General features: G+C 41.5%; 2 protein-coding genes across 3 annotated transcripts; both read right to left on the reverse strand.

The window, feature by feature from the left end:
• Window positions 1–6576: 6576 nt before the first annotated feature.
• Window positions 6577–57361, reverse strand: DPY19L1 (dpy-19 like C-mannosyltransferase 1). Its single transcript, XM_037385224.1, has 23 exons — window positions 57067–57361; window positions 56070–56138; window positions 51060–51084; window positions 49680–49767; window positions 48920–49057; window positions 43816–43936; window positions 42132–42225; window positions 37998–38055; window positions 34353–34444; window positions 32163–32262; window positions 30759–30836; window positions 28709–28795; window positions 27159–27218; window positions 24638–24718; window positions 23768–23869; window positions 22899–22970; window positions 21652–21701; window positions 20559–20583; window positions 18808–18927; window positions 11859–12033; window positions 10950–11049; window positions 9441–9566; window positions 6577–8629 (listed from the first exon to the last, which is right to left on the reverse strand). The coding sequence occupies exons 1-23, from the start codon at window positions 57359–57361 to the stop codon at window positions 8473–8475; spliced, it is 2313 nt and encodes a 770-aa protein (XP_037241121.1). The 3' UTR covers window positions 6577–8472.
• Window positions 57362–61410: 4049 nt separating this feature from the next.
• On the reverse strand, window positions 61411–118923 carry TBX20 (T-box transcription factor 20). Of its 2 annotated transcripts, XR_005104015.1 has the most exons (10): window positions 118714–118923; window positions 116585–116819; window positions 115157–115321; window positions 109769–109877; window positions 103999–104157; window positions 100288–100364; window positions 88742–88851; window positions 81829–84374; window positions 72940–72943; window positions 61411–61423 (listed from the first exon to the last, which is right to left on the reverse strand). XR_005104015.1 is itself a non-coding variant. In XM_037386325.1 (8 exons), the coding sequence occupies exons 1-8, from the start codon at window positions 118838–118840 to the stop codon at window positions 84034–84036; spliced, it is 1323 nt and encodes a 440-aa protein (XP_037242222.1). In that variant the 5' UTR covers window positions 118841–118923; the 3' UTR covers window positions 78599–84033. The 2 variants fall into 2 exon arrangements, 1 of the variants encoding a protein (XP_037242222.1); XM_037386325.1 differs by lacking the exons at window positions 61411–61423; window positions 72940–72943 and having other exon boundaries at window positions 78599–84374.
• Between the last annotated feature and the right edge of the window lie 25256 nt (window positions 118924–144179).

Raw genomic sequence — 144179 nt, forward strand, 5'->3', positions numbered from 1 at the left:
TGGTCAGTTCTCTATCCAGGACGCATTCAGAACCTCTCACTGCTTAGCCTTAAAGATACTCAACTTCAACATCAAAACCAGACCTCACTTGTCACCACAGACAAGTTTACCACTTCAGGCTTTAGGGGTGACTTTATAACGTACAGCAAGTTTATTAGAGGGCTGGCTAAGGGTTTCCAGCATGCACGTTTCCCTTCCCTTCAGCTCTCAGCTATTGGCTGCATGTGTCCACTCCTATGCTTATGTTGCACAAAAACTTTTTAATTTCAGCAACACTGTGTTACCGCAACCAGTCCCTATACACAGCTCCCCATGTGGCTGCACAAGCACTCAGCTAACCAAAGGAGAGGGCAGTGGGGGTGAGAGGATCAGACCCTGCTTTCTGCCAGCAACAGCAGTTTGTAGAGCTCCTTGTGGACCCCTGATGTTGGCTTCATACCCAGAAAAGAGGCAGCCTTTCAAACTGTCAAAGCTTTCCAAAATAATTGTCTGGTAAAATGTACTCTGAGGACAAAGCGTGTGAGGGGACCTTGGATGAAAAGCCCGAGCCAGCATTACGTCGCTGTTAGGGTACACACGTGCCCTCTGACTGCACAGCACACAAATGCAGTCATAAGCAGATCCAGACACTGGAAAACCCACAAATGCATCAAAGTTAATCTCTCCAAAACTAGCACAAGCCAAAATTCAGGTTGTGTGTGACAGTTAATTTACTTTTTCTTTCTGCATGTGGACATAGGACATAATATGAAATATATATAATTTCATATATAAGATGATACAGAACAGAATTAGTATCACAAAATAGTATTTTTATATATTACACAGAACAGATCAGCCTAATTAATACTTTTTCATTAGTTTACCTTATCCCAAGTGTTCAGTGTATGACCACATACCTTTAATCCACACTTTTCAGATGTGCTGCCTTAGATTTTTATTTCGTACTCATCATTGCACCGTGAGTTTGTATTAGGTGCATCTATGAAATGATCACCCCAACACCCTCGCAAGGAAGCCCATCCTTCCAGCCCTACAGACCAGGAAGAGGAGTTTCACATCACCTGGTCTAAATGGGTATTTTTAGATCAAACCTCCTAACAGCTTCACAGCCAGCCGCAAGCGCTCAGCATTCTTTGCAGCAGATACCGCTTGCATCAGTGAAGGAGCCTGGGGCTGGAGAAGCCTTGTTTGCCACTTACTTTGTTTGACTTAGTTAAACTATCAGCAGATAATAAAAAGGATAAGGTAGGGCTCAACCACGTCTTAGGAAATAACCTGTGAAGTTGCAGAAACACACATCACTGTCTCCCCCAGCACCGTGGAACTCTTCTGGTCAGAGACACAAATGCAGACACAGCCCCACGCTTTACATCCTTGCTATCCCCAGCCCAGTTCCCGTCACCCTGTGCACCACACAAGACCCACAGAAATCCCTCAGATCCACAGCTTGCCTTTCAATCCTGCACTGATGTCTACAGCTTGACACATGGCTGCAAACCCCACAGCCTCCTGGCAGCCGCCCCCCCCCCAGTGCCTCCCGTCCCCTTGCCCCGCACCATCGTCACCCTCAGTCAGCCCAGGGGAGAGCCACCGACTGCAGGACCTGGGGCTGGACCTACCTCTGGTCCCCCTGGCTTATTGCTGTGCCCTAGGAGGGAGGACTGCAGTTGCCACAGGCCAGGTGATGACTTGCCTTGAGTTTCTACAGCTCTTCAAGTAACATTCAAATAACACTGCCGTCTTGGATCTCCAAGCAAGCAGGTGCTCATCCAACCTGTTCTGGCTCAGCGCTGCTCAGCAAGAGATGGGTGTGCTCTGCAGGGTCTGAAGCCACCACCTCCGAGCCCTGGAGGCATGGTGGGTGCCATGGAAGGCGCCATGGAAGAGGCAGGGAGATGCATCCACTCCTCAAGCACAGCTTGTGGATATAAGGTAGGAGAACGGCTTATTTCTGGAGAGGGTGGATGGAGATAGTATCTCAGATTTAGGCGAGTGCAACCATTATGCCTTATGAATACCTTGTAGGCATCCTGATACCTCCCGATGAAAGGTCTCTTGCTTCCTCCTGTATGCAGAGCTGTTCATTATGTTCCCAGTGATTCCTAGTCCCAATAATCCCTCATTTTTCTGTTGCAGCCTTGAAAAGCATCCTAATTGTAAGTAGTCTACTATAAAATTGGTAATAAACAAGAGTATTTTGAATGCAGCAGCTATAGCACAAAGTTCTTTGATGTCCGCCGTGCTGCCTCTGTGCTCTTCTGCTTGGTTACACACATTAGACAGCTTACACTCCTTTTGAAGGATTACACCGTGATACAGTATACGACATTTGTCCAAAGCGCTCTTAAATTGCAAAGTACGGGAAACTTGGTCAAACCACCACTATGACCTAACACAGACATCATTCTGATTCATAGTAGCTTAAACTAATTCTTCAGTAAAACACAGTTCTGGATTGGCTGATTGTTAGTAGCAACGTGCTTAGCCTTCACTAAAAATAAATCCAGCTCCTACGAGATCACTAGTTCAAAGCCACACGTAGTCTGATCATAGCTGCGATACCTCCACTTCTGTTCCTACCATTACTACGCAGCATAGCACGTACTTAGTAGTTTACTGTGGTGAGCACCTGCATCACAGAAATGAGTTAAGACCTGCTACATATGGAATTGGTAGCCAAGGAAGTTATTTCCAGATCATAGAAACAAATACAAATAACCTGTGGGGTTTTTGGTGCATTTTTTTTCTCCTCCAGTTGCACTTGTTACCCTTTTTGTGAGGTCCTCGTGATGTGTAACTCCAGGTTTAACCTTGTAATAAGCCCAGGCTCTTTAACTCATTAATAAATGAATTGCAGAGATCAATGGAGAATGACAACAGACTACCCTGGGCCAGGAACACCAGCTAACATGCACAGCTTCCATCACCTACTCCATTGGCACAAGCCAAACATTTTGACAAGGTTCAGAAAAAAAACCAAGTCACGTTTGGAAGACACAAACCCCTTCTCAGTTTCAGCTATGCAATTTTGCTCAATTCTATTCTGTTCAGTTTTATCCCATTTTCCAACATCGAAGTGAAACAAAATAAGATGAACTAGAACACAGGAGAAAGAAAATAAAAAAATAAAAAAGTAAACCAGAAAAGCACATTCCAAATACAGTCTGACTTTATTGAAACCATGTTTCCTTTCAGCAGTCCTGCTGCACCTTGACATTGCAAATATTTATGCTTTTCCATTTATTTCAATTGGAACTTTATTGCTTCACAACTTCGTTATGCGTCGGGACGATCTTACAAAACAAACCATCAGCGCTGACAGGTTTCTTTCTAAATTCAATTATCAATTCAGTTGCACGTCGAGGGTTCAAAGGAAGGCAATACATGTCACAGGCTCCTAATTCAAAGGTTTTTACAACCTCTTTCTTTTTCAGGCAAAAACCTAATGGATAAAACAAACCTGCAACTATTCAAGTAAATGGCCAAGGCCTCATTAGTTTAAAAATTAGTTACAGATTCTGACAGCACCACTTGCTGAGTAATATGCATCAAGAGTAGTAAACTCTGAGATTAAAGTGCTGAATAAATAAGTCATGGAATACAACTTACTTTTGATCATCTTGTTACCATTGTTCCTTTCTCAAAATATTTATTCCTTTTAAATTATGTAACAACACAAAAATGGCCGAAAAGCATCAAATCAAAGATCCTGTATACAGCAGCCTGTAGCATAGCCCTGTATACAGCCGCCTGTAGCATAACTGCAGCTAAATCCAGCAAGGATCTAGAACAAAGAAAACTAAGATTAAGGAAAACACCAACTACTAGCGCTTTAATACAGCTTGTGTTTTCAAATACTACAGGAATATGAAAATTTCTACTCTACCCAGCTACTAAGCTTGATTCTAAGTGTAGCTTATTTTTATAAGCAGTGGAAGATAAAATTCTCCAAATATAGACACATTACATTTTCATAATCAAAATCAAAGAGGAACAAGACAGTAATTCAAGCACCATCATAAAGCTAATTCAGGAAAAAAATAGGCATCCTGCTCTGGGGTATTTTCAGCCTTTGCTACTTTTGTTTAGCTAAGGAAAAAAAAAGTTGAATTTTTATAAATAATTAAACTATAAAAGCCAATACTTCAGAAGAGGCTAGGATTTGCTGCAGAACTCAGGCAGATATCTACAGCAAAACAGTAACTGCTTGCAAATAATGCTTGCTAACTGCATCCTAAGACGCTCTAGGGACTTGCTCAGTAACGTGAGGGTGATACTGCTCAGGTGTCTAAACACAGCAGTATTTAGTAACGAAAGTAAGAATTTGGTGCACTGGCTTTGAAATAAGCTTGATCGAGCCTGAAGAATGAACTCGAGTAACTAGTTTCCTTTCAGAGGAACATCAGGACAGAGGTTTTCCCTTTAGAAGGTAATACTGAACCTGCAACAGGACAACTGCTAACGAGATACAGGAAGCGTTTTCATATTCTTCAGGCTAAAAGCCAGATCTCAGCCTTCCTGCCAAACAGGCAAAACAAGTGCTGCTTGCACTTGAGAATCAATTTATATATTGAGCATCCTGACAGGGTGGACTGGCCGCAGGGATCCTGCCTGGGTCCTCGGCCAGATATGAAGCTTGTCTCATTCATTCACTCCATGTGTTCTATCCATATCTCATGATCTATTGACAATAAGTGTTTTATATGTGCTGTAATAGGAAGTAATAAAGTTGTTGGACTACTACATGATGAACCTGCTCAAACAACTGACTATTTCAGACATTATGTGAATTTCATCTGTAACTGAGAACTACTACAGCACGAGATCAGAAACAAGGCAATTTGCTGGGAAGGAAGGAGATTCTGCCCTGTAAATCCTTCTACTCCTCTGTTCCAACCCAACAGGTCAGCTTAAAGCTCTACTAGGAACAGTTTGACATTAACATTTGACTTTGAAATGAAATAAAAGTGCTTATGTTGTATAGCTACAGCTCAGAACTTGTCACCGCACTGAGAGGTTTCACTGCCCAAAATTCCTGCACAGCTGACCAGTTCTCAAATCTAAAGTTCTGCATGCCATTTTATGTCCCCAGCCTTAATTTCAAAGTGTAATTATTCCTTAACATCCAAACTCTATAAATATTTAAACAGGAAGGTCTTCCTTTCACACCACATCAGCCATACTATTCTTTCCTCCTAGCACAACAGCAAAGCTGGCACGGAAAAGCTCTGCTATCAGTTGGGATCTGGATTCCTTTGTCCAGCTGCTGAAACAACTCAGGAGGCTCCTTATTCTTTTGGGTTTAAAAACATCGTGTTTTACTGCAGTCCTTCACATTATGCAATTTAGGTGAAACAACAGCGTTTACAGAAACCACACAACAACGCAATCTCAAAACAGATGTCCCAAGCCATAATTAGCATTTTGTAATTGCTTTCAACAATGCTGATTTCTGACAACCCCGCGATTACACTCTTCCATACATACTTGCTTTTGCTGAAGGAGTTTATTTCACTTGGGAGCGAGTCCTGCGATTTAGTTTCACTGTTTCAGCTGACTTGCAAAAAAAGGCGAGAACAAAGGCATTTTTCTAAATGGTAGATGAGAACGATGAAGCGCAGGGCGGCACTTAATAGGACTTGGCACCTTTGTTTCACAAAGGCACCTTATTTAGTCTCCTCACTAAATATTACGGCTTGCACAATTATTAGAAGTTTGATACCAAATTGTAATTGTGCCCACTGTACCAAAGAAACCTACTGCACTCAAAGCTAGCTGTGTTTCAGATTCCAAAAGACAGATCTGGATGATCCAGTATTACTTCAGGGACTGAAGTATTCCAGTTCTGTGCCTAGAATACTTCAAGGCCAGCACATACTTAAAAATTAACTTTCTTGAGTTAAAGATTTATTGATTAGGATCTTGCAAAGGGAAAAACAACTTCAGTGAGAGCTAAGAAATCTCCAACTTCTGTTTTCTGGTTCAAGTTGCAGTGATAAGCATGTTAACATGGTGCTCCTACGTATAAAGCAGCTGTAATGTTTAAACCCAAATTTTCTCCTTTGGAATTGAGAGCAAATTACTGCGATGACAAGAAATTCGTAACACGATACACCCAATTCAAGAATTCCCATGTTGCTTCCCCAAAATCATATATTGCATTTTTTTACTTAATATTTTCATTACTAGATTTTATCATCTTAATATTAGATGAAAACAATTATTTAGGGTTTAAGACCAGTTCAAAGAGAGGGACAGGATAACATCCCTCAGCACAAGCTGAAAACTTAGTGTCTGACTATATACTCAGTAACAACAGCCACCTCCTCAAATAAGGAACATTATTTTGCTGAAGTACATCTTTGAACCTTAACTTCCAAATGTTTCTTTGTTCTACCAGTATTTGGGCTTCACTCTTGATTACTGGAGTTTAGAAATTTAGAACAAAAAGAGAGTAATTCTGAACCACCTTCCAAGTTCACTTTGCTTGTAAAGAGGTATTTGATATTTTCTCACTGTCTTTTCACGTATCCCTGCACCAATATTCCAAATAGAAAGGAGGACAGCAAGAGGTGTGTGAGTTTGGTTTAATTATCTGAAGCACTTCCGTGTATTGTTTAGTTGAGGCTTCAGCTGCAACCATATCTGCTGTGGCAAATTAAACTTCAGTTTAGTAGATATAAGAGCAGAAATGTAACATCCATTAGAAACATGAGAACGATTTCCATCTTTTTCTTTTTTATTTACACATAAGTACATGTCAACAGTTGGCATAAACTTCATAAAAATACAGTACCTGTTTGTGCTGTAACACTAGTCACAATGTTTATATAAAGATTTTTTTTCCTGCTTCCTTGAATTCAATTAACATTTTAAAAAGTGACTTCCCAAAAGCCCTTTTTGTGATAGTTTCCTTATAGAAATTTTTCCAAAATCTATTCTGTAAAAGTTAAAAAGCTAATGCATTTTCAGCCATTCTCCCTCACCCTCTCAATAAAACAGATTTTTAAAAAAATAAGAAGTTTGTAGAATACTCATCAGTTGTTACACTACTACTTTATCATAGGTTGCCATTTAATTGATACTGTGGCAGGTGTGATAAATGCCATTCCCATAGCATCTAATATTGCTAGATGCCATCAGGGCTAAAAAGACCAGTCATATCAACAGACTGATGTCGGACCAAAAAAAAAAAAAACCAAGCCAAAACAAAACTGAAACATGGATGATATACAGAGAAACATTAGACTTCGTAAGTCTTAAACTGTAGAATCACAATTACTGTGATACTTTCCAACAGCAATAAATATACAAAAATTTTATCAGTTAAACGACTAAAGGATATCCTTGCACTGGGTATCTTGGAAAGTGAATTCTCTATTACCTACAACATTGGTGTGACACCAAGATGACAGACAAACTGCAGAACCAGTCTAATACTGTTGGAGCAATTATACCCACACAATTGACTATACCCATATCACAACCAGGTTAGATTTCATTTTTCATTAATTCTGATGACAAAATCCAGGCAGGATCTAATATAGGGGGAAAGAAAATAGGGCATAAATTTTGAAAGTAATTTCATGTTAAGTTAGGCGCTGGAGGTCTAGTTAAGGCAGTGAAGGATTTATTTTAGTATCTTTCTAAGGCTATGACAGATTTTCCTGAATAAAGCATTTTCCCTTAAAAATTTCATGTATATTATGCCAGCTTACTCTGAATGCATAAGAATGCTAAAAATCCTTGGACACTGAGAAGCTAAACTATTGCTCACTGCAAATATTACCCTTATTAGTCTTCTTTTTTAATATCAGTAAGATTCCAAGAACATGCACCTAAATAATGAAGTTTCAAGTTTGCCTACAAACTTTTCCATTTCAAAAGCAAGCTTAAAAGCATGTGTTACGTGATCCAAAATGATGAAAGTTCTTAATCCTCTCAAAGAAAGAATTTATTTCTCTCAGACGTGACTAGTGAAACTACGTGACTTTTAAGAGAACTTCTAGAATCACCTTGTCCAGAAGGGAGATGGGTAATGAAAGTGACATGAGAAACGTGATGCCAGATGCTATAGCACCATTCCTTTGTTCCTAGCTGTTAGCACCAAAGCTTTAAACAAACTTGCTTTGCTAAGACATTCTGACAGTCCCATTTCACAACATCATTGGTTTTGAGAATGGAGTTACTTTCCATAGCTACTTTTTAACTTTTTTTTTGGATCAGTGTTAAATAAAATGTGCAAACATATAATCATTTGCATAGCAAATCTCAAGGGACTGACCCTGAAATAGAAATCCAAACTGTTAGGTTTAAGATATTTCTATAATCAGAATTCACTTAAAATGGTAAAAAATAAAATACATATTTTTCCATTTTAAGTCTAGTAGAAAAGGTATTTCTGATTTAGAATTCTCATAGTTGCTAGTTTAAAAAGTTGAAAGACTGATGGTTCTTCGCATTAAAATGTTATTCCTTTGGAATCTTCAAAACTCTGTAATTGCTATTTTCAAATACCGTGATGAAATATGGCCTGGAATCCTTGCTCATAAGGGTACATAAAGGAATTTTGCAGCTATTAGCAGGATCTTCAACATCCCAAATTTCAGGCATACTGCAACCAGGCCTAGAAAATACATGAATACAAAAAGAGAAATGAAGAAATGGCATTGGAAAGCCATACAGCTTGCTGAACTCAGTTTTGTAACAAGCCCCACCCCCTACCCCCCCCCACCCGACTGTGCCATCTATTTTTTTAAGTTTGTCTTTGTATTAGAATTTTTTATCAGATTGCAAAATCTATGAATATAGTAGTAATTTAAAAAATAGTATTGGAATGTGTAAAATTTGTCTGCTTTTGTGGTTATATGGTAAGAATTAATTTAGAGGAGGAAGCATATAAAACAATTCAAATTATGCAATATGCATTACCAGGGACCCTTAAAACTTCCTATAAAATGGAGGGTGAGGTTCACACTCCTAACATTTCTAAAGAAAACTCAGGAAATAAAACACCTTTAAAGAAAGTAGTAACTCCCTGCATTTTTATTAAGGCACGTAATCAACATCAAGCACAGCTTTTTCTTAAGGACATCTTAAATGTGACAAAATTTTCAGTGACCAGCAACGGTTGTAATATTTTGGTGCTCAAACTATATTTTACTCTGCACCTTTTATTCATACTAAGCTTTCATTATACACACATGTCTGTTCTTAGCATCACAGAATAATGACTTGTTTCCTTTGTTAATCCTTTGTGCACATAAAGACCAGAAGGTTGCTAATGCGGGTAAAGTTAATTATACTTACTAATACATGGATAAAAAGGTATTTTGGACACTTTTAATAAAGCACAGGTCAATATTTGAAAGCTAGTACTTGACATGAATCTTAGACCACATGTTTGAGCGGCATATTATTCTTGTGAGATTACTCACTTTTTTCTGCTTACACACAATGACTCTTCCAGAATGTAGTAATTTACTCCTAGTTTTATCAATTCTCTTTTTACGTCTTTTGCAGGTTTTCGACTGTACATGGAATACACTACTTTAGTTCTGGCCCTTCAAAAAAAGAAATATAAAAATTATTTAGCAACATAGCATGCGAGCGTAAGCTTTAACTTTATACAGGAAGGCTGCTTCTTTCACAAGACAATTCAGCTAAAACAAAGTCTAAATCAATAGTGCCATTTGCTTTAATGTGATTATTTCTTCACAAATACAATGAATCCAAGAACAATGTATACAGCCCTTTGATTTTTCTGTAGCAGAGACAACTTTATAACAAGATCCTTGGTTACTGTGAACAGAAAATGTAAAGATGGCAAAGCAATGCATTCACCATATGATATCCAAGGGTAGAAATGACCTTGCTTGGACTGGAGGTGATCAGAAGAAATCACCAGCTCAGCCTCTCTGCAAAAGGTCATACTCATTCCCCTTGTTCAGACTTTTTAAAATGCAGAGTGCAAGACCTGATGTCTGGCTACGCTGACTCAAGCAAAATCATCACTTGTAAACCACGATCCTGTTTATATCACCCAGTAATATCCTCCTTTGATTGTGCAAAGCATGAGGTTGTTAATTCCTGTTCATTTTCTGACACTATATCATCTCCAGCTTATTTCCCAAAAAATGCCCCATCCTGTATTTTTGTAGTTAGAACAGAACAGAGTATTTCAGCTGGAAGGGACCTACAGTGATCACCTAGTCCAACTGCCCGACCAGCTCAGGGCTGACCAAAAGTTAAAGCTAGTTAATGCCAGACAGAACTAAGGACATAAGGCATGTAAAATAAATCCCCTTCTTTTCTGCTTCATCTCCATCTTCTTGCTTTCTTGTTATGTTGGGGGTTTTTAACCAGTTTTACCAAATTACCAAAAAAATGATGCTACGATACTACAGTCAAAAACAGACATTCATAACATTTTTCAGATGAATAAATTTCAATTTAGAAAAATATCCTGATTTTGAAAATAAGTACAAAACTCAGTAATTTCATTACAAAACTTCAGTTTCAATGAGTCTTAATATTTCAGTAATTAGATCTGTTATAATGAAAAAAAATGACAACCAATCACAGAAAGCTAATAGGAATAACTAGATTGACTATCTTGAGAAAAAAAAAAAAAATCAAGGCTGTTTACAATGTCAGGAGTAACTAGAATGAAGAAAGGATATAATTATACACAATTCCAATTCCACAATTAGGCTGATTTTTTTTTGTGTCTGTTTGAAGCCATATCGATCTTACAGTACATCTTTTTTCTGATGACCACAAATCCTGAAGAAATACTGCATGTGTTTTCAACCTGACTGAAATAACAAATCAAGCTCTATAGGGTTTGAACAAATTTTACAATATAACATGATGCCATTCCTGCTGTATATTACCAACACTGAGAGAATAGCAAATAAAAATCAACTCCCAAGTTCAAAATTTACCTTAATCCTGCATCTTCATAGTGAGGATGATTTACAATAGGACGAAGTGTAGACAATTTAACACTTGCCATCGTAGGCATTGCTCCTGCAAAAACTGCATCTGAAATACAGAATGAAAGGCATGTTTGAAATAAAGAATCAAGCAGTATAAAAGCAGAAAAACAATCTTCAAATATCTTAAGAGTAATCCTATAGAAAAACATACAGAGGGTAGGGTAGTCTTCTGGAAAAAGCCTTACATGGTACCAGCAGAAACGCACAAAACCACTTTAAAACAAACAAACAGTTTTTAATATACTTAATTAGATAACTAAACATCTGAGAATGGAGATTTAATAAATCTTACATTTCTTGAATGGGCAGAATAACATATTCATTATGACAACCTGTTTTTATTTGTTACTTCTTACACTAGAGTAAAAAGAGCAACAAAACCTCAGTCCACTTCAGCTTGATAGCATTTCCCTGCTAAGAAGGTAACTGCTTTGTTTCCAGATAGTTTTCTGATACTTTTACTCATTTTAGAAAAAGGATGGGTACAACCACAAAACACACACTCTGAACTCTTTTCTAGCAAATTTACTATCATGGACCCACATGTATAGGACCAGCGTCACTTCAGTAAAAGTCTATTTTAGTTGACTTCGCAAAAACACCTTTGTTGAAATAATACACCAGTGGCTAGAACCTCCAGAGTGGTAGCCTGGAGTCTAATAAAGCAAGATTTTGGTGTCCCTTTCATTTGAGATAGCTTCTATACGGACAAGTATATGTGACTAAACCATGGCTTTAGGATAGTCCCAAGGCAAAGCCAGAGATAGCAGCAATACCTCTGCAGTCATTCATACCAAGTTTTACAGTTACATCTCACAGTAAATGGGGAAAATCATACATTATTAAATACTTTACCTTGTCTGGTATTGACTTTTATCCACTCTAACAGTTCCTCCTGTGGCAAATTGCTGAATTCCCCCATGATGTTCCACTGAGTTTGAAGGTTTGCTGATCCCTCTATTGCCATCAATGCTAAAATAGCAAAGACCAACGTTTTGGGCTGGATTTTACAGAAGAGCCATCCAAACAACTGAAATGCAAGAATCAATTAATTTCTAGACAACAATTCTTTAACGTATGCAGTGCAATTCATTTTTATTTCTCTACAAGGAACCAAACACATATAACAATATGAAACATCTCTGCCATCGCTTCTCCACTGAACTTCTATGAGACCTCATACGAGGTATTCATGTTTACCAAATGTAGGGCATATTTGTAACTCTACAAAAAAAAAAAATTACATTAATGCAGCTTTCAGAGTTGTAGTTCAAATGTCAAACTCTGCAAGAAAAGATGATTCAGTAATGCTAACTGCACTTTGACAGCATTCTATCTCCTATTTAAATCAAGAATTTCTAGCTGTAATATATGGATTAGAGATTGAACTACAAACTTCCAAATTCATGTCAGAAAAGCAGACTTTGGGGATATAATGTTAATGCTGCTTTATATCCTACTCTTCCCTTTCTTAAACTGGAAACATGGCCCTTGCATTTTTTCCTAAAGAGAGTTTGCTGGAGGCTCTAAGCAAATACTCATAAATACGTGAAATGTGTATTTCAGAAGAAAGAAGTACCAAATTTGCTATGTTGAAGTTTAGTTTGAGCAAGAACACTTCATCTCATCCATATGTGACCTAAACCTTAAATAAGGCAAAGTGTGAATTTATTTTTTTTCAAGCTATTGTTAATTAGGAGTAAGGCTTCACATTTAAAAAAATATCAAACCTGCACTAAATAAATACATTTCATTCAGAGTACCTTTATCCATTTTTTAATTAAAGCATGAAATGATAAAATAAAGTTTCACAATAAAATCTCCCACTAAGCTGACTACACTAATTAGGTAGTGTATGTTATCGTTGTTATAAACTAATTGTAAACTACTTTAGATTATTAAAAATCTCTCAAGTCACCTCTCCAAAAATACAGCGTACTCCACTCTCATCCTCAAAGACTTTCTAAACAATCTAGCAAGTACAGCAATACTATCCAGGGAAACTTACTATACCAAATATGCCTCACCACAGTGTCGGTCTGGAAGGATGAAGGGAAATTAATTCATTTATACACTGTTCTACATGAGCAAACCTCCTTTTTACCAACAGTCACAAAAATCTCAATTCAAGAACATCTTAGAACTTTGGAATACTTTATTGAGTTCCATGGCTTTTCAAGTCAAAGAAAAATCACATTCCTATCATGCTTTTATAAAACCTCGTTAAAGTTTAAAATATCTAAATTTACCATTATTTTGTTTACATAAAGAGCCTAGAATGGTTGAGCATACAGACAAGGCAAAAGAAGCACTTCTACAGGATGCTGTTTGTAATGTCGTCATTATATTGATTCAAGGTTTTTCCCTTGGTTTTGTCAGCTGAATATGTTAAGTCTTTCTCCAGCTATTTTTCTTTGCTTTCAAAATTTCCACTCAGGGTAGTATAATTCCTCCTCACAGGAAGAGGAAATGTGTGGATGTAAACAGCTATCATTTGTATTGTCTACCAGGTGCCACAAGCCGCAACACTGAGGGAATGGAAAGCACAGAGATTCCTGCAATGGGCTGAAAGAACACAACATATAAAATTTCTTTCCCGTGTGCAGAATAATTCTAGTATGCCTTCTGCCTCTTTATTCGGTTTTGGGTTGTGCTACAAATGTCCACCTCGGGCTGACTGTTCACTAATAAAAGGATATATTTTGAAATTAACACATTATCTATCTATAGCCTCAAAATAAATTAGTTGTACTAGCATATCACTGCAGCTAAACTTTCATGGTCTGCTAAAGGATAGTGTTTACTTCAGTTACAATGACATAATTGCATATGTTAAATTTGCTTAAATTTTTATTGTATCTGTAAAAAAACAAATTGTTGCTTATTAACTTACTCTTTATGCAAACATCTAAAACTTTACATCACAGTAAAAGTACTGAGTGTTAATCAATTGTTTGGTCACAAGCCCCATCCTCCCCTTCTCATCTCCCTCCATCACAGCAATTCTTCTGAATCAGTATTGCACATATGGTCAAGTTTTTTTCAACCTCAAAATGCTATTTCTGCTCAGCAGCCAAGCAGGACAGAAAAAAAAGTCACTAAAAAGGTCACTTGATATTTTTCTGACTCTCAAAAAGAAAAGTTTTCTTATCCCTTTGCTTGCTTAAGTCAGAGCAGTCCTAGAAGTGGTCTGATTGAGAGCAGCCCAACAGCCTCACGGGCCGGCGTTTCTCTCACATGTTGAAGCCAGCCATGTGTTACCTGGAAGATTACCAGCCGCTCTCTACTAAAGAAAGCGAACGTCAGCCAGACCAGAAAAAAGTCTAGCTTGTTTTTCACAGGTAGAAGTCAGCACCAATCTAAGGAACACACTGAACAGGCAAAAGAACCTTCACTGATAAACAAGACAAGGGAATTAATTTTATTTTTACTTACATTGTTCATGTAATTAAACAGCCTTACTATATGGGGCAGCTGGTCATTTATCATCTGCGGCACAGAACATCTGTCCAAACTGGAGTAATCTAAAGCTTTACCTTCCCTAGCATTCAGAACTTATTTGTTTCAAGCCAGCTATGGCACCATGATGCTGCAAAGGAGGAAGAAAGTCCCTGGACCCCAGCATCTGGTTCTACAGCAGCAGCTCCCAGAACAGGTTATCACCTGCAACTGTAGCTTCCCGAGAAGCTTACTCTCGCTCTACAACCACAGAAAACAGCAGAACCACCAAGGACCAAAATGCAATTAGAAGCAGAAGAAAATGTTGACAGAGTACTTTGAACCTGTCCTTCTTCCAATATTTACACAGTGATAACGTGTGGCATCCTCTAACATCCAATACACAATGATTTCCAAAAGCACCAGTTTTCATTAACTTGCCCGATGGCCTTAGCTGCAGCACTAAAATAAAAAACAACAATCCAGGATAAATTACTATAGTGCCATTACTCAGGTGCTTTAAAAAAAGAAAAATAAATAAAATGATCACCAGCTGAAAACTTCTACTAATTCGCCATGTAGCAGCTAGCTTACTATATAGAAAAAAGCAAACAAGGCTACAAATTAATAGAAACCAGTCCTAGCAGCTCATCTTTCAGTCATTACCAATTGCAAGATACTTTTTCCTATCTTTCAGAGACCATTTCTCTCCATATAGCAAAAAAACACAGTTCAAATTGTATTGTTTTTCAACTCGCAGAAGGCCAAGAGGCCTCTTCCTTTGGCATAAAACACAGAAATACTTCTAACTCTAAACTTCACTAGAAAATTCTACAAAAATTTTTCAGTTACAACAGGGCAGAAAAGGTGATCAATTTTATTTCAGAACACACAGTTAAAACAAGAAGAATTAAGAACAAAGATATTTACTTTGGACAGAATTAATCTACATGGGAATTGTTATCTAGAAATTGTACGTCAAAAGAAAACAGGCTTCTTTTTGCTTTTCTGACTTTTGAAAAGCAACTTCATTTCAAATTACTCATAAACACCTCATGGAATTTCATTTAGAAAAATTTAACCACAGTGGAACTGCTATTACTTAAACAACCAGACCACTTAAGAGGACACCACTACTTCAAGAACAGCTGACTAAGAGCTGGGAAACACCACCCATGAACCTTACAGAATAACAAAAGCATAAAATAAATTTCTCTTGTGTCTCAACACTAATTTACAAAGCGGCTAAAATAAAGATAATTTTAATGAGGTTTTGGCATGTTTTTAGCATTTTTATGTTCACTGTACAGATTCATTTGATGTTGGCAAACACTCAGCACTTCTACCTATGCCAAGTAACAAAACGCGCATCAAGAAAGTGATGAGCACAACATTTAAGCAGACTGATACTGTGTAGTCTGTCCAGTTATCAAAAACTGTCCTTCCCTGAAAGAACATCCAGGGAAGCAATTCAGTTTGCTGGGAAACAATTTGTTCAGCTGCCTTAACATGGGAAAGCTTTCTCCTCTTTGCATAATTCTCTCATTCACGCATCTTCCAGTTGTTTGACACAGCCATTAGATGTTCCACAGGCAGTAACTGCCTTCACCACACAACCCTAATTCACCTTTAGGACACTTTCTACAAAATCACGGCATGGTTGAGGTCAGAAGGGACCTCTGAAGGTCATCTGGTCCAGCCCCCCCGCACAAGCAGGACCACTGAGAGCCAGCTACCTAGGACCGTGCTCAGATGGCTTTTGAGTATCTCCAAGGATGGAGACTCCACAAACTCCCTGGGCAACCTGTGCCAGTGCTTGGTCACCTCACAGTGACAGTGTTTCCTGATGTTCAGAGGGAGCCTCCTGTGTTACAGTGTGTGCTCACAGCCTCTGGTCCTGTGTAGGGGTGCACTTCACCCCCTTCTCTGGGCCGCCGTATGACCTCGGGAGCTGCTGGCTATAGCCCTCAGTGCCCTGAGTAATGAGTTGGGCAGTTAAGTACCCCTTGACCATCAACAACTCTTGCTCGGCAGAGAACAGCACTGTCCGTACCAGTAACCATAAGCTAAGCCTCAACGCTTTGGGTGACGAGTGGGGCATTAAGTGCCCCTTGACCATACTGGTAACTCCTACTTGACCGAGGCAGAGGATGGCACTGCCGTAGTTCCAACCAGAACTCCTGTTGGCTGGTCAAAGCAGGGAAGAAGAATGGAAATCATCAGTTATTCCCTGACAATCCTGGAATGTTCTCACCACATCATAGCCCGAGTGGCAACAGAGTAGAACAATATACTGTTCCTGGAGGTTTTGAGAAAATGACAAGCTCAGGCTGCAGTTGGGATGGAACTTTGCTGATGACTAAAGTCAGCCATCTCATGAGACCCTTCTGAGCTCTCCTGCACCACAGTGGCTGTGACCAGCATCTCCCTCTGAGCAGGACACGTCTTCAGAGCTCGCAAACCACCAAGTTTATGATACGAGGGGGACTGTCACGGCAAGTCAGTGGCAGGGCCTGGGCTGGTGCCCCAGCTGCTCGAGGCTCAACCCTTTGCCCGCTGAGGAATGCAAAGGCAAAAGACATGAGTATTTCACTGAACTCAAGGGCAAACTTTTAACAGGTATACCTTTGCTGTAATATATATTGCAAGCTTGAAGTAGTCAGGTTAATTATGTAATTCTGTGATTTAAACCAAATTGATTTGCTGCTAAAATCTTGTGAAATGTGAATAAACCTACTTGCTCTCTCTCTCAACCCCCCAACCCCCTTCAAATCTAATCCATTGTCCAAGTCTGAGACTAGGAATAGATCTGGCCACACCTAAACTCTGTGAGAGTTTCGCAAACAAGGGAGTCTATTCTGAACCTCACAACCCAGCAGAAGGGTCTCCCTTATTCTTTACCCCACTTTCTTTATCTTTCCCTTTTAGACATAAACCATTGACCAAGTCTGAGACTAATAATGGATCCAGCCGCACCTAAACTCTGCAAGAGTTAGGAAAGCAAGGGGGCCTACTCTAGACCTCGTGACTCAGTGGGAGGATCTCCTTTACCCTTTTACACCTTTGATCTTTATAAACTGTTTATACCTCAATTCTATTTGATTTCAACTTGATTTAAGTCTGTGCGTTTACTCCATGTATTAAGTAATAGAGTGAACACTGCCATCAAACCTTGTGCAGTTACATTTCCACATATTCATAATAAACATTTCACCTAAACTTCTTGGTGGTCATTCTTTAAGCGACCTGACCTAACCATTCCTTTCACGGCATCCAGTCACTGGGCACCACTGAAAAGAGTCTGACTTTTCCTCTGGTCAGCCCCCAGCATGTACTAATGCCTGCAGTTGTGATGCCCCCAGGTGAAGGACTTTGGTGCTCCTGTTTCTTAAACTGCAGGAGGATCCCATCAGCGCATTTCTCCAGCCTGCTGAGGTCCCTCTGGATGGCAGCATGCCCTCTGGTGTACCAGCCACTCCTCCAGTTTTACACCATGAGCAAACTGGGCTGAGGGCGCACTCTGCCTCACCATCCAAACCATTAATATGGACGTTGAACAGGATTGGACCCAGTACTGACCCTGACCCCCGAGGCACACTGCTAGTTACTGGCCTTCAACCAAACTTTGTACCACCGATCACCCCCCTCTGGGCCCAGCCATTCCACCAGTTTTCAATCTACCTCCCTGTCTGCTTCCCAGACAAAGGACTCTTTACCGTACTTTTGCTGCAAAGCTTCTAAAACAGCTATTTAGATACAGATTCAACAAGTTCACTTCTCAAAAACACAGATATTGAAAGATGCAAAGCCAATTCAAAGATCTTTACATCTGGTAATATGTTATTTCAAGCTAGGAAAATTAAATCTGAGTTAGGCATAGGACTTAAAAGGTTGAAATGTTTCAAACATGCAAACCTTCAAAACTATACTTCTGGAAATAATACGCAAAAAATATGCAAGGCAGTAAGTTCTGAAAAGCTGTGAAAACACAGTGGAAACAAAGTCAACTACTGGATAAAATTATTACAAATCAATAAAAAACTTGCAGTGGCATAGAAGTGTGTAAATATAATAAAATCCAGTGTATGTCTCCCTATGTTCAAGCTCAACACACAGCATATTAGCTCATATAATAATGAATTTGGACAAGTTGCATAAAACAAGACATTTGCTTTACTTGGGGAGAGGGGAGAATGGGACTTGTGTAACCATATTTTTCGCAGGCAATATAATCTGGTTTATTTTCAACTGGTACACTCAGACTCAGCAATTACACACTCAGAAATTTGCTTTAGGACAAATATCTGGATAATTCTGTAAGTACTGATGTAAGTACAGGATAACAAAAAAAAAAAAAAGACCTTACCTGTTTTGAACACACCAAGGAAGCCATAACACATAGATGTGGTGTCAAAAACAGTTTTAGTCTCATGATTAAAATTGCTAGGACACTGTACGCCAACAGCTGCAATGCATGGTATACCAGCTGCAAAAAAACCCAAAACAAACACACAGAAGCATATTATTTGCATACTTTTTTTAATTTGTGTCTTAAACATACAGCTTCATTTTCACTTTGAGCTTGTCTGAAAGAGTCCAAGTCAAAGTAAAGATCTTCACATTTCAGATAACAATAAGGACTTTCTGTTACCTTTTTTTCTAAAGCGTATGTGGTATGCCAAGGCATGGACTAACAGGAAGGATAAACATTAACAATAAAACCAAAAGGAGCTGAAGAAATGGCTGGCTATGCAAAAGATCCTGAAACATAAACAAGCCATGATATATGTAAAATTTCTTGTATAACCTCTTTACAGGAAGAGACCTTGCTATTTAATACCTAAAATCCCCAAGTACGGAATGAAAGAAGCAAATAAAATCATCCTTGGTATTCATAGAATCACAGGCATCTTGCTTTAGTATTCTCAAAAAAGGTTAAAAAGCATCAGAGATGTCATTCACCATTCCTCACTGAATCTAGATTTCTTGTGGAAGTACTGTGGTAAATCATAAAAGCACTACTGCAATCAGTGCTTTTATTCAACTGATTATCGTATTTTGAATGGTATGATATTCCTTATAGCACAAACCACAAATAAACTGCTGTTAAGAAAGTTTTTCACTGTCCTTGCTGGCTTAAGTTCAAATAAAGAAACCATGCAAGAAATCTGCCATTCAATTGTATGTCACAGAATGACAGAATCATAGAAATGGGTTGGAAAGGACCTTAGAAAGGCCCCTCCCCTGCAGTAAGCAGGGACATCTTCAACTAGATCAGGCTGCTCAGAGCCCCGTCCAACCTGGCCCTGAATGTTTCCAGGGATGGGGCAACCTACCACCTCTCTGGGCAACCTGTTCCATTGTTTCACCACCCTCATTATAAAAAATTTGTTCCTTTTATCTGGCCTAAATCTACCCTCTTTTAGTTTAAAACCATTACCTCTTGTCCTGTCACAACAGGTGCTGCCAAAGAGTTTGTCCCCATCTTTCCTATATGTGCCCTTTAAGCACAGAAAGGCTGCTATAAGGTCTTCCCAGAGCCTCCTCCAGGCTGAGCAGCCCCAACTCTCTCAGCCTTTCCGCACAGAAGAGGTGCTCCAGCCCTCTGATCACGTGGCCCCTCTCTGGACCTGCTCCAACAGGTCCACATCTTTCCTTCGCTTAGGACACCGGAGTGGGACAGAGGACATTTTTTTTTGCCTAATTTTATTAGGAGAACCCCATGTAGAATTATTTTCATTATGGCCCATTTCAAAACAGAATTTTTAACATTATCTGTCACGTGAAATCCCAGTAAAGACCCCGATCTCCTTCTCAGACTATACAGAGAAAATGGAAGGTCCCAGCCTAATTTCAGTGTCTTTCTGTACTGCTACAGCAAAAGCCCAAGACTCATCTCTCACACTGCCACCCCACCATTAGCTAGTATATTTTTTTGTTCAACATTCCAGAGTTATTCTGGTGACATACCAGACCCAATTTAAGATGAGGGAATAAAAGATGCAAATGTTTAGCTTCAAATAAACCACATACCAGCATCAGACCATTGCAACCTGTATTTCAATATTGAGTATTGGCTTAATATAAGAATAAACTTGTGCAGAAAAAGAACCTTACCTCACCGTGATTAAAACGCTCCTCTCTGAATAAGAAACAGAAAATCACATTATTTGTTTACGTACTACAGAAGCACTAGGTTTACTTTAAAGTCATCTATATTGGCTCTAGACAACTGAGCTAATTCAGTAAGCATGAGTCAGTGCCTGCACAGATTTTTTTCCCCCCTCCATAACAAGCTTTGAAACATATTGCAAATCAGTAACTATCTTCCCTCAATCCCTATATCTATTTGGAAATGTGAAAATAAATTTTAGCAGGTTTTTTTAAATTACTTCCATGAATTAACTCATAAATAAAACAGCTTATTTAGAAAATTAAACTTCTGTAATATAAGAGGCAAAGCACTGGCACCAAAGAGTTGGTCATTTACTTGGGCATTACATGGGCTGGGTTGGGATTCTCAGAAGGAAATACAAATGTGAAGAGTCAAAATAATGTATACTTCATGTTCTCAAAAAACATCTGTGAAGACAGGATGCTGATTCCTGTTCACATCTGTTGAAATTTTGATAATGGCCATCAGACCACGAAAAGTAAAGATCACCAAAATGATTAGTGAAAAATTAAAAACAAAAAAACTAAAAAACCCAGGAAGCCAAAAGATATGTCAAATTGTGCAATTTGACTGCTCTTGAGCACAGCATTAACAAGTAATGTGAAATGGCAGTGACAGGTACAGCATGTACTACAGATAATTAGAAAATAAAATTAATACAGTTGGGATCCCTTCCTAAAGATGAAACTCTGGTATCTTTATAACCCAGAAAAAAAAAATAATGGGGAGGAAATAATTTGCATTCACTATTTATAGGAGAAAAGAAAATAGGCACATAAATATTGGTTTAGGAACAGAGCAGAAAAATAAATGATTAAGTAGAAAACGTAGGTGTAAAAAGGGTTAAGGTGTCTAAAACTAAGTTCAGCAGATAAACTTAGTTTTCAACATCCTATAAAAACACCACAAATAGTACATCCAAGCCCTTCAAAAACAACCGACAATGTAGAATTCTGAATTATTTAGCAATTAGAAAATCAAATAAACTTCCAGCAGAAAATTCCATATTACATTAAAAAAGACAATAACATTTACCTTTCATATTGGCCTGCCTGAGACAAGGCCCACGTAAGATATTTAACTGCCTGAAGAAAACAAGAGCCAAGAAAAAGTATGGATAAACTTTCAAAAGCATTCTAAAGCATTTTCAACATTCGCTAAATTAAATTGCACCTAGGTATATTATATCATTTGAGATAATACTAAAATAAAAGACATGCAATGTTTTAGCTAAAAACTCTTTTTGAGTATGTTTAATAAGCCAGACAGTTAGCAGTTATCCCATCTGTTCCTGTGTAAACTGTAAGTTGCTTTTACACAGATTACACACAACCAAATTTACAAAAACAGTTATCAACTTCAGCTATAGTACCCATCAGCTAAGTGACAGAAGCTTTTTTGGTGCTTAACATCAAAGCAAGTTTTACCATTGGCTCAGGATGGACCTTTGCAAAAATCTATGTAAAGAGAACACAGAATTTTAAGTAAATATTTTTTGAAACCTGTATTTTTTCTAGCTGTATTGGGTTTACGTGGCAGGATTTTGGTAGCAGGGGGGCTGCAGGGGCTGCTTCTGTGAGAAGAGGCCAGGGGCTGCCTCAATGTCAGACAGAGACAGTTCCAGCCAGCTTCAAAACAGATCCACCGCTGGCCAAAGCTGAGCCCATCGGGGACACTGGTGGGGCCTCTGTTGATAACGTGTTTAAGAAAAGGTAAAAAACACTGTGCGGCAGCTTTAACAGCCAGCAGTGAGAAAAATGGGGGAAACAACCCTGAAGACACCAAGGTCAGCGAAGGAGTGGGAGGAGGTGCTCCAGGCACAGGAGCAGAGATTCCTCTGAAGCTTTCAGAGAAGGCCGTGGTGATGTAGGTTTTCCTCCTACAGCCTATGGAAGATCATGGTGGAGCAGATATCCACCCTGCAGCTTGTGGAGGACCCCATGCCACAGCAGGTGGACATGCCCTGAAGAAAGCTGCAACCCCTGGAGAGCCCACACAGGAGCAAGCTCCTGGCAGGAACTGCAGCTCACGGAGAGGAGTCCACACAGGAGCAGGTTTTCTGGCAGCAGTGCAACCTGTGGGGGACCCATGCTGGAGCAGTCCGTTCCCGACAGACTGTATCCCATGGAAAAGACCCATGCTGGAGCTGTTCTTAAAGAACTGCAGCCTGTGGGAGGGACCCACCACACTAACTTCTTCCCATCTCAAAATAAAAAGTGACCCCTTCAAAAACCTGAAAAGTAAATTCAAGGTAAGGGTGATTCACTAAATCAGTCACTTACCCTTTTGATGATTACCCCAAAAACCACCAGAACGACTGGTAATAGCAGAGTCTTTGTGTATCTTACTGGAGTCTACAATAGAAATAATTCAATATATATAAAATGTGTATATATATAATCATATATATTAAAAAATGCATTAATTGCTTTCCAATCACCTATAATTACTTCAATGGTCATTTAAAAAAAAACAATATAAAAGAGTTCCTCCTCAAGTAAAATGTAAATTTAAATACTCAACAAGAACAAAGCAAGCTTAAAGAAACTCAAATTTAAACTCCACCCAGAATCACACTAGAGGTCGTAATATGAGGGTCATTAGTAAATTACTCCCATTTATTTGGCAAGCTACCCAAAGACTAAAAGTAGACTGTATCTCAATTTGAGTACTGTTGGTTGAGTAACCTATAAATATTCCAAATGCATACTGAGATACTCATCAACTAAAAAAAGTCTACTGATGCCGCATCAAGAAGCTTCCATACTTTTCTGTAGTCTAAATCTAACACACAAGACTTTTGCAGCTCTCAGTACTTTTTCCATGTACTCAAAATCAGTTACTGACAGACATATGAAGTCTTTGGTTTGCAGAACTGTATCCTTTGACTTATCCCTCAGCAAGCACTTATTTCATTCAATCAAGCACATTTCTACATCCCAAATCAAAACATTATTTTGTTTCTAGTTCACTTAAAAGCACTAAAACCAGTTAAATTTAGCTTAAGTTCATTAATGTCTCTAAATTCACAAGTAAGCACTTGAACTTACGATGGCAGTAGGAGGTTATGGCTCTCTGATGTTTTAAGTTACAAAAATAAGATAAAACAAGAAGTTCCCTCTTCCATAGTCGTCTATTTTGATCAAATTACCTCTTTTTCCATGAAGTCAAACTCTGCAGCACAGGTATACATTAATGTATCAAAATCCTTGTAGCCAATAAATTTAGATTTTAATATGTTTCCTATATGAGCCTGGTAGGATATACACAGAGAAAAAAAGCTGTCATAAGCAAAAACTGTCCTGTTTTCCACAACAAAGTTGTTTAAATGTAAACGGGGAAAATTTTTAACTAAAACAGAAGTTTATACCATTTACAATATTGTTATAAGAGTACCAAAAATTCTTTTTTCATTGTATTAAATGACATTTCAGAGTGTAAAACAGATCGGACTGTGTTAAATAAAAAGCAGAAAGCAGCAGAAAACAGGCGTTACCATTGCAACTGTGTTCAACAAGAGTAGAGTTTTGAACACCCATATTTTAAAATAGAAGCTTCCCATCTTTTGCCCCTTGATGCACATCTGTAGATAGGTTTTTAACAGCAGAATCTGACAATAAAGGAGCTGAAGTGAAGCAAGGAGTCCTAGTTACAACAATCATTTCAAAAATGTCTTTAAAATTAGCTTCAGAGGAAAGTGCACTAAGAAATTGAGTAAATAAAGATGTAGGTAGAAGATATTCAAAATAAACAAAGCTTTGTAAAACCACATCTAAAAACAAACACAGAGCATTTACTAACTCAATAGTAAATAATTTGTCTTTTCGCGAACTTCAGTAATAGCACTTCAAAGTGATACTACATAATGAATGAGAAAGCAAATATGCAATCCCTCTGCCATTTCTGCAAAACACATCTTGGAATTTCAAGAAAGTGTATCAGTAAGATGCCAAAATCAAAATATTAAGAATTAAATAATTTTTGAAAGACACCAACCAGATACTCATATAAGAGAACTTACATCATCAGCTATTCCAAATGCTAAAGAAGTTAGATATTTCAAGGTGACTGTCCCAAATAACCAGGCACATCCTTCAATGACCTTAAAAAAAAATTCAGAATGCAATAAACATGTCTCAAGATACATTTTCTTTTTTTAAAGGGTTATTATATTTAGCTACTAGCTACAACTCTCCTATATTATCCCAATTAAGTACAGTAATCTCTAAACAAGGATGCTTCCCAAATTTCAGTACATTGGGGTGTTTAAAGTTTTTTTGTATTGTCTACTATAGATGAATAATTTTGTGCAATTAATTTGTATTATTCTTGTACTGCTGCACATGACATTGTAGCAGAGGAAGTAGCAAATTAAACAGGGGCAGCCTGACTGCCAGTTCCATCTGTTGTGCAGTGATTATTTTCCACCAATAGCCTCTCCATATTATCAGGATGTACTATTCTAGTAATTCAAATCTTTGGAGGAATTTGCTGATTTAAAGTACTTTCTGAAGATAATCTCAAGTTAGAACTTGAAGGAAATGTAAAGTAAATATGTACAACTACTACTTTTAGTTACATACCATGTTTATCGCTGTACCAGAAAGATTAAATCCTTGGCAATCTAGCTTAATCTATCTAATTCTTTATAAAACTAGATCAACTGAATAGCACAACCCGGCTCAGTATCTGGGACCAGCAGCAAATGCTTTCAGAGAGAATTCAACAAAATACAAAATTATCTTTACCCTAGCGTAACCAGGGTTTTACATGACAACGGGTTGCATTCAAACAAACATAAATATCTAGGAGGCACCTAATCCGTTACTGAATGACACTTGCTTTTTTCTTCCCTTTTTTTTTTTTTGCTTCCACAGCATCTTTCTTCTCTCTTATAATCATATTGCTGCTAACATAAGGAGCACTAAATAAACTCTAATTATATCCTACTTCTATTTGCTGGTTTTGCTATATTTACTTTTATTTTACAAGATGTCAAATTCTAACCTATTTTAAAATCTCAGCTATTTAGCAATTCTAAATAATTACCTTCACACTCTACTTAAATTTGATGGTATTACATTTTGGGGAACGGCATTCTATATATTTTTTTTTTTTTTTTAAGTAAGACACATTGACTGAGACTGCATGCAATATTTAGGATGCTAAATGATGAGTTTACAAAATAAAAAAATATTTTCTGCTTTCTCTGCAGTTATTTCTCCATGACTTCCATCATGTACTTTCCTTTTTGATGCCTGCTCAGTAATGAATTGAAGTGTTCAGAAAAGTTTTCATAAGAGTACCAAGTTTTTTCTGCTGAGTGGCAAGGACTTATTTAGAATCACTTATTTTATATACATACTTAGGGGAGTAGGGGTGGTCTTTTGAACACTTACCATTTAATCCCACCCTTTAATTCTTACATTCTAACATTCACACCTTATCCCATGGAGCTTATTTTCTTTTATAGCTCCAGTTAGATATCTTCCCCTAAAGGTTTCTGAAATTCAAGTGTATTACATTCACCCACACACTCTTATCTATATCCTTCAAAGAAGTCAAACACATTTGTGAGGCATGACTTCCTCTCGCAGAGGCTGTATCGGACCCATCTCACTACACTGCGGGTACATATTGCCTTAACAACTTCATCACTGTCCAAGTCTTTGTTCTTTTACAAAATTTAGACTTAATGGTCTGCAGTTCTGCAAATGCTTTGGATCTCAGTTTTGAAAACCGACATGAGATTTGCCTACACTCCCATTTTCCCAGCTACTACATGCACTGCAGTTTGTTATAGATACTTTTTTTAAATTTCTTTACATTCTTTTTCCTTTACAATAACTGTATTAATTCCATACAGTTTTGCTAACAGGTTACCCTTCCCGTGAGAATGTCTGTCTTAAACCAGGCATAGTCTCGGTAGGCTCCCGTTTCAGGTGTTTTTGCAAGTTAACATTATGTCTTAAGCAACTAGTTGCTTCTCATGTTTTCTACAGCATTATATTTCATTTATCATAGTTTTGGGAGTGTCCTCCATGCTTGCCCCCAATGCCTCACCCCAGTGTTTTACTCCAATTTGCTTCCTTGTGTAATCATTATGTTGCCTGCTGCTGTTATAAAAAACATCCTAAAAAAAATAAATATAGTCACTAAAGTGTGTCCTATCTAATGCAGCATCTTAATCTCCATTTCTGCAAGCACTGTTAGCCTTTCACTTGCTTTTTCTAAATTGTCCTTTATTTTAATGGGATCTTCATACAGATCTTAGGTTTTGTAAACATGTTTAAGTCTGTAATTAAATGTGTTGCTATTTCAGTTTTCTCATATAAATGCATGTTTATGCCCTTTTTCTTCCTTCAGTAATTGAAAATTAATTTCTAGGAACATGGTCAATTTATTAAAGAGAGTGGTTCAGCTATATTTCTTGATTTTCAACTATTAGAAACTAAACCAGTTCTGTATTTCACAAAAAATAAAAGAAAAAGAAAAAAAATCATAGTTCCTTTCTGAAATTCAAAATATATGAAAATCCTTACCCATATATAGACTTCTCTTCTGCTGCTTTTCAAGACTTTTGGACTCAATTCAAGAATTCCCTAATAATAAAACGAATGCACATTTTCAGGAACATCTATTAACAATAACACATTCTAGTACCCTGGATAAAGGTAATTTTTTTTTTTTTGTTTCTTTTGGGAAGCACCTATTGTACCTCACAGCTATTTATTAAAAAAATCTCCATAATTAATACAGCCTGAAAGATAAATGAATATACAATATTGTGATTTCACCCTGTACTGGCAAAACATGCCAGCATAAGAACTCTTACTGCTGTTTATATACAATTAATGGAAGACCACGCTTCTCCTTAACAAGTAAAATTCTGTATTATACAGTTCTAAGCTTCTTTAAATCAACACCAATGGGAAACTGAATTATATCTGCTTCTACAAATGACAAGAGACATCTGAAGCAATAAATAAATTACTGGCAGCATAATACAAACAATTGTCACACAAGGCAACAGAATATGGGGGTGGGAGGAGTTACTGGTATTTTTCTGTGTCACATTATGCTCCTCATTTTATGACACAAGGAAGACTCATTTTAAGCTAATTTGATGAGCAAAGTAATGAAGAAAAATTGAGAACTAACTCAAAAGCTTGCAGAAATGTCCATATGTGAGACAGGCCACTATAAGCACCCAAATAACAGACAAACAATATTTTTTTTTTTCCAAAGCAGAAAATAGGCAAGGAACTCAGTGTACCTATACTTTCTGTAAACTACAAAAGCTGCTACAAGAAACCAGAGTGGGTTTATAACAAGCAAACTCTACTACAGCAAATACCACTAGTCAAGGCAGCTTACTGTTAGCACAAGTGAGAAATTACCACCGTTTTACTGATGGACAAAATATAAACAAAAGGGGAAAAAAAGTCACTGAGCTCAGCCCACTGATTTGTAGGGTGCTAAGCTAGATCTGTTGATACAATCTTACCTCCTACTTCCTATGTACGTAAACCACTTAAGACAAATTGTATGAAACAGAGGTTGGGGTTTTTTTTCGTATTTAAGGAAAAATCAAAATAATGAATAATGATGAACAATCGCTCTTCAGTGAATAATTTCACTGACACTGCAGTATGACTCAGCAGTTTCAAACAGCCTTAAACCATTGTTATATATGTTCTAGTCATTTGTTCTGTATTTGCAGTTTCACTACCAATCAAGAAGCATATGAAAAAAGCTGCTCCCTGCTCATCTTCCTGTTTCAGTTACTCTGGTCAAAAACTACGTATGTGGTAAATTTTATATTTTTATAAAAAGACGACAGATATTAAAACAAGAGAACTGAGGCTTAACTGAAATTCTTTTATGAAGAGGTCTTGGTGTGAAAAATATTTTTTTTAAATTAGTCATGACTCATTCTCCAAATATCTTTCAGGTCTAATTCTGCTTCTCATGTGAAAGATTTCCCAACTATCTGGTAACACAGCAGTTTCACATTTTACATCAATACATACATAACAGTACATCATTTCAGTCTTAGCATGTCATAGGATGTTTTTCTTAAATAACTTACCCAGATAACTAGTAAAGATGCTGCATAATACGATGTCAATAACATTGAATTACCAAACATCAGAATAAAACACACTACAAGAGATACCTGAAAGAGGAAAATAAAAATAATTAAATTTAAAATAGAAAAGGTAAGAATCGCCAAAGTGTAGAAATTACCTTGTGTTAACAGCTTCAAAGACACCTACTTCACAGCAAGTACAAGCTTGATACACAAATTTACAAAACTGTTCTGAAAACACTGATAATGAGGACTTAATGGCAGCAGGTAGCCAAGTGTAGATTATGACTTTAATTTATATTTTAAAAGTACTTACAGACAAAAAGATCTGATCATAGACCTAACTCATCTTACGTGACATAACAGCAACATTTTTGAAGTTACTCGTAACACGTTCATTTTTTTCAATTTATTGTATTATTATTTCTCTACCCCATTTTTACATTTCAGAATCCTGGACAACCATAAAAATGTCAAATAAAATGTTTGTTGCCTTCTTTCTTCCAAGCTGAGAAGCATATTTTTAAAATATGATCACCACCAAAGTCAAGGAAGCAGAACTCTGTTTGATCATATGCACTTAACTGTATGAGGTTGAAAGTCAAGGCTGAAATACAGCTTTTATCCACCATCCTGATCTCCTACTGTGCTTTGTTTTTAACAGAAAGCAAGCTGAATTACATTTTCTAACTTGGAGATCAAAATCAATGATCCATCTCTTTCTTCTATACAAAGGAATAAAGAAAAAATAATGTAGCTATTTGTAAAATATGCAGACTTCTGTACTCCCCTCCTCAAATAGTTAGACTTGCATTTTCCACAGAAAACTGTGGGGAAGCAAAAATTGAAGATATCACCAAACAAAGACTGGCAGTTTACCCAGCCTCATTAAGCTTTCTCTGTAATATAACAGGATTGTTTATCTATCTGAAAATAGGCTTTTATGACACTTTGGCACCAAAATTGAGATATAGCTATGGACATAAGCCAAAAGGCTTAAGTATTTCATCCTGCTTCTGTCAAAAAATTACTAAACGAAGATGCTTATTTGCAAATTTTCTTGGTAAATCTGGCTGGGAACAAGCATTTGGTATCCCAGGTTTACTTGAGAAATGAGTTGCAGAGAATGTACTACTGCCTTTTATTTATAGTATTTCAAAATACATATGAAAACATAAGAAATACAATTTAGCTCAAAGCTTCTTTCCTGCAGTAAACATTCTCTTTTTGCCCAATGAGTCTGCATAGCACAATTTTAGCAAAAATGTATTTTTAAAGACAACCATATTTCTTTTAAAAAGTTAACGTCTTCCTGTACATTTAAAACTTCAAAGAGCAATACTCCTGATAGCAAAACCTGATCATCATTTTCACTTTAAAAATTAACATCATATACATTATGCAAAAACTTACATGACTTTTACTTATCATTGCCTTTCTTTGTTGACTTTCTCATCCATTTATGAAAAAAGTTTTTCATCAGACTAAAAATTTATTTTCTTTGTCCTGCATTCCAAATATCTCCTTAAACAGTTCATCTTTGCACAGCGAAGACCGCAGTAGTCTTCAAAACCCAGTTTTAGTTGGGGTTCTTCTCCTTCAATGATAAAGAGTCTATTCTCTAATCTTGACTTACTATCATCTCATGGTTTTTGTTTCTGCTAACCTATGGCATGAGATGAATGCTGCGTTATCAACTTCTCATTGCTTATGCTCTCTTACTTGGTATGTTTTCTAATCTGTTGTGTGAGACATCATCTTCGAGTCCATGGAATGAATAGACAGAAAGGAAACACAAGTATTTCTACAAATCTTTTTGGCTGGTATTTTTTCTGGAGTTCAAAAATTCCTGCGTGCCACAGGGATCATAGTTTCTGACACTGTGATATAAATATACATAAGAGCAAATATTCAAATTCAGGCCCCTCCATCCCTTTTTATTGCATCTTTTAAATCATTTGGAAACTAAGGAAAACACTTCAGACAAATGGCCTCTTTTGGTGCTCTGACCTGTTTGAGAGGATTTAAGTTTTTTTAAAAGAAGTATTACCATATGAGCAGTGAGTATCTTCTGTAATTTGCTGGAGTCAATATAACCCATAATACACACAGCAAATAATGAAGCTATCTAGAATCAAAAGTGAAAGGTAAGTTAAAACCATTTGCAGTGGTTTACTCTTTCTAGCAGAACACACATTCATATGAAAGAGATTATTCAAACAATCATTAACTTCTATTGCTACTTTTTTGCTAAGTACTTAGTGTTTTTTGAAAGAAACAATTATGAAATGCCTATTGTGGTTCTATGAATAACAATTACCAAACATATCTGAATATTTAAGAAGTAAGCATTCAGCTTTATAAAAATGCAAGTCACCAAAACACATTACTAACATCAGCTTTCACCATCAGTTTTACAAAAAAACCAACAAACAAAAAAGCCCAACCAACAAAAAAAACACAAACCACCCAAAAACCCCAAAACCAAAAAAATCATTCCTTAATATTATTTAACCTTAACTTTTCAGCAAAGTATGGGAACATCCCTAATTTGCTGCTGAGGAAAATGAGATTCAATTGATCAGGCAGCTTGCTAAAAGTCACATGGGAAATTAATAAAATTATGAATTGAACCTGTAATGTCAAATTTCAGGCCCAGCTTCTTAAACAGGTTATAGTGATGAGTTTCTCACAAAATTCTACAGAATTTAATGGCTTACTCTTCTGCAGTTAAAAAACTTGCATACCACAGCATATATTGATTGTCCAAAACTATCAACTCAAACCAAGCAACATCTGCTTCAAGTAAGACAGACAAATGAAAAGGCATGGAGACACAGATGGATTTCAATCAACAGGCTTCATTTCATTCAATTTAACCACTAAGGAAGTGTGTTGTGTAACAGTATCCTACTGCTCATGTTAGCACTTACTATATTTCAGCACTAGCTAAAGTTACCTCAACTGTCTGAACTCTCAGACAGTCAGATTTATGCTACTACTCACAGGCTCATCAAAATTAAATAGGAAATCATGCGAAATCATGCCAGATACTACATGCCATGCAAACATTGCTCCACTTGAAAATTTGGAATAGCCTAAAGAGTGCAATATCAATGCCTTTTTTTATTTTTGTACTTCAATATACAAAGTTTTTTCTTGTTCTGCACTTGTTCCAATGTACTGATCTTAGACTGGAGGCTGCTTTTAAGGGAAAGGTAAATTTTTTAGTCCTGGAAACAGAATATCGAGTGGTGTAAATGGTCAGCTTTTAAGTTTAAGACTAGAAAAATATTAGTATGATAAATGGTGTGAACCTTTCCTGAGAGCAAGAGTGAAATCTGGCTAAAAGGAAAGCATCAGTATAGTTGTGAATTCAATGGCTGGCTGTACAAAGCAGTCAGTTTGCCTAGATAAAACAAAGATACTACTTAAGAGTTGAATATGGTCTTACCTGTGTTAGAAGAACAAACTGAGCAAACTGCCAGGGAAGCATGAAAAAGATATTAGAAACACACAGTGCAATCAAGCTTCCTGTATTAATATTCGGAATCCTTGGGAAAAAGAGACAGAACAGGCATCAGTAAGTAAAATCACACAGGTGTTTGTTTATTATTGAAAAGCACAATAGAGAACACAATAAAAACAAACTTACCTTGGAAGTTAGCTAGCAGTATTGAGCAACTACAAATAACACTGCTCAAGTAAATTTAATCTCAATTTTCCATCAGTTTCCAAAAACAATAGTTCTGATGCTTAGTTTTTCTTAACTATTTGATGAGCCATTCGTAACCAAACAAGTCTTCTCCTGGCAGCATGTAATATAGCAGGCTAACCTGTATCACTTGCAGTGGTCCACCTTTTAACAACTCTACTATGGTCAGGTCACAACCATTTCCATTTCAGCTGGGACCACAACTAGTCTCAGAACAGTCTGCATTTGAAAGTGATTTCACTCCTGTCACTTTTCTTCCATATCTACTTTCTGCAACTTTCTGCTAGCAATCCTGAGTGAGGTTTCAGGGCAAGAAACAATGACAAATACATGAAACTCATCTTTTAACTGAAAACAGCCCATTCTCTATGCCCTGCTGTGTTATTTATTCAATCCTGTTACTATTAATACAGCCCTGCTGTATTATATACTCAATCATTAGTTCTGAGTTCACTTCAGAAACGTGCCATGTTTCAAATTTCACTAAGTGGCCTCCAACAAATGAGGACACCACAGATATTCTGCTGTAAAACCCAAACCCAACAGATTACAGCAGTGTCACCAAATTCTGTAAAATTTTCTTCAGCTTCTTTTCCAAAGCCTCAAGATTAACTTCTATTGGAAGTCATGCGGAGCTTGAGTCTAATGTATTGAGTAATACATTACACAAATGTGATCCAAGTGATACAAATTATGGAGCATTTAAGTTCTAGTCTCTGTTTCAAAGATAGTTCCTATATTTCATTGGAATACTGCTATACATAAAACAGAGCTGCTGTTGAAGCAGAAATTATAACTGAGAAACAAAGTTAAAATGTTTTATCCCCTTTTTGGAACCTCACTCTGAAATGCTCAGATTAAATACCTACTTCTCATCGGTAAGCAAGCCCAAGTACTATTTTATGTATGAAGATTTGAAGAATAGGAGTGAATCTATCTAATCAAGAAGTGTCATAATTATAGGTACAGAATATATGTGCTCTAATGACCCTAACTCAAAGTGTAATTTTCTCGGGTTTTTGTTTGACCTCACATTTTAGCATTAAATGAGCATGTGTCTTTCTATCATGAAATCTAGCAATCACTCTACAAACCATTCCTCAAAATATTTTTCCAGACAGCGTGTATCTTTCCCTCATCTAAAACCCACAAGTTAGTGACGAGCAAGAAATATTTTTGGTTTAATCATCAGTAATTACAAATCAGTACGACCTCATAAAGGAAAGTCTGGGGCTACAAGTACAAAGTTCAGTTAAATCATAAATACACTGCAAATTGGATGAAATGGAGTTGGTGGAAAAGTCCTCAGGTATTAACAATCATGCTTATTTTTCACAGCAGAGGCAAGGCAATAACATAATCATGTTGCAAGCCAGAAACAACCATGGAAAAGCAGGGCTAATGAACTCAAGAGCAACCTTGCATTAATGTAATTAGATTGCTCTAAATCATTGAACTAGTTAATTAGGCATAGAAAACCACAAGAACATACTAGCTTACGGGTGCCTATAGCATTCTCTGTGGCATAGCATAGGCTTAGTCTAAGTGCAACCAACATACCACTCTCCAAGAGGGACAAGACCAATTGATGGAGTATGAGCTTGCTTCTCATGGGAAGGAAGTGACATCAACCAAAAATTCTGATTTTAAGTTTAGATACTTATTTGCCAACACAGTAATTCTGATTTTTAGTTTAATCATGTCTTCAAGTTGCAAAGTTTTTCCTTTTAATAAGTAATATGACTGCAGTTCTACTGGTGCAGCGTCTGCAATGTAACAGCCACAGGAAAGTTTCTGTGTTAATGACATCATTGCTACAGCACACAGCACTACTTCAATAACTATTAAATAAATGCATTGAAATAAATGTCCTGTGACATTCAATTTTTTTAAATCATTGTAAAGAGCTAAGTATAAATTAAGAGGTACCTGAGAATATAGGTCAAAAGCAACATCTGAAGCACAAGAAACGGGTATGAGAAACTTTCACGAAGAGGTGGAGTCCACATGACACGAGTGCACTAAAAATAAGAACTGGGTTAGATGGTAACATTTGCCGCTACATTTCCATAAAACAATGCTTCTGTATTTCAAAATTAATGACCACTGATACCTCAATAGAGTAAAGCCCAAACTACATGAGATTTTACTCGTGAACAAAAAAACACACACACAAGCCAGGAAGCAGAAAAGAGGAGGAACAAGGAAGCAACTTCCAGGCTTGAGGTCTATGATGCACTGTTTAATTAAAACAGATCACTGTTTCTCCAAAATTAAATGTGGCAGCTAGAGAACATCCAAGAAAAAAAGCCAGGACAGCAGCTGCTTGTCCCTGCTTCTGCTGAAATGGAGAACTCATTCAGGCAACTAAAAACATGCTCAAATTCAGGCACTGACCTGCCACACTTAAATGGAGAAACTGTGCGAGGAGAGGATGTGAAGGATAAACCAACATGCTCTTCATTATGCTAGAGTTCTCTGGGTTATAAACATTTCACGTTTCTACTAGTAACAGCACAGAGAGTACAAAATCCAAAGCTTCCCTCTGAAACAGGCCAGTAAAATTGAATATATGAAATTAAGCTCTTACAGAGCTTACACTAACTTACATACATCACTCTTAAACCCTAATAAAGCAAAGCATAATACAATGAAGTCAGCTGAAGAGGTTTTCATTTCTTGGGGTTCATGGCAAACAGCTCTGCTATAACTGTCATCTCCAACATTTATATTCAGCTCTTTATAAAAAAGTGCTTGCAGATGGCAGTGGCCACCACAACAAAATAATTACAACCATGTCATACAAACAAAATGGGTATCAGTAGATTTTTGCACTAGAAATTGGAAGTAGGTTCTTTACAGCTACAAGACGACACATAGTTCATCTTAACACAAACCATAACAAATCTATGAAAGCTTATAGGATGCTGATGACAGGATGTTCCTTCTCCTTCGCTTCCTATAATCTTAAAACCATTTTTAAAAATACTGTTTTACCAAAGAAGACACTAGGATCAACGTTATACAATGCCTTGCTTACTGTCCTGTTACTTCACAAGCATGTTAAACTAATAGTGTAAACCATGTAGAAATAGTGTAAAATAAATGGAACATATAGGAACCCATCACACTAATCAAACACAGTCCTTACTATCTGAAAGCGCTCTCTGTAAAAGCTGCACCCTGATTACTGCTAAAATAAACCTTTCGTAAATATATATACTGATGTGTTGTCTTCAGCTGACTGCACATATGTAATTAGTTAAAATTATTTCTGTTAGCAATAAATATAATCATGATTATTCTAAAGCAGTACAGGCTTTTTGATTATTTTTTCAACACTACAGCAACATTTGATTTACCAAATCTTTTGATACTGGAGAAGATAAAGACAGGAAAGAAATGACGAGCATATACAACCATAAAAAGGAAACATTACGTTAAAAGTGGATTGACTAATGTAGGCCATGCTATTTTTCTATATTTGGAATGTAATAATAAACTCGATCATCTGTGTATGATTTATCCAGGCTGTAAACTAACTTTGCTGCAGGTATAAATACATCAGACCCATCTAAGCTCAAAATCGTTAAAACACAGTAGCACAAGCACAGCGCAAATAAAAACATCCTGCCTTAGGATCACGGGCTCAGTGCCAGAAGGCTAACTGCTTTTACACAGCATTGGACTTGAGGCAACAAGACCTGCATGTCACACTTACTCATAGCTCAGTCCTATCCTTCCAGGAAAGGAAAGCAAGCTTTTAGCAACTCGTCTAACTCCACTGTGCATACTGCTGAATCAGAAGCAAGGTGATTTCCATAGAATCAAAGGCATATCGAAGAGTTAAGTAAAACAGGGGAGTATCATACACACGTGTGCATTCCTTGAATGTGATTCAACAGTACACAGAGTGAAGCTAGACCATACCTACATACATGCAACTACATATATTACCATAACTATAAACACAATGATACGGAACAACTCTGAGTTATTTCGTTCAGTACAGTACAAATGCAAAGAGCCAGCTGAGGTCTAACACTGCACCCTGACAAGTCCCACTGTTCTCCAGAAAGCCATACAGCTGAGCCTGAATCAGGGTCACCCTACTTAAGCTCCACCTAAGCCCAGACTATGTCGGCACTGAGCTATGCAGACCTAATTGCACATCATTCTCCAAAATAGACACATTATCTGTGTTCTTCCCCCAAGTCAAGTCATCAGGGGGAGATGAGCTCTCCTACAGAGTCTCCTATGGACAGGAGAACTGTCTGTGCCACAGCAAAATAAATGCTTCTTTTCATTATTGCTACCACTATCTTTGAAGTTTTCAACTTGTTCCTTTCTGAAGTTACACTTCATCACCTTCACAGACTTCACAAAACAGCATGTACTCCTGTCAGTATTTCATAGCAAAGGATAAAACATCCACTTCACTTCAGAATGCCATTACAAAGGATGGAAACCCACACAAAACTCTGTATTTACCCTAGACAGCACCAAAAAATGTTTAGAAACTGTAATGTTTACCTAGTCTGGACCAGGCAGTTAACATCCATGGGTGAAAACTCCTCACAGAGGGTATTTAGAGAAAAACATTTCAAACGAAAATTAAAAATAAAACAGCTATTTCATAACAGATTTTTGTTTTATGAGACAGCCAGCAAAGCTCACTATGAATAGAGGCATCTTTGATTCTGTTATGTGCAACTACATATTCTCACTACTCAAGAGATTTCTGTCAAGTTCAGCTCAGTAAAATAAGAAAACAAAACATAATTTTAACCCTTAACAAAATCATAAGGTAACTAGTTTCCATCTAGAAAATCTTCAAAGTATGGCTGCATTTTAAGTAAAATAAAGCAAATAGTTATATAAATGTATATACATAAAATGAACATTGAAAAACCAGAAAACATTGACCAAGGGTATCAGAATAAAAGCCATGAGTTTCCTTCCAAAATATGAAACAATGACATGAACAGCATTAGCTGGGGACACAGGGAGATGTTTTAGGTTGACAGGTTGGGGCTTTTTCTGTAATGCAGCACTGGAATTCTTTATATACATACACAGTTTCTAAATTCTTTGTATCCTAGCTACAGTATATCAGTATTAAAGAGGTTTCTTTGCTTTGGGGTTTTGTATGTGTATGTGTATTCATGAATTTCTGGTAAAATACATAGTAATTTAAAGAAAACCTCATCCATTTCTGAAGCTTGTTCATATAGTACACATAGCCCTGTTGTGTCTGGAATGGGCACAAAAATAGAATATTTTCATGTTTTGAAACTTGAAGTCATTGTGCTACTAAGATTTCAATCTCAGGAACACTTTACAATACATTTCCTTGCTGATTTTTTTTTTAAAAAACATTTAAGGTTACACATTGTACTGTGCTACACATTTTCAAGTCATAGCCTACTGTGCTTTCAGTTATGTCTGATTCCCTTTAAATTCATCCCCTAATAGATAAGCAACATGTCATCTTTAATGAAACGAGAATTAGCTTAAACTTTAATGGAAAATAAAAGAAAAGTGGGGTGGGGGTGGTTGGGGAGGGACTCCTACCTCTCCATGGTTGAAAAAGAAACACGCCACGGTAACAAGGCCTCCCAGACGGCTCCCGCTGTGGAAAGAACAGGGAAAATGGGTACAACAGAATCTCATACTGGTCAACGTTGCTTAAAAAATGTGGAGCAGCCCTTATGTACAGCTGAGTTTATTCAGTGGGGTGTGGGAAACACTTTCAAGCACCAAGAAAAAGCATTCTACAGTGTACATACAATATTAAAATACTAGTTAGTCAGCTAAAGTTTATTTCAGAGCAGACCACTCTTCATGTATCAGCTCTTTTCTGCAGAACACCAATTTTAACGCAAATAACTTGGAAAATGATCATTTCACTCCTCACAAGCTTTGGTTTAGATCATTACATCTGCTGCACCAAGAGCTTGGTCTTGAAAAGTGCTGGGGGTTTTGGCTGGTTAGTTGTTTGGGTTTTGGTGGGTTTTTTTTTTTTTGGGGGGGGGGGAGGGGGCGGTGTTCTTTGTTTGTTTTTTTTTTTTAACAGCAGGCCATATAAATGGAGTATTTCTTCCCCAAGACATTGAGCAGAAAACTTTAGAATTTACAGGTTCAATCACCCAACAGGGAATTTTGGTCTAAATCTAAGACTACGTTAGGGTAATAAAATCAAGCACATTCAAGAAATATATTTAGAAATTAATTCATGACAAGGTCAATGCAGATACAATTTAATTCTTATGTGAAGTGCTGTGTTGTTAAGACAAAATTTTTTAAGCCCTTAACTTAAGGATTTTTATACATTTCTAAACCAAATTCACCTGCTGAATAATTTGCAACATGGAGTCAACACTAAACCCAAAGATATTACTTAGATTTATCCCATTTCAAAACAGCAATAGATAAGGTTCCTATTTGTTTGACTAGATTTGTAATTGCTCATGTCCTGTGACAAAGCAAAGAACACTTTTGTGCACAGAAGTGCACTACTACTATGAATGACAGAATATACTGGTTTTGCTACCAAAAAAAAGTATAAGCTGCTTTAAAGATTCTCTTTAAAAAAACAAACAAACCTCAGATCCTGTCAGATCTTTCACCCATCATTAATATACACTAATACACAAGTCAAACAGAATCAGTGAGTTCTGGGTAAAAAATCTGAGGATTAAAGATACCAACTGAGTGCTAAAATGGTCTCCAGGGATTGTGCATTCTTGCACAGAAAAAGCAACCTTAGTCCACAAATTCTAAAAGCATCAACACTGAAACCCAAAATGACTAAATGAACGTGTTTAGTATTAAAAAAATGGTAAGTCTTAGAAACAAGCAAACTAAAAATTTGCAAAAACACACCCAGAAACAAAATTCAAGGTCTATGCTAGAAGTTAACGTTGCGATAAAACCTTAAAGTCTAGAATGCAAAGGTCTTAATTGTACTATGAATGCTTTAGAGCTATGAGCCTCTGTAAGGGGTCAATCACAAGATTACAAGGAAATCTACAGCACAAAACAGGGAAATGCAGCTTGTCAGTATCTTTTCCAGAACAGGAAGCTAGAGAGCCTATTTCACAGAGGGTTATGTATAGCGTCGAGTTAGATGGGTTATCTTCTAACAGCACAATGCTGTCATGTAGAAGGTCAGCAGTAAGCCTTTCTGTCAGTATAAACGATAAAGGATAACTCTCCACTGAAACTCCAACACCATACTACAACTGGTGAAGTACATGCCCTTCAGCTGGAACCTACTTCACATAGAATAATCTAAATTTAATAAATAATTAGTAATTTTTAAAGACTTGCAGATGATCTGAACAGTTAATTTGTCTGGTAGAGTCAGCTCTGGAATAATGAAAGAACTCATCATTTGACTCCCTGGGTAGAATAAGCTGAAGCTTAGTCATCTGGGGAAAAGCTGTTATTCATTGATGATTAACATGCAAGAAACAAAATACTGAAAAAGTACGGTCAGAAGGAGACATGGGAAATTCACTGGTAGTCCCTCAAGATACAGTATTTGACAATCAGCTTAGGTATTCTGTCCTTTGACTACAAGAGAGGTGGGGAAGGCTGGGGGGAGGCAGAATCTCACAACTGCATAAGGTAGTTATCATCAAACTGTCATTCCTTTGCCCATAAAGAAAACCTAAAAAAAATGGCATGAGTTCTCACTCTGCCGCTTCAGTTACCTTAACAGAGTATGCACAAGAGCTTGAGACTAACTTGTATCATATAAAAGATTCCAAAGTGCATTTGCATAACCAGAGACTGTAATCAAGTGTTAGGGCAGGGATATACTACATCCGACATCCTTCTAACCTTGTGGGAAAGTTGGTTAAAAGAGCTAAACAGCAAAAACTAGTCCTACAAAAGCAACTAGTTTTCTGCTAATTTAACTCTTTGAACAAGCTCATTGTAGACTACAGCTAGCACAGATGTGAGAGCACATGCTAGCTTGGAAAATAATGGTAAGAAAGTGGTCTTCCACCATCCTATCACCTTCCATCACTAGTCAAAGTTGCAAAGAGACTAAAAGCAAATAAAGGCTGAAATAAAAACATGTATTCTATGAATTCTATGAATGAAAGGCAGAAAAAAAACCTTGAGATGATTACTGCTAGCAAATTTGGGAATTAAAAAGATAGAAAAAAATATTAGAGGATGGTTTTCCACCAACAAATGAGCCAGTCTATGAAAAAGCCTTTCAAAATGCATAGCAGAAACAATTCAGCTTTATGAAGGAGACTTACTCCACTTCGTAAGATTACCTACTCAATGTAATAGAATTGCACTACTCCAGATTCATTTATTTTATTTTTCAACACCTTATGGAAAAGCCTAACATTCTGGCTTGCTTAGACTAAAAACAACCTTGGAATACCCACAATGACTAAGCAGTCACCCAGATCTGGTATCCAACTATGAATATTCTTCAGAATAAATAAATAAATAAGATCAAAATCCCACCTGCAGGAAACTTCATAGTCACTTGTTACTTTCCATAACCCCAGATAGCTAGTGGCTTATACCTTGAAAGAACTGCATTTATATTCTAGTCATCTTGACTACCTACACTAGAGATTGTTTATATTAAAAACTGAATTACAGTCAATACTTGATAGTCATTTACATTCAGCACAGCCCAAGCCTAAGGAAAGTACTGAGAAATTAAGTCCTTACTGATTTTTCAATGACATGAATATATAAAACGTGGGTCTCCATACACCTCCCTTAAGAGACAAATGACATATTAATGATACAAATATTCAAAGTTTATCTACTTCCTCAAGAGATATTGATTTCCTGTGTTAAGGAACATGAACATACACCCTTTACCAGCAAACACCTAATAGTTGCACTGGGCAACTTCCACTTTCCACTGCCATCTCCTGCCCTGCACTATTCTTTATTTGAAGCTATCAGCACATGCTTCAGAGAGAGCAGGAAAAAAACACAAGACAGTGAAGCCAGGGAATGAGAGGGAAAAGCAATCACATCTCTCAGAGGAAAATGTGGCAGCCTTCTGCTTTTTTGCAAAACTGACAAATGAAAACAGAGGTAAACAGAGAAAAATATTTCCACTTCTGGTTTCCTGCTGAATATGGAGTCTATTTTTGTAAGAAAAAGTGTATTACAGTTCCTGAAATTCAAGGACAGATACTGAAAACTAAAACTGGTAGAAAAAGGGAAGTGTATACATATCTCCAAAAGAATGCACTATCTGAAAAACATTCTGCCTTCTCAGTTAAGTCAAAATTTAAAGACATGCAATATGACTCCAGGCAAAGCACTGAGAACACTCCAATCTTGGTTAAAAGTACACTGTCATTCAAACTTTGTTTAAAAATAAGTTACACTGATAATTTTAAGAGCAGAAACCTGTCAAATTCCATTTAAAAACTGTAGAGCAGTTAGTTTTATGCACAACCCGGTGGTATCAATGAGATACCACTTCACGGAAATTTTCCACAACTTTTTCTAGCATCATCATTTATTTTAAGCAAAAAACTTCTCTGTTCCAGTAATTTTTTAGTGACAATGTATATGCAATAAAAAGCACTACAACTATACAAACAAATAAGCAATGTCCCACAAAAACATTGTAGCATTCACTTTCTCAAATTTTGTATAAAAATTTGACAGCTAGTACCAACTAAACAGCTGTCTCAACTGCCTTACCTGAGGTATGTACCGTATATGAAGAACAGTGACATCATTAATCCATTCAAAAGAAAAATCACAGCAACATAAAAGGAAGCAGGGTCCCCCAACCCTAACAAACAAACAAACAATCAAATATAGAAGAGAGATCATACTGCTTATAAACCACCATACAATCAGTACAATAGAGCACACAGCATACTACCTTAATTTATCTACAGAAATAGAAAATAAAGTTAAATGTCACCAAGATTATTGCAGATTCAATCAAAAGACTTCATTTCCGAGAGACAGAAAAAGAAGCAAAATAAGAAGAAGAAAAAAAAAAATGGGGGCAGACACAGCACTGGGGTAGGCAGCAACAGAGCAAGCCAAGAGGGAAGTATTAACTGTAAAGAAAAAAACCTGCAGTGTACAGAAGGCATAAGCATCATTAAGAACATTCTCTACAGGCTATGTTTGAACTTCAGAGAGCTTTTTAGAACAGGTTTGTACTCCCTATGCTCTCACTTCCCATCTCTTGCAGGAGTAAATCCATCCTTAAATGTATAACACACACAGGTCTCTGCTTCCTTCGTTTCATTAGAAGCCAAGAGATTTTCCAATAATGCAAGTCTTTCAATTTATTCATTCACAAACACTTCTGCGTTCACACTTCTGTTGTTATTCTCGTTCCCATTATTTCTTTAAACCCTCCTGGCTCCAATCATTTCAGCAGTACCGCATTAAAAGCCTTACTCGTTACAGAGAAGGTAGCAAAACTTCGTTTCGTATGCAGAACTGACTATTCACCATTGCTGAAAATACAGCAAGACAGTTCTCCAAAGTAAGATGACAATATGCTCACCAAACTTGGCAGTCTCAATAGTAGCACTGAAGAAAGTTCTTATAGCCTTTGTGCAAAGGAAAAATACTAACTTGTCACCACACAAAGACATTTTAAATGATAAAAAGAAACAACTTCACAAGCTGCCTGCCATCCATCATTCAGCTTTAACCGACTGTAGAACACCTCAAAAGCGCTTCTTGGCAAGGTACTTTTATTGCACAATACTCACTTGACAAGCCAAGTCTTTAATGTGGGAAAAAAAAAAACCCAAAAAGTGGCAGCGTCCAAGCTTTGGTACCAAAATCAAGGTATGAGACTGAAATTCTTATGAGGAATGGTAGGTCACAAGAGGAAGGAGATTCTTCCAAGCAGAATCACTACACAAGATTTCTCCAAAAGGGAGCCTTGTGGTTACCTTTTTTCCCCTTCTTCCCCACTCCCCAAACTGTAGTTAGGGGAAGAAATATAGAGGGTAAGTTTTTGAAATGTAGGAACTTGGAATGCATTGAGGATTCTACAGAAGCTACAAATATTTAATACACGTACAGTGGCTTCCAAATACATTTAGGAAACCTTATTCTTTATACAGCCAGATATCATGAAGGCTCAGAGTAGAACTCTGAGGTTTTGAAGTGCTGTATAGGAATTAAACCTAGGTAGGAGGAGCTATCTAATAAGCAAAGCCCACATTCTCATCCCTGGTGTTCTTAAAAATGTATTAGTTGTCACTTATGTTGTGAATGTGCCAAAACCACAGGCTTAGCCAAAGGGAAGCATGTCAGTGACAAAAACACAGGAATATTTATTACTTCTAAAATATGTAAAGCCCAATTATATGCTTCCAGGAAGAAACTAGAATATAACACAACTCACCCTCGCAGCTTTCAACAGGACTAAGCCCTTCTCCTCTGTTTACAGTCCAACATGTCTTTGTCGGCACCCCAAGGAAATCCATAATGGCAGTATAGATGCGGTACCAGCTGGCAAGGACCACCTAGGTGGAAAACAGGATTTGAAGTTTCTGAAAAGGAACTTTGAGATTAGCTCAATGCCCAAGGTAACCTCTCTCATTACAACTGGCCCTCATCCAGTACTTTTTAAGTATTTTAAACTCAAGATTTATCTCAACTACTTAGCATTTTTGACTACAATATCCTAAAGGCATCCAACACAGACCAAGCGCTCATTAATAGAATAAAATTATGCCTGCTTTAAAACAGAAATAATTTCATGCATCAAACCAGTATTTGAAAAAAATATATATTTTAATATCATCTGGAAGGTTCCCAATTTTAACTATTTTTATTTATCAGATATTAAAGTATCAGGTTTTGTTGACAGAGGACAGTTAGCCAAGGTAAATCCATTAAGACTAATTACATTTTTTTCCCACATGGCAAGAATATTAATGGACCAAATCTTTAGGTTTTTACTCAGATAAACTGTGATAGGTTAAATTTAAGCATTAGAAAGGGCTTCCAGATGCAATGTAAGATAGCATTTCCACTTGCCATGCAAAGGTAGTTATGTTCTTATAACAACCACCGAATTAAATCTCCACACCTGAAACAGAAAACAGCAGTATTTTATACATAGAAAAATGATGACTCATCTCACAGCAAAGTCACTAGTTAACAGTACCAAGCTATTTTGTCAGGATGTAACTGACTTTATAGAGTTCATAAATGAGTAATGTGGCCATTCCAGTTGAGCTGCTTTGAAAGTTATAACCCAAGGGTTCCCAGACCGAAAATATGTTTCACTACTGCAGTATTAGCTGTCTCAGCCCTGTGTCACAGAAAACATGTACAAGAAGGATGATCCCCTCTTTTCTTTCCCCATACAATCAATAAAACTTCATGTCACTTCTACCTTCAAGAAAGGCAAGAAGGAAGCACGGGGAATTAGATCTTGATCTGCAAGAATGTGATGGAGTAAATCCTCCTGGAAACCACTTCCAAACATACTAAGGACAAAAAAGTGATTGGAAGCAGTCAGCATGGATTCACAAAGGGAAAATCACACCTCCCCAACTTCATAACCTTCTGAGATTATTGTCTTCATACATGAGGGGACAGTCATGGATGTTTCATTTTATCTGGTGCCAATTCTGTTCTACATCTTAAGACAAGGTGACAGCACAAGAAAAAATCCTCAGCAAATTTGCACATCATACAGAATAGGAAGGAGCGGCTGATACTTGTGCTGCCATTCAGAGAGACCTCAACAGGGTAGAGAAATGGGCCAACAGGAACCTCATGAAAGGGAAATGCAAAGCCCTGCACCAGGGAGGAACACCACCAGGCACCAGTACAGACTCGAGTTAACCAGCTAGAAAGCAGGTTTGCAATAAAGGACTTGTGAGTCCTGGTGGACAAGTTGTATTTGAGCCAGCGATAAGCCCCTGTTGCAAAGAAAACCAACGGTATCCTTAGGCTGTATGCCACCAGGACAAGAGACGTGATCCTTGCCATCTACTCAGCACTGCTAAGACCATATCCCCAGTGCTGAGTCCAGTTCTGAGCTGCCCAAGACAAGAACATAGAGTAAAGATGACTGAGACACTTTTTGGTTGACAAGGCAAGAGATGAGCACAAATTGAAATACAGGAAATTCCACTTATACATAGGAAAAAAAAATCATTCTTTCTTTGAGGGTGATTAAGCACTGGAACAGGTTGCCCACAGGTGGAGATACACAAAAAGGGAGATGACCCTGAACAACCTGCTCTACTTCACCCTGCTTCAAGCAGAGTGTTGAGACTAGGTAATCTTCATACATCACATCACTTCCAACCTCAACTGTTTTGTGATTCTACAACTCATTAATTTTTAATACCAGGGCTCCAATCATCATGGCTCAATTCATCTGTGGCCTTTACACTCTCACAATGTAAATCTTAAATATTTAAAGGACAACTAATCTTTCTAGACCAAGACTCCATGCCTCAATACTGTGTCCTGCAAAGTGCAATATCCTGAATTCCTGGAGGCTTTATGAACATCTGTGCCCTAGCACTTCTGACTGTGCATGTGTGCATACATGAAACAGACACTTGCCCTATTTCCAGACAGGCAACAATAAGACTGGGGAACCAAACCCAAATATTTCCTCTTATCACCTGAATGCCGTTTGTACACTGCCAACAGAATGTATATGGCAGCTTAAGAGACATCTGTGTAGCGTATTTGCATCACCAGCCCTGAAGCTGACATTACCCTAAGAACATGAAACGATCTTGCTGAACCAATGTTGCACAAAAAAAATAATAAAATATTAATTTATCAACTTAAGCTTTTTATGTCACAAGCGCTTGTGTCTGCTGCAGATGTACCACACATGAATACTCCCTAAAAAGGTACCAGGTAAGGTACTTCATGCAACACAGAAACATTTTTTGCCAAAAGCTACTTTACACAGAACAATTAACATGGGCATAAGGAAGCAAAACAATAGTACAAAACTGTTAGGTCAACTAGAGCACAAAATTTCTACTGTCCCTTATCAGACGAGGCAGTGAATGCAAAGCTTGGAAAACAAAAGACTGGCGCTTAGACACAGAAAATCTCTGTGGGCTGGGCCAGTCCTTGCTATGAAAGAACATGTCAAAAAAATCCAAGCCCTTTTACTCGTTGCCTTTGAGCAAGCACTTGAACACCAACTACATGGGTCTTTGCAACACTCATCACTCCAACTCAAATTTGCATCATCACTGTCACACACAGAAATGTCAACTGTTCCGTAACAACGAACAGCCAGAGAGCAAACGTAATATATTATCTCTCCACCACAGAAATTAACACATTATCTCTCTGCCACTTTGCATCATGGATCACTGATGAAAACACCACCACAGCTACTGGAACAACCTGACTGTGCAGCAAATACCTGGAAAATCAAGGATTTATTAGGACTCCAAGAGTGTACAACTACAAAGACTAACTTGTTGCTTTTGACAGATATTTTTTTAACTGCTTATATTTATAATTTACACAGATGATGTAGTGATTGCTATGGACCCACTTTACCGTTTTTTTACTTCTTTTAAAGTTTTCACGGCTAGTACCAGCTGTACATGCCAGTGAGTTGTTCTGCTTTCCTTAATCGGTTTAACATCCTGATTAGTAACTGGATTTCAAGGCCATTTCTGATGCAATTAATTTTGAAATCTGCTAAATAAACATTTTATTAAAATTCAGCCTTAATGCTGCTATTGGGCTGAAAGAGCTGGAAAGACGCTAAAACATCAAACAGGCAATGAACGCTTTCAGAATACGTGATGGGATACTGAGTATCAGAAGAAGAAATTTCACTGCCAACAAATAAATCCACAAGTGTCTTCCCACCACCTAGCCCCATTATAATCATAAGTAAAATTTGATTATAATGGGCAAATTTATCTGAAGTAAAATTAGATAAATTTGGAGAACATACTTCAAATGTCAAACTGCACCTATTGACAGTTTTATACATGTAGTTATGTGGAAACAAGAGCACTCAAGAAATACACTCCTTAAAAAAAAACTATTTAAAGGAAGGCTAGACATCAAGCAGTAAATGACTGAAAGGAGCAGAGAAGCCTATTTGTCTGCTTTGCATACCCACACAAGCACAGAAAAGATGAATGAATTCATACCTCATACCAAGTTCTACTGAGCCAGTACAATCCCAGAAAACTGAATGAACAGACAAGCCTACACATTTTGCACAGTAATCTACCTAACGTTCTTACAGAATGTCAGCCACTACATCTGATTGCGCTTGTTTTGATTTCATCATCCATTTACTTAGTCTTTCATGGTGGTACTGAGAAATCTCTAACAGCAAGTTCATCCGGCAGTTACCTTTGATTTTTGCATGTCAGTCTATAGATGAAGTCAATAAATCTTTATCAGCTAAAGAAAGTAATTTTATAGTATTCAAATAAGGTGCATGTTCCTAATGTTGCATTTCTAGAACTTAACTGAAATCCTTCTGTAATTAAAAAAAAAAAGCAAACAAAACTAAAAAAAAATATCCCAACAAACCCAAAACACCAGGGAGGATAACAAAAAGCAGTCATCTATAGCATTTAGTTTTTCCAGAGCAAGGAATTAAGAAGCAAATGAAACCACTACATGCAAGCTGTATAAACACATACATGCCAAGAACTTCTATACATACCATTCCTGAAAGCAGCTCTGCTCTGACATAGTAGGAGCATGAGCATAAATGCTAGCACCCAACAATTACAATCATTATTAGTCCTTGGCTCTCCAAAAAATAAGCTGTTACTCATACATGGAGTTACAGAAACGTACATTAACCAAAAGAGTTTTCCCTTTGCAAAACATGTGAGACACACTGGCAAAACATTTCTGTACTTAAAAGACGTGTATTTTTCATGACAAAAAAAAAAGTAGAAACAATCTAACAAGGTAACAAGTCTAACACGAAGTACATACAAAACAGCAGTCAGTCTTCTACAGAGGAATTTCTTCTGCAACATGGAAGTAAACTATTACCATTCGTGGATTTTAGGGCCACAGTTCACTGTGATGTCGTAGTTCACTGTCCTACACAAAATGCAAGCCAAAATAACCTCTCAGTACCTGCGACCATTATTGTCACACACTACTGGTACTTCATGTGTTGTTTTTCCTGCAGTATACAATGTCAGAAACTTACTTGCTTCTCAGTGAAAAGACTGAAAGACGACAAGTATAAAATCAATTGCAACTTTACAGCATGAAATACTAAGACCTAGAAAGTATTCACATGTGCTTGGACAAACTTGAAGTCTGAGACTTGATCACAATGTATGAAGTCACTTTCTCAATTTAAATCTGGAATTTAAATACAATATTTAAGTAACACTTCATTAGTCACTAGATCTTTACGACCACATTTTCCAGAAGGACATTTCTTTCACATTTGTGGTCAAACCTGAAGAAACCAAAGATTTATCAGAAGGTGTTATTTTTAAAACATAACTCACCTCTGGGTAAAGATTGAACCTTTGTAAGGTGTTAATCACTAAAGGGTACTCAGTTAGTCTGTCATTCATGATTGCCCATACTCCATTCCAAAATGATGGTGCCTCAATAATGATCTTGAAGTAGGAATAATAAAGACCCTACAGGAGAGCAGAATCATTATTTACAATTACAAAGGTCACTTCTGCTTCATGAACTGCCATAAAGCTTCATCTTTAAATCAAATTTTGTATTATAACAAACAGGAAAAAACGATTCAAGATGACTAACCAGTTTTTCAAATCCCTTCTGTTAGTGCCATGAAACCAGCAATGTGAGTTTCCTTCCACCCTGTTTTATTGCACCTCTACAAATCTCTCATTTGGCTGGTAACTATACCCTAGCATAGTATTTCACAATTCTCAAAGTAAAAGCAGCCAAAAGGTGTACACATATGCAAACACTTCTTAATTAAAAAAAAAAAAAATCCAAAACAAAAGCTGCATAACAAGACTACAATTGAAAGTAAGCTACAAGGTACTTGTAGTCTTCTAGAATCATACTTCTAAATCATATTTTAAATTAATTGTGAAGAGATTCATTCATAGTGATCATCTGTAAGACACACAAATACTCTGCACGCAAAACTGTAATGCATGTTAGTTGCAAGATATCAATATATTTACTTATCCAGAAAGTATTATGAAATTTTGGAAAGCCCATGATCACAAGATTAGACAGAAGTTTTCCAGTCACTGAATTTTCATTGAAACATAGTCTAACCATTTCCGTGCGAAAAGCCATTTCTCTTTCTAATGTTGACAGGTGAGAAAAATGACGGTCATTTTCAAAAAGGGTTGTTATGTGACACCTGTTAAAAAATAATAATAATTACAACTGAATAAAGAGTTTTAGAGCCTGTAGTAATTCATATATACCAAGGAACAGCTGGCAAAACATTCAATGAAGACCCAAAATTTACTTACAAGCTGCTATTTTAATTTACTCATCTATTATACCAACACTCTCCTCTATTCAGATTATTTCAAATGAAAGAAATATGAACCCATAAAGCATTTATTAAATTCTATTATGGAATTAGTTATAATACTCTAATGTATTTTAAGTGTAGACACTTAAGAATCAAGAGTTTAATGCTATTAAAACTATCAAGTCTATATATTAGAAAATTCAAATATCTGTCAAATGAAAAGAATGACAGAGTAAAAACTGGTGAAAATTACAGTGCACATACAAATAGTGTATGTTTTTTCCACAAAACTCTTTCCTGATGTGTATTTTAACACAGTTATCTGCCATTATATACAGATGGGCTTACCATCAAAACTATATTTAAATAAAGGTGTAACTATGGCAGGGGGTGAAGCAGTCAGGAAAAATTCAAATAGTTTTGGAGCCAAAACTTGGAAGTTTCAAGATGAGCTTAATCTCCAGAAAGGACAGAAAAAGAAACAGAGCAGTGCATATGACTACTTTTGAATAGGAATTTGCAAGAAACAAACTATTAAAAATCAATAGTTCTTTTTGAGCTAGGAAACAAAACCAGAGTAGCAGAAGCTGCTACTTTTTATCTCTGCAAAAGCAGCTGGTGAAAATCACTACAGAACCCATTCTACGGCAAGTCTATACCACAAAAAAGAAGGGTAAGGATTACGATGGAGCCTGAACCACCAGGATTACATTGACAAAAAGTAGTTAAAAGGCCACCCTTCTGCATACAAATAAAAAAAAAAAAAAAAGCCCAGATTTCTCTGAAGACGTTAGAGAAAACATGATGTAAATCTAAGAAGTTAAAGCAGAATCTAAATAAGCAGAACACAGGAGAAAGTTGAAGGATTCACCGGGACTTTCAAAACCCAGTGAGAGTAAAAAGATCTGTTAGTGGAAATGCACCTGAAATTGCATAGCTAAGCAACAATTTTCCACCTGGAAAGCAGGCTTCACTCTTCACTGACCAGGCTTAAGAAACCTTTCACGTGAGCTTCACAAGAACAGAATTATTCACCCTAAGACAACAATTTGGGTTTGAGAGGAAAGACCTAAACGTAAATTATCCCAATAGCTTGTCTAAATATAAGTCAAAATGATATTTTTATTGTTTTAAAATACCATATTACTCTCAAGAAATGAATTTAACCTTACCAGTGTAGAACTCCTGCAATAGCAGCTGTAAAGGAAACAAAAGGTATCAAGTTACTCAAGTATTTAAATAATTGAACATGAAATCATGTTCATTAAAATAATTACAGTACTACTTTGGAGATGCACAGAAGGTACTCGGCCTCCAGAGGAACAGAACAATAAGAACATATGAATTAACCTTCATGGCCAGCTCTTTGAAAATCTGAAATTATGCTGATGGTATTCAGCAATATTCCCACCTGTAGCACTCAAGTTGATCCATCAGAATATAATGGACCCATTTCAGCTATCAATAATAAAAATTAATTATAAACATCTTTTTAATAGGCATAAATATTTTTAATATTTTTAAGATACATACGGTGACTGTTCACTCAAATCCTGATGCATGCTAGAAGCAATGCTGTTAGGTCAAAGCAAAGGCAACACATAGGCAGGACCTAGTGGCCAGAAAGGGCTAAAGGTCATTACGAAGCCATTGTCACCTGCAGCTTGCCATCTCCTGCTGCCATAATCCTCACATACTGATGGTCTGGCGGTTTCTTCAAAATCTGCTAAGTCATGGAAATAGTATAGACAAAAGTTCCAAGCTGGAAGGTATAAATACATCAGCTTATCTAAAAAGTTTTTTAGGCAAATCCACCAGCAGCTGGACTGCTGAGGCTTTTGTGCTTCCTGGTGCAATACAGGGGACACCTGCATCATGATGGAAGAGGAAGAATAAGCACTCCCACCATCAGCTAGGTATTGTTCCGCTTATGTTAGGAATTACAAGTTATGAGTTGCAAATTAGAGAACTTGCAAGTTCGAAACCTCATGCCTTAACATGGGAATTCACCAATACATCACTTAGACTGGTCCGTATAAAGCAGACTGAGCCCGTGTTCGTCATGTTTGTTTGTTTTCTTTCCTAAGGAGGTCATAAAATAAAGTTCAATTTGCAGAGTAAATTGTCCTGTAAATTTGAGAGATCCAAATGGACCATAACAACAAACACAAGTCTAACAGACTATAATTGCTAAAAAAAGGTAGACTCTGCATGTAATAACATTCTGTTTGTCCATTCGGAGACTATCTGCACTGCTATCGCATAGATATGGAAAAAGGGAGGTATTGTGATGAGCATAGGAAAAAGACAAATTACAATAAAGTGGTGGGTAAACAGCAGGTCTCCAACTTCTTCAGCATGACAAGATCCACAGAGAGCAGAAGCCACTTCATCTCAGTTGTGAAGCATTCACAACATATCCAGCGCTCACCACAGAAGCAAAGCCAGCATGAGTGAGGGATAAAAGGCAAGCATTTAGAAGGACCACAGTGCTCCTTCTAGACTGTAGGTGTTTTGGTTGCCCTCTAGGCACACAGTGGCTCTTCGCCATAGAAAGGTCGGGTAGACTGGTTGTCTTCAATCCAAGAAAATCTTTAAGGCTAATGATGAGCCTTCGTATTCGCGTAGGCTATACAGAGCAGAAGGAAAGCCGAGAGGACAACCCCTGTCCCTGCTTACACCCAGCAGGAGCCAGAAAGGTGCTGAGCACCGTGCACCTCTCCAGGGTGCTGAGCTGGAACCCCACCACCACCCACAGCCACAGCACGGAACAAGTCAGGCTGCTTGCACATAGGTAAAACATACATCCACTGCCGCACATCGATGCAGAATATAGCCAGCAAGTTAGTGAACACACAAGCATTCAGACTACACGTTGCATGTGTATGGTGGTCTTTCTAGAAAGCAGAAGGGACAAGAGAAAGGAAAACACCTTTGCAAAGCCACTAAATTTATGTGGAAGAGGACTGGACTGAATATATAGCCTGGTATATATTCCCCAACCGCGTGTTCCTCCAACACAGAGCCTGGAAGTGCTGCTGCTGGCAGTACTTGTTATCGCTGTCACCACAGGTCATAATGCAACAAACTGTATTTATAAACCTCCATTTTAATATTAAAAGTTTTGTACACAAAGATGTGCGAGGTGAAACTGTGCAAAAGAAAAAAAAAAAAAAAAAGAATTGCCTGAGGGGGGGGGGAAATTTCTAAACCACCTGCCTGTACAATCTAACGTTTACCTCAAGTTACATACTTCACATAGTAGTTAAGATTACACATCACCACACTGAAACCTCCTTAGGAGTTTTTTAGCTCCACTCCAGTCACTGAAGCCTGGATTTCAATTAGAAAATGAATACTATGAGATTTCATTTAAAACTTTACCTTTTTACATATATTCTCTAGGAGGGGATATCACTGAAGGATTGCTCAGTATAGTTCATATGAAGTGGAATTTAATGTCTTAGGAGTTTCAGGAGCTACAGATATTTTTTTTATGCTAAGGACATTTACGTTAGTTCTGATGGAGAGCTGCAAGCTCCTTTTTCAGAAAAGCAAATATGGATATGATCTGGAATTCCAGGTAAGCATATTAGCTATATCAAAAACACAGCAAACTATATTCCTTAAACAACCAACATTTTGCAGTAACTGTATGAAAAGAAACAGAGCAGTCCATACTTTTTTGAATTATTACTTATTGTCTCACATTTGCACAAGGAATTATTTCATTTCTCTGCAACATTTCTAAGATCCCCAGTAAGATTAGATGCTGAAATACATTTACATATACAAACACCCCAGCTATAAAAAAAATATCCATTTTAAGACAGATTACACATTAGGTTAAGTAGACACAGTAAAGTCAAAATAAATGCACACTAGCTACCAGTACTGCTCGTGATCTCAGATTCGTATGGTTCCAAATAAGCAGTATTTTATTGTTGCAAATAGATTATCTATTAATATGGAAATTACATTTCATAGTCAAACATACTACTTATTTCATAGAGAAAACAACATATTTAAATCTCATTCTTCCCTTCAGCAAGTGTTTTATTTAAAGTCAAAGTGCTAAGTGTAAATACATTCACAGTTATTTTGGAGAATTTCATATACGTTTTTATAAAACCTCACAATATCACTCTAAGTATAAAATGAAGACCTTTTACAATCACACAGCAATTCATGTAATTACTCACATTTCAAGAGACAATGCACTTAATTCATAGACTTCCACTATGAGTCCAAATTGGCATTTTTCAACAGACTGCATCCAGACTTACATTAAGCTAGTTTCTGATGGAAAACATGCAGATCAGCTCTCTTAAAAATTACCATCCTTTGATCCCATTGATGTCTTTACTGGGGAGGGAATGAAGGAGAGGACAGGAGAGGAATACTACAGCCCTAATGCCACAAAGACTTACACAACTACTATGTACTTGAACTTGCAGATGCCATTTTCTTACCCAAACTAAGAATCCCTAAAAGCAAATCATAGGATCAGATTTTTGCAGACTAGGGCTATTATGTAAAATCTGAAAGTTTATCCTTCAGATTTCCTATTTTTGCCTGTGTTCTGTTCCAAGAAAAGCAGTATGAATGGCATATAAAAAAGCATTCTAATTCTGGAAATTAAATACTGAAGAAAAAAGCCATAATATACAGAACTCATTTACCAAGTAGAACAACAAATGCTGAGATGCTGAAATGCAATAGACTGTGAAACATACTAGAAACCGATTAATACTTTGCAAGTATCCCCAAAGTGAGTAGGTAGGAATACAGCCAAACTGGGAACAATGAAGAATGTGCAAGCATTGACTACTTCTGCAGCTTAGTCAGATGTTTCACTGTGAGACTGTGCACAATCTAGAAAGGATGTATTGAAGAATAAGGCCTCAATTCAGTGGTCATTAAAAACAAAAAACAAACAACAAAATAATAGGGCAAAGCATTGTATAAGAACGTCCTTGAATATCTGACAACTTTATTGTTGCATGTAAATTGGAGCTAATTCTTAAGAGAAGAAAACCCACACCTCACAATAAAACTAGCTCCAACTATAGGAGCCTCTGTTTTTAAAATCTGGAACTTAAAGCTGCAACAGAAGAACAACAAAAATTCAAACACCACTAAAACTAACCAAAACCACTATTTCCTATTTAGTATATGTACATTCTTTGCTACTGCAAATACTGTATGCTATTATGTACTTTGCTATCGAGGCTTTATTCCTATTAACAAATAGCCCCCTGAAGTATTTAATTGGTTATCTGGGTTTGACAGCCAAATTCAAACTCCAGAAATGATAAAGCTCTCTACCTAATCTGCTTTAAAATTTCAATCAAAGGAAAGCATTTTTCAATTTTGACCATCACTTTACCCTTTCTATGTCATTTATGTAACTACTAGTCAAGGAAATGCTGGATGAATAGAGGTAAACAAAGCAAATCAGGTACAGTTTATTCATCAATTAGTCTGTAAACGCAGGGTTCTTTCCCTGCTACCCCCTTTGCAACATAATTCATCAAACTGAAGAAACTCCCTTTGGCAACAGGGACTACTGGTGGTGTGATTAATAGTACCAGCATCTTTGGAATACCCTGACAGTCTTTTAATATAATACTGTTAAAAGCACAGCCAATTGCGCATCTGACAAATATGCTACTATTTAACATTTGTTAACTTTAGGAATGCATTTCTTGTTTAATTTTGCAAATCCTTCAGGTGTTTCTTCCAGGACTTTGGCCATTGGCCATTTTGTTATTTACTCCAAAATATCCCCGAAGATATTAACATCTGAATTTACATCCCCCTATAGTTGTATGTTCTTTCACTTGCAATCCTTCCCAAACAAGCCGGTTTTATTACATTACTTAATAAGAGTTGCATTTGTGGGGGGTCTTCCCCTAGAAATTAATGACCAGATAGGAGAAATCCATAAGTATCTGGACGATTATTTTTCCTACAAATGTTCTGATACCACGTCAACTGCTACAGTAACAGCTTTACAAAAGTTGGCAGGTAGGATGCTTTTTCCTGTCCCTTTTCAACATGCTATGCTCATTTTAGTTTTCCAAGTTACATTTCCAAATCTATTTCGATAGAGTTTACAAATCCGCAGAAAGGTAGGTAAAAAGAACAGTGTCTTCCCCCAACCTATTCCTTCTACTTACCCAGAAGGAAAGTGAGCCATATCTTGCTATCAGCTTTGACAACGAAGGCCTTTCTGTCGTCAACAAATACTGTCAAAAGAAAAGAAATACCTTAAGCATCAATTAAGACCAGCCGCTGCGGAAAAGGAAATCTGTCGGAACTCTGCAGCGTTAGCTTGCTGTACAAACCTTGACTAGACTTCAAAAAAGGCTGGAAGAAATTTCATACAGCAAGTTAGTAACTACATGTAAAAGCTTGAAACATCACAGGCAGAGTACCAAGGTGACTGCACAAACCATCAGGTTTTTAATTCCTGAAATCACTTGTACAAAATAACTTGTCAAAAGAGGATTCCCACCTAGGTACGTTATCGACAATGTGCTGTAACAAAGTCAGCCTGTTACAGAACCGGCAACCCTCCACCCTTTCCACAAAGCCTTACCAAGAAATAAGCTGGTCATGCCAAGAGCAGAAGCCGAGCTGGCCACCGCAACTGGGGAGGATGTTTTAACATGGTTTAGTTGCACAAACAGCACATTTTCCCATTTCTCCCCCGAAGGATGCTCAAGTGCTGAAAAGCCCTTTGCCCCCCTCCCCTGGCCCCCGACTCGCCGGCAGCACCGCGGGTCTTGTCTGGGGGCTTTTTTTCGGGGGGGGGGGGGGGGGGGGGGTGTTTTTTTCTTTAACCTCCCCCGCCGCAGCGGGCAGGAGGGCGGGGGGGGGCGGACGTGCAGCCGGCCGGTGCCGGACACAGCGCTCCCGCCTCCCCGCCGCCGGGAGCCGCCGCCAGGCCCCGGGGCCGCCCGCCCCCAGCCGCCCCCGCCCGGGCAGGGACGTCCCGGTGCTCCCCCTTTCCCCCGGGCCACCGGAGGGGTGGCGCCGTGCCCCTGCCCGTGCCGGGCAAGTAGCGACACCCGGAAAGCGGGGAGGGAGCGAGCCCAGCCCCGGGCCGCTTCCCGCGGGCGGAAGCGCTGGCCCCAGCGAGCGGGGGCGGCTCTGCCCGCACCCCCGCCTCACCTCGCAGCCGGTCTCCGCAGACGCGCAGGAGTCTCAGGGGGTCGCGGCCCAGCACGTCCCGCTCCCCCTCGGCGGCGGGCCCCTCCCGGCAGGGTCTCTGGGGGTCGCTCCTGGCTCCCCGCCGCCCGCCGCCTCCCTTCCGCATGGCGCGGGCCCCGCCGGGGACCTGCCGGCCGGGCGAGTGCGGCGGGCGCCCGCGGCCCCTGCGGGGGCTGGCGCCCGGCGACTGGCGCTGCTGGTGCCCGGGCTTGAGCGGCGGCGACTCTTTGTTCCTGCCTCGGCTCGGGACGGCCATCTCCGCATAGTCACCGCCGGGGCCAGGGTGCCGCGCCGGGGCGGGGAGGGGGGGAAGCGGAGGGGGGGGGGGCGGTCCTCAGCGAGGAGGTTCCCCCACCCCCGGGCAGGGCCCGGAGGCCACGGGGCGGAGCCGGGGCCGGCGGGCTCGTAGTAACGGGGCGAGGGGGCGGCCGGTGACTACTCCACCGGGCTGCGCCGCCGCCGCCGCTGCCGCCGCCTGCTCCGCCCGGTTGGCCACGTGGGGGCGGGGGCGGGGCTCCCCGGCGGGGCGGGTAACGGCTCCCGGCGCCCCCCCCACCTCCCGCGCCCCGCCCCGCCGCTCACGCAGGCACCGCCCCGCAGCCGCGCGGAGCCGCCGCTCCCGCCTCTGCTGCACGTGCGGCTCCCGCCGCTCTGGTCCGCTCCCGCCGGCGCGGCCGCGGCTCTCCCGCCTGCCCCCTCCCTCCGGCGGGTCTCCCCGCCGCCTTTCCCCGGCCCGCTGCCAAGCCGTGCCGCCTGGCGAGCGGCGGCTCGGGAAAACGGCTCAGCCCACCCCGGGAAGACCCGAGATTTCCCTGGAGAGAGGGAGAAGGCGGGGGTGGGGGGTGTGAAGGAGGGAATGTGTGTGTCCCGGTCAAATCCCGCTATTTTAACTGCCAGGAGGTGACCTGGCTGGGGTGCTGCCGCCTCCCAGGGGCTTCCCGCCCTCAGAAGACACCCCGTCCTCCTCCTGGGGCTTTTGCAGTGCAAAGGTGGGCTCGCCCTGCCCTGTGCCAGCGGTGTGGCCGCAGCCCTGCAGTCCCCGGGGGGCGAGCTCGGCCGGGCTCTCGGCTCGCAAGCCACGGGCCGCTCCAGCCGAAACGTTCCTGCGGGTTCAGAGGCTAAAAGGGCCTGTTACACAGGGACCCTGCGGGACACGGGCCCTCGAGGCCCAAAATGCTGTTCCACGGCTTTCCTAGAGCAGTCCTCTTCAGTGCCTCCCAGCAGCAGTGAATGGCTGCTATGCCAGCTGCTGGAATTAACTGTTTTTTTAAGCTTGGTGAATATACAACACAACCGTGGAACAAGACCCAGTTACAGCAAAGCTCTCTGTCCTTTTCCTCCTCCCCGTGCTTTTCTGCTCAGCACGCAACAGCGATCAGACATTGACTCATCCTCATCCGGTAGGGATGTATTAATTACCACTTTTTGACAATGTTGATTGAATATGGCAGAGTATAATTTCTTTAACAGCTGCCTCTCCAAACAGATACATATCACCTTCCTTCCCGACCTCTTGTTATGTTTTTTCCCCTCTGGAAGTTCTTTCTTGACTGTACATGTTCCTTGACTCCCAGGTGCTCTTCATCACTGTCTTCAGGTCTTTACCCTGCTCACTCTTCCTTTCTCTATGTCTCTGCTCCCAAGTTTCCTACATGTTTGAGTTTTCGCAGCATCATCTTTCCACTAAACTCTTCGCTTATTTTTCCTGGCCTTTCCACCCTTTTCCTCTGACATAATGGATGTGGGGCTTTTTCTAAATCATTTACAACTTCTGTTCTTTATATTCATCTCCTTTTCCTCGTTATTGTTTATGAATCCTATCCTGTGAAACACAAGGTTTGAGCCTTATGTGGCAAATACCTTACTGAGATAGTATTTTTTAAATGTTTAATAAATACATAGTCAGCATATTGTTAGCACAGGAAGACAATTTTGGTCCAGATTCAGCTACTGAGATGACAAACGTATGAGATCAGGATGGCCTTTGCTGTCTTTGAAGTAGTAGGAAGGTTGTTACCACAGTAAGGGCGTAAAGATACAAACTGGTACAGCGGGGTAAAACAAACAAGTCTGTGGGTCTGACAGAAGGCCTGTGTGTCCACACAGGCTCTTGCTTTGCTTGTTAGGGGAAGAATCATCCTTCTACCATCAGCTGTTTTGGGGAGATAATTGCAAAGGGCATGTATAACACAGATCTCAAAAAATGAGCAAGGAAGAAATAGTATTTTTCATTTGACCATCTTATATGGTTACATAAAACAGCCAGTCTCCTGAGCATGCAGGCCCTTCTGACATAAATTACCTGTAGCAGTTTTACATTTCAAGAAGCATTTATCTGTGCTTATTATATACAAATATAAATGAAAGCATAAAAGGAACACCATTAGAGAGTTTGAAGACTACATACTATATACCACCTGCTTTCCAACAGACAAAGTTCCACAGTTTGCTTTTTCATATTTGATTTTAATCATGCAGCCTTGTCATAAAGTTAGTAACCAAAGAAGTCCGTTGCTGCTGGCTGAGTGATTGACATGTACAGGCTCCACACAGTGAAGGAGTTCTGCATGTAACTAGCATAGACAAAGAGTAATATGATATGTTCAGCTGATTTTTAACTCCTGAAACCTATTTTCATTTTTTGCCAAAATCAATAGAGCCATGGAGCACTTACAAACTTGAAGGGTTGAGATTATTAAGAGTTCAAATGATTGCTGTAGGATGGCTTGACCACTGAGATTAGCTGGGCCTGCTCCAGCCTGAAGCAAATCAATCACCTTCAGGCTGTTTTCTTTTAATAAAACTCTTCAGGCAATTTATTTCAAAAGTTACCACCCACAGAACCTGATTACAAAGGCATGTACTACTAAACTAAACAACTCAAAGGATTTTCAGTGTTATAAGAATGCAAAGACAGAATATCACATTCTTAAACGTGAAGGTGCCGGTATTCAGCAACTATGAATTGCTAAAGAAAACCATTAACGCTACTTCAAAAGAGCTGCAGTAGAGCAGTACACCTCTAAAAATAAAATGACACTTACTTCAATCTGTAAGAGACACGAGTAGTAAGAAACCTTGAGTTCATATCATCACAGGAGCTGCATATTTTTCCAGAAGTGCTATGTTTATTTCCAACATCACATTTCATACACAGTAGCTCATTACTAATCCTGCCCATCACAGCAAAAGGAATGATCCCAGTAAGCCAGCACAAACCTTGCTGTTTATAACAAAAGGGGCTGGGGAACATGGTAACTGATTGATTCCTTTCAGCTCACTGAGGGGTATATACTAGGCCACAGCAGAGACATCATCTTAATCAGCTTATCCTAACTTCTTTTGTCCAGGGCCAGCAAAATCTGTAAAATGCTGCTTTACAGATTTCTGCCATCCCAGGACGAAGCACATCTGGAAACACAACATTCCTGTTTCTGGTAGGTCTTCCCTGTCTCTCTGACCACACAGTTTCCATGATCACGGGACCGTCTATTCATATTTCCAACTCACTCTGTCAGATATCGGCAACCTCAGGGTGCCAAGTTGGATGGTGGTTGTGACACACTGTCAATGGAGATAACCCATGGTCCTCAGGTATCAGGCCCTGCAAGTAAGACACATTGCCTTGGCAGTTCCTATATGTTCTCTAGTAGTATTCGTTCCTCACGACACTGGACATGCACACCTCATTACCAAATAGTCCAGAGCTTGCTGGCTCTTCCTCCACTCATTCTCATCTTTGGTACTGTTTCTTGCTACCAGTTCTCGCACACCTCATTACCAAATAGTCCAGAGCTTGCTTGCTCTTCCTCCACTCATTCTCATCTTTGGTACTGTTTCTTGCAACCAGTTCTCTCACTCTTCCTCTTGCCTCAAGTGAGACCTTCACTTTGCAGTTTATTACCAATGCCAACCCTTTCTCTCTCCCAAGGTGATCTGAACAAGAGTGCCGGTAGAGAATTGCCTTTTTGTATCTATAATAATGTTTCTGGTACTGCTGTGCTTTGTTCCAGTGGCACTGCCTCAAAGCATATTCTGCAGATTTTGTGGCAAGACTGCTATTGCCACCTACCACAGGGCTTTGCTTCTGTGAAGTTTGTGTTGATCCCCCACACTTTCACACATTCAGCAACAGACTTAATAATAGCAGGACTGCATTGTAGCAAGCTTCAGGCTCCCTTTCCTTGGTTTTTATTTAATCCAAGGTTAGCATGCAACGAAGGCATAACCTGGAAAGTATGTCTCTTCAGCAAACAATTGTGTGGCTCTTGCCTGGTTAGATGTACTCAACCCAGCATTAAGCTATTCATTTTGAGTGCTGACAGCAACATAGCTGCAGCAATGTGGAGCTCGGAGCCTCAGGTAACTAGCCAGGCAGTTAGAGCATTTTGAGCTCCATACCATATGGCCACATCTGATTTCACTGATTATTAATTCTGCTTGAGCTTCAGTCACAGAGAAGGCAAATTCTTACCTAAAGAAAGAACTTTACGAGAAGAGAAATAGTTGGGACCTCTTCTCGTGACGACCAGGCTGAAGAGAAGTACAGAAGGCGGAGGGGTCTCTTAAAGCAGAAGTAAAGAAGCAGGATTGCCCTTGGAGTTAGTATGTGGAGAAATCTGCCGGGAAAAAACAGCAGAATATAGTGGCAACCAAGTTATAGCGTGTACCTTGTCCTACTTAACAGCTTTGTGGGGCCAATTCTCTTTTTGCAGGATACGAATATCCCCCCTTGAGTTAACTCCTTTAAACATGCTTGCCTGTATCCTGAAGAGGGAAAAATACACTCCTGGTGAGTTAGTAATACAGCAGTCTGATCTCTACTTGCACATCTCTGTTCACATCTATCGTTCCTCACTTTTAAAATTTCAGTTGCATTTTAACTGTATAGGTATATGTAACTATATATAACTGGAGCAATTGCAGTTGTATTTCAACTACATAGATATATATATATAAATACATAGAACGGAACATCTGTGCCTGTCTGGCTAACTTCTCATACAAGCAAAAGCTTGTTTCTACTAGAAACAAATGAGAACAATTTACCTAGCTTGCCTACCTTGGCAACAAAACCCCCATATTTTTAGAATGAGAAGTCCTGAAGACCCTTCTTTCTTTGACACAGAAATTACCTCCTTCATTTCTATAAATATGATTGTAAGTCTCAAACTGCCTGCTGCCAGAATAACACTGAAGAACATTAGTGACTCAGAAAACCCAATTACTCTCCACCAGACTTTTTCTGGTTTCTTGGCTTTCAGTTTCCAGTGCCATTTTCATGCTTTCACCTTAAATGCTTCCCTGCAGTTCTGGAGGGAAAAAAAGAAGAGAAAAAAAGAAAAAAGAAAAAAAAAGTTAAAGAAAAAGGAAAAAGAAATACTATGAATATCAGGAAAACAAATTAAGCTATGCTGGGAACCTCACAGATTTAATGTAATCTCCAGCTACCCCTCCTTCCTTGCTGCAGACAGAGCAATCAAAGCAGCACAGCCATCCACTTGCCCTGTTGAGCAGCTGATTTGGGAGATTTGCCAATGCCCCTTCTTATAGCATGGAGTGGGATCATCAACTCTCAACCGGGGCCTGGAATGTTTCTGTAATTCTTCACTGTTCGGAGGACTTTTAACTCCTCTGCATGACATAATCTCCTTACAGCTTTCAAAATTAAGATCTCTTGCTGTACACTCCACGTTCTCACGGCGTGGCATTTGGCCACAGCGAGTAGTCATGCTAATTTGGCATAGATGCTGTGATTCACAGCCACAGCAACTGCATCTTGTTACACTTCTATTTGGAGGAACAGATTACAGAGTGAGTTATCTCAGGACCACAGAACCACTACTACAAGCAGAAGTGATGGATCCAGCTTACCCTAACCTGATTTACTAGCCACCATGGTTTTGCTTCATTTTTTCCAGAGTCAGTGTTTATCTGGTGCGTCTCTCAGGTAGCTACTGCCAAAAGATGCATCAGCAAAGATGGAGGAAGCAGCTTGCAGCGACAAGCGGGAGCTATGTGGCAACAATAGAACAGGTTCATATGAATATCGACTGATCTCTGTGTGAGACTGAGAATATGGACAACATTTATGGTGGAAAAATGGGAAAGCCAGCAATGGACTCAGAACAGAACCATGAGAAATGCAATGATCTGGAAGTGCTCACAGAATAACTTTTCAGTTAACAGCTGCCAGAGCAGCCAGATGTGAGAAACAGTAGGGCTCTTGAAACATGTTGCCATATCAAAGTCAGTAAACCGACACTGCTGGAGATTTACTGGCAAATCTCCTTTGGCAAGAGAGTGAGAGAAGCTTGTGGACCACTGTGAAATACTTATAGACAGCTGTATTGGAAACAGCAGCAGGATGTAAGTTTGCCTCTTCAGAAGTTAGCCAGTTTATTTCTGTTTCACCCTGTGCTTACCCTGATATTCATTTCAGCGGAGACTTCAGTATATCCTTTACTGCCACTAACAGAATGGAATCATAGAAGCACAGAATCATTTAGGTTTGGAAAAGACCTTTAAGATCAAGTCCAACTGTTAACCCAGAACTGCCAAGTCCACCACTAAACCATATCCCTAAGCACCACATCTACATGTTTTTTAAACACTTCCAGGGATGGTGATTCCACCACCAGGTAGAGGAGAGGCAGACTAATTACCGACAGACAGTGACAGAAAGTACCTTTGGAAAACTAAGTGAAATGGCAGATCAGACCAAAGGCAAGATGATCATACACATCAAACACCCCTTCAACGACAAAGCCATGACTTGGGAATGTTGCTTACTTTCTGTATATGACTGAGAAAAGGTGAATTCTCTGTGACAAACTGAAGTGACTAACATGGTTACTTTGAGGGCTGCAGGGCATCTTTTCTTGGTAAATCTGGTCCTTTTGCCAGAGACCTTATCAAGAGGAGAAAAAAAATATGCTGAGGCTACAAATCCTTTAATTTATACCCACACAAAACTTAAACTTAATACAAATTTTACACACAAAGATTTTTAAAATCTCATATAGGGTCCTTGTTGGTCACTAACAGCAGCAGTTTTTGTCTTCCACGTTTCCTTCCTCACCTTTTCAGCTTTTTGATAATGTGTCTCAAAGCATGGTCCTGACTATTTGTGTGCTTTCATTATACATTCTGAGACCTTGCTAATAACAGCACCCAAATCAGGCTTTAAAAACTGAAACAGTAAGATGTGCCACAGCATCAAACAACTTGATGGAATTCGTCCCTTTCTTTCAAATTTCCAGTTGGAAATATAGGTCGTTTGTAGCCATCATGGTGTTACACTACCTATCAGTCTGTCCCCCCTTTACTTTTTCACATCAGCACTCTAGTCTCTTGAACTACCATGAAAGAAATGGTGTTCCCTTTCAGCTGGAAAAACGCGTTTGCCTCTGTCCCATCTGCTGTGCTGACAAGGAGGTACAACCGCGGACCGGTTTGGAGTTCATTGTTGAGGTCACAGCGCCCTCTACTGTCCATAGCATCCTCTTCAGAGAACCACAGCATCATCTTGGTTAAACACCCAATATGCCGTGTTTATACACTCAGTAAAAAAGAGTAAGTGGGGGGTGGGGGGGGTGGGTTTTACCAGAATTAACACATTCATTTCTGTTTCAAGATAAATTTCCATCTAGACCAGAAGGCCAAATCTGGGCTGTCCAATTGGACAGAAAACAGGTCAGCCAGGGCATACTCATTACTTGCTGACGATAAGGCTGCTTGTCAGAGTCGCTGTTAATTTAAATTAAACCACTGATGTGCGCAGAGCTTGAATCACACCTGACCTGTAAATGTTGAGTAATTCCACATAAGGAAGCACTCTGACACACATGCAAAGTAAGAAGAATCAGGCCTGTGTTTCAAGTACAAATTGTGAATACATCTGCCACAGATTTGTATTGCTCTTGTGATCATTCAGACTCTGCAGATACAAATCACTTATTACATACGGAGGTGTTCTTTGCAAACTTCTCTCCTGTTTGTGTTTGCCTTCATTTCTCTTGATGAGTGACGTGAGGTACTGTAGGTGATTCCATGCCCCTGTGAGCGTCCCCTGGAGCACCACAGACTGTCCCACAAGTGAGTCTGAGACCATCCCTGCCCTCCTGCCAACCCACCTCTCACAAACAACCACAGACCCCTTATGACACTCCCTCTCGCACCTCAAAGCTCCATTTATCTTCACATGAGATAGGGGCTGCTCTGCCCACCCTATCCCTGCCATTAGAAAATCCTACTTGCTTTTGATTTTAGCAAAGAGAAATCAAATCTAAAGAAGCAGTTATAGCCAACAAAAATCCCTAGCCTGGCCCACTTTTTAAGAAGCATGCAGCGCTGAAGGGCTGATGTGAGGGGTGGGGGAACTCTTCTTTTTAAAATACACTGTTTGTCTCATATTCTGAATTTTTTTTAGCTTGACAGAACAACTCATAGCACTCAGAGGGCAGCAGCTGGCTTATTGTTTCGTGAGGCAGGTACAACCACTCCAGCTCCTCAAGGTGCTACCACGTGTTTCCCAATAGGGGATCTTCTAGCATGATTCCCCATAACATGACACGTAGGAGTTCAGAGGATTTTCCTTCCAGAGACATTACATTGATGATATATATCAAGGTATATATTGACGATGGACTGAAGCCTTGACTACAGTACAGCATTCATTTTTTCATGTTAGTCTGATAGCAAAATGAGGAGAATTCACTAAACGATGCACTTTCAAATGTACACACTCATACATGTGTGTGTATTTGCATGCATGTATGTATTAAAAGTATCTATAAAATACTAAAAATCAAACAGCACTGCTGGGCATGGAAGGCAGATTTCAAGTGTAGCAGACATACTTGTCTTTATCTAGCCATTTTTTCCATGCAACTGCCACATCATAAAATCACGGGTAATTTCACTGATACAGAGTAGAGCTGAGGCTCCAGAATGAGCTCCAGGGCTGCACTGCAAGGAAACTGTGGCCCAGTTGTGACCCTGGCTTTCTCTGAAGAAATACTTCACAGGAAGAATCATTTTAAAATTGCCACTTACTGGAAGGAGAAAATGTTGACAAAAGGAGTATGCTGGATGGGGTGAATATTTCATGCTGGTTTTGGGTGCAAGAACAGACTGTTGGGATTGTGCTGGGGAACAGAGAAATGCAGAATGACTGATAAAAAGGTGTAAAGTTCTAAAAGATATTTTCTTTCTAGAAAGGTTTCCCTTTTCCTACTTGCTGAGGCGATATTTGGAAAAATTCACCCACTTTTCAAACAGAAAGAGTTTCACTGCCCCACTATTAACCCCCAAACTGCCTGTACCAGGTTTAAAGCAACTTCTTGTTTACATGCTGTGTGCATATGCAGAAGTGCATTTTGCAAGCAGCATTGAACCTCCACATTTCAGCTGTCATTATAAGCCTTATTGCCAGCATTATTAGAAAAATTGCAGAGGAAAGAATGCAAAACAAATTATGACAGTCTTACTTTATGGTAAACTGATAAAAAAAAATTTCTTACATTATAGTGAAATCAGTCAAGAGGATTTTATAGCTGTGGAAAAACAGGGTGTTTCACTGGAGTATGTGAAAAGGAGTTTCATGTCTCACTCATGAAGTCATCTATTGACTCCAGTTAGTACTGGTGAGAGCTCAGTTAAAGGAATGTGTCTGATAGAGCACTGCACTTTAGGAAAGATGTGGACCTACTGAAGGATAGGGATTTCTCCTAATCTCCTTTATCCCTCACTGTCATTCTTATTTTACATCAACCATGGTAGTTGCAAGGTAGATTTCCCCCTCCACCAAACACATACACGCAGAAGAAAACCCCCTTGAAGTCTACACAAGGAGGATGTGGAAAATAGCCTGGAGAAGAATAATCAGAGGTAAGGTAATATCAGTTTTCAAACAGGCAAAAGGCTGTTACAAGAAGAGACAGAAGCACTGGATAAGGAGTGAAGAGCTAAAATTACAGCCTGAGTCAGGTTAGATGTTAGGACCAGTTTCCAAGGAAAGAACAGTTAAGCATCAGACTCTTTAAAGGACCTGTGGAATCTCCATTGTTCGAGGCTCTTAAAAGCAAATAAGATAAACATCTGTCAGAGGTGGCTTAATTATAAACTGATCTTGACTTGAGCCAAGGAGATGATCTCTGAAGATCTCTTCCTGCCCTACTTTTTATTATTATGTACCAACTAATCCCCCAATGAGTCTTTACAAAAAAATTGCATCCCAAGTATCCCCTGACCCAGCCATGAGCTAGAGACCACCCAGCTCCTAGTATACCCAGGAGAATGCTGCTTTTACCCTGAGCTGCCATTCCACGGTTGATTGTCATGAAAGCTCTATGTAACTCTGAGATTATCAGTCTTCTACAGTGAAATACATCAACAACGCCTTCAGATTTTGCCAACACCTGAAAAAAAACAAGACAAGAAAAAGAACTCTGGAAGCAGAAGAGCAGGACCGAACCTCTAACTTTTACTTGGGCTTTTGCTTTGAGGTGGGGGAGCAGGAGAAGAAAAGGGGAAACACTGAGTTTGCAGTTGAAAACTATCTTGGATCTTAAACGAACACCAGAGTTTCACTAATGGGTCTGCCACAGATACATTTTGTAAGCACAGTGGATGATCTAAAATGAGGTAGTAACAGGGAAGGAGGGGAGTTGTGACAGTAACTGACTAGTAGCATTAAGAATAGGGACTGTGCATGTGGAACAGGACTGGAGAGGAGCAGGTAATAAATGAAGAAAAAAATGAAAAGTCAGAGGACAAAGAAGGAAAGAGGGAGGAAAAGTCATATTGGAACATAACTTTAAATGGGCAAGTGCAACAGAGGCCTAACTCCAACAAAGGTTCCTCTGTTTTCAGTGTTTTATATGTCTTTAAAGGAGTGCAAGGGGTAGAAGGGAATACCTAAATGAAGGAGAGAGTCTTGGTCCTAGAGCCTAGATCCACTGACCAGCTGCTTATAGTAGGCCAGAGGCCCTCGGGTCTCACATTTGTGAAACAGTATGTAAAAGCTCCATCAGTCATAATTATTTTTTTCATGTAATTCAAGACTGAGAAGACATCCTTGTATGTACATTCTTTGTTCCAGGATATAATAGGTGTTTCTTTCTCATGGAACAATATCCACTCTATTGCTCACATTCAAGATTGGGTGGGTCTGTCTGTCTCTCGCGCGATGGATTTTTGCTGCCTTCCTCTCTTGAACTGACTCTGGAGGTCTCTTCCTCCTCAGGACTTCCACAAACAAGTCTTGCAGAGAGCATGTTTCTGGTCCTTCTTCCTCATTGTCACTACTGTCTGGAAAAGAAGAAGAAATGCAGCCCTTGTGCATGAAGGAAAGGAAAGCTAAAGGCAAAGGAGTTCACACCTTACACCTTACAATAAAAAGGAATGCAACTGCATCTTCAAGATTTTCTTACATTTCTCCTGTTGTGAGCTTTACCTCAATAAATACTATCACGTTTCTGTCCTCTTCTTTACTTTTCAAAGATGCCCTATACCTGTCTTACAGTCCCTGTAATTGTAGCACTCATGGAATCGGAGTCTTCTTTCCTGGTGTTTAGCTCTTCTCTTTCTGAAAAGCTCCCCTAATATGGCTTGGAAGAAAAAGTAGGAATTCAAACTCCATGACCAGTCAAACATATGTCTTTATTTCTGAGATGGCAGGGCTATGGCAGACACACGCTCTGGACTTCAGTATTTTCATTAGAGATTTATTCCCATTTCACTAAGGGAGTCCAGCTGAGACATCCTGATCCTCCAGCAGAGACTGTATTCATCCCTTTCAGGGGATGAATCCATTCCTCTCATTGTGTCCACTTGCATAAAGAATCCAAAATCATTAAGATTAAATAGGAAAATAAGTCCTTAAGTGCATTGTTTTTACTCAGTTACCTACAGAAATAAATCTCTGTATATACATATATGAGCTTGTCTAATTATACCAAATGATTCCTTGCTCTTTAGCCAATTATAACTTAATTCAACAGTCACACTTTACAATAGTAGGGTGTGTTTTGTATTTGGATGGCTTCTGTATTAACAGTTTAGCTCTATGCCAACAGTGGAAGGAAAAGAGTACAAAATACTGAGACGAGAATAAATCACAAGATGTCTTTACAGCTTACTGTCAGCGTGCTTTCTGAGACTCAAAGAGAGGGCCTGCAAACGTATGAAAATCACTGCCACAAAAGAAAACACATGCATCTTTACACAAACATGCAATCTACATAGTTTTGCCCTGAGTAAGGTGTTAGGTGTGGCACACTTACCCGGTTCAGCAGCAGCAAGCCCTGAACAACTATTCAGCTATGCCAGTCCGGTGTGGAAAGAAAGCTTTAAGTGGGTGCAGACATCTGCTTTAAGCCTCGCAGGGCTTCCTGAGCATTATAAATTGGCTTTTGTGTAAATGAAAATCAGGCTGTGTATTTTCTGCCCTCGGATGGTGTTGAGTACGTGTTCCAAAAGATAACTTCTTTGTTAAGATACAGACCAGTACACTTGTATTGTCTGCTGGGAAGGAGTTAGAAGTAGTGCATGTGGATAGAAGCTAATTATTTTCTCTTGTTCAGAGAGCATTTGTGCCAGGAAAATGTTCATATTTGCTGAAAATATAATAAAAAAATTAAAAATTAGAAATCTTACCATCCATAATCCAAAAAGACATTACAGTTTACAACTGCCTGGATGCCATGCAACCGGTAAATGGAAAACCAACCAACCAACTTACCAAGATAAAAGCAAACTAGAGAAAAGCCTGACCAACTTAAGAAACGTAAATCGATAGCTGAGGCGGGCCAGCAGCCTCTGACCGCAGGGGTTTTGCACCTGAGGACCTGGTAAAAAATGCGAGAAGGTACCCAGCGGGCAGGCTGCAGCTCCCTGCCGGGTGGGAAGCGCCCGCCGGAGCGGTGCAATGGAACTTTGCAGCAGCGACGGAGCAGGCTGCTGGGGGAAGAACGGCCGGCGGGCCCCAGCGTGGGGAATGCCGGTAACGGCACCCGGGCACACGGCGAATTTTGGCTGCGCCGGAGCCGTTCTCCCCCCGTGCTGATGCGTCGCCTTCCCCGGTCGCTCCTGCCACCTTCCCCGCGCCGAGGCCGCGGGCCGGGCCACCCTCACAGCCTGCGCGGGCAGCGGCGGCCGGCAGGGGGCGCGGACGGGACGGGACGGGACGGGACGGGACGGGACGGGACGGGACGGGACGGGACGGGACGGGACGGGACGGGACGGGACGGGACGGGACGGGACGGGACGGGACGGGACGGGACGGGACGGCAGCTCCTGGTTAGAAGCCAAGATGGGAACTGTTCCCGTGACTGCCCCGCTTCAGGCCAGGCTGCTAGGGCACGGGCTGGGGGGGGACGGGGGACGGGGGGGGGGACGGCGCACTCACTGTCGCCGGAGGTGAAGCTGTGAAGGTGCGTGCTGGGCCCCTGCTGCTGCCTGCTCGGCCGGTTGCGCCCTCGCAAGGAGGTCCCGGATTGACCTCCATCCGATGGGTTCCATCTGGGCTGGAAGCCTTTCCCTCAGCCCTGAAGATTCACGGCAGGGCTGTGCTGTGAGGGGACATCCCGCGCCACCAGCTGCGCGCATGGGCGTCGGGTGGGCTTGGTACAGCACAGCTTCTAGCTGCTGCAGCCCAGCCTCTTGCCTGCAGCCTCCTTGTGCAGGGAGAGACGTGGTTCCCTCTTGCATGCTCTGCTTGGGGTCAACACCTGACACCTTACCATGCCTCAAGCCTGTTTCTCTGCCATGCTGCAGCAGCTGGAAGCTTTGAATTGCACTGAGCCCCCCTGACACCCCTGCATTTCAGCTGCAGCACGGGTGTCCCCCCACAGCACAACCCAGCCCTGGAACTGCAAAGCATGGCAGGGAGACAGGCTGGCGGTGGGGCGGTGTAAGCTCTTGACCCCAAGCAGAGCACGCAAGAGGGAACGGTGTCTCTCCCTGCAAAAGGAGGCCAGTGGCAAAAGGCAGGGCTGCAGCACGGGGTGCACATAGGGCACCTCCACCCTCCAGCAGAACCAACCCTTCACAGTGCAAGATCCTCCGGAGCAACAGGGAAGGAGCAGCCGCCCTCAAAGCGCTGATCTTGCATGTGCAAAAAAGGATGTAAATCCACCACAGCACACCACAGAAAGGTGTGTGAAATTATATATAGTCTCAGCCTTTATAGCAGTTAGGACTGCAACTTGATGTTAGGGCAGGGGGGTTTGTTAGGATGCTTTTTTGGCACCTGACAATAAGACGTGTGAGGGAATGGCAATGTATAATAATGTTAAAATTAGATATTCAAATGAAGGAGGGTGGCTTAGGACCCCACATGGCTGAGAAGTTCAGTGATAAGTGAATTTGTAAAAAGAAAGATCTGGTTCCTGGAAACGGAAATGAGTTTCTAACTCAGACCAAATGATTTTCAGCTGGAAATAAAAAGAAGAAACTATATCACAAGTAAAAAAAAAAAAAAAGTAGCTTTGATAGGTGATAAAGCATTTTAATATTTCATTTTGAAACTGATGTAAATAAATGAGGAAGAATGGTAACTAACCTGAGGACAGTCATATATTTTCAATGAACACAACATTGTGCATTCACCTGGAATGAGTGGTTCTTCCTGTTCTTCTTTTAGATCAGCCCTTTATACTCCTCCAAATCCAATTTTTGCATTTTCATTTAATTCTGAATTAATTTCCCCCGATTTTTCCAGTTCATCAGCCAACCAAAAAATACCCACAAGCTCATTATTTTAGATGTCTAAGTACAGCTTAGTGAAAAGTGAAAAGTCACTTTTGCTGTAATTGTTTGTTTTGGTTATATAACTGGAATAATTTATGTTAGAAATAAATGTATTTGCTGGCATAGCAACAACAGCAAAAACTATTTTGCTGTTTCCAGTACCAAATATTAAAAGAAAAAGAAGTAATGCCCTAACAAGTATCATAAGGTGGTTTAGATATTATTATTATGAATTTTGAAGCAGATTTCACCTATTCCTCCCCATTTATTTTTTTTATTGAAGCTGGGGTTCTTGTGAAATTTCGTTTCTTATGGGCATGCTTTTAATAAAAAAAGGGAAACATTACAAAATTCACAATCAAATTACAAAATAAGAATTAGAGGGTCTCTTGCAGAGGAAAACAAGGTGCTCTAATGCTGAAAAGAAATGTTTTAGTCTTAAAATCAGGTTACAGGGATTGCAGCCATCCCATATTCAAATTTAAAATGTCTTGTACCTTACAGCTCTACATCTGGATATCTGATACAATTGAGGTTGGGTGGAGCAAAGTAGAACAACTAGTTTATAACATCTTGTAGATATAAATAAGGAAATCCAGTAAAAAGAGCTGAAACCACATTTGTGTTTCGTGAAGAAGCTCCCTGCTACAGTCCTTTCCATCAGAAAGACACTTAGCACTTGTAGAATCAGATCTGTGCCTGAACTTTATCACTGTTAAGAATCATTACTTTCTTTACTAGCAAAAGTACAAACCACCACGTAGTACTTCTGCAAAGGCTTGATTTTTTTTTTTTTTAACTTGCAATTTCCTCCCTAGCTTAAAATGCTTCTTGCAAGTGCTACTTTTCAAAGTGACTTCACATGGACAAATCTATTTTAAGGCATTTGTTAATTCAACATCAGTGAAATGTGGAGCGAAACAAAAATGAAGTCATTGTTCATTCTAAGATTATTTATGTCATATTCAGCGGGGAGGGGGAAATTTTGTGGAGCTCTGTTTCTTTTCTCAATTTTATTCCAACAGCTTGGTGCACTTATTAATTCTTATGGCTTTCATTATTTAAATGAAGATGATACACAGTTCTCCATTTCCTTTTCTGGGGTCTTTTTTGTCTTCTCGGAATAATTTCTCCATCTGGATGCATGCTTAGCCCTTGTCATGAATCACAGATAAAGCAGAAATCCATTATTGTTGTCTCATTTGTTGTCTTTGTGTGTCTGAATAACTGGTTTAGCCTCAGCCATGCAAGTTATTTTATGTGGACATACTCCAGAACCAAAGTAGTAAACAGGGAGTTCTGTGCATTCTAACATAGAAATTAGGATAAGCATTCATTTATCCTGTGCTTTAGCATGCTCATACAGGTGATTTTTAACATTTTCTTCAATGAGGATCCAATGTAGCTGAAACTTGGATGTACAATCTGATTTTCCTGCAGGTTACATGATAATGGAAACCTTTATCCTAAGCTAGAGTTGTCTTTAACCATACTGCAGTTTTGTTTATGATCATATTGCACATGACTTCTAGTAAAGTACTTTTTTTTTTTTTGTGGTTTGCAATTTCTCATGTGATTTTAGGTTTTAAAATGTCTCCCCTGTTCTCCTGTTATCATACAGAGCATAGTCAGTGCAAAGTTTTATGCTTGGCACATAGAGCAATTCATCTCAAAATTACATGTTATTTGCTTAATTTGGTATTTCTATTTACACTAACTCTAAATGCCTACTTGGATCTTATGATCAGCTTCCAATTTATTTCTACTGTAGCATCCGGACAGTTGCTATTTATGTCTTTCTAGTTTTTCCACTGTGCTCATTCTGGTGAGTGTCCATCTCATCACAGCTGCATTGTGGATTCACATTTCCAGAATAATACGAGTGTTAAAAATATTTTAAGTCATAAGTTTTCGTATGTGTGAGAGAGTCTCGAAGTTCTCACGTTTCTAGGCTCCTAGATCATGGGGGGAATCCAGAGTCTTGAGTGGCTCCAGGCACAAGCTGACAAGGCATTTCCTTAACATCAAATAGCCTGTGTGTTTATGTTTGTGGACAAGGTGGGGACAGACCAGCCCCAGATCTGCTGCCTATCCCAAAGCCCTGAAAAGCAAAGTATATTGCTTTTGCTGGGGGGGGGGAATTTAAACATGCAGGGCAGCAGCAACAGCTCAGGAGCAGAGCTGGAGGCACCGATTGCTAACTGCTGTAAGAACGTGCTAATCCTACACTCCATTCATGTGATTTTGCATTCTGACTTCTCCCAGGCTCTTCTGTAGCAAGGCAGCTCTAGCCCATCCCTCATATTTTGGACAGCAAAACTCAGTTTTGCCTGTATTGTTGGGAAGGCAGCTCTACCTTTGAGAGAGGTACGTAGGCTATTCTGCAAAGCAGGAAAAAACTGAGCCCCTAAGAGGAGGAACCACAAGAGCAAACGTGTCCCAAACCCCACAAACAAACAAACAATCAAAAAAGATAAATTAACCTCTGCAACTTAGATGAGTGCCCTTATTATTGAGGTAGCAAATAAAAAGGAAGTGTCCATGTGTTCTCTAACAGTTTGGCTGAGGTTGAAAGAACAGGAGAACAAAGGCCTGATATGATGGCATGGAGCAAAAGCAGCTTTAAAACACGGTTTCAGGAAGGGATGCTGAAACATTTAGGCTGGTCTCTAAAAAAACATAAACCTTTCAAAATAGCAAATGCTATAGCAAAGACTTTCAAATCAGGAGTTAGAAGCATGAGTCTTACTAAAATTAGTGGGAGCTGTGCATCTACAGCTGTAATGGCTTTGAAATCTCAGCCTATAATATTCATTGTTTTCCATCATCAGGCATGTGGCAGGGAAAACATCTTCTGTGACTGAAAACACAAGTAGTTGTCCATCCAGAACTGCTGGAAACCATGTGAAGTTGTCTTCAGTGCTAAGTAGGCTATACGGTACATATTAATTTATTTAAGAACAACTGAAGTGTTTGAAGCCTTGTAAAGGAAATCGGGGGGCACAAGTGTTAAGACTTTTATATGTTCATACAAAAATATACAAGGTTCCTAGTGCATTGTAAAATGAAAGAGCAGAGGCAGACCAAGTCTTTAACCATCTGAAACAATCTAATCATCCTCTGGAAATGCACTGTTTAGGGTGACTATGTTAACTGAAAGCAGAGTGATTAAATAAAGTCAGGCTGGTAAATCTCCCGAGTACTACTGACTTATTTGTAGTATCATTGAAGAGGAGTAGTACGACTGGTGTCTCGAGTCTAAAAGCTATGACATTCAGAGGATGGTAATTGAAGCCTGCCATTCCAAAGCCCTGGGTACACGTTCAGATCTTATCAATGCAAATTTTACAGCCAACGATTTGCATCAAGATAAAAATTAATTCTTCTGTTGGCTGCCTTGGGTTTGATCCATGAGAGAGCACAGGAAGAAATAATAATAAATTTGTAAGTTACTATGTATCAACCATGACTTTAAGACAGGGAGAAAGATAAAGAGAAAAAACCTGCTCTGTCTCACTCTCAGCTCTCACACCACAGAACACCAGTGAAGGCCAATAGACATTTGGTCTCATAAAAAGCATACAAAAATGCAGGCACAGACAGGACAGGAGGAATGATTTTTGTTAGAAAGACCCCTGATTGAAGGCATCCAACTCCAGCTACCCCTTTTAAGCACAGACTTTAAGAATCACAATTTATCCCAGCTCTGTGAGAACTCAAAGAGAAAGAGAGTAGATTCTGATGACACCAAATACCTGAACAATTTAGTATTTTATAGTTAAAATTACGGTATGCATTGTCACTAGAAGCTGACTGGAAGACAGTGTGGACTACAAGTAAAGACATCACTAACTTCTCCGACTCCATATTATTGCTTTCAGGACATTTTAAGGCACCTTAAGACAGAGACCCAGGTAAAAAGCACAACAGTAATTCTGGTTTGAGGTGACAATGATGTGTGAATGCGTTGCCTCTGAAAGAGTAGGTAGCAAACTTCTGATGCAGGTAAAACACACAGATTTTCTGCTACATACTTCATCCCTTCTATGAATCTCCCAACAACTGACCAGAAGTTAAGGACCTAAACAGAGAAAAGCTGCAGCTGTTCAAGGAATACCTTGAAGGAGGGAATGTTCATCTCCAGCTTTTGGGCAGTTATTTGTTCCAAATATCATCAATTGCAGATCTGATTGCAAGCGCGTTTGCCCTTCTTGAATTCATCTTACTGTTTGAGCTGTTCCCCTGCAATAGGTGGCTAAACTGAAACAGGCAAAAAGCTAGCTGAGTGACCCTTGCATATCTGAAGGGTAATCATTCATCTCATCACCGTTTCTGCTAACCACCCTTCTCCAAACACAGGAGAGTGCAGAACTTCAAAGCAGGTACTTACAAAGTTGGTAAAAACATGACTCAAACCCGGGAGGTTCTCCAAGGATGCAGAAACCTGAAGCCACTCAAAAATTACTGCCCATATTCCTGGCAGGCTTCACACACAATGAGAATAAAAACTATTCAAAGTCAACTAACAGACCAAAATGATACAGCACAGTTGCTTGATTTTAAGTCAAATTAGTTAGTCAATGCAGTCCCTGTATTAAGCCTGTTTTCCAACCTAAAAAGCCTTAAAAATACTAGATTTTGCTGGGTCTGCTTGATAAAACTGCATTTTAGATTAACAGAGCTAAAAAAGTGGTGAATTATCTAATTATCTCTGCATTTTAATTACCATCCTACTCTTAAAAATAAACCGCTCTGGCAAACTTTCCTGGTAGACTTCTTAGTCCCTCTGGTTATTACCATGGACAACATGGACCAGCTTCTGTAGTTCCCACAAAGGTCCCTAGAGCATCACTGCAATTATGAACTTTAATTAGGATCTGGGGCACTAGATCACTGACAGTTTAATTGTTTATTCTTAGAATTATCATTACTGACTATTATTAGTTTATATATTGTACTGGTGGTGTATAATCTCAACATTTTTTGTATTTGGAATGGTCTTTTTACTCATTCAAAAGGCCATTTGTTGTTCCATATTTCTAGCATACCATTAAATCAGTGCATTCATCACACTCCTGTGCAGAAAGTTTAGAGAATATCACTCTCCAAATCATTTTTCTGCACCACTTATCTCCAAGATAGGTAATTTGGCTACAGATCTGTTTTCCAAATGTGAAACACAAGGTATCCCACAATCATCGTGACTAGTCATCAGTCTCTTCAGAGTAGCCCTACTGGGAGGCAGTTCAGAATCTTCCCTTTATTTAATCCCCTGGTTTCTCTTTGGATGACAGCAAATAAAGGCTCCAATTACATGGGTGTTTGTTGCACTGACAACTTGTTCCCAAAGGTCTTTTACCAGGCACAAGGAATTTTACAGTTGCAGAACCACTAAAAAACTCAAGCAGGGATGTAACTTCAAGCAAGCATGCCTGCTGATGTCAGCGAGACCCCTGGCGTGACTGCATCTTGGACCAGCATACAGCCAGTAATCCTGACTCGGGAAAGTACCAATGTATGTGCTGAGTTTCACACGTAATCAAGAAAGGCCCCTAGCCTGAGGTTAAGCAAAAGACTTCCACAGCACTGAATATCCGTGAGAGAAGATGACATAAAAATAGCATGCAGAGACAAAAGGCATCATACGTGCTTACAGCTCAGTTATCTGTCCTCATTTTCATATATTCCAAATGTAAAAGAGATACATTAACACATAGTTGCAACTCAGCATAGTTAAAAGTGGATTTGAATTACCTCGAGCTGTTCTCTCCTTGCTTACTTTCACAGACAAAACCAAATTAAAGCAGTGCTGCTGCTGTTCATTAGGACCTTGCAGCTCCTCTGTTGCATTGAATTTCTTCATGAATCAGTGACTTTTGTGGACTCACTGCGAGAGCCAGCAGCTGATCTCAATTTGAAGACAAGCTGAACTGCAGGTGTGTAACAAAAACTTTTGGAGCAACAGGAGGATTTTTGTCAGAAGCTGCTTTAAGGAGTGGCTCTCACAGAAAGCTCAGAAGCACCTGAAGAGATCGTTTGGTTGTCCTAAGGCAAGATTAGCTCTAATCACATCGTTCTTGACTAATGCATGTTCAACCTGTTCTTAAAGACTTCCAATGATAGACACTGCTCTTTATCTTCTCTAGGCAATCTATTGCTGTGCTTCACTATCCCTCTTCTTTGAATATCTTATATGTCTCAGGTAACTCTCCCTTGCTTTAATATATGCTATTAAAATAGAAATAAAATCCTATTAAATAAAAGCTTGCAGCAGATATGGAGAGGGATTATTCCTTGCTTCTTTACATTCTTCATGCATTCAAAAACTTTTATTGTATCTTCCTACAATCTTCACTCCTCCAGACTAAACAGACCTAACTCCTTTCCCCTTTCTTTTTAGGCTACGTTTCCTACATCTCTGTTTAGTATCTTGGGGATCCTGGGAACCCCATATTTCAGCCACTTATTTGGGCTCCGGTAGCAAAACCAGCAACTTTTCTGAATGTGATTGCAAAGCACTTTGAAAAAAATCGTTTGTGTAACTATGTGCAAACTACAATTGTATTGAACTACAATATAACTATCATTCCATATGGATCCAAGATTTAGACCATCTTCTGCAGATGAGCAGCCCTACCGGATTTTGTGCACTCTTAGAGAAATCCATCACCCGTTCCACTGTACTCAGTGACTTGGTTAGAGGAAAAACAACAGAAGCAGAAAGATTTGGCTAAATGAGAATGATATATCAAAACACCCAATATTTTAATGAAAGAAACTGAATATCCACACATTTGCACTTCTGTACATTTTTTGTGATATATATATATAATTTTAAGCTGTTTACAAATAACATTTAATGCTTCAAATATTACATAATGTTGATATTATATTTCTAGCAGAAATAAATATATTGCACTTAAAAAGAAACTTTTCATTAGATGTTGCTTCATAGTTTATGTTCACAACTTCTTTTTCCATAAAAAGATTTCCCCCTACCCCCACCCCATACACACAAACACACACTTCAGTACATGGTGAATGTGCTCACGCAATGCATTATAAACAACAAAGTCAACACAGCAAACAGAAGAACTGTGGTACATTCTGTTAAAGAGGTTACATCCAGTTTTTTACCTTCCTTATTTCTAAATTAAATCTTTCCTCATGTTTCTGAAGGTACAATAAAAAAAAAAAAGGAAAGAAAAGATTCTTTAAATGTGCTAAAGGTAAAATACAGCAAACCGTATTTTTTGTCCTTAAACTATTATAGAAGTTACTTCAGAGTTTACTTAAATCACTGCTTAGTTTTCTTTTAAAAAGATAAAATAAAGAAAAAGAAGTTGTCATTTGATAAACTAGAGACTATATGCAAGGACAGTTTATTACAGAGTAATACATAAATCCTCTGGCCAGCAAGTAAGTGATTAGTAAAGAAACCACATCTCCTGCAGCCGAAAATGCTCTGTATGGAATAGTGAGAATAAAATCTTACTAAAATCCAAATTAATCTTGCAGTGAGTGAATGTCATCCCTCTGCAGGTGATGAGTGTAAGCGCTGTGGCCACAACGCCCTCCCAGATAAGGAGCCCTAAGCATCACACTGATCTCACTGTTGCTTTTGCCCCTTATCGAGGGTAAATAACCACAATTTATCTTTACTTAAAGTTTTGGGAAGCTCCCCAAGTTTTTGCAATTATTTTCATTAATATTTCTGTTTCCCTGTATACACACATATGAAGATGATGTAGTGCATAATAATTAAGTTGCCAGCCCAAATGTTATGAGTTTAAAAGAGGTTTATTTTCAAATACTGGTTAGTGTTTGCTGGATGTTGGAAGCAGCAGCATCTTCTTATGTGTACACACTCATGCAGTGCCCCAGCCTCCATGGATAAAGCCTTCTGGGAGAAAATTTGCAATTGGATTTTGTAGTTTGTACTAGCAAGTAAGTTAGCTATCATACAATTTAACATCTTTGAACTCAGGAAGAAGCATTTCCATTAGAAACTCAGTACCTTTATCCACTTGGTCTATGCTTGTTTGTCAGTTTATACCTAGAAGAGTACCACTGAAACCCAGTGTCATTGAATTTCTGTCCTTGACAGTGCCTCAGGCCATATAAAGCAATGCTGCAAACCAAACGACAAATTTAAAATGTTTTTTATGTCTAGCTTCTCTCAGGGCTGTCCAAAAGCAGAAACAAAAGAAATCCAGACAAATGCATCTAAATCAGCTTTGTTAGTCTTTGGGATGCTTTTGTTGGATGAAAGACCTGAGGCTGTTGACTATCTATGGATAAAAGGGTAATCCAGAAAACACCCGAAAGAACTTGTAACACTTTGGAGGATGATTTTATCATTCTCTTTGAAAAGCATATTCAGACATGTTCTCTCCACCCGTCTTAAAAAAACACCCAACAACATAAACCAGCACCAGTTTGCTCAGCCAAGAGAGCTCATGAAGGTGAAGAGCACTTCTCGTGGGATACAGAATGTGAATTATATTGAAAAATGAACTCTAGGTTATGTTTGGCATTCCTAGACCATCTACCAGCAACAGATGTGCTGTCCTGAAAGTGATACGATTTTGACAGCAGTACAGCAACTCCTTAAATAAATTACTGAGTTATTGTCAAAGTAGTACAGATAATTTTTTTTAGGAAAGCAATTTCACTCTTTAACCAATTAATTACAAATTTACATTCATTTTCTTCCAGTTGTAAAATCAGTGCTAAAGCTGATGTAGTTGGAGGTTTAGTCTTTTCTGTGGAGTTCCTATATTGTTGCCGTCACTACAGACTGTTCTTACAGTTAGACTTTATTTTCAGGTGAGAATGTTGAATGAAATCCCACCTCTGTTACAGTCAAGAAATCTGCAGTTGGCTTCAGTGGGCAGGAATTTTATCCCTGGAATCACTCCCATGCTGCCCCCTGCCCCCAGGAAGGGGAGAGGGACAGGGAGAAGACACCTGGCCAGGTGGCAGGACATCATTGTTGGGCGTCCTGTGGTCTCTGTGAACTTAATCCCTTCAACCTCACCTCTATGCAACAGGTTTTGTTGGTAGGATTGTGAAGGCAAAGATGGGGAGAGGAGAACTGGACATACCTGTTGACCTTACTCCTGGAGAAGACCCTCACAAGCTGCCTTCATTCCCTTGCTTGGGATCTGCCCGTGATTCTGTATTAGTGCGGAACCCAGTGGGTTTCTGATGCAAAGGAATTAAATCACTGGTGAGCAGCATATTCCAAAGAGCAGAACAAAGAGGGATGAGCACATTGAAAGAGACTTGATCTGACTGGAAAAAACAAGCTGTGGATTTTGACAGGTAGTTCGTTCTGCATCCATCTACAGTATGAAACTCAACACAGAGAGCATGAATGAGGAATTGGCCTTGTCATGTTTTTATACAGGGACAGTCTACTGCTGTATTTTTTCAGATATGAATCCCATTTAATTCATAATGAAAAGCACTTGTCTATCATTTAATATTTTTGTAAACAATGTTGTTAAAATCCAGTTTTGTTCTCCAGGAAAAGCCTGCAGTATTTTCTGTGAAACAGTATCTGGGGCATTTCTGCCTGCCAAATATTGGTGTTTTCAGAACAGGGACTGGGGCAGGGCTACAGAGATTGTACTGTTTCTTTCTCTGAACTTTCTTCACGAAGGAAGGGCAGGTCAATATATGAGCAGGCTTTGTGTGACTTGTAAAACTCGTCCAAATCAGCCTACCTGTTCAAACTTAGTTCTGGAGGCATCTCAAAGCTGCCTACCGACTTGACCATTTCCTGATAGAAGTATCAGCATTAAAGCTACTGGCTTGAATTCTGAACCTAACCATATCCCCTGCAATTCCAGATAAGTTAATGGAGCTGCAGAAGGAAACAGATAAAAGAAATCGGATTTCCCTACAGGCTTTAGTGCATGTTGTCATAGAGCCTTCATACAGCTCTAAGAGAAGTCAAGTAACTGGAGGAGAGGGATAAAAAATTTCTTCCCAATCTCCTGTGAAATTCTTCTTTCTATGGAATCATGTATGTACTTGAAGAGTTATGTTGCTATGGGGCCAATATAATCTAATTTCCTGAAAAATAGGGGGTTTATATCAAAATGGGTAGACTCAACCTTGCAACATGCACTTTTCAGGTGAATCTGATAGCCTGGAGCAAAATCTAACATTTGGACACATCAAGCCAAATTCAGTGTCTGATTCTAAGCCATTTAAATACTGCAGAGCTTGGCCTATTATATTAACTTATGGAACTCTTTGTAGTAGCTCTGAACTCAGAAACTGTAAATGTAGGTTTGTTTTATTCACATACAGAGCACAGAAGTTGCAAATTGCCACAGGCTGTTTTTTATCAGCATATCCAACAGTGAGTAAAGGGAAATCGGGATGATACTGCAGATAGCTGAAGTGATTGAAATGGCCAATTTGGCAAGATTTTAAATTCAGCTACTGTGAAATACATACAGATGGACCTTATCTGTGGGATGCAAGTACTGGCCCACAACAGAAATTAGGAAAAGCCTGGGAGGCTGTCATTGCTCTGTGTGATGGGGCACGTAAGATGAGGTGCGTGACTTGCCTTGCACTTCACAGAGATGGGAGGTAGGTGACTCAGCATACTGTGCTCTGCTTCTTACCATATGATACCAACACACACTGGTCAGAAGTAGAGAATAATGCCAAAAAAGTCTGCTTTCCATTCGGTGTTCCAGCTCTACAGGGATCTTTAATATATGAGATTGGATTGCTAGGGGTTTTTAACAGTAGATCTGTTATCTTCTGTAACTTGGATGCCACTCTACACAGAAACTCTGTGCTGACTTTTTTACAGTGAAATCCCAGCTCCCACCATGCAGAAAATTAGCATTGCGCTGATACTCTTTCCAGCAGTGCAAAGGATTCACGCTAGCTCTCTGCAAACAGGTCAATTTTTCTTATACCTCTACAGTTCCTCTATTGCATCAAACGTAATGTACTGGAAAAATTGAGCAGTACTTGAATGAGAACCCTAATTACTAACTGAAAAATAGAGACGAGAATTAAAAAAAATTACATGTGAAGTTCTGCGCTGGTATTTTCCCAATATAGGGGGGACATGGGAAAACACACATTACAACCCTCGTTTTCCTGGCCAAAGAGCTTGTATAATAACAGCCATGACCAAACCCAAGAAAATCAGAACAAATAGAAGGATACTCCAATGTCACTCATCTGATACCAGCCCCTTGATTACAGTTTGATGTAGAGAGTCTGCAGACTGATCTAGCCTGAAATCTGGTTAACTTGGTACACATTTACAGCTAGAAACAGGTCTTCAGTGGCAAGCACAGCAGCAAACAAGCATTGATTTAAAGATTTGGTATCTTGGTTTTTTAAGTGACAGATTTTCCCAAATCAACATTTTCCTTCATCATACCTTAATAGACAGTTAAATTGCTCCTCCTAGGATATAGATCAAACTTCTTTTTAAATGAAGGGCAGAATACATCATACTTCTACAGTCCTGTAACACAGTTCTTTCTTGGAACTGATAAGTGTTTTGTGAAAGAAACAAAGAAAGAAAAACTTGTTAATAATTTTTTCTTTGGGATTATAGTAGCAACTAAGAAATACTGCTTCTGGTGAATATAAGCCAGTCTTTTAAAAAGGACAGTGGTCTTCTCCACTTTGTCCCATTCCCAGCAAGTGTGTGCTGATAGCCTAAAACATGCTCAAAGTTATAGCAATACATTTTTCTGTTTAGATGCTCATCAGTCACAAGAAGAGATGAAGATGAGTAAGAGTATTGCCTTTTTCAGAATTCTTCTAGCATATGAAAAAAAAAAGACCTATACACAATTAATTTGTACACTGCTGCATAAACGTAATCTCTTTCCGCTAGGTATAATGCACCTTTGGAACAAGCTGCACGCGACCAAAAATCCTGGGGATTTACTTTGGGATCCATTTCAGCTGTGTTACACCTAGATCTGTGAGCAGCTCCAAGCTGCATGCTCTCTTCTTGAGATCCCTCAGCGGAGGAATCTATATCCATAATGCATTTTCTTAGCTGGTTTGTTACGAGTTCAGCACTCCTGCCACAGGCCTTTCAGGAAGGTCCCTTGTATTTTTCATACCAAGCTTGCACATTTCAAATCTCATCATGTTTCTTTTGTCTTACATCACTCATACAAATGGCGTCATCACTGCGGAGGAGTGACGCAGTCCCTGGATAGCTGCATAAGGACCCTGCTGAAAATAATGGTGGTACCTAGGCATGTGGAAGGAAGGGAAAGTAGGGCCACTACCTTGCATGGAGCTGGCTATAGCAGAGGGTGTAAGAGGCATTCCCAGGCGGCTGTACGGAGGCAGAGATCCTTGGATTGGGTGAGGAATGGGTGTAGCTATAGATGCAGTGCTGGTACCCAGGGCACTCAAAGACTGTGGATGCTGAAATCCAGGAAAACTGGTCGAGGAGGATACCCAGGAACTGAGGGACAGGTTATCAGATGTTGTGAAGGCTGACCCTGCAAGCAAAGAGAAAGAACGGGTGATGTTTGCACTGCCACACACACTGGTAAAACAGCATAAAGGGAGAAAATGGGTCTTTCAATGCAAGGCTGATTTTGATGACAAGTTGTCATGGGAAATACTTCCCAAATACTTCTCTCTCCTTACAGCTTTCTTTATATTATTTGCCAGTTGCTGTCTTTTATCACTACATCTTAAGAAAAAATTTCATTTTAAGGAGCTGGTTGCAGTCACCTGAACAGTAAAGTCAGCTTTGCCTGTCGAACATTTTTGGTATTAAACATTGAAGAACTTCATAATGCTGCCACTAAACACTGAAGCTTCTACTCTGACGTGAGGTCTCCCTGTTTTGAAGACATGCTTGTAGCTTTTTACATCATCCTCGGTAGAACTGGTTATTTTTTTTCTAAAATTTCAGTCTGGCAAAAATGCAGAAAAAATTGCACCATAAGTTTTCCTTTTTTCTTTTTTTTTTTTTTTTTTCTTTTTTACCCCAGTAAAATGTGTCAACATTGCATCTTTTCAATCAACCTGACTTTTTCTAAAACACAGAACAAAAAATTCTAACATGTCAGAACATCTGTTGTTTTCCCAACTGTGTACAGTGCTCTAAGAAACAAGACTAATGCCAAATCATAGTAAAAGATGTGAGGCTTTAAGTGAAATGCACAAAAACATTAAAAACATGCTCTCAGGATAATTATCTATTTTTGATCAAATGGAAATGGTTTCTTTGGTATTTTTTTCATCTGAAAAAGTTCCAAAGATTATTTTCACAAATCTTCCATCTCTTTAAAACACTTTTTCTCCGAAGACTTTAGAATCATTAAAAAAGGGAAATGGTTTCTTTAAACTAGGATTATTTACTTATTTGGTTTTGACAGTCAAATTTTTAGGCCACTAATAATTTGTTTCAGTCATTACACACGGTCATTTTCAAATAATCTGTTGAGACTGTTGCCTTTCACCTCTGCGGTTCCTCTGTGCATCTCGTCATCCTCAGATATCTGATTTCTAGAAATGGGGAATACAATAAAATCCTATAAATAAACTCTTAATTTTTATTCCTATTCAAACAATAATTCAACTCATGTCCCTTCTGTATTTTCCTTCTTGTCCAACTGCATCCATGGAGAAAATGTTTCTTACTTTAAGAAATAAATTTGCTGGCAAGGGTATTTGGCAAAACGTAATTTTATGTCAGTATTGCAAAACATTCTGAGAACAAGTTTTACAACAGGTATTAGTTTCATAAATCTGATTCTAGAAGTCAGGTTCATCCAAATTGTTAAAAAAGTAGGAAGACACCTATCTGTCAAGGTAAACTTATTGGAATTATGTATACTAAGTAATTGTAGCCACATACTCAAAACAAAGCTATAAGCCAACAGGAATAGAAAGAAAAAATTCAGATTATAATTTTTTTAAAAATACATCTCTTTAGGGATATATTTGCAAATCAGAAAGAGAGCTACTCTTGATTAATTCCTCCTCTGCCTAATGAAACAAGTAAAACAGCCCAGTAACAGGAAAGAGAAATTGTGTCAGTTCAGCAGTAGAAATGGACTTGAACCAAATCCTGGCCCTCCCACTGAACCGAATCCCAACCACCGGGAAGTTAGGATCCAGAGCCAAACTATAAAGATAACACTGTACTCACCGACCAGAACAAAACCCTTTACAAATGTGGGGATATCTGAGCATGATGGCGCTACAGGGAAAGCGGGATGCAGATCTGGATTTGCCTGGAAGGTTTACATTTGGCCCTGTTCCAGGGAGCTACTGTGAATCCAGTGCGTGTGGATGCTAGGGCACAGGCACCCAGACATGAAGCATGAAAGAGTTTTAATTGGATTTATATGTTTCATTTCTGTTAATTCCTTTGGAAATGGACTTTTTGGGATAAATATACTACTGAAGGATAGCCACTTCCATCTTCAGAGAGCTGAAATAGGCTGAGCTGAGAATGCTCTGGGTGGGTGCTGAAATAAGTGGAAATAAATAGCAATAAACTTTGTTTTTCACAAAGTATGTGATCCCTTCTCATAAATGGTCATGAAATGATCAGAGGGATATAACACCGCTCCTATGAAGACAGGCTGAGAGAGGTGGGGTTGTTCAGCCTGGACAAGGCTCCAGGGAGACCTTATGGTGGCCTTTCAGTACTTAAAGGGGGACTATAGGAAAGATGGGGACAAACTTCTTAGCAGGGTCTGCTGCAATAGGACAAGGGGTAATGGTTTTAAACAAAAAGAGGGTAGATTTAGACTAGATATGCGAATTTTTTTATTATGAGGGTGGTGAATCACTGCAACAGGTTGCCCAGAGAGGTGGTAAATGCCCCATCCCTGGAGACATTCAAAGTCAGGATGGATGGGGCTCTGAGCAACCTGATCTAGTTGAAGATGCCTTTGCTCATTGCAGAGGGAGGTTAGACTAGGTGACCTTAAAAGTCCCTTCCAACCCTCTATGATTCTCATGAAGAACTCCCATAAGCACCCTTTCCTCCTCCAGCTGTAGTGGTCTCTAATTGCAACTTACTACTCAAAAAAGTCTCACATACCACATTTGCCACCACCAAGGGAATGTGCTGTAGTAACTCTGAGACAGTTGAGACCTCAAAGAGCTTGTAACTCACACCACCCAGCAACATGTATGTATTTGGCTGTCAACTCTCATATATATGGGAGGACATCCCTCAATTTTGCATGCAAGGAAGTTTTAAAATGCATCGGAAGAAATGAAAATGTTTATGGAGTTTCAATAAGACCATCATTTCTCTCCTCATATCTTGGAGGACTTTTCCTTATTTAAGGACACCAGACCTAAACAGAGAGTGAAGGCAGTACCTGTTACTCATCTGCAAGAGCAGTGTGTTTTACTCTCTGCACACATCTCTGGTTGCCATGCTAGCACATGGCTCTCAGAAAAAAGTCAGTTGCCACAACTCATCACCCTCGTCACTTACTCATTTGTCATATTGCGAGCAAATGCAGAACTGTACCCTGTATCTACTATACATAAAACTACTTGTAATAAACTATTCTTTCCTCCTATGATGCCTTCCTAGGGATTCTCTTCGGAAGAGAAAGGCTTTAATGGCCAGCTGTCATGCTGAGGTTCACCTAGTTCACCTTGTCACTCCCAAAGGAGGACATCACACCAGGGAGAACTTTAATTCTTGGGGAGAAGATGCCGTGCTCTGAGCACTGCTGGTATGGGAAAATCTAGCGCTGTCTTCAACAATAACTGGCCTAGGATCTAAGCTGGCGTGAACCGAGGTAATCCCCCAGAAGCATGTGAAAGGATGGCATCGTACCAGCTGAGGAGTTGCTCCAGAAACTCCACAATCTGAGGAACTGCTCTTAGAATAGACATGTATGAACAAGCCCACCTAATCGCATTTTGTTGAAGAGCAACTCGTGGTTAAAAATAAGTGTGTTTTCCCTGCACAAGCCCGAAGAGCTTATGACCAGAAATAATGCTCTTATCTTAGCAACACTGTATGAAGTTAGAGGACAAGACAAGGGCACTGCCAGTCGGAAGGCAGATAGAACTGCTTTACCTCAAGTGGCTGTTGCGTATCAGGCAGGTCATGAAGTCAACATGCAAAATATAATGCAACACAAGTTTATGCTAGTCAGTGATCCCACAGGGTGGGTTTGGGATCTATTTCCAGTGGCAAATTATGACAGATGCAATTTATCCAGCAAGTATCCCCACAAAGAACCCTGTCTTACTCCTACTTTTGTGGCTGCTAAAGTGGACAAACCATTTAATAAAGCATTTGAAGTGAATTCCCTCAGCAGGAGAAGCACCTTTTAGAGACCAAGAGATAAGTAAACACCTATTTTCCAAGGAGCTATGGACTTCTCTTCCTGTAGAGGCAAAGCAGATTAATCACAGGCTGGTTGAAGATGGCCAGAACCAGTCCTCCATTCACAGAAGGCTGGAGGAGCAGCAAATGGCACACCCACACAGTCCTTTTGAAATGATGCTGAGCCCCAGGCAGTAAGTTCTGCCAAGAGATGGAGGGTGTTAGCTTGTTCTCAGCAACACGGTAATGAAGTTGCCTGTTTCTCAGTCATCTTAAAAAGGAAGCAGAGATAAGTTCTTTCCTGATGGCAAAGTCTGTATAGGCATCTCTAGAGCTATCCCCTGAACTAGCCACCCACATCAGTGCCTTGGGCATATCTGATGTTCAGAAGAGCCATAAGGTAACAACTACTCTTCTTCATTATAGGACTACATGGCAGACAGACACCAGAGAACTGCTTCAGGGTACTGCAGCACTGACTGTGGTCCTCCTTTTCTCAAGCATAACTAGGTCACCATGGTTTACCTCACGAGCAGGGTTTCCTACCTCTGCTTTGTGTTGCCTGGCTGTCATCTCCAAGATCATCTTCTCCTCCGTAGGTTCGAATGGGGGATCGGGCATAGGAATGCTTTTGGATAAGGCTCTCCACGCTTTCTCTGTGAAAGGAAAAAATCCTACTGCATCAATAACATCCTAAACAGCCTCCTAATTCATTAAGTTAAATGCAATGAACATACTGCATTTTCTCTGTCCAGATCAGAGTTTTCTTCACACTCACTCTCCGAAATTACTTAACCAAAGGGTTGCCTCGTGGTATGCCACTGCAAATGCCAGGCTTGGCCTGCAGCGTTTTGACATCGCTGATCACCTCTTACCTGCATGGTACAGCTTCTTCAGCAAAGTGAACTTCCCACTGCATTTCCTGGATGTGGTCTCAAGACAGTGGATATAAGACCAGCACTCTTCATAAATTCACAAACACAAGCTCTGGGGTTATTTGTGCTGAGTGATCAATCTGGGTTCAAAGAGACACCTGTGGTCCAGCTCCTTTCAAACAAGCTTTCTCGTCATACACAACCACCTCATCTGGTGCTCTCCCATTTCTCTGAAGTCAGGGGCAAGAGACAGATGTGTCCAGAGACAAGCCAGCTCTAACCATGCTCTCTCAGCATCAGAGATGAGGCCAGTTTGTAGCAGGAAGTCTACAGATACTGCCCATCTCGTGCCGCATCTATTCTGGGAGGCTGGAAGCATCTGCCAGGCCCCTGCCTCGCTGGTGGCACAAAGCACTGAAGTCACCCAAACAATTTTTAAATAGAAGGAAGGCATATCTGCATGATAAGCCATAGCAGTTTGTAAGGAAGATCCAACCTTACACATTCCCAGCGCGTTTCCATGTAAGTAGGTGGCATTCTCCCGAAGATGAATACGACCTAGGCACATTTCCAAAATGGGTTTGACCTTCTGTTCCCATTTAAGAAATCTAGGTAGTGATAGCTAGATTTAAAACAATCTGCTGCTCAGTGACCATTTTGTCTGAATTTACCATTTGGCCATTCATACTTGCTAACACCCTTTGCTTGGAGAGCGTGGCTGTTAAAGAAATTCCAAGGAAAATAATTTTCCAAGTGACATGATAAATCACAATGGCACATGTTTTCCTTTCCTACAGAAAGCCCATTATGGTCATTTTGTCCTTGGTCTATCACTGGCATCATTACTTATGCTAGTCTCCTCAGAAAAAAAAATATAAATAAAAAGCGGATCTTATCAGTGATTTACTTGTGTCAGGATTGGAAGTGGACTGAAAGCAATGGCAGTTCCTACATAGAGGATGATATAATTGGATTACTGCCTTTTAAGTGATTGAAAACAGTAGGCATATCGGGGCTATCTGTAAGAAGACTTCGCAAAGAAAAAGACAGATGCCATTGTTTACATAATGTGCTGCATGCCTCTTAAAACTTTTTTTTTCTGAAGCAGAATGTGAAATGCAAAGAATTGTACTTAACAAAAAAGACTATCTCAGATGAGTACAGAATAACGGAATTATTTAGACCAGTGATATCTGAGTGATTTAGATACCAGTCTATAAGTGTATTCATAACCAAAGAATTACTAATCTTTAAAGGTCTGAAAAATAAATGTGAGTCAGGTGATTGTATTGTCCCTATTGGCTTTATTTCTAGTAAAGGTCTGCTTACAACAACAGACATTGCAGCCTGTAATAATATCCTGATGCAACAGAAACAATGCAAGCTCTAGTTCTAGTGCAGTGGGCCAAATTCATCTCTAAAACATTGGATCCAATGGTGGTTTGGGGATAAACTCACCCCAATAAATTTATATTTGATTTACCTACAGGGATTTAAAGCTAAATCAAATGCCCACAATTATTATAGACTAAATTCTTTCCAGATGGGTTTGTATGCTAAGACAGAGAAGTCTATTATTCTATACGGTTGTCTTCTTTTAAAGGAAAAAGAGAGATGACTTCTTAGTGAACCCTGAATCTGCAAAGTTTGAAACCAGGGAACTATGTGGTAGGCTTATTTATTTATTTTTAATGTTGTAATGCCACAGGTAGTATGCTAAAGTTTTTAAAAGATTAGTCTCATTCATTGGCACAAGAAGCAAATGTGTTTATGGCAGAGGGAACAGTAATGAGGAAACTTGGATCAGGGAAAGGAACTAATTTCACAAAAGCGGTTCCTTTTGTGCAGCTGGGATTTAATATTCAAAATCGTATACGCTTAACATGCCTAACCATGTAGGTGGTTTATGCTAGTAGGCACAACATGCCTACTAATTTTTCATTTTAAAGGTTGAAGCTGTGATTCACATCATGAGTGCAAAGCGTTGAGATTCACAGCAGAATGTAGGCACCTGGTCCCCACAACCTTCAGGTGGACACTCTTCTTTCCACATACAATACATGCTGCATATAAACCTTCAAATAACCCTATGGAATGCAAAAGGCAGGGCAGGAAACCATCTAAGCATGTGAAACAAAACAAAGAAAAACAAGAAGTGGTGTCTTTTCTCCACTCATGAAGTATATCTCTGAGTTACCCACCAAGTACTGGTTCTTCCACCTAGAAAAACAAGAGCTTGAGTCTACACTCAGGTCTCCCCCGCCCTGGACAAGTGACCTAAGTTAAGGGATAATCTTTCCTTCCCTTTGTGTTTCAAAGGAAAGGGATGTTGGCCTCTGCATCATGCTCCAATACTTCATGTTCAGAGAGTACCACCTGGAGATCAAGTTTTCTTAGAGAAGAAAAGGGTTACAGCTCATCCAGCATAGGATGGAAAGAGGTCTGCCTCTTCCAGCCTTTGAAGGCAGAAGAGCTTCAGGACTTTCTCCCAAGTAGATGTGTAGGAGGAAGTAGATGATGCAGAATATGGTGCTCTGTAGAGTGGACCAATAAAATTATTTAAAGTCCATAATAATAATAATAATAATAATTTTAAAACTTTGGCTTTATAGTTCTCTATGCCACAGCTTCGGATATCTTAATGTGGTTTAAAGGATTCATGGAAATAATTTTATAAATTATTGAACAATAAATCAATATTTTTCATTTTATGATTCTGCTCAATAAAAATAAACTAGCAAGTGAGGAGTATGGTGGAGGTTTTTTAAAGCTTTCCTTTAGTATTTTTCAGAGCTGATTCACACTGAACTGGCTGAAGAACTAGAGTAACTTCCAGTTACTCAGTGCTCAACTTCTGTACTTCTGTTACTCAGTTTGTGACCAGACACTTATCTAATGCTTAGACCTAACGATTTTTACCTTTTAATGTATCTTAAAACTCCACAGTTTCTTCTATTAGGAATAAAATAGCAACAAACTTTGTTTTGAGAGATCACAAGCCACCAGCTTGATAAAGGAAAGACGTCCCCTTTCTGTCAAATTTTTTTGTGTGGTCTACCAACAATTTTCAGTCTTCCAGACTGCTCTTCAGCTCACAGATATCTTGTAAATACCCAGAGGAGGGGGAAAAAACACACACATAGACATAATATATTGCTATGATTAAGCTGTGCTGTGTGTACAGCTGGGTAGTAGCAGCAGATGACAGGCAGGAGAAGAACAAGTTAGGGGCTGAAGCTGGAAAAAAGAAGGAGGAACCGCGTGCCAAACAGAGAGGGGAAAACTAAGCTTGTATTAGCTAGCACACCCGCAGGGAAGGTGCTGAGACAGGACAAATGTGAGGAGAGGTAACAAGGAGAAGGTGCTTGGGCTGATCCCAATGGTCTGCGTTCTGACGGAAGCACGCCTTGAGCCCAGCCCTATCAATAAACCTCTGCTTATTGCCAACAAAACATTTCTCTCCTCTGTGCAAGAAATAAAACGGCGCATTTTGAATGAGGAATTGAAGAAAGTGAAGGGTGGGGAGAATTTATCAATTAGCAAGCTTTCAGAGGGCACAGGGAGAATCTTGCCATTCTTCGGGTTTTAACCTCTTGACTGAAGATTTCACTCTTGCCTCTGCTGGCAACTGATGCCAAAACTAAACTTCCATCTAGGGATGCTTTATGTCTGGCAGCTACAAACTGAGTCTTTGGCCTTGTTTAGTTAACGCACAGAGTAGTCTCAGAAGATCAAAAGTAGATAGGAAAATCCTGATGTAGCTGATGAATGATTCACTAATGCTTTACAGACTAAACCCAAGTTCTTGCCATGGGTATGAACTGGGAGATGGCAGAAAACAGAGCTGGCTTGGGAAGCAGCTGAGGAGCCAGGCCCTGTGTGAGGATGCTCGCTTCCTTTTGCTGTCAACCCAGATTACAGAAATTCTCTCAGGAGATGGTAAAGTCCCAGATTACCTTGAGAAAGATCTTTAATCAAGATGAAAAAACAGTACTTCTTCGTAAGTGGAAGCCAGCATCTCTCTGATGCTTCTTTGTATCATTTTTTTTTCTGCTCCTTTTGCTGTTACTCTGCTTCCCCTGTGCATTCACAGCAGCCTGGTGATCACCATGACCCTGATTCTGAAGCGCATGACCATGACCTCTGCTGATACAGAAGAGGGCTCACCTGGCCACAGTGCATTACCAGCGCTGATGCTGCTACACACCTGCACGCACCCGAAGCTATGGATTTTCCTGAATCTGGCAGAGCCAGCACCCAGGGGATGGAGACAGGATGCCTACCTTCTCCCTTTGGGACAAGAAGGCGTGAGGCAATACATTTGCTTTTGGCAGAAGGTGGTAGAAAAGCTAACCCAGAGCTAGCCTGCTGGAGCCAGGCCTGGGTTAGTATCCATCTTAGAGCTGTACCATGACTCCAGGGAGGATGGGGGTGATGCAATAGGCAGCTATCCATTCCACTGGGAGCCAGGCTAAACCGCCTTTGAAGACGATGTGCAAAAGCCAGACTGTGGTGAAAAAGAGCAGGGGGCAGAGCCAGGTACGCTGAACTTAGATCTTCTGCAGAAGTTACTGTCTCAGGAATCGCTGCAAGAGGCACAAATGTCAGAGTGGAGTCAAGCAACCTGTTGGTATTTTCTCTCTTTGCCCATACTACCCAGGTGCTCAGTAAGTTAAAAGGTAAGAATATCCTCAGAATCTGCTCCCTGTTCCTGGTGTATGGGATTTGGGTTTTTTTCTTTTGTTTTCTGCCTCTTTCTTTACAAGGAAAAGGCAATGTTAATTAAAAAAAAAAAAAAAAAAGAAAGAAAGAAATTAACAGAAGGAAAATAATAAAATAATAAAACTGACAACCATGTTTTTCTTGGCCATTCAGTTCAACACAAAGAAAAATACAGAACAGGATATAAAGTGTATGAATTATCAGTTTGCAGCCTGAATGACTTCTTTAGTTCTGTATTTCAAAGGTTTCCTTTTTTTGTAGCTGCCAGTTAGTATGTTTGGAAGAAAGCCCAGATAACAGAAGAGATCAGAAGTGAGGTGAGGTGAAGACAGATGGAATAAATGGGCTGAGAAGGCACAAAAATAAACTTGTCGGAAGTCGCACTGTAGTAGAACTTTTTTTTTTTAAGGGAAAAGATGACTAATTTGACCAAGACGCAAATGCTAAAAACAAGTCTGTAAAAAAACCCAACACAACAAAAAAACAAATGCAAACAAAAAAAGCCCAACAGAGCAAGAGGACCAAATACATTTCCATAACAACAGCAAAGACTGAACAACACACTGTCAGAACCACTGTTCAGATATCACTCTGCTTTCGTGTTCCTGTGGGTTTTAGTTGCTATTTTACACATGCACAGAGACATACTAATTTGCTACGTATAGTTGCTCTTATACTGGTAGATGAATATTACAGGCTGACTATAGGAACCTAATTCAGCTCCGACATGGGATGGAGCAAATCCCAGACCAGACCAAAGTAGCTCCGTTCCACTGCTTAGACTAAAACTGAACCAGTTGTGACCAGGGAAGAGCTGCATTGGCTCACGTGAGCTGAAGTTTAATTTGGCCCAAAAGCTAATACAGAGACACCGAACACTTTCACACAAAACCAAAACTATCGCGCAAATGTTGGATGGATGGAACACTCCAAGAACACATGATTTTAAAAGAGAAAGGAAACAAGAATTAAATTATGAAAAAAATCTAGGTTTTGATGATTGCAGAAGGAAGAACAAGTGTATCTCCTAAGTGGTATTTACTGGACCCTTGCAATAAACATTGCTACTGATGGCAATTCTGGAAGAGCTGTAATATGCATGGAAGTGATGTAGCCTGGCTGAAGCCATCACATGGGAAAAGTAACAACACTTGTGAAGGAGTACGAGATTATTAAATATACCCACTCTGCTTCTCTCAACTGCAAATAAAAATGAGAAAACCAGCTATTTTTTATACAAGGAGTGAAAAGAGAGGAAAAGGTAAAATTTCTCCGACTTGGAAAAAAGCAGACACTGGCAAACCTATGTCAAAGCTCTTTCTCTGTATCCTTTTTCACCAAATATAGTGACACACTTAACTCTACTGTAGGCAACCCCACAGAGCTCCACTTCACCCAGTGACTGCAGCTGTTTCTTTCTGACTGCCAGGCAGAGGATGAGAGATGAGGAGAACAGGGCAGCACTGTAAAACTGGGGCTGAGGGAAGTCCCTGGAAAAGTTCCTCTGGGGTGGAAACCATGGGTCTGGTCTGACATCACCCCCTCTCCTTATGCATGCACTACACCTGCACGAGGTGAGTGGAAAACACTAGCAAATTAAAATATTTTTATACCATTTTGCACAAGTAAAAAGATAGATAGCAGAATACGTAAGTGAAAAATGAGCCAGGGTATGAGTGCTTAAAATCTAGGGAACTGAAGACATTTTAGCTGGCATGGAAGGCTTTCTGCTGGGGAAAAGGAATAGTTACCTGGCTAACAGTAAGTGAAGCTGAAGGAACCAGAGCCGAAGGGAATGCTTCAGGTGTCTAAATGTAAGCAGGTAGTGCTTTCTAGATGTCTTAAGACATCCCAGCCATCTGCAGTGGTCTGGGAGGGATGGTGCAGAAAATACAGACAACCCATCTACCCCTCTGGAGCAGCGGCTGCAGGTTGGAGCAACCTCAGCACATCTGGAATGGCACCAGATACCAGGCATTTAGGCACCAGAGTCCCTGGTCTTTCTCCCTAAATTCAGGACTTCTTCTCCCAGTCTAGACGTCAGAGATGATCTCCCATGGCTGACTGCTGACATTTGCAGACTGAGAAGTAGCTGAGGATAAAAGATCAGCTGGGAAGTTTGACTTGTTGGAGAGCTATGACAAAAGCCCTACTAACCACGGACATGGGAATAGGTCATAAAGAGTATGTATTTCTGGCTGTTGGTAGAGGGATTTGCAGCGTCAAGGAAGTTCTTCCAGACCAGCAGTAAGCAGTGGGAATGGGGAGGAAGGCAGCTCTGGGGGGTAAGCAGGTAAGGGATGGAGGATAGGATTGCCGTGGACAGCACATCAGCAAGCACGTGGCTTCAACTGCTACTTCAACAGGGCAGTGCCCATACCCAGGCATTAGCATCCATCTCGCTTACAGCCTTGTAAGCCAGGACAATGTATTTCTCCATCTCAGACATGAAGTTCCTCAGGGGAAAATTCAGAATCTGATTACCATGCAAATCCAGCTGGGATGCTGGGATGCAGCTCTCTTACTTCTCCCATCCCCCAAATCCTTCCTTTCTCTGTCTAAAAATTACTTGGGTGTGCAGCCATACGTTTCCACATTGCTTCCTGAAGTGTGTGTCCACCTCCCAGCAGCATTACTGGACTCATGGAGATGGGAATACTTGCTTAGTTCTCTTTAACAGTGACAAGTCCAAACCCTGAACTTGCCTACCATGTAACTGCATCAAATAGACAAGCAATGTTCAGATCGTGATTACGATCTGTTAATTCTTGTTTGATCATTACTTTACAATACAGTAGTTCTGTTTATTCACACTCTTGAAAAGATCACTTTTTTCACTGAATTATTTGCATGATGTTTAATTGTGATGGTTTTATTTATCTTTTTATTTTTAAAAGGCTAATTCTTCACAGCAACTTAAAAGATAAATTAAGGCTCAAGATAAAAAAATTAATCTGTTGTGTTCTGATTTTGCAACCTTTATGGCTTCGGCAATTTTTTCTTAAGCAGAAGCATAAAGATATTCCCTTAAAGCCTATCTCCAGAGTGAATTGCTCATTACCAAACCTGCAGCAGTCTTTTTCACAAATGTTACCATTAAAAAAAGATCACGCTCATCCACATTACTGCATTTGGCATCCCATAGCCAACACCACGTTAAGCTCCGCATTCTGACAGTTGGTACTAAATGTTCGGCTTTTCAATCACAACCACTGCGAGAGCTTTTTTGTAATAGAGGAAATGTAAATACTGCATAAAAAGATCAAAAGGTGAATCGACAACTTATCTAAATCACAGCAGCCGCAGATAAAGTCTGCCCCATTGCCATAAATAGATTACCAGAAGTAATGTATGGAAAGAGTTGATTGTGGAAAGAATCTCACATCCTACTGAAAATTTGATATATACCAAACTCACCACAGATCTTTTCAGTAGTTAAGAGCTTCGCATATATCGCTAGGAGTACAAGGAAACCATTGTAAGGTATTTAGACAGGAACAAGAGAAAATATGGGCACTTCAACAGATTTGCTGTTGCCTACCTCCTTTACCATTTTGCAATTTTCACTTCCTTTACATATAGTATTTTAACTCCAACACATATAATGCAAACAGATTTAATCCTAAAGGCATTTGCAGCTTGAACGTTCAACATAAGGATCGTAAATCTAGAATGGGAAGCCTGAAATCGTTAAAGTCACATATTTATAAAATCATATTCAATTAGGTTAAAAAAGTGCAATTTCTGTCATCATGTCATAAAAAGATGTGTTTTTCTCTCAGATCTACTATAAAGAAAAGCTCCCTATATTGTTACAGATAGAGGCTGTTTTCAATCAGTTACAAGGGGCAATCCAATTACTGGATGGTTTAGTGCAGTAACTGACTCCAGACTAATTTAATTTCTTTAGGTCTCTAAAGATCAATTGATCTGATTTGTTTCCCTCCCCAAAGGCTGTTTAGGAAAAAGCAGGCTTAAATACCTGGAAATGAAATACAAAGCTCGGTACACTTTCACACTACTTAGGTCATTCGGAAAAGCTGGAACCCGTGATAAATGAGTGCTCCCTTGGCCCTAACATCACAGGATGCTTTGCAGGAGAGCGCTGAGCTCGCCACACAGTGCTGTGCATCATGTACACATGTGCTGTTCGCAGCCCTGCTTAGGAAGCAATGCATGGAAAGTGTTTTCACAGCTTCCAGGTAACTATTCCGCTTTCAAGAGTTGTGCAAATGTGCATTTGGCCTGCCTAGCCTTTTCCCTGGCAAATAATTATTCTTATCAGACAGTGATCTTGAAGAAATGACTAAGTTTCCAACTGGACCAAGCAAGGGTCATGTCGTACTATTCAATGTATCACCTACATCTTGTAACACGTGTCACAATGGACATCAAGCAAGAAAGTCTTCCTGTTGTCACATCCCACTTTGCTATTTCTTTCGCTTTGTATCAGATTTCTTGAAGAAATTTTGCTGGTGCTAAGATGAAATCTGTAGAACCAGTGGGCACTCAGAGAATGGCATACTCCTCTGCCTGAGTATTTTAATGCTGGCACTGAACAGAGCCCTAGGTATTTCTGGACTATATCAGATAACTTAGGAAATTCCCAAACAGTCTGTTACCAGCCCTCTTGTGTGTTACCCTTTTACCTTCTCATTACTTGATGTGTTGTGCAGCAGGTCTTGGTGTTTTTTTTTTTTAAATACCGCTGTTCCCTAACTGGGGCTAAGCTTTCCAATTTAAAGTCAAAATAAGACCTTAACCAAACTTGGCCTCGCAAAACCACAGTTTTAATGTCATTTCAATACCTTTCATGTTCCGTTTCTTGTATTTATTGTAGGTTTCACATTTGGCTACATTATTGTTCATGGCAACATTCGTGCCTGGGCTAGGCTGCCTGTCTCGGGCTCTATTCTTAACACTTATCAATAAACAAAAGGGCACTGCGGTTTATGCTCAGCATTCTGACTCCATGCCATGTGCTGTTATAATAAGATGTCCTCTGGAAATATTCCCTTCATAGCCAGCACCACGACACCAGCCAGTTCAGCTGCACAGAGGTAACTAAGTTTTTCTCCCAGCTTATCTGTTCAGACTCTCTCAGCCCTTGCATAGCTGTGTTATTAGATGTCGCCTGTCTGTAAAACAAGGAAACTGAAATGTGAAAATCACAGTCTCTTCTCTTCGTACGGGTCCTTTCTTGGCTATTTATTTCATATAAAACTGAGCTTTGGAAGTTGTTTACCTTAGTACTCTGTTAATACAGCAGTCTATGCTATTTTAATTAAATCTCTTCTTTGGTTTTTTTTTTTTTTTTCCATTTTCAATGAAGGCTTTCACTTAGGAAACAATTTTTGAAAGCTTTGCAAGTGTGCACTGCAGTCTACAAGCTCGCTTTCCCCAAATTACTGTTCTTTTACTCAATTACTCAACAGATCGCAAATGATCCAGTCACTAGTAAGGTATAAAATATACCACTATTTCCCATCCATGGACCTGCTTAGATTGATGTACTCCCAAAATGCTGTATAGACTTTCTCTAGCTGTATGGATATGACTTTATTGAGCAGTTTGTCCCCTATACGCACCCGTGAAAGATGATTCACAGATACATCTGGATACCCCCACCTAGGAGCCTGGAGGGGTTTGGCTTCTCCAAACTTTCTTTCATGGTTGTGTGCTCATAGAAAAGTTTGGATGCACTATATCCACCTCCATCTAGTTCTCTTCCAGTCTAAAGGACGCAGGCAGCTTATTTTGCTTCATTTGCCAAACTATTTGACATGATATCATAAAAATGTGATGAACTGGAGAGCTACCAAGAGATTGAAGTTTATTTCCTACTCAACTGTGGGTTAATGCTTCTGTCCCTATGGCAGCAGTTGTTTATAACGAGCTCTACACACACGGAACTCCACAGTTTCCAGATAAAGCTTTCCCCCGATGCAGCCTGCCATACAATTTTGGTGAAACAAAAATGGCATCTTTGTCGTTCAGAGTAGGAGTTAATGGGATTCGTCCTGATGGCAATAATTGCTGACTTCAGTGTCTGGGACTGCTGAAGTGTATTTTGGGAAGCTCCCTTCTCTCTTTTCCACTGTGTGGAGCAGTGGGGAGCTATAAAGATGTTTTTCACAGGACCACTGCCCTTGTTTCTCATTGACCCAATTCACAGCCCTCAGTAGGATTAAATGGCATGATAAGAAAAAAAGCTTTTCATTCCGAAGTTGTAAAACTGACCCTCTCCCCCCTTAAAGAAGCCCCCTCAGGAAGATGAATATATTGGCCCCAACTGAAACAGATGTCAAAACTCAAAACAGCTCTTTCTTCATAAAGTTTATAAGTATTTTTAAAGGAGGTGGAGGAGGCTTACTGTATGCAACAAGATAACGTTAAAATGCACAGCTTCTCAGGAGTTGAAAGGATGGTTTTTCTACAAACCCTCTCTTCTCTTTATCTTATCTGCATGGAAAGTAAACAGAAAGTCCCCATTACCTCTCGATATCAGTGAGTCTGGAAGAGTCCCGGAATCCTTTAGCAAAAGGGTTGCTGTCAATTTTCAACTTGGTTATCTGGAAACACAGAAAAGAGCAACGCAACATGAATATAGTGTTAAGGTATTGCAGCGTACAAAGTGTTAACCAATCCATCCTCCTGACTTCACTGCTAATTTTATCCGTGCTCCTTGTGTGAGTGCATGTGTGCCACTCTTGAGATGCTGCAAAGCTGGGGAGGCAGAGCAGGGTGTATTACACATATGGCAACGGAAAGACCAAAGGGCACAGTGGGCTCAGCCTGCGTGCTACCCAGCGCAGGAGGAACCCAGCCACGTACAGCATCACTGCTTCCAAATACCTGAACAGCGTGAATCGGGTTGTCTTCTCCATGAGCAACACACAGAACTTCACTAACATCTGAGCCTCGTTGGTGGACCTGCACAGCAACAAGTATGAGCCCAAAGCAGGAGCCACTGCCTGCAGACCTGAAGTTGTTTCTGTTCAGCCCCACCATCCATTTATTTATTTATTTACTAGGATGTAAATGTTCTCAGCCAGACCTACCAGCCCTGACGTGGGGGAAGTTTAACTGCTTTTGCATGGAAAGAGGCTGAGAAAGGGAAGGAGGGAGGGAAAATGTGGGGAGAACTGAGATTTAAAGTGACAGATCCTGGATTAAAGGAGTAACCCCATTAAAACCATCAGAGTCCTGGAAAAACAGAGCTCTTACAACCAAAACTCTCCTTCCTTCTTCTAAGGCAGCTACAAACCTGCCCAGTGCATCCTGTCAGCCTTTCCATTCTGCCAGAGTAACCCAGTGATCAGATGGAGTCCCTCTGCCCCAGAGCAACTTTTCAGGCATAGGTGGTGGCTTCCAGTGTTTTTTTGGGAGCAGGAAAAAAATACACCATTGCCCTTGTGAAGTTTTCTAGCTGTCCAACCAAATGTGATTTGGTGAATAAAACCTAAGACATCATCACAACATTCACATTTTCCAACCATACTTCTTCCAAGAATTAAAAATAAAACCGTAAGTGGGAGTTAGAGCTTGACAAGGGACAACACAGGACCTGTCCTGCAAGGCAGTGAATGCCTCCAGCTCTTGCTGAAGCCCATGAAAATGAACAGCTCTCAGCATTTCATACCGAGTGGCTATGTCAGCCTGGCTTTCCTCAAAAATAAGCCTGTATTGGAGGGGCCACAAAGTCATTTTTAATAGCCGGCCCTCGAGTCTCAGAAAGAAAAGGGATCTTTTCCAAATCCTCAAACAATCAAATGATCTCATCAAACAAAGGTATTTCAAAATAGGGTGGCTTCTCTTCCAAAATAATAAAAAAAAAAAAAAAAAAGGGCAACTGAACCCAACTTTTCATTTTGAGAAAGAAGTCTTCTGGGAGGGAAACACAGAGAGGGGGGGACAGGCTTAAAGCAAAACCTGAGTATTTATTTACTAGTCTGCAATATACGAGCAATGCGCTGAGCGGCTTTTCCTGCGGCTGCCACCCACCTGCCCTGCCACCCCGGGCAGCTCACTGCACCCCCGGGGTGCTGTCTGCCCTGCCCGGCATTTCGGGTGCACCCAGGGGCAAGCTTTCTGCGGAAAGCCCTTGCTTCAAGGCACCGCGTAGGAGATGCTGCAGCTCACTGGTTGCTCCTACGGGCTGGTCAAACAGCACGGGACCTCAGTGCTGGCTGAGGGTTTGAGGTTGTCTCATTACGCAGGTACAACTACCCTGAACACCAGCCTTGTCACAGGAGCTTGCAACAGCCCAGCAAGTTAGTTAGAGTCTCATTCTACTCCCAAGATATCCATAAGCCCTTGACTCAAGGTGGTGTTGCAGAGAGCAGTGGGTCTGGGCCTCACATACAGTGAACATTTTTATGGCAGCATTCTGAAAACTACCTCGAAAAAAGACAAGCTCTGACTAGTTCCATTGACTTAGATCACCAACACAGCGAGCCAACTGCACTGCAGAATAATAAGGACATCTCTTCATCTCTTGAGCATATTTTCACCAATCAAACTTCCATTTTCCTAATATTAAAGCTTTGGTATGACATCACAAGAGAAACTCTTTGTATCCACCAAAGCCAGATGAGACTCACAATCATTTATGGCCATATTTTTCCTGAGAGACTGTCTCACAAACAATCAGAGAACATCTGCTAGAAAGCATTTTAAAATGAAATCTGACCTACAATTCAACTCTGCGGCAGTGGTTTGACTGTTTAAACAAATGCATGCCCTTTAAATCTTAAATTATGAGATAGTTTGTTGAAAGTGTAATGTATTTAGCTTTTATCTAATAACCTCCAGAAATGTAATCAATCCCTCCTTAAAACAGTTCTGAAAGAAATGGCAAAAATGAAAAAAGGCTCCATTTTCATTAGTCATAAATAAAATGACAGCATCCACCTCTAGGGGTTCCGGAGATGTTCCATTGAGAAATTTCCCAGGACTCAATGTATGTGCTTTGGGAAGGTTAATTTAGAAACATCTCTGGTGTAAATATTGTTGGTCAACACAAATCTGTCCTACAGAAATAAATTCCAGGTTTAGCTGGTTTTGTGCCTGTTACTATTTTGCTGGTTTCTACAGAAAGTTACGTGGAAAAATCTAACCGCCTGTCCAAACATTATAGTCTTGAGATTGCCAGGTGCTGAATGCATTTTCTGCAGCATTCCAATACAAACCTGAATTTAAAACCAATACACGTTGATATTAAAGCCTTGAAGTGGGATGTGGGGTCTGTCATAAGGACAGACATAATTCTACTACTATCATCTTCAGAGCTTCTTCAGCCCCCTATGCAGTAGTATCATTCTATTCATGGCATTCAGAAATTAGTTACTTTTGCTTCACGTTAAGAAATGCAGACTTCTGTAAAAAATCCAGCAGGTACACTGACTCCATGATGCTGCCTGCCCACATATTTGGACAGTACTTATATTTTTCTTAACTCAGGGGAATTAGAGAGGGAAAGTGGTATTTTTTTTTTTTGAAGTGCCACAGTCATCAAGCCCTTACAGCATGCTCTGAATCGCACTGAAGCCAACAACATCTTTCCACTGACTGAAATATTAAAGCCCTATCCACTGTCAAGGAGAGCCTCTGCTCTCTGATTGTTTATATACTTCCTAAAATTACTCATTAGCAATCCATTGTTATGATCTCCTCCATTTTGTATATATTATTCACTGGTATGCAAATTGAAACTCAAACATCTGGATGTAATCTGGGCAGCCTCTGAAAAGCATATCTCTGAGTGATTTCCCTTACGTTTGAGCCTTACAGCTTAATTAGCTAACTTTTTAAGCCCATGAAATCATGTGCAAACCAGGATATCTCTCAGCTAATAGCTTGTGTCATGAAGGGTTGCTGCAAATAAGAACAGTTCCTTAATGAGCTATAATTACAGAAGGACTAAATGATAGTATGCAAACAGCTTTGTATAGACAGAAGGGAAGACAAATTAAAACCTCTTTCATGTCATCTTTACTCCCATGAATAATACTTTTGAAGTTAGTAGTACTGCCTGTAGAGGTAAGGATTACTCCTGGGTATGAGCTGATCATGCATGGTCACTACAGACGTTGGCATGGAAAAGCAGAATTGTATCAGAAGGCTTCCTCGTTTAGGTTGGGGGAAAGGGAGTTTTCAGCAGGGTGGGATTTAATTAAATCCATGGAAGTTAACAACTGTACTTACCAATTGATTCTGGTAGGCGGTAACAGCAGTAAAAACTGTCTCTGGAAAGATAAACGTCCTGAACTCTTCTGATTTCAGATTTAGCAAAGAAGCCGTGTGATCCTTCTTCTTAATAATGTGGACCCTTGGCTGGTACTTGTGCATCGAATTCAAAATGATCTGCAAGGAAGAGTGACAAGGTTCTGTCCTGAGAGGAAGGTTGGCAGGACCCTCAAAAGCTTTAAAACTGTAGGGGGTGGGGGGAAGATCTAATTAACATGGCAGAGGAGACAACTGAAATGTAACTAGCCAGAGGCTGATTTTCAGAGCAAACTTTCCAGCTCCTTTGGGCAGTTCCAGAAAATGAAGGTGGAAAAGCAGACATCCCGGGAGCTAGTTTCCTCTCACTCCTACGCCATTGGCGAGCACATGTTTTTTGAAGCATAAATACCTGTTCCTACAGGTGAGGTGTTTTACATACAGAATTTGTTATTGCTAGTGTGTGCCCAAGTTTGTAGGTGTCTGCTGCAAGTGTAAATACATAACTCTTGAAAGCTCACGACTGAGAATCCACACTTGCAAAAATGTGCAGGTGCAGAATGAAAACAGCCAGGGATCCCTCAAAAAAAAACCCAGACAAAAAAAATAAAACCCAACCGAAAAAATACTACCAGCAGCAGCACAAACTGGCTGACCAAAAATAAAACTCCCCATGTCCTTTTACTGTGGCAAACCTTTACAGCAAACTGCTTCATAGATGCTCTTTGGTGTAGACTACCAAAAATGAGAGCAAAGAGGGAAACCAGTACAGAACCCCCAGGTTTTGCCATTTTATCCTCATTAATAATTGTTTACGAGCTCCCAAAACAATTCGAAACCTGATGTACCAACTACCCAATTTCAGCGTTCACTGGAGTCAAACCAAGAGTCCCACTTGCTTCAGTTACCACTGGCTGGAGGCCTGTTTGGCTGCCTCTAACCACAGTATTACAATATAAGAATTAAATACAGAGCTCGGCTTGCACCAGTCCTTGTTTTGGATATAATCACAGTCACAAGACGAAATTGGCAATGGTGTGGGTGGTTCTATTTTGCAGGGGCCATAACAACGTTACAGTCAGCTCCGTACATCTGGAATAGCTAATGCGCATTCCTCAGGAAGCGTTAACTTCAGCTGAAACACAGCAGAAGTGGTGCAGTATTTCATGCTAACTCAGTCAACGAGAAAGGTTGCACGTTGCATTGGAGTGGGGAGCTTAGGGACAGCTCTGTTGAGGCTAAAATTTCCATCAGTGTTTTCTTTGCTGCTCCTTCGGGGCCAAATGTTGTGAAGACCGGCACTGTGACTTAGAAGGGTGGGACACACAGTGACAAGAAAGTCATTACAGTGATGGGGAACCATTGTCCTGAAAGTGTTGCGTGTCTGCTTTTACCAGCACAAGTGCTTTCCCAAATGACTTTACCATTTTACATACACACACACACCCTGCCCGTTGACCTTGCCTTTAATATCTTTAGCACTTTTCCCTCTCTCTGTAAAATTTTATCTTGCCATCCTAGTCACTTGGGCTGCTCTAAGCAGCTGGAAAATACACTTTAAAGGGCAGTGCATGGATGGTGATGAGCTTACCGAGGGGTTGGCCCACAGAGCTTCCCATTGCCTTTCATGGCCGTGATATTCACACCAAGACATTACATCTGAGCAGCAGCCGAGCGGAAAGAGGAAAAAGCTGTGACAGAGCAGCTCCCACGCATGCCCTTCCCTTTCACTCCTCTCTGAATGCAAGCGGTGATAAAGAAAACCCCATCTCTCAAACAAGACCACGTAATCCTTTATGAAAGTTTTCCAGAACCAAAAGCTACATGGACAACATCCCCTGCCACCATGCTCTTCCCTCCACCTTCCCACCGGAGGCAGATCAGGTCATTCAGGTACAAAACAAGTACTGAAGGTAGCCAGGAGGTCACAAAAGACCCATGGCCAAGGTTAAGGTCACTATTTCCTTTTCGTGAGGGTCCATGCACGTAGCACTCCACCTGCATCCCCGCACAGGCTGCTGATGTTGCACTACTCAGTGATAGTGAAGTCAGCAGGATACTGCACAAAGACACAATGCCCATTAATTCCATGTGGCTTCTTCTGTTAGTATCATCAGAACAGCCCAAAGGAATTAGATACACAGCGTGCATCTCTCCAGAGTACCCCCAAGGGTGGTCTCAGAGTCCAAGCCGTCCCCCACCTGCATGGTGTAGCTATCATAGCTATTGGGAAATCCCCGATGCCAGCTGTGCGATACCCGTGCTCGCCTGCCCCGAGAGAAACATCAGGTAGGCATACCCTTACAGCAGCCCCCTGGCACACGCTTGCAGGCAGCACAGCATGGTCACAGGCCCCCAGCCATCCCGCCTGCCTTCGTGCTGACAGCCTGCAGCAGGGGAGATGACCAGGATCCATCTTTACAGGATCCTGTTTGCTGTAAGGTCAGGCAGGTTTGTAGGCATCTGGTTCCCACTGGCTACAGACCAGTCACCAGAGGCAATCTGGATGCCAGCTGCAAAATCCCTGAGGTGGCTTTGAATTCAGGAGCTATTCTGTGAATGCAGCTTCCATATTCACCAAAGAAGAGCGTTACCCGGCGAAGTTTCCTTTCAAAAAGCATGGAGGTTCCTAACTTCTGCCAGGTTGACTCTAAAAAAAACCAACTCTGGGCATAGCTCCTCGTGTCTGTTCCGAAACCCCTACTTTCACAGTTACTTGTTGGCCATGTTCACACCTTTACATTTGCTTTTGCAAGCATTCATGTGTTTGAGCTTTGCTATCATAAATGCCAGAAAAACAACTGCAATAATGTATACACTCACGGTTCACCTCACCAGAAACCAGAAACGACGCCACCCCAACTAAGTGCAACCAAAAGTCCTGAAAGAATCAGCCTGTGTGTAAAACCACCAGAAATCTGGGAAAAAAATCATGTTCATAAATGTCCCACAACCAGGGAAATGGGAATTACTCGTTCAGCTATAAAAATCCAGAGACAGGAGCCATTTCCTTCCTCTGGTAAGGATATCTCAGTGTGTTTCCATGGAGCAAGCTGTATGTCATGCACACAGAGATAAGGCTGCTGCCTGATGCTCGGGGAGAACATGTACATGGCTCTGAGGTTATGCATGCTGCTGGAGATACACAAGCAGAAATGTTTGCCAACTCCAAAAGTCTCGAAATAAGAGAAAACAAACAAATGCTAGAACAAACAAATGCCTCTCTTCTCTTCAGGTTCCTTTTCAGGAAATGAACCGCCCTACAAATAAAACACCACAATTACCTTCACAACCAAAACTGTCTTCTGGAGGATGGAGAAAGCAAGCAAGTAGAACTGGAATCAGGTTGGATCCAGCTTCTCTACCTATAACTAGTATTTAAAGGCATGTTTTAGGTCACTCAAATTTCCTCAGGAACCAACACGCATTATCGAACGTAATTAAGATTTTAGCAGGTCAGTTTAAAAGATCTTGTTAGTGAAGAAGGGCTCTTTTAGACTGAAGGGAGAGATTTCAGGAGGGATTTAGATTCTCCCCTTCTCTTAGTACATGGGAGCTCAGAAATGCCATTGATCATATCACCATGAGCCCTCCTTAAGAGCTCCAGAGAATTAATTTCTTTCTTAATTCTAGTGAGCATCCAATGACAGTATCTACATAGCTTCAATAAAGCAGCACATAAAAGCTGACAACCTAATTTGGAACATAAAACCCCACAAAATATTAAAAAGGGAATGCTCTGCGAAGGGGCAGCACCTGTCACACAAACCTCAACACAGGATCAAGCCTTCAGGGCTTGTTCTGAACAGAATATGCAGAACTTTCCATCGACTTTGGCTGTCCAAAGCCTTTGCATAAAGCATGGGATCCACCTCTGCTGCTGCTTTGAAAGTCAATCGGGAGGACGCATCTCAAATGCTGCAGATCCTTTTCTCCCACTGCCTGTATCTGAGACTATTACATCTTCTTGCTCTGTCACATGTCTCTGTTCCCGACAGCTTCTCAGACCTACTTCTTTTTTATACTCATCTGGGCTTCTGGGAACTGCACCACTCCTAACAGGTTTGCAATATACTGCTGCGAGCCCTTTATTAGAGGCACACATGGCCCCTGTTATGATGAAAAATGCTTCTTTTTAAATGTGCACGTATACTGCTCTATCATCACTCGGTGATAGAGCCCACAAATCTTCAGCTTTGCCCTTCTACAGATTATGAAATAAAAGAGAAGAAGAAGAAAAAAAAAAGACATTCTCTGCTAGTCAGGAAGGGAGCAACAGTGGGAACCAGATTCAAGAAAAATATACCCACAGACAGATCTTTACAAAAGAACAACACAGAGGCATCTATCTGGGCTTTCTTTTGTTTTTCTTTTTTTAACTCCTTTTGTTGTTGTTGTTGTCTCCAGGATGTGTTTTAAATGACCATGGCTGTGGTTCAATTCTTAGGCCTTGAAATGATAAAAATTCTCTTTCAGATGAGAAGCATTTGCACAGAACACAGCTCAGACAAATGGTCACCACCTCACACGGTCCAAAAAGGCAGTAAGTACTGCACTATGGGAGGGATTTCCGATACCCTGTATGCCACAATTACTCAGTTTTACAGGTTTAGTTACTCCTGCGCAGGCTTCACAGTTCAAAATCATTCCTCTCTTTCCCGACACCTTGTTTACTAACACTGCCTTTATCTTTGGTCTTCTTAACTGTCCCCTTCTCAGCCAACAACCCTTCCAAAACCACCCCCTGCTCTTTCAGCCTTCCCCTGGGGAACTGCCAAGCCCAGAGGCAACACTTTTAGCTCCTCCTTTACAATTTGGAGGTGCTACCAATCCATTTCTGCACTTTACAGGCACTTTCGGGGAGGGGACAGGACCATTTTTCTTACCACCTACTATCAGACAGTGAGTCAGGTAGCTAAAGGGGTTGTCCGGATGATGGAGCATAGCAGGAGCTTATGGCCAGCAGCTCTGCATTCTATTTACCATCTTCCAGCCTCAGGGCTTTGTGAGAACAAACTGGTGCCAATCAGAGCTGGGACCCATCTCATTTAGAGGCCCAAGTCCACCCTGTGACACCTTGACTTGCAGGTAGCCTACAGTTATTTCAAGAGCAACTGAGGCACACTTTTTTTTCTGATTCAGTAGTCCTTGCTTTGGTGTCACATCAGTATTTTCTGCTGACTCTGTGCCCATGCTGTGACAAATCTGGAAGTAAAAGAGCTCTTACTGATGGACCAGCCCTAACAAGTTGCCTGTAATGAGAGGGAGCTTCCAAGCACACACGGAAAAATGTGTGAGCTTGACAGCCAAAGCAAGTGGCAGAACATACTGCCAAGTCACCAGAAAACACAGTCAGAAGCACGACAAAAAGACCACCTGCCTCCCTTCTCTCCCTCGCTTTGATGGTCAACTCCACCCTGAACCTGCCCCCGATGGATGTTCTGCCTCTGGTGGCAGTAGGAGCATAATTTGAATGCTTGCGTTGACCTGGGCTCTACCTTATGAAAGGTCAAAAAACTGAGTTCTGAAGCCACCTGTTCCTCAACAACAGATTAAAACCCAACGTGTTTAAGCTTCGCGCAGCATCTTCCTCCACCGCAGTGTGAAGGGCTGGCCAGGAGAGAGGGAACACGGGGGCCACGGCAGCTTTTCCCCATCACAGTCCCCCTCTCAAAAGCTTAGCCCTGCAGCACAAGCGAGCTGTTCCCCTGCACCAGTTGCTTCACCCTCACCCACCAGGAGGGCTACTCACATGGCCGTGCTGATCCAGCTCGTTGTTGGTGAGTTTGACTTTTTCGAAGGACACCATCTGCTTCAGTAGCTGCTCTCCTGTGAACGGCGAGTCGGGGTGCACGTACAGCCTAAAACACATAGGGAAAAGGCCTGCTCAGAAAAAAATCTCACCTCGTGGCTTGTGCGTGTGCATCACTTCTGTAGGAAATTGAAAAGCCCGTAGGATCTTGCTTTTGGGATATGCAGTGGTTTCACAGACGTGGGTTTCCTGATGGCTTAGGGTAATACAGACCGGCTACTTGAACAAGACACAGTCTCCCCCAAATTAATGAATGCCTGAAATATGACCATTGATGAAAGACAATGAAGCAGACAAGTTGTTTATTTCACTGGAATGTAATGAAGAATCCCATGTCCAACTGCTAGATTGCTCTCTAACCATACCTAGTATTTTTATCTAGTTATCTAAAATGGAGACATTAACTAACATTCGCTGTTGTGTCTTTTCCCAAATGAAAAATCGATCATGTCTTTCTCCACAGCTGTACTAACAAGCACTTAAAATAACAATGACTACAGCTCCAAGAGAAAAAACACGGTGTCATTAGAGAGATAATGGGGGAATGCAGATAAAAATGCATTTTTCTTTATATGTAACATTAAGCCGTGATAATGATTTTAACCTGCACTCGATCACACGTTAGCTGTGGTGACGTCTGTTTACAAGAGGCTGAAGGCTGCAGTCCAGCACAGTGGTCTGACATTCAAAATTAATTGCAGCTCCGTAATTAACAATCCACCACTTGGGAAATTAAACAGAAGAAAAGGAAGCACAGAAGACATGTAGATACAATGATATATACGTTATGACTAGACTAATTACAAGTGCCAGGCTATTTAAAAACAATGAATTTATAGGAATAATGTACTGCTGAAAATTACTTGACTCAAAACTTTTTTTGTGATAGCGAATTAAAGGCTGAACTAGACCTTCAGCTAGTGCAAACCAGACCTGTTCTGCTTCTGTCGGTGCTGGTTACCCCTCGCTGAGGGCCTGACTCTCATTTTGGGTGATGTCCTTGGCCACACGGATGGATTTCTTCCATTAGGTGGGTGGGGCAGCACTGAGATGCCGGGTTAGAAAGATAAACATTTTTTGTTGCTGTTGAGCTACGATTTTGGTTAGGCAAGAGGGGAATGGAAAAACCACTAAACGGTGGGGCGTAACTCTCTGATGGACTGCACTGATCCCTAATCAAGGAATGCCCATACTAAAGACTCCAGGGAGCACAGCTCTGTTGCTCAAAGAGGAAGGGGATCTGATACTGCACTCTCCATTTTTGCCAGCAGAATCCCCAAGACACAGTGAAACTAAAATTTTACCAGCACAGCTCGCTTCCGATGTGCAGGATGTTTTCCTTACATTGATCCAAAGCACAGCTTGGCTGGTGTAGCTGTGTCCACAGGAGGGATGCTGAGCCAGGGTTCCTGTTGCAATAAAATATTCCTAGCATACAGGCGTCCTCACTGCTATCGACTCTGCTGATTGCCCTGCAAAGCTTATGAAAAATTATGATGTATCTGAAAACCCAAGACATGGAATTCTGTCACATCAAAGGACTTTTACCTCTCATGAAAACTAACTTTGCCTTCCTGTGAAAAAATCTACAAAAATCTCAATTTTTAGAGCCCTGAATTAGCGAAGGCAAAACAAAAACAGTTCCAAACATATCCTGCAACTTTTCAGCCAGTTTTGTGATTTTTTTTTTTCCCCTCCCCTGGAGCCTGAGTCCTAATTTTGAATGTCTGGATAGCTAATAATGTTTACTGTGATCAGAGAGTGTCAGGCTCAGCAAGTTTTGGCTAATTGGGACCAAAAAGCCAAACTATTTCAAATATGTGCTGGGAAATGAGTAAAGATCTTCATGTGTCTAAAAGCTGAGCACCATTTGTTTCACACCATAGGCGGTTAATACCTGGCACTGCTTTCAGACTACAAAGTGCCTGGATGCTAGCAGAGTGCCAACGGGAAAGTCCCTGAAGGATGGGCACCTGAATGTACACGGTTACCTAAATGTATTAATAGAAGACCTTGCTTTTCTTCTGATTTCCTACATGCTGTCAATCCCACTGCAACATGTGGTTCCACCTGGTGAACTTCACCTATCCACATGCTTCTGCTACTGCTACGGTCTAACTTTGTATGCCTGGGAGAAGGGGCTTGAAAACTAGATAGATCACCCTCTGAAGTAGAAGCCGTCAATGAGACTGTGAGCCCGCATGAGCGAACGGCTTGGAGAAATAAATGTGCACGCTCCAGCACAGCACGCGAGGCTCCCCAGAAGTTCACGCGGCCTCTGCTGCCTAAGGCCAGTCAGATGCCAGGGGCTGCTCCCTTCAATTCACAAGGGCTTTAGAAGCCATATTTGGATGTGAATTCACTCCACAGTATATAATGCTTCACGATATATGCACAGTTTGGGTACTGCTTCCTTCATGCATATTTTGGAACGTGACACTGCTCTCCTATTTAGTTTAACAGTTGGACTGGTCCTACAAGCCCCGTGCACGCTGCTTTTAATTACCTTAATGTCTCAATTTGCAAAATATAATACCTTTTAAAGTTTCCTTCCTAGAGTTCTCTGTAAGTGTCTGAACACCGTAACTTCATTAAACAAATGATTGTAGCCAAATAGTGTTAAAAAAAAACCAAACAAACCAAAAAAAAAAACCCCAACCAACTTTTGAGTGAAAGAAAGAAGTTAAAAAAGGAAGAAGAGCAAGTAAAGGTACATGCTGAAACTTATTAAACTGATGTTTCACGCAGTCTTAGCAATTTGGAAGAACAAACATAAAATATCACATAGGAATTCTATACCCAGCTAGCACTTTAGAAGATTTACAAAAGACTCTCTGAAAAGTATTTTTATTTAAGTGTTCGTTGCAACATAAACTTATCTTAAACACTGACAGCAGGAAGACAGGGCTAAAACTAGTTTTTATAGCAAGTTCCCTGAAGGGCTAATCTTTCAAAAAGAATCACAGAATACTTATTAATTTTTTAAAAAAAGCTGTCTTAGTGTTGAAAGTTATTTTTGTAATGGAAAAAGCAAAACATCTAGCGGGTTTGATCCTGCAAAATCTTACACCCATGCACAATGTGACACCTTAATAGTTCCCTGATGCCATCGCGCCTGTGCAGATGCAGGCAGTGATGTGCATGGGGAGTCAGCACCTCTGTACCAGCACCCAGGCACTAAGCACACGTACACCCCTCCCCAATACCCCTTGAGTGAGGAGAGCTAAAACCATGTGTTTGGAGGACAAGAAATCCTGACTTCATTAAGGGCTCCTGTCACTGGAGCAGGACCAAACCTGTTTCAAGATGGAAGAAGTGCTACTTTTAATCTGTTCAAGCAAGACTGAGGACTCCCACCTCAAAAGATGCATTAACACTCCAGAATAAGCACTAGTAATGCAAACATCAGCATGCTGAACCTCTTGACATCCTTTTTCTCAAACAGGAGCATAAGAAGGATAAAATGCATAAATGTATACGTAAGTACCGTTCACACAAAGAAAAAGCAATCTGTGCCTGTGCTGGGATCAGTAGTGTTTTGGCTAAGCATCTTGAAAATGAAATGGGAAAGGTATACATTTACACATAGGACCAAAATATTCTGAAAACATCCTGAAAATGAAACAGCACAGCTATACACTTGCACATAGGGGCACTGATCCAATGGGACCTGAAAGATCCAGGACCAGTACAATGACAATAAATATTAAACTCCAAGAAAGTTTGACCCCAGCTCTAAAACACTCAATAGGGCAGCTGCTAATTATTCCAAAGATCAGTCTCTTGTCTGATGTTCTTATATTTCCTCATTCAACTAGTCTATGCCAGATAGAGCGTGAATTAGCAATCTATTTATAGGTATCCCAAAAAGCGCTTGAACAGAAAAATAAGAAGGGGAAAACCCTGCCTTAAAGCTATTTCTGTCCTTCCCTTATTTCTTCTTTTGATGCTGACTCCTTTGGAGCAGGATCCATGTTTTTCCTTTGGGTTTTGATCAGTGCCCATTACAATACGTCAAATGAAGCCCTCAGACGTTAACCACATTGCAAGAAGGATTTTTTGGCCATGAAAACAAAGCCGACATAACTCCTAGGTTGCTGACTTTAATCACAGCTTCTCTGCATGCGCTTTTTGTTTGTTTACTTCCCTGAGCCGCCTTACAGAAATCAGCAGTCAGCAAGATTTCAGTTGAACTATTTATATGAGGAAAGTGTGCAGGATTTGATCCCTATACTCACACACAGAAAAAAAAAAAAAAAAAAGTGCTTCCATTTCTTGCGTTTCACTTTTAATTTCTCCCTCAGTAATAAGCAAGTTCTTAACCCCAGGCTAAGCCACCTGGAGCGGGTCTGTGTGCCTGCGCAGAGCCCTCCACGAAAAGTTTCTTTGAAGCCAGAGAGGCATCCACATTATTTCCATATCTCCGGCTCTGACTCAGCAAAGCCGTTCGACATGTGCTTCAGTCTTACTGGACCTGGCGACTTAAGTACGTACTGAAGTGCTGGGCTGAAGACGATGAAGCGTGGGTCTCCACTGAGTGCCCTCCTACCTACAGCCGAGCCCTGCAGCCTCAGTTTCCCAACGCTGAAAGGAATTGGTCATTCATTACATTAACAAAAGGATTTTAGAAATTAATTTTCTACAGCATTTTGTTTCTGTGTAGAGAAGGAGGGTAATTTGCTTAATTTTTTCCCAACTTCTCAGAAAATTCTGGTTTCTTAACAACAGAAATCTCTGTGCTGTAGAGCTGATCCATACTTTGCCTACTATCTAATAGCCAACTAAAAGCAAGAATAAAATTATTGGTTAGCAAACGCTGGATATGTAATCAAGAAATAATACCATTTCAAGCATAAACAGCACTGTACTGTAATGCAGTACTTCTACTTGGACTTGGCTGGTGGTGCTTGGATTGTTTTAAATTATGAAGTCAAATACCGGGGGGGGGGGGGGGGGGGGGGGGGGGGGGGGGGGAAACCCAAGAGACAAAACAATATCTTTTTTAAAAAAAGCTTTCTATCTGAATTACAGCAAACATTTTTTTTTTTTTAAAAAAAAAGTATATATGTACAAGAGCTTTCAGCCAAATCCTGCATACCTTTGAACATTCAGTTTAAATCAAACCTCAAGCAGAGATTTGAGGCCCGATTCTGCATCACAAAAATTCATGATAGTTCGACCATCAACTTTGTTGAGCACAGACTCAAAAAATCTCATACTGCTGTTTGCAAACAGTGTGGAAAGATTAATAGCAGGTATTTCTTGAAATTAAAAAAAAAAAAAAAAAGGGGGGGGGAATAAAAGGACCAGCAGTAAAAATCTACAAACCTTGCAGGGAGCGGAGGGTCAGCTTTTCCAGCCACTAACCAGGAAGACCTGTGGTAGGCATATCTATATCTTTTATTGTCCACGGGAACTATATCCATTAACACAATGTACTTGGCTTCGGGATCCACTCCCGAGAAGGAAACCCTGATGGTAGGAAACATTCTCCTGAAATAAAGGCAAATCAAAAAAATAAATAAGTGGATGGAAGGCAGAAATAAGAGAGCTTCCGAAAAGCTTAAAAGTAAGAATTCTATTTGAAACCACCTGAAAAAAAAATAATCAAAGCATCTAATGATTCTGCTTCAGCGTGATAGAATTTAATTCCTGTGCATCTTTCCAATACACAGAGAAAGAGCAACTTGAGATCAGAACTATTTTTTGGAAGCAAAAAGAAAAAATGGAAAAAGCAAAAAAGAAATGTACTTTTTGCCCGTTAGTTAAAAATACACCACGACTTCAGAAAATAGCTGTACCTAAGGACAACTAAGTCCTTAGAAACGTGGGGGTTTTAATGGGATCCGTACTAGTGTTAGGGAAATATTGCAGAAATTATTTCCGTTAATATTCTCACATGTTTGAGATGCATGTTATTTAAGCCTGCTCGCGAAATTTCCGAGAAGAATTTTCAAAACTAAACTTTCCTGTCTTTACTTAAATTTTGACAAAAAGCGATTTCAAAATGTAAGGTTATGCCACAGATCAGAAATAATTAACTTTAAACAGTTTAAAATGTTGAACTTCAAATTGCAGATTTTATACGGGGGTTGTTTTTTGTTTTTCTTTACTTTTTAAAACACATGCTGGTAGACATCGCTAGTTAAGAGAAAAAAAATCGTCGGGGAACTACATTCATAACAAGTAACTTTGGGGGTTACAAAACCCGACAAGACATTTGGCTCCTGGGGACTGCGTTTGACTGGCCAAACCCCACAAGCTTTTCGCAGAAACGGCGGGGTTTGGGGTGACGGGAAAACCTGGGGTTCTTTTGCATCTTTTTTGCAACCGAGAGAGAAGGGAAACACACCGCCCCGAGCGCCGGCTGGATTACACCCCCGCGCCCCCGGCCCCGCACAATCTCCGCACCGCGCGGAGCAGCTTTTAGCCACAAACAAATTATGAGGGGGACAAAATTTCTCCCCTGGGACCCCACACCCCCCGCTTCGCTTTCAGCCGGCACCGCACCCCGCCGCGCCTCTCCCCCCGCGGGGCTCCGCGCACCGCGCAGCGCCGGGCTCAGCCCGCCGAGCGGCTGCTGAGCAGCGCGGCGGCGCGAAGGGGCTTCACCCTCCTCCTCCTCTCTCAGCCCATCCGAGCTGCTCTCCCCAAATCAACCCCGTGGGCTTCTGTTCGTTTTGCCTTCTTCCCCCCGCCCCGTCCCAAGCTGCCTGCGGGAGGAGCCCGCAGGGAACGCGGGGTGCCCAGACTTACCTCCCCGACTTGGTGATGATCATCTCGGTACCCAGTTCGTGAAACTTGTCCCAGAGCTCTTTGGTCTCCAGGCTGCAGGAGATTTTGGCCATCTCCTCGCTGGGGATGATGGGGGTGGTGGGGATGAGGGGCTCGGTGCACAGGGTTGAAGGGCTGGTGCTAAAATCCCCGTGAGGGTCCAGGCTGGATAAGTCACTCAAAGGCTGGGCGCAAGAGGATTTCTCAACGAATTGTTCTGCAGGGTTTGGAGCCGGGGGAGAAAAATTTAGAGAAAGAGAGAGAGGGTTCAGCCAGGACGGGGCCACCGCCGAGAAAAACCATTAAAAAACAAAACAAAAAATAAAACCAACAAAAAACCAAACCCCCACCCGAAATAAAATCAAAACAAAAGGCTGTTTAGCTGCGGCCCCCCGCCCCCCCGCGCTGGTCCTTAGGCGTCAGGTCATCACTGGGGGACAGCGGTGGTGACTTTCGCAGATGAGCTCCGGGAGAAGCCCGGCGCGGGGCCTCTCCCTGAGAGCGTCCGGGGGGTGATGCGCGGGGGGCGGCGGGGCGCTGCGCGGTCCTGCGCGCTGCCTCTCTCCCAGCCCAGGGTTCCATGGAAGGGTCATTCATTCTCATTAAAACGGGAGCGCCCGGCTCCGAGGGGCTGCGGAGGGCCGGGGTGACGCTGGGAGAGCACGGCGGCCGCTCCTCAGTTGCACGGCTGGCAGAGGAGCCCTAGCGCGGAAGCGCAGGCTCCGCGCTCCCTCCGCGGGGCAGCGAGCTCCTGGCACTCGCTCAGGTTCGCCGGGGCTGCCCTGCGCGGGGCTGAGCGCGCCCCGTCGGAGAAACTGGCTGCAACATGCGCGGGTGCGGTAGCTGCCGCCGACGCTCCCCGCCGCAAGCCCCGGGAGCCTGGGGGGCTCCGAGGCGGGGGGGGGGGAGGGGTGTCAGCCCACGAACAGGATCGGAGGGAGCGGGGCTGCCGGGCGCACTGCGACGGATCCAGCGCCGAGAAGGACCCAAAGGCGCCCGGCCCCTACGGAGAAACGTTTCGCCCCGACCGCTGGTGACACAAGCCGAGTTCCTGGCGGTGCTCCCCTTCGAGTCCTAATAGAATGGCGTGGGGGACCCAATTTAAAAATATATTATTTTGGGGGGGAAAATTAATTGAACGAGCGTTTTCCGGGAAAAAAGAATAATTAAATGAAGGAAACTACCTACGTTTAACACAAGACCCTGTAAACACGTCAAACGCGAACAGTGCAACATTCCCGGCCTACGTTATCACCCAGACGAAAAAAGTTTACAATGAATCCCTGGACTATGTGAAATCTGTTGGGTCAGTTGATGAGCTGGAGCAGACGCTGAGAGCGCTGCCTTTTCTGCGTGCTTGTAAGACTGAATGTAATCTTGTTCATTGGCGCCCTGAAAGCTTAATACAATTTTTTTATTTGCTTTTTTTTTTTTTTTTTTTTTAGTTTTCTTGGGTACAAGCAAGGACCACAAGCCGCAGAAACTGGGATGGGGGGAGGAAGGGAAAACGCTGATGTGTTTAAAGAGCCTTCGGGAATCTGAATCGAGGCGAATCTGAATAGAAGCGAATTCGCTTGCCCGAAAATCGCGAGGAATTACTATAAAAATGCTCCCGCTCAGTGTAGAGTAAAACAGTCTGTACGAGCCTACACCGAGTAGTTGTGGAGCAAGGGGATTTTCGGGTCTACGTACAAATTGTACTACCCCTTACAAGCCTAGGCACGATACCGGAGATTCTCTCAAGACTTCAAAAACATAGATGATTTGCAATAAATATTTAAGAGGTTTATTTCATACCAGCGAAGAGAAACGTTAATTACCTCGGTCTGTGGGATTACTCTACGAATGGCGAAGCTGGGTAAATAAACGGCGGAATCGAAGCTGGAGGAATTTAGGAAAACTGTTTATGCTATAAACGGCCTCGCCCGAGCGCAGAAGAAGAGACGCAATGAAGAGACTTAACGGGCCGCCGCGGTGCGGCTTCGCCTTCCGCAGGGGACACCCGCGGGCACGGGGACACCAGCCCCCCGAGGAGCGTGAGCCCGGGCGGGCAGCGGGGACGGGAGCCCCGCGCCCCACGGACCCCGGCGGCCGCCCCCGTCCCCACTCACCCAGCGGCTTGATGGTGCTCTCTGGGGACTCCTTGTCCTTGGAGCTGCCGCTCGACATGAGGGCAGCGATGGAGAAGGCGTTGGCCCGGGAGGAGAGCTGCGGCTTGGGGGGCGGCGTGTACTCCATGGCCAGCCGGCGGGGAAGCGGCGCTGCCCGGACGGGGCGGGCGGCGGGGGCAGCGGAGCGGAGCTGCGGGCGAGAGGCGCTCTGCGCCCGGCGCCGCGCGCTCCCCCGCCTTAACGCGGGGCCGCGGAGATCCTATCGGCCGGCGGCCAATCGGCGGCGGGACACGTCAAGGGCCCCGGCCCGGCCCGGCCGCGGAGGAGGGGGCGGAGGCGGCAACAGCAGCAGCAGCAGCAGCAGCAGCAGCAACAGGAGGAGGAGGAGGAGGAGGGAAGGAGGGAAGGAAGGGAGGGAGGGAGGGAGGGCTGGGCTCGGCTCTGCCCGCCCGCGGGGTGGGCAGGGGGCGGCCAGCCTTCAGGCTGGCTCCCCGCCACCGCCGCCGCTCCCCCTTCGGGCAACCCAGCCGCGCTCCCCGCCGAGGCCCCGGCGGCGCTTCGGGGTGCGCCCCCCGCTGCTCTGAGCCCTGCGGAGGGGGGCGGGCACGCGGCCGGGGATGCTCCCGAGGAGGTCCCTAGGCTCTTCGCTCTGTCGAGGCAAGAATCGATGGAGAGGTGGTTGAGAAGAGGGAAATGAACCGTTGTTTTTTCTCGTGCGTGCGTGTCTATGTCCATTTTATATTTTAAATTCAAATTTTAAAATACCACAATTTTTACAGCAGCCGTTTTCGTCGTTGTGTGCCTTCTGGTGGGACAGAAGGTTAAAGGCTGACCATGCGCTTGATTTTCCTGCACCGCATCCCAGAAATTGTCATCTCACGCAAATGCACTCGCCCCTACCGAGGGCAGGTGAGACCCCCGCTGGGCTCCCGTCCCTTGGCGTGAGCCACCAGCCGCGCAGTCTTCGTCAACTCCGCTTCATCGGCTCCACCAAAATAGAGGCTCTTGGTCAGGCACATTGAGACAGAGAGAAAGCCAGGACGGGCTGAGGGTGCCAACAAGCACATCATTCCAAGGCAGTGATTTAAGTAAGTTGCTCACCACTACTCTGAAACACGTCTTGTAGGCATCCTCCCGTAAATAAAAAAGCGGGAAATTTAATTAAAGTCCTTTAAATAAAAAGAGAAAATACTCGCCCGCTAAAAACGACTCGAGAAGACACGCAAATTTATCACTAAAGTTTCGATTTCTAAACCTAGAACACAATCCGAGGGGCTTTTAATACGCAGAGTTGTGCCAAGAGACATGCCAACATCTGTGCTGCTCCTATCCTGGCTGAACTTAATTAATTAGCGCGGAGAAACAATTGCGCGGGTTACCCTTTGCGGCCGGTGAAGTGGGCAACACGAAATAGTACCTTATCGCTGTGAAATGAGCGAGAACCAGCCGCGGTTTGCCCTTTCATTACCTGAATTTGCTAATAGAGGGAATGTATAGACAGAATGGAATACATCTATATGTATATATTATCGCCAACAGGACGCGCGATGGGCAGAGGGCTCAGGACTTCAGTGTGGCCCACAGTGGTCTGGGGACCAGGTCTTGCCTAAGGAGGGGGGGGGGGGGGGGGCGGCGGGGAAGGGCGCACCCCGCCCCCCCCCCCGGCCGGGCAGCCAGGAGCCCCTGCCGCCCCAAGGTCACCTCGGCAAGCATCACGCCTTGCCACAGCGCAAACGAGAACGCTCGATCCTCCCGACGTCAATCCGAAGAAAACGAACAACAGAAAGTCCCCACAGCGCTTTACTCCGAGGGACATCCCTCCTTTTAACAGCCCGGGTTCCCCGCGGTTCAGCCCCGCTCCTGGGGCAGCTCCCGGCGTGCGAGGGGCGGCGGCGGCGGGACAGGATTCCCGGCCCTGCGCTCCCTCGGCCGGACCTGGGAAGCAGGGTCCGACCTGCCTGGAAAGACGGACGAGGCGGGATACAAATCGCCCGGGGAGTTCTTTACACTGTTCCGGTGGTGGCAGTGGGGATGCCCAAGTCCCCTTCGGTTTCCTACCTATGCGCCGCGCAAATAAGGATAATTAAAAACCCAAGCTCCCGTCCAAGTAACAGCGCAGATCCTGGAAAAAAAAAAAAGGGGGGGAAAAAAACCCCCAAACTCTCCCTTTTCCCCTGCTTATCTTCGTCCCCGAACAGCCAGGTCGTAACATACCCGTCCCTAGCAGGGGCTGCCCCCGGCGTGCCCGACCCGGCCGGGCTCGGAGAGCGGGCGGCGGGGGGCGGTTAATATTTCCATGCTGACCGCGCCTGGCTGGAAAACACCGACACGGGGGCCTCGGCGCAGCCCCGCGACCCCTCTCGGCTTTGCCTCGCCGCGGGATGACTCCCAGCCCCGCGGGTCGCTGCCTTTAGCGGGGGCGCAGGACCCAGCCCCGGCGGGGGGACGCGCAGCGCGGTGAGAGGAGTCGCGGAACGGGGCGGGGGGCGAGGGGGAGACAGAGGCCACGCCGCGGCCGTGGAGCGGGGACGGAGCTGGCGATCGCCTCCGGGCAGGGGGTGGCTCCCCTGGGAGAGGCACGGGCCTTGAGGGCTTGCGGGTCCCTGCTCGCACCTTGGAGGGCAAAAACCCGAGGTGGAAAGAAACCAGGAGCTTCGTTTGGTTTTGTTTTAAACGGGGTCCGTCCACACGGGATGGCTCTTCTTTGCTCCGTTAAGCCATGCAATTGTCCGCTCTGTCCCACGAGAACCTTTATTTTCTTAGTTTTTCCCCTCGCTCCGCCTCCGATAAGGAAATGAGCCTTGTCTAGACGTCCAGAGCACCCCCTCCTCCCCCGTGGGCAGCCAACGGGGCTCGGCTCCGGCCGCCTGATCCTCGCTGTGGCTCCCCGCCGGGGCCAGCCGGGGGGACACGGGGATCCGGGGACGCGGTTGGGGAAGGGGACAGAGCCCCGCTCCCCTGGGCTGCTCTGCCGCCCCTGCCCACGGCCCTGTCCGGGTACGGGGGTGATTTCAGAGACGAGGGGGCCGTCGGAGACACACAGACCTACCCCAGCGCTCTTGGTCCCCCCTCTGCTTTCCCAGCCTAGGCGATGTGATGGATAAACCCCTGCGCGCCCTTCCCGGGGGATGCGAGCCTGAGCAGCCGCGACCGGGCACCGAGCGGCCACCCCCGCTCCCCAGAGCAGAGTTATACACCCTGCTGAACCCGTTTAAATTCAACCCTTCGTTATTTATTTATCCGCAGATAGAGAACACGCCTTCTACACCGCAGAGTTTGGTTTCTATCTAGCAAATCCCTGTGCTTGTCACTAGTGTCAGTCTGGTATGGCAGAGCCATTTCAGGAGGCATCACGATGCTTTCAAAGCACCTTTTTTTCCTCCCTCCTTTGCCGTCAAAAGCTGGTTACGGTCTTGTGCTCTGGCAAAAAGCAGCTTGCGGGTAATCGCTGAGGGTAACCGCTGCGCACCAGTTACCAGCTTTAGCCAGGGTTAGAGCTCAGTTTCACCGTCAGGTTTCGAACAGGGAGCTTGCAGCCTCCGTCCAAAACGTCGCTCCGATTCCTGAAAAGCAAAGGCGAAAACCTGATCCCGTGGAAACGGTGAACGCCGCCTTTTCCCGGCCCTTACCTCACCTCGTCCAAATCGCGACGGGGACGAGACAGGAGGGGCAGAAACCTGCAGAATCCCGCCGGGAAGCCTACCGCCCTGCCGAGCAAGAGGGATAAATTCAGGTGCGCCTGTGCCCGGGGGACAGGAGCTCCCACCCTGCGCGCTTTTGCGCGGCCGTGCAGCCCCGCCGGCGGGCAGGGTGTGCGCAAAGGGGCGCAGACCGGGCCGCGGACCGTGCTCGGGTTTGCAGCCACTGCTTCTCGTGGTGATGGAGAGGCCACCGCTCTTTCTTTTTCTTTTTTTTTTTTTTTTTTTTTTTTTCTCTCGTAAAAGCTTCCCCCCACCCCGGCGCAGAGACCCGCGGGCTGTGCCCCGAAACCGGCCCCGGCTGCTCTTTCCCCTCGGAGCACCGCGCCGAGCCGACACCCGCTCCTCTCCCGTCCGCCCCGTGGGATAACCTGTCATTTGCATCCCATCCCTCCTCCTCCTCCCTTACTTCCCCGGCTGCCTTGTTCCCACCCTCGCAGCTGCTGGCCCGGCTGCCCGGAGCCGGTGCCCGACCCCTGCAGCCCGCTGCAAGGTACGCGGCGCTGGGGCTGCCTTTGGCTTGAACGCATTCCCACCTCGGAAGTGAAGGGGGTAAAATCTCTTTCTTGTTATTATCAGTTTTGCTTTTTACCCTTGTAGATGAAAACGGCTTGCGCTGTGTAAAGATTTGTGTTTATTCGCTCGGTCAGGGTCTCAAGAGCGCCCGGTCATGCCTTGCCAGCGCATCGCTACTTTACAAAGCGGTGGCGACAGGGCTCCCCCGCTCCGCTGCTCCGCAACCTTACGCGACTATCAGGTCTGCTTTCGGACTTCTGTTTTTTTCTCCTCCGCTGCACATAATGGTATTGCTCTCTCACCTAGATTCACCCTCTCTTTGCGCTGCCCGGTTGCGGAGCAAGCCGCGCTCGCAGCGCTATTTCTGCGGCGGGAGCACACGCAGACACACGCGCCCCCCCTCCCCCCCCCCCCCGGCCCTTGGCTGCCGCTTCACGTTTTTCCCTTCAGGAAAAGAGCCGCGCCAGCAAGGCACAAGCCCAGGTACCCGAGATCCAATTTCACAACAAAAACATCTCAATGTCACCTACACCGAGAAGGTGGCTTATTGGAGCAAAATGCGAGGCATTTTAAACCCATTAGGCATCTCTCAGATGCAAATCCAATGGTGGAAAGAGAAAGGCTCTATTAAGACCCGAGGGCTGACAATGAGATTATAGTCCAATTGCCAGCGGATAATGTGCTAAAAGCTTTCCCACTTAGTGTAACTCCTCACTGAAAATTATTCACACTTTGCAGGCTGCTGCGCTGCCGATCGGGAGATGCTTTTTGCCCACGGAGAGCGCGACCGGCCGGGCAGAGCCCAGCGCCCACGCAGAGGGACCCCCGGGCAGACCCCACGCAGAAGCATCCCCAGACCCTTCTGCTGACACACGCGACAGGGTGCTGGCGAGGGGCGTCCATAGGCGTATAAACACCTCCTCGGGCGTGCCATACCCTATATACACACGCCGGCACGGCAGCTGGATGCGGTTACCTTTTTAATATCTTTAACGCCCCTTTCACGTGCAGAAAATACACGGTATTGCCCATATAAACCTACACTTTCCGCTTAATGGAAGCGATGACATTTTTATTTAAACAAAAAAAACCCCAACAAACTGAGTTTGGGTACTCCACAGATATTTTTTTTTTTTCTTTTTCGGTTTAAAACCGTCACTGAAAGCTGACGAAATTTTCATTAAGGGTTCGCACTCCCGACGCTCTGCAGCTGTAATTCGAAGCACCACCAAGCCGTGCAAGACTCCGGATGTGATCATTTCGTTCCAATATTACAAAACCTCTTTAGGTTTTAAGGTTAGCCACCCAGAGAGCTGCAGCGAACGCACAAAACATTCTGTTTCTGGCCTGAGTTTATGAGCACCCCGACTCTCCAAAGGAGGTCGTTAGCCAAGGCAATCACTTCTCCCTCTGGCAGGCAGCAAGGGGCTGGTTTCCCCGGCGCCTGCCCGAGCAGGCAGCGAACAGGCAGGGGATGAGGGGTTTGCTGCTGCCCGTGCTGTGCCTGCCCAGGGTTCCCCCTGCCCCAGGGGGGGAACATCCCTCCCCCTGGCGTGGGCAGGCACTTGCACCCCCGGGAAGGGGATGCTCCACAGTCAGCATCTCATCCCGCCCCAATGGGTGAGGGAGTCTGGACTGGACTGGAAGGGGATCCAGGGCAAGGTTGGGGGCTCTGTGATGAGATGGGGTGGGGAGAGGCAGCGGGGCCCTCCTGCCTCCATGCAGCGAGGGACCCTCTACCTCCTTCCACATCCTATGTATCAGAAGCCATGAGCTTTAAAAGCTGCTTTTTTTTTTTTTTTTTTTTTTGTAATTAATTAATACACAAGTTTGTCTCGCTCAGCTTTCCCAACATCATTTAGTCGAAAACCAAAGCGAAACAAGTCACCCCCACCCATCACCCAGAAGAGCCCAAGACCTATGCAACGTACTGTTTGCCTGCCATCACCAAGCACTCGCTTTGGATTTGGGGGTTTAAAACAATAGTCAGAGGTGTTATGAAAAGCCACATGATATTTAACGCTCTATTTTTATACATCCATTTCATGCTCAATTTCAAACCAAGGTCCTTAAGAGCCTTTCCACCTGTTTTGCAGAGTTAGAGGAAATATGCATTGAATTAACCAGGAGAACTAACCAGAAAGGCTGGCATGTTGGAGGGATGGAGAGGTTCAGAAAAGCTCCTTCACAGGTCTTTAAAAAAGTGTCAGAAAATACAAAATTCTCTATTTACAGCCCAGCTACTTCGCCAGTGGGGACTGCATTTCAATGGCTTGCAAAAGGATCTGTTTTTCTGGTTTCTTTTACACAAAAAGCGTTTTTAATTTCTTTACGCACAAAGCATTTCAGAACACTCCTCAAGATTTTATAATTCATAAAACGTGACTTGCTTAGAGGATGGGAATATTATTCAACATTAAAAACATATATGTGTAGTTTTACTTAGCTATACATATGTATCTGCAGTACCATGTATTTATACTTGCCCAGTGGTGCTTTTCTTAGTTGTCTTCCATGAATTAATACAAGCAACCCGTGCTCTGCTACAGCGCAGGATTTACTGTAAGCTGAAACCACTGCTTTGGACCAAAATTTTAGTGCAAAACAAGACTTCTGTATTTCAGTGCTCATTTTAAAGGTGTAAAAATGTATGTCAGTGATGTGGAAGCTGCTTGCCGGAGCATCTGAAAAAATCTCTTCTAGTTCATGACTTTTGAAGTCTTACTGAAGCTGTCATGTCCTGACAGGTATGTATGTATGTCCTAGAGGTAGGACTGAGCTTGTTCTTGACATTCCCCCTGAAGATGGAAGTCAAGATGCAGTTCCTGGTGGACTGCAGGATTGTGGGGGCTCCCTCTCCTTTGATCACTCTCCTGAAATTTTGGCCTTACTGTTTCCAGGAGAGCTGTCCCTGCAATTGTGTGTTGGTTGCAGCAAATCTCTGGCTGCTGAGTGACGCGATTGTGCAGTGGAACTACTTGGAAAATGTACTCAAGCTCCTGAAACAACCTTAATTTCTTTCTTTCTTTTTTTTTTTTTTTTTTTTTTTAAATCTGTGACAGATATGTTAAGTTAATCTGTTTTAATTTAATTTTCTTTCAGGCCTTCTGGACTTTTTCCGTATTTCATATTTAATTATTTTTAAAAATTATTTAATAAATCAGAACTTTTGAGCTTTATTAAGCAATTGGAATTTAAATAGGTCTTTTGTGTGCTGTTTAAACTTGTTGAAAAATGCATATTTAAAAGATATTAATAAATGATACATTGCAAATTAAAAGTATTTATAACAAATTCAGCTAGATATAAAGTCTCAAGTAGCATTTTTTGGTTTAAAAAAAGAAATAAGACTTTACACAGCACTCAATCTGAAGATGATCACATGCACATTATGAGAAAAGACATTTTTTTCCCTCGTCTTTTGCAGGCCTTGGATTGGTAGGAGAATTTCAGAGTTGCCTGTAACGGCGATATGAAAATAGGAATAGCGGGAAGTGTGGGGAAGGATAGAAACCTCAAGAACTAAGAAAAAACATTTTCCAGCAAATGCTAAAACTTTTGTTGTTTTTTTTTTTTTTTTTTTTAAATAGAAGAGTCTCTGGTTTTGGGTCTCCGGTTCAAGATGTCTTGGGTGTTACTTACTTCATTTAGATTTATAGTTTCTTGACACTTCTTTTGTTGTGTCCAACGTTTTGTCCCAAAATACCCAAAGCTAAGAACCTAAAATTAGAGACTGCCTTTGAAACTGCTGACCTCTGCATATTTTCCCTCTCTGAACATACAGCAGCAGGAATACGCCCAAAGACAACGAGTATTGCTCTGAGGGCCGGTGGTAGAAAGAATTAAAAAAAGACTATCAGCCATTTTCCAAAAACTTCAGTAGCAGATGCTTTTCTGTTTTTGCTCAGCGATGCATCTACATTTTGTGTCACAAGTCTCTCCTGGTAGATGTAAAGCAAAATGGTCGTTTAAAAAAAAAAAAAAAGGAAAAGAAAAAAGTTAGAACAAGGAGATATAAGGTGAATGTAGAACAAAGACTTCATTTCTGGTTTAGGCGAGCTCGACAAGTGAGAAGAAGCGTCGTGATTTACAGCTCACCCAGATCATACAGAGCAGCTTGTATTAAAGCGTGTTATACGGCCTGGGAGCAGCATCGCTGTCACCAAGAAACTGCTCGAGCAGCCTGCTGCTGTCTGAAGCCTTACAGCCATGGTGGCAGAAACCTAGCGTGTGCAGATAGGGCCATGCTGCCGGACCCATCAGGCACCACAGACGGGGCTGGCAGATATTTCTGGCTTATTTCCACACTGTAAGGACTGAGGGAGAAGCGTTCCCACACTGTGGCGTGGTGAAAGGCATTGCTTTTGCTTATTTTAACAGTATGGGGACCAGGACTGGGGGTGTTCTGGCATGAAAAGGATTTAATTTTTTTTTTATTTTTTTTTAAGCCTGCAGTTTTGAAAGTATTCAGGATTAGGGTTTGGAAAACATATTTCAGTACCCATAACATCCCGTTGATTTATCTGGCAACGGCTACGCTTGCAAAGGGAAACTAAGCTTATTTGAAATAACGTGGTCATAAATAACTGGGGGTGGGGGGTGGGGTGGGGGGGTGGGAAGCAATTCACAAGTTCGTGTAATTCCCAGCATACGCTTTGCTGGAAGGCTGGCACTGAAAGGGTTTTTATTTCAGCGGCGTGAAGACAACTGTAGGAGCTAAGCGCTTCCTGCCCTGCCTGTGCGGGTTTGCAGAAGCAGCCAGCTTGCTTCCATTACTTATATCAAAGCGAGGAAACCAATCAACCTGGAATTTGCACCATAAACCGTGGCCAAGAGCCAAGTAGGTTGCCATCAGCTCTCAGGCGATCAGAGGTGAAAATCTGGCCCCTTTAAAGTTAACAGTTCATTTAGCATGGATCAGAGAACCTGAACCAATACTTCGGTTCAACCTTACCAAGCCTCTCAGGGCTTTTTAGGCTGGTTTTAGAGCTTAAGGGATGGACTGTAGTGCAGTACTCATGGTCGGTCCTAAAGCCTTCAGCAATAACTATTGTTATTGTAGTAATGAAAAGACAAATCGACTAGGCTTTGGGGTGACATAAAAATTAACATTTCCCTACGGCAGACATGAGATTATAACAGTTTATATTCAACATAAATGCATGTGTAGTTTTTGCTAATGAAGAACATTTATAACCTTGTGGGGCTTGAATTTCTTAGATTCAAATATGGCTAAATGAGGGTAAATAAGGTGTTAGCCTCAAGTGTTCTTGCAGGATACAAAGCTGGGCTGGGGTTTTTGAGATGCAGGAAAGGTTTACAAAATCTGACAAAATTGTGACTGCTGTTACTGTGAAACATGAAGTAAATATAACTCGACTAATAGAATAATACCTCACTGTACATGCTGAGTAAATAACCAATAAATATAGCAGTAGATACAGTTTATAAATATGCATAAGTCATGTAAATTGGGTATCTTAGGGGTAAAAACAATGGGAAGTAAAAAAGTGTGAAAACAGCTCCTTTCCACCAAAAAAGAGACAACACTTACTACCTATCATGCATCTTATTTTTCCCATAGAGGAAAAATCAGTGTTCCTAGGCTTTTATTTTGATGATTCTTTGTTTTGCAAGGATTGAACTACATTTCCAGTCCAGTGTGCTCTTTTGGGCCAGCATTAGGAAGGTAAATGGGGAGCTTTTTAAAGACTGCTGGGCAGAAGGTGTTCCTCTTGGGCAAGGAGACCATCAGGGGAAAAAGGCAGCATACCCAGCCCTCCATCCACCACCGGCCTGCCCCTGCCTCCGATGAGGCTGTGAGGTTGTTGAAGCAGGAATTGGCCTTTCTGTATATCTATAATTACCCAAAACAGCTGAATTCCACTGCGACACAGTTGATGATCAGTAGCAAGGGCAGCCCTGAGTGACATTGGTAGATGATGATTAGCTGCCTTGTCTTCACCCCTAGCCCCTGCTGAGGTCTGGGTTAAGCCTAGTCTGGTTAAACCAGTGACTGACTTTGCCTCCACGGTGGCCTCTAAAATTTAGGGTTAAACACTTTCTCTTTTTTGTCTCTAAGAGATCTTCCTTTAATGAAAGGATTGATGAAAATCAGCCTGAAGCCATAGGCTGTAATTCTGTCTGCATGTGGAGTCAAAGTAAAAAAAACACTGGTCAAATATTACATCCCTTTCATTGCTTGAAACATTTTTCCATTAATGGAAATTAAATATGTTAACATAGTATATTTCAAGTTAAAAACATATTTTGCATTGTTGCTTTTTAGCAAATTAAGGATTTGACCAAGAACTTAGGTCTCACATAAATTGAAATGAGTGGATTCTTTTTAAAAGTCCATGGCATAGCCTCTTTTTATATACCAAAGTCTATATTCCTCTTTCTATTACAGAAACTCTTGAGCAAGTATGGAGTACAGAACCTTGCTGTGTATCTTTTGATTTCAAAGACAGCTGCCAAAGTACAGTACAAGAAATAATGTTTTAATAAATTTTTCTTTCTAGTGCCAGGAATGCTCTGAGTTCTGGTGCTAAGACAAACCTTGTCTCCCAGGTCTGAAATGCTTGGATGTAAGTCATCCTGTGGAAAGTGATATTTCCCTTTATATAGTGCACAAAATACTAAAATTGTTCATTGTGATTAATGTGGCTGTCCTAAAAAGGCCTAGAAGAAATGAGAATCAAAAAGAAAATTCCCTTTAGCCTACCAGAAATTATATGGATTTACTAAGCGGATAGTAAAACTGGCACTGTAAAAGAAAGATAATAGCATACAGTACACTGTAGCAGAGGCTAGGGGTGGGGGTAGGGGAAGCCTGGACATGATTTAGTGGATACTTTGAAACAGGTATTTTATATCAAAATAGGAAAACCAAGGTTAATTCTGGCAAAATAAACAGACTTATCTAAGACTTCGTGATGGAAAGAAAATGAAGACCAAAGGGTTGAGAAAGAGATTTGGTGCTAAGTCCCAAGGGTAGAATTACTTGCTGGGAAAAAAGAGTGGCTTAAGTGCTGCTAAACTTTTACAGCCTTAATGACAGCTTTGTACCTCAGGTGATGCCTCCACCCTTCCTCGGCAAAACCATGTTTTCTCTCCATCAGGATAAGATAGTAACTAGAACACAAGACCAGAATTCACTCGTCATAGACTCTACCCCAGAATGGCAACTGGTCTCCATTCCTGCTTTGCTTTGTCCCCAGATGAGCACAATGATACCCGCCTGCTGTGTAAGAGGCTTCGGAGCCTGCTGGCTAAAAGCGCCATATAGAGAGCTGGCATGAGTGCCGCTTATGAAACAGGGCATTTCGAAGACAGCTTGATTTGTAGACTCTGTCTGAGCCTTGACAAAGGAGAAGATAGAGCCTATTCTTAAAGCTGGCATTGCTACTCATTAACAGCTGGTGAACACTATTGTATTCAATTAGGTCAGATTTCAGACAGCTTTTAAAATATTTTTGTCATCAAAGCAACCAGTATTTGAACCCTTCCTTTCCTAAGTTCAGTTTCAAAGGGCTGGGAACCTTTTTCACTGGTGTGTTCCTAGGGATTGGGAAGACACTTCTATGTTTAACATGCGCTTGTGTTTTCAGCAAAAGAAAAGCCATGTGAAATCTGTCACTTAATATCTGCAACCTGCACAGTATCCTTTTCTTCAGTTTGACAGGGGAGATTATGCCCACAAATAAACATTCCCAATAGTATATTTGGGCTCTTACCACTTGGCATCTGTCAGACAACTTGCCATCAGCTTTCTAAAATTGACAGTTTCAGTAGATTTCTGCTAAATGTTGAAAAATAGTTTCGCTGACCTCTTCTCTATTGAAGATTCAGACACCAGCTGAGGCAGCTGTCCAGTTTGCAGTATGATATAAGAGAAGAGGAATTAACCCAACAGCAATTGAATTTGGAAATGTCTTTAGAGAAGCCACTGACTGCTGCAGGAAAGGGAGTATTACTTAGTTCTGCTGTCACTAAAATGGATGACATGTGCTAATCTACAGTGACTGATCCCTCTCTAATGTGTGACCTAAGCACTGGAAGACCAAATGGGTACAGACTACAGTCACAAGCACGATGCAATCGTCACCATTATTTTGCTGATTTTCTCCACTAAAAACTGAGTATATACAGTTTTGAATAACATGTTAACCTTGGTATTTCTTCTCTGTCTCTAGACCATGCTCTTTTGCCTGAAAATTTGTGTCTGTTGTGCTTTCAGTGGTGGTGATGGTGGAATTACAGGAGCAGCATGCACTTACCCCACCTACAGCAGTGTGGATGGTAGCAATGGGGGCTGGAAGGATGCTGCTTAGGGTGGGGTTTCTAATATATCTCTGTTGTTTACCTTGTTTTTCTTCTGTTGACACAAGTGGGCATTCTTAAAGCTGCCTCACCTGAAGGCTGGAGAACCAACCATCATGGGAATGAGAGGGCTTTCACAGAAAATCGAGGACCAAAAAGAACCACCTCTTGAGTGCATCTGAAGCGTGTAAGTGAGAACTGCATGGGCTACAGGGGTAGAGAAGGCAGGTTGTACATGCAGAGAAAGAAACCAAAGGTTAGCCCTTTTGAAAGCCATTTTTCCTCTTTCCTGATTTTTAAACAAAATGATTTTCAGTTTATTCAAACACTGCCTAGATCATCTCATGGCCATCACTGGCAGCCTATGGTCCTTGACATCTGTAACTCACTTTGGTTCTCATTTTCCTTTTTTTTTGTTGTTGGTTGGTTGTTTTTTTTAAAGAAAAGCAATTTCTTTTGTGAAATGCCAGCTCTTCTTTAGAGCACATAAGCTTTGACGTAAAGCTGAAACATCATCACATTCAGCCCCAGATCCAGAGGAGTTAATAAACAGTGATCGCTCTGCAGTGTTCTTCCTGCAGTGTATCACCATTTTATATTCTTAAGCTGCTGTTTAGCTGGAGCTTTGCTAACACCCAGAGTTACTGGTGAACTTTGCAAGATTTGTTGACTCATCCAACTGCCACCAGAAGCTGCAGCTCCTCACTAGGCTCTTTACCTAGGTCCTTGCAACGTGCCCATCACTTTTATCCCTGAGTCTCTGTTCATTAACAGGTAGCGGGGACATGACACCTACTTCTCATCTGTCTGTAGTAAAGAAGAGGCAGACCTGGCCAAAGCACTGGTACTTTGAATCCCCTGGGGGGGAAGGAAGGGACTTGAGAGACATAACAGAGCTGATGAAACTTGAGGACACTGGGGCAGGCTTTTCCTGTGAAAGGAAAGACTTCATAGCTGGCTCTGCATATGGAACCCAGATTTTACAAAAGCTGGGTTCCCGTCTTAAGAAGACAGACAGAAACCAGATTTACTATCTGTTCAGCAGACTTTATATTAACATGCCATGCTGATACCAAATAGCTTTAGAAGTGTCTAGGTGTGGTCCTGTTTGAAGGCTTATGGTGAAGCTCCTAACAAGCTTGTTTAGTCATCCAAGTGCCAGGGGCTGGAAGAGGTTTAAACTATTATGTATGAGATAGTAGCACACACAACACAGCTAAAGTTAATTTTACCCCCTCTGGTATAATTTGAAATTACGAATATATATATATATATATAATATATATATATATATTTTTTTTTACAGAAGCCTAGAACAAATGAAGCAATCTGATTGATTGATTACCTGTGGAATCAAAGCAAGGAAGAACACATCAGATCCCACAAAACTCTTTGTGTTGGGAAACCAGACCCACTTCCTAGGCTTGAGGAACAGGTCTACTAATACATCTGCTCCTTAGTGGGTTTATTGAGGACCAGGCAGTATGTGCAAATTTAGGTACAATTTCTCAGGAGCAGGTATTGAAGGGGACATACAGGAATACTTTGCAGAAAGTAGCAGAATCTATGAAGGCCAGTCACCCATGAATTTATATCTTGCAACAGTTTGCTATGTCAATAATTTTCTAGTAAGAAAGAGAACCAAGTCATACTGTAATTCTTCCATCAATGGAGGTATAAAGAGAATCTCTGCCTCCTGTTAGTCTGTCTATATTAAAAAAATAAGTATATTACATTATATACATTTAATATCATTGACATCCTGTCCTTATTTTCAAATTAAATTGAAATTAGCCAAGTAGTTCAGAAGTTTTGTCAGACAAGGGGTGGGATGGATAGACAGACTATTGTCTTAGCCTTGTTTCCTGAAGGAAGACAGTTTTAAGAATCAGGCAACAAGCACAATTCCCTCATGGTAACATCACAACGATGAAGCATATCTGTTTTGCGTTATATACACAAAGACAGTGCTCCAGGGTCAAAAGCTCTGGGAGAGACATTAAGATGTCTTGCAAACTGCCCATGTGCGCAGTGTTGAAGATCCTGCAGGTGAGTCATTAGATTAAAGGGTCCCTCTATTAAAAGAGATACTGGAAGCAAATTGCACAGCATCCACATTAGGTGAGTGCAGGAAGAAGCAAAAAGCAAAAGACCCTTCAAACAGACCAAGTGGGAAAATCCTGACTGCTACTTCCCTGTTGTTTCATATCCTACACTTCTGAGGAGGCAGCATTAATGAGGTAGGAGCCCAATACTTCAGGAACTTTCCCTGCTTTTTGCAGCTTGACCAGCATGTGGTTTAAAAAAAAAAAAAAGATAATGAAATACTGTAGATGTGGGAATATTTTGGCCTTGGCAGCAGCGAAGAAACCCATATAAGTTATCTAATATGTCAACAGATTGTTAGCAGCAGACGTGACCCCAGTTGGGTGGGTACTGCATCTATGCAGAAGTATAGTGGTACGAAGAGGAACATAATGAGAACCAGGCTGAGCTGCAGCATGGCTCTCATGGAGAAAGGCTTTCTTCACAGTCACTGTGATGTGTCAAGGAAGTGGAGCCTTTTGTGAGTCAGCAGCAGCAGCATCGCTAGTGTTCCCTCAGAGGAACACTGCTGAAATGGCTAACAGACCTGAATCAGAGCTGTAAAGGATGAAAAAGACACTATTATATCATCTGAAATGTCCCCATGCGAATGATGGGAAGGCTTCACTTGCTCTCTGGTTTCAAATGGAGCTTTGGAGCATTTGGGAACTGAATCTACTGTTTCTTTTCCTCCTCACAGAAGTCCTCAGAGCTTTCTGGAGCAGCAAAGGCTGCAATACACTGAGGAAGGAGAGTGAGCAGAAAAATAAAGGTGGTTTGGGACAACTAACCTGTTAATTAAGGTACTGCTTGTAGGGCTGGGGGAGCTGCAGAGAAAGCACCAGGGTACCAGTTAGCAATTCATCATCATATGACGTGCATCTCTGACATATAACATACTACTGTCCCACTGTTCTCTTTCCCCTTCCCCCTCAGTTCATGGCTAAATATATGAAAGATTTGACACCATGGCCATTTTTCTACATTTGTGCCCTAGGGGCAGCAGATTTTGCCAGTGCTCATTAGTGCTAGTTCATTAGTGGGCTCTGTGCCCAGTCCTGTATAGTCCATGGCATTGTTGCAGCAGCAGCTAGCAGAAGCAGCGTGAAGAAAAGATGATCAGAGCTGCAAGCTGAACTGACATTGGGTACTGCCCATACTTTCCCCACATTTCAACCAATGTCTTCAACCAGCGCAGGAAGGCAACAGAGTGCCACGTAACATCATAAAATTTCAGGGCAAGGTATGCACAATTCTTCTTTTAATGACTCATTAATGCAGATTCAGAGAGATATGATGCTGGTATCAGCCAGCACATGCTATTGAACTGTGCGGGAAGCGAATGTAAGCTTTATGGTTGAGCAATAGTACTAGGCAAATATTTGTATAACAGGGGCAGCAGGGTAAAAACCACTCATGAACCATGAATATTCATCTGAGGAAAAATCATAAAGTACATTACCTTCTTACTACTTGCACAAATACTCTTGTTTTTAAATACAGTGAGATTCCTCCTTATGTGTAAGTGTAGCAGAAGTATGTATCACCAGGACCAGCTAACGCAAAAGCTGATGGTGTTTTGTTGAATATATGCAGATACTGAATAGTATTGAACCTTCTAGAAAGCAGCCATGGAAGAGTAGGGAGGAATGCCTAAGTTGTCGATGGGAGAAGGACTTTTGAGTTTCCAGCACCCCCAGAATACATTGACATTCAGCTGAGCTTGGACCACACAGAGAGTCATTGAAACCTGCAGAATACTGTAGCTGTCAATTCTCTTCTCTTTCTTGGGAGCTGTAGAGAGATCTGTGAGGAAGTGTTTTGTTTATTTCTTTCTTAAAAACAGCTGCCCGTGCTCTCCAGGTAAGCTGCAAAAGCCAGAGGACAAGGCTGGTAGCCTGTAAGAACACACCATGCCAAGGACAAGGGACCATAACAAAAAGGGACTCTAGCAAAACGGTTACAATATCCCGCAGCACTCTTCGGAGAAAGTGTGCCACCAAGTGTCTACTCAAACACAAGCTGCTAAAAGCACCAAGCATCTGATTTCATTTGATGAATACATGGAAAACCTGCATGAAGAAGGCAGAGAGCACTCATCTGAATACTAGAGAGATGCAGCTTCACTGTCAAGCATGTGGTATCGTTTCTGTGTCACTCAGCATACCAGAGGAATAATTCTTCTTTCTTCCCCTCTCTCTGGTACAGGAGGAAACAAAAAGCTCAGTTGCAGAGTCTCAGTTCCCTGGCACTTCTACTTAGGCACAGCGGTGTTCTTGTGAGCCCACGCTAAGCTCACGCCACAGTTGCCAGTGCTTCTTCATTAACAGTAATAACAATAAGTAATGATGAAAAGGTCTTTTATTGCACTTTTCAGTGGTACAGCTCAAGTACTTTGCAAAGAAGCATGCTATTGTGATACGTAGGAAAGGAAGAACACAAACTGTTTCAGCTTTATCTTCTGCAGTACCAAAAGGTAAATGCTATGGTAGGAAGCTCCTGTGTGTCTCCTGAGGCTCAGCCCAGTGCTATATCAAATAGAAAACATCTATGCTCCTTTTTGGTATATAAACAAAGGAGCCACCTGAATACAGATGCTTGGACTGGTACTGGCATTCTCCTGCCATGCCAGGAAGCCACATCTGGAGATGCAGCTGTCAGTCTCCCATCAGTAATAAACAACCTGAGGTACCTTGTAGGAGCAAAGCTGTTCTCAAGGCTGTTTGGCAGCCCTTATGGAAGAGACATAGAGAGCGTCTGTCTGACAGGACAGTTGTGTTGGTGAAACCAAGGCATAAAGCACTGGCTACAGAAAGGAGGAAAAAAAGGAAAAGAAAAAGAGAAAAAGCCCAATCTAGGCTATGATCTGTACAGAAACCTGTGCTGAGGGGCTTGTTGCAACATGTCACCATCATGAAGATCCAGCAGATGCATTGATAAAACTGCAGCAGCGATGGGGGTGATTTTTTTTTCCCCTTTACTTATTATTATGCACTCAGCCCCTATGCAGATGTTTCTTTACCTCCATGCAAAAGCCCATTATGTCTGAATAGTTTATTCCTTTTTCCTTCCAGAAATAAGCCATGCCAGTATAAAACATACCTTATGTTCAAGAACAAAATGAAAATTCAGAATTGCTAGCATGCCATATATATTGTGCAGCCCACATCAGAAAAGTTCCACTACACGTTTAAAGTAGCTTTTATTTCATCTCACTTGCTTCACTTCCAAATAAATTCAACAAAACCAGATTAAGGCTTTTAAACTCTGAATTAGGAGTTTGACTCAGGAATTTAAACAGAGTTTAGCTAATCATAAAGTATACACTTTTAGTTCATTTGGCTTGTTTTTTCTGTGTGTCCCTGTACAGACAAGCTGCTAGACTGCACGAGCGTTGGTCACCTTCTTCATTCACAGAGTGAAGGCAACAGGATCTTAATTTCAGCTCAAGCTGTTAATCCTTATCCAGATACTATGGCAAAATTCACAGTAATCACAGTAATCACTGCTATTTACTTTGTCTTGCAGATTGTAGGAGACAAATGAATGTTTTGGTTCATAAAGCAAAAAAAAAGGAAAAAAAAGAAGAAAAAAAAAAGAGAAGTCAGACACATGTAGTCTCTCAACCAGCACAATTCTCTGAGATTAGGATACTGTCATTCAACTTTCATCTCTAATTTTTCCCTTTGCTCATTTTTCCATCTAAACAAGAAGTGTTATTAAATCGAGAAGATTAGCAACTAGATCAACGCCATTTTTTCTTTTTCTGTGTTTTCAAGGAAAGAAACTTCCTGCAATCATTTGCAAAGCACATGGTCATAAGCACACCGCAACTGTGGCTACCGATGTGCAACTAGATGCTGCAGCTAAGCCTCTCATTGCTCAAACAAGCAATTCAGCCAGGGCTACCTGTTCTCAACCTAATTTCAGTATTATGTTAGAGACAGAAATCTCTTTGTATCAGATCTGACAGGCATGTGTTCCCGAGGAAGTGGAGGGGAAGCCCTCCGTTCATATGACTAATTAGACAGGCTTCACGCTGGGTTGCTCTTTTTTGATGCTGATCCCTGTACTAATTGTCAGTTTGTTCCTTGGGAAAGCAAGGTTGAGTTCAAATGCTGCAGTGCCTTGTTCCCCCTTAGCTTTCCTGACCTTAAACTGATGCGAATTGACAAGGAACAGACTGGGAGAGAGAGCACGGCTCATTCTGCTTGCGGAGAGCACATTTTGGAGTCGCAGGGAAAAAGAAGCAGGAGCACAATTAACAGGGCAGTTAGATGAAACGGGCAGTCGTACCCCCGAAGCAACTGCACGAAGAGTTTGAGGAGGAAAAGACAGCATGATGGATCAGCAGGCACTTCTAGCTGAGATTCTGCAGCTCCCTTAGGAAAGTGTAAATAGTTTAATTTTTAACCAGATCTCTGATCGTGTTTTTTGCTCTGCTTTTCTTCTGGTTAGATCTGCAACAATTTAAGACCAAAACGTGTCCACAGCTGAGCCAGGCTTACTTCCCACCAGCTGTCTTTTTTTTTTCTCCCCCCCTTTCTTTTTCTTTTCTCTCTCTCTCTTTTTTTTTTTTTTTTTTTTTTTTTTTCTTGCTGAGGCTGGTTTAGCTCTGGTCAGGCTTTCATAGAAGGAGCTGGGGCGGGGGGAGGGGAAGGAAAGAAAGGGGGAGCTTTTAATCAAATCTGACATTCAGGAGCTCAATCCTGCAAGGTACTGAGCTCATTGACCTCAGTCCAGCAAAACAATATACATAGGACTTCAAAGGAGATACTCACATGCTTAAAGTTAAGCAGATGTCTAAGTGGTGTATTGGATTTTGGCCAGAGAAAGCAGGGCCTTCCAAAAAGCTGAGGCACTCCAGCAAGCTCAGGTCTGCAAACTGCTACCTTTATCGGCTCAGCTCTCAGCGTAGCTCCAGAGCAGGTGTTACAATTACAGCAGAGTCTGAGATGAAAGGGGCCCAAAAGCTTGGCTGCAAAGGTGGGAGAAATCTGGCAGTTTTCTGGGCAGTAGTCCCTGTTCCATTCCTTGCAAAATAAATGCTCTCTTACACTATTTTTTATTTAGTATGGAATGAGGCAGTCTAACGCTTCATTCCCCTCTAAAGTCCTAAAATTCTAATTTACAATCAAGACACAAAAACCCTGCAGAAGAGGGAAGAAAGATTTTGATTTTGTTGATTGGGCTTCTCCCCCTTTTCTTTGCGATGTTTTTAATTATGGTAAAAGAGTTCAGGAGCGCTAAGCCATAGTTTTCTGACTTCAAGGGGAAACAGCTTAGAAATCACTGTGTCTTAAGAGCATCCTCAGAACCTGACCTGAAGAAGTTGGGGTTGTGCAACTAAACAGACTTTCCTCCACACTGTGCATAGACATCTAAAGGGAAACAGGAGAGTTTTCAGCCAAGTGAGGACTCCTCTGATCTGATTTCTGACATGTTGCTCTCAGGAGGACTTCAACTATCAAACACATCTTGGAGGTAACGAACAAACAAGACCTGATTCTGTGATGTTAACAGCAAGAAGAAAAGAAACCCCAAGCAATGATCTTTGTTGAATTTCTACTGGAAAAAGTAGTGATTATCATCTGCTCAGCTCCTTGTGTCCAACATCCTCCAATTAAATATGATCTACATAGGTAATATGCACACACCTATATATTCCAGTTCTTAATTTGCTGCTCAGTAGAATTTGGACAACTGGAAAGCTTATTTCTGTACATAGAACAGATAATATTTCTGTCCACCTTGGTGCGTGGAAGTATAAGCAAGTGAGAGGAATACAGATAGAATGTTTCAATCTCCAAAAAAATTAATTCTGCAGAAGTTCAACTGACTGGAAAAGAATTAATCAATTATTGAACATCTATGAAACTCCAGCCTTTGAAATGTCTTTGAGATATGCTAAGAACATTGACTAATCAGTACAGTATGCTAAATGTCAGCTTTCTGATAAAAGTTACAACTATATTACAAAGGTTTTAGGGCTTTACACAGCACTTATGATTTTCAAATTTTCTTTCAAGTTAACATTTAAAAAAATTTCTGCCCGGGATATGCTTCCCTTTTCAGTGAGACTGTCCAGGTAAGGAAGAGTGAAAGCGCACTCCACAAATGGGTGGGAGAAGCCAGAGACAGGAGAGTCCAGTCAAGGAAAAACACTGTCAGAAGTCCAACCCAATTTAAAATCTGTGACATAGGTATATATATCATATATATATATCTATATAAAAAACCAACCAAACCTTTCTTAATACTTCTTTAGAGCAGTTTAAAAGAATTTTGCGTTGCTGTTTTAATAGCCTACCAGTGTGGGTAAGATGGTGACTACTCCAGTCCTGCTTTCTTGTGTCACCTCAAGAGAAAAACATCATCTTTGGGTTCAAACTAATGGCAGACTCTTTCAAATTTGCTACAAGCATATATAGTAGGGGATGCCGTGCAATGGGCAATGTAATCTTTCTCCTGTTACCATTTGTAGCTCTGCTGCTGACGATTGTCTGGTCTGTAACAAAATGGCTGATGGCAGAGCTCAGAGGGCTGTGACCCGCGGCGCAGAGCCCAGCTGGAGGCCTGCGGCTCGCGGTGCTCCCCAGGGCTCGGTGCCGGCTCGGTCCTGGTCAGCTCATCCACCGGTGACCTGGATGCAGGGACAGAGGCACCTCAGCAGGTTTGCCGGCGGTACAGACCGGGAGCAGCGGCTGCTGCCCCAGGGGCTGCGCTGCCGCTCAGCGAGGCCTGGGCAGGCCGGAGAGCTGGGCAGAGGGACCTCATGGAGCCCAACAGAGGCCCGTGCCGGGTCCTGCGCCAGGGAGGAACAAGCCCCGCACCAGCACGGGCTGGGGCTGACCCGCTGGGGGGCAGCTCTGCGGGGAAGGGCCCGGGGGGGCCGGGGGGCGGCAAGTTGCCCGTGGGCCAGCAGTGTGCCCTGTGGCCAGGAAGGCGGGTGGGACCCTGGGGTGCCTCAGGAGGAGCGTGGCCAGCAGGGCGAGGGAGGGGATCCTGCCCCTCTGCTCGGCCCTGGTGAGGCACGTCTGGGGTGCTGGGCCCAGTGCTGGGCTCCCCGCTTTGAGAGAGACGGGGAACTGCTGGGGAGGGCCCAGCGGAGGCTACGAAGAGATGAGGGGCTGGAGCATCTCCCCTGTGAGGAAGGGCTGAGGGAGCTGGGGCTGTTCAGCCCGGGGAAGGGAAGGCTGGGAGCGGATCTTATCGGTGTCTGCAAATGTCCTAAGGGCGGGTGCCAGGGGGCCGGGGCCGGGCTCTGTTCGGTGGTGCCAGCCACAGGGCAAGGGGCAACGGGCACAAACTGCAGCACAGGCAGTTCCGTCTGAACGTGAGGGAAACCCTCTGTGCCTTGAGGGTGACCGAGCCCTGGCACAGGCTGCCCAGAGAGGCCGTGGGGTCTCCTTCTCTGGAGACATCCAAAACCCGCCTGGACGTGACTCTGCAACCTGCTCTGGGAGAACCTGCCTTAGCAGGGGTTGGACTAGATGGTCTCCAGAGGCCCCTTCCAGCCCTGACTATTCTGTGAAAAGGAATAGCACAAGCAAAAGATCACTTCAGGCACCTTTCATTCATGACACTGGAAGTAACAAAACATCCTTGCTTTCACACTTAGACAACACAAGGTTTCCATTTTGGCACATTAGCAATAAAACAGCTTTGTTTGTCACTGACTGCATCTGCAGTAGGCCCCATTGTCATTTAAATGATGGAGTTTCAGCTTTCCATGGTCTAGATTTCATCTAAATAGGGGAATATTATCTTATCAACACCTTCTTCCACATTCCCATCAGCACAGGCTTGCAAGAGACCTTCCTGCAGAGCTTTATCAATAGGTACATTAGCAATATATTTCAGAAAACTCTTTAGAAAAAAAAAGACATGTAAGAGAGAGGTCACAAAGTGATGTACCATCAATGCCTGATGTACATTCCTTCTGAGCACACAGTCTTTCGAAAAGAAAGCAGTGGGCTCCCCAGTTCAGCCATGACATCTGTCCCTACATGTCCTCAAAAAGTGCTTGCTAACAAAAAAGGGGACTTATGGAACGCTAGAAGGCACTGTCCTATGTCAAGTCTGCGTTTAGATCTAAGACCTTATTCCAAACCCTGTCATATGGAGCCCTTATGAAGCCTTGAATCAGATGTTAAGTCTTAGCCCTTCAACTTTTCCTTTTAAATTAAAAATAATGGCTTTTCTTAGTTTTCTGAAGCAGTTTTAAGAGTCAATGGTAATATCCCACCCACCTATGAAGAAACATTTACTTGTATCCTATTCCCATGTGTTTGGATGATGTTCCAACAGCACATACTAAGTAGTACAGCCAACCTGAGTGCATCCACAATTGTAGGGTTGTAAAAGCTCCTGTTGCATCAAGTGATCAGAAACACACATGCAAAAAGAGCACTGGATGCTGGTATCCTCTTGTCCTAGAGATCCTATATCTGTAATAACAAATCTCTGTGTACCAGTGTTCAAAGTAACAGTTATAAAAAACCTGCCAGAGTATAGATGGCACGGTTTGGGGTTTTTTTCCTCTCTTCTCCCACTTTCACATACATGAAACAAAATGGGGTGAGGGGAAATAAATTACAATTATGACACAGCTTTGAGAAGAACAGTTTAGGTCCCATCATTAGGGCTACATCAGAACACACACAACAGCCAAGGTTTTCTGGAGATCGTTGTGGAAGGATTTTATTTCAGCATCATGCACGTGCTATGTAGACCATCTAAAACACAAAAGAACAGCGGGATGTCTTTGCTGCAGTTCGAGGTCACTTGCAAATGTCTATTGGAATGAGTCTCATGAAAACAGCGCTCTTGATATTGCAGAGGTCATTGGCCCAGTGCTTGGTTTGTCGACATAATAATTATTCCACAATAACAAGCTTAGCCACAACAATAGGGACAGAGCATCAGGGTGGTAGAATCTCCAACCTGCAATTTTCGCCTTCAGCCTCCCTATTCAGAGTGGAAACAGCAGCGTGTGTGGCATGCCCTCTGACTGATGTACAAGGTCACTGAAAGCAAAAGTGTAGCACTTGGTGAAATAAAAGTTTAGACTAAACAGTGGGTGATATTGTCGGAACTTGACCATGTGAAGGAAGCTTTCATCACCAAATTGCATTTTACCAGATGTTCATGAGTACACACACCCAAATTCACAATCTCTTGTCTATTAGGAGGAAAATCATGCCATTTTCCGTTGTTCAGTAGAATAGGGTCCTGCTTGGACTAGGTTTATGGAATATTTCAACATATAACAGCTCCCATTGCAGACAGCTGTGAGCAAATACTTGAAAGCCTAGTCATCAGATGTAGTCACCGTGGGAGAGAAAGGGAGAGACTAAGAGAGCTCACCAAACACTGTGCTACTGACAATTTATTCAAAGGTTGCCACAATACGAAAAGGGTAAGGTGAGGAAAGGGAGTTGGGAGAATTGAGGGGACTTTGGGGTAGGTGGTGATGAAAGATCATAGTTCTGAGGGAGGGAACAGAAAACTCTGGGCGGGAACAGTTTAGGAATGGGGAAGGAGCTTGAAGAATGGGAGCGATGTGCTGGAAAAGTGTCAGAGAACTTAGAAGCACTGAGGGTACTTGAACTCTAGGACAGGAGGGCTGAGAAGTAGCAGATTATGAGTTCCCATCACTCAGTCTCTCACGCTAAATCAGGAAGAGATGGGATTATCTTTAGCTAGAGATAAGTAGACCCTCATTAGGAGTCCAGGACACACAGAACTCCATCTAATTTTTTCTTCCACTGGACTACCAGTTCACTCTCCCTCTCTAACAAGCTTCTACAACTTCTCTCGGCTGTAGGGTAGATCTGCCAGAATTTCCTAAGCAGTTTCAGGTATCCTACATGTTGTGCTCTGTCTTCTAAAAAAGCTTCTTACCATTATCCAAGAAATTCTAACGTTTCATCGTTTACCAGTCTAAATCAGATGATGCATGCATTTCAATTATAGCAAAACAACAGTTTGCAAAAAACTAAAACAGATAACCATTCCCCTCTTGACCCCAACTGGTCTTAACTAATACTCAAAGAAAACCAGCATCTCGTTGGTTCACAATGAACACCCCTGCCCCCAATAATTGCAAAGAGAAATCAGAGATGTGAATGGATTTCTATACGTCGGTCTTTTCAAAATGGTATAAAAGCAGTGAGCAGACTGTTCGTATGTGAATCTCTACAAAGAACATTTCCTGAATTTCTTTTAACAAAAGTATCTTAATGAAAGTTTGACCACTTCTTATGAAGGAATAATGAATTAACCCTGACTATAGTGCTGGCTATCATTGAAGTAACTTATTTTTGCAGTACTGTTGGGAGGTCTGTTTAACTTTCTGTTTGTTTGTTTCTTTTGGTGCCCACCCTCCAGTAACACAAACAACTACTGTGACATTGGACAAGCCAATCCCCTTTTCCCACTTTGACAAGTTTAAGACCCTTAAGACCTTCTGAACTTCTACACCTAGGCAGCAGCAAAGCAGTTAATCAAAGTACAAAACCACTGATTTATAAAGCTCATTTCTGACATCCTTACATTGTAAAGAATAGCATAAAGCAAGTGCAAGGAAGCATTTTTGTAAGCAAGCGTAGAAAAGGGTTTTCAAGTGCTGGTGACAAGGCAAGTGCTGCTGAACACTTATTTTCACCTGCTCCCATCCCTTGCAGTCTCGAGGACATCCCACACCCCCAGGCTCATCCTGGGGCTCCCTGATAAACACACGTTGCAACAAGTAGAGGAAAGGAGGTTAGTGTGATCTGTGCTAATGCCTGTGGGTTCACTTAAGCCACGACCGGCTTTGGAGATGGTGCTGGGGCAGGT

This window comes from Falco rusticolus, chromosome 4 (assembly GCF_015220075.1).
Source record: "Falco rusticolus isolate bFalRus1 chromosome 4, bFalRus1.pri, whole genome shotgun sequence".
NCBI lineage: Eukaryota > Metazoa > Chordata > Aves > Falconiformes > Falconidae > Falco > Falco rusticolus.

Bases quoted from the DNA above. Each gene is read 5' to 3' on its own strand.
- DPY19L1 (XM_037385224.1), bottom strand. From the start codon at position 57,361: ATGGCCGTCCCGAGCCGAGGCAGGAACAAAGAGTCGCCGCCGCTCAAG. The intron at 49,058-49,679 runs GTTAGACTATGT...GCTCTCCTGTAG, and splicing joins TGGCTTTTCGCACGGAAATG to GGTCTTTATTATTCCTACTT. The intron at 12,034-18,807 runs GTAAGGTCTTTT...CTTGCATTTCAG, and splicing joins CCTTGGTGTGTTCAAAACAG to TTGTTTGGATGGCTCTTCTG.
- TBX20 (XM_037386325.1), bottom strand. From the start codon at position 118,840: ATGGAGTACACGCCGCCCCCCAAGCCGCAGCTCTCCTCCCGGGCCAAC. The intron at 109,878-115,156 runs GTTTGTAGATTT...TATGTGTTTTAG, and splicing joins GACCCTCCGCTCCCTGCAAG to GCTGTACGTGCACCCCGACT. The intron at 84,375-88,741 runs GTAGGAAACCCT...CTTTGCTTGCAG, and splicing joins CCAGGCAACACAAAGCAGAG to GGTCAGCCTTCACAACATCT.